Source organism: Salvelinus alpinus, chromosome 13 (genome assembly GCF_045679555.1).
Source record: "Salvelinus alpinus chromosome 13, SLU_Salpinus.1, whole genome shotgun sequence".
Lineage (NCBI taxonomy): Eukaryota > Metazoa > Chordata > Actinopteri > Salmoniformes > Salmonidae > Salvelinus > Salvelinus alpinus.
This window is the reverse complement of record NC_092098.1, coordinates 19078615-19222793: the sequence shown is the minus strand read 5'-3', so window position 1 is coordinate 19222793 and position 144179 is coordinate 19078615. Positions and strand designations below refer to the sequence as shown.

The window sequence follows — 144179 nt, the reverse complement described above, 5'->3', positions numbered from 1 at the left end:
CTAGGTCAGGGACAGGACAGGTTGAAAATGTCAGTAAAGACACTTGCCAGTTGGTCAGTGCGTGCTCGGAGTACACGTCCTGGTAATCCGTCTGGCCCTGCAGCCTTGTAAATGTTGATATGTTTAAAGGTCTTACTCACATCGGCTATGGAGAGCGTGATCACACAGTCGTCCGGATAAGCTGGTGCTCGCATGCATGCTTCAGTGTTGCTTGTGTAACCCTCTCACCTCGAATTTGACTCTCGCGATATTAACTTACGTAGAATATCTCAACAGCATTGGATGTTAGGTGAGAAGGACATCTCCAATAAGAATCCCTATTGTAAATTATCTAGGGTAATGACAACTAGGGTATTAACTTCAGATAGAATGATTATAGATTTTTTCCAGCCTCCTGGATGGTGCAGTGGTCTAAGGCACTGCATCGCAGTGCTAGCTGTACCAACAGAGATTCTGGGTTGGTTACTACCAATTGGACACCACGAAATTGGGGTAAAAAAAAAAAAGATTATAGATTTTTGTTATTATATAAGGATATGCTTTTCCATGCATTAAATTAAATTGAAACAGTAAATGACTCCACCAACGCAGCACACATAAGGTTCAAGATGTGTATTATTACATTTTCAATGCACCACATCAAAAGAAATTAAAATAATAAACCCCAATGAGTCGTGCACAACCCATGTCCAAATTATTTCAAGCTTGCTTAACCCCGTTGCTTAACCTCAAGGCTGTCAGATACCTAAACGATGAGATGGTAGCTTCTTTACTAAGTCTTTCTTAACAAAATGATAATAACTCTCTTATCAAATAAAATCAGTATTTCCCGGGCCTCCCGGGTGGTGCAGTGGTCTAAGGCTAGCTGTGCCACCAGAGACTCTGAGTTCGAGCCCAGGCTCGAACTCAGAGAGCCCAGGCTCTTCGCGGGAGGTCCATGGGGCGACGCACAATTGGCCTAGCGCCGTCCGGGTTAGGGAGGGTTTGGCCGGTAGGGATATCCTTGTCTCTTCGCGCACTAGCGACTCCTGTGGCGGGCCGGGCGCAGTGCACACTGACCAGGTTGCTAGGTGTATGGTGTGGCTGGCTTCCGGGTTGGATGCGCGCTGTGTTAAGAAGCAGTGCGGCTTGGTTGGGTTGTGTTTTTTGAGGACGCATGGCTCTCGACCTTCGTCTCTCCCGAGCCCGTACGGGAGTTGTAGTGATGAGACAAGACAGTAACTACTAACAATTGGATAGGGGGGTAAAAAAAAAGGGGGTAAAAAAAAAATCCGTATTCCCTTCAAAACTTGATAGGTATGGGTTTTGTTCTATTTTTATCGTCATCTTTTATCATTTTTCTTCCCCAACGGTCCATCCTTTTCTCAACGTCTCTCTCTTTTTTCCCAGGCCTCCAGTTAACCAGGTCAACTCCCATTGGCCACAGCTTAACAAGCAACCTTACTGGTCAAAACTTGAAAGTAAACCAACCTATTCACTTGTACATTACCAATTAATTATAACAAATAAATTCAATACTTGGTTCTACCAAGGGTATTACACTTGCCTCAAAGCGCGCATAGAAGTAATTTAGCTCGTCTGGGCAGCTCGCGGCTGTTCTTCCCTTTGTAGTCCGTAATAGTTTGCAAGCCCTGCCAATCCGACGTGTGTCGGAGCCGGTGTATTTGGATTCAATCTTAGTCCTGTATTGACGCTTTGCCTGTTTGATGGTTCGTCGGAGGGCATTGTGGGATTTTTTATAAGCATCCAGGTTAGTCCCGCTCCTTGAAAGCGGCAGCTCTACTCTTTAGCTCAGTGCGGATGTTGCTTATAATCCATGGCTTCTGGTTGGGGTATGAATGTACGGTTACTGTGGGGACGACGTCATCGATGCACTTACTGATGAAGCCAGTGACTGATGTGGTGTACTCCCCAATGCCATCATATGAATCCCAGAACATATTCCAGTCTGTGCTAGAAAAACAGTCACGTAGCTTATCGTCTGCATCATCTGACCACTTCCGTATTGAGCGAGTCACTGGTACATCCTGCTTTAGTTTTTGCTTGTAAGCAGGAATCAGGAGGATAGAGTTATTGTCAGATTTGCCAAATGGAGGGCGAGGAAGAGCTTTGTACGCATCTCTGTGTGTGGAGTAAAGGTGGTCTAGAGTTTTTTTCCCTCTGGTTGCACATGTAACATGCTGGTAGAAATTAGGTAAAATAGATTTAAGTTTCCCTGCATTAGAGTCCACGGCCACTAAGAGTGCCGCCTCTGGATGAACATTTTCTTGTTTGTTTATGGCCTTATACAGCTCATTGAGTGTGGTCTTAGTACCAGCATTGGTTTGTGGTGGTAAATAGACAGCTACGAAAAATATAGATGAAAACTCTCTTGGTAAATAGTGTGGTCTACAGTTTATCATGAGATACTCTACCTCAGGCGAGCAAAACCTTGAGACTTCATTAATATTAGATTTCGTGCCCCAGCTGTTATTGTCAAATAGACACAGCCCCTTATCTTACTGGAGGCAGCTGTTCTATCTTGCCAATGCACGGAAAACCCAGCCAGCTGTGTGTTATCCATGTTGTCTTTCAGCCACGACTGTGAAACATAAGATATTACAGTTTTTAATATCCCGTTGGTAGGATAGTCTTGTATCAGAGCTCATCCTGTTTATTATCCAATGATTGCACGTTGGCTAATAGGACTGATTCTAGAGGTGGGTTACCCACTCGCTGTCGGATTCTTACAAGGCATCCGACCTACGACCCCTATATCTTGTCTCTTCTTCATGCGAATGACGGGGATTTGGGCCTCGTCCAGTGTCTGAAGTAAATCCTTTGTGTCCGACTCGTTAAAGAAAAAATCTTTGTCCAGTACGAGGTGAGTAATCGCTGTTCTGATATCCAGAAGCTCTTTTCGGTCATAAGAGACAGTGGCAGAAACATTATGTTACAAATAACGCAAAAAAACAAACAATAGCACAACTGGTTAGGAGCCCGTAAAACGGCAGCCATTTCCATTGAACTAAATGTAGGTAAATACATGCCCTGGCTCTGAGCACAAGCGAAATAGCTATTATGACTCATACTGCGGTACTCTATTAGAAAAAGGAGAAGATAGGAATCCCCTTATCTCAGCTCACTGGTCACCATAACAGCACCCACCCGTAGCACGCGCTCCAGCAGGTATATCTCACTGGTCATCCCCAAGGCCAACACCCACTTTGGCCACCTTTCCTCCCAGTTCTCTGCTGCCAATGACTGGAACGAATTGCAAAAATCACTTAAGTTGGAGACTTATATCTCCCTCACTAACTTTAAGCATCAGCTATCTGATCAGTTTACTGATCGCTGCAGCTGTACATAGCTCATCTGTAAATAGCCCACCCAACTACCTACCTCATCCCCATATTGTTTTTATTTACTTTTTTTGCACACCAGTATTTCTACTTGCACATCATCATCTGCACATCTATCACTTCAGTGTTAATTTGCTAAATTGTAATAACTTCGCCACTATGGCCTATTTATTGCCTTACCTCCTTACTCCATTTGCACACACTGTATATAGATTTTTCTATTGTGTTATTGACTGTACTTTTGTTTATCCTATGTTTAACTCTGTGTTGTTTTTTTGTCGCACTGCTTTATCTTGGCCAGGTCGCAGTTGTAAATGAGAACTTGTTCTCAACTGGCCTACCTGGTTAAATAAAAGTTAAATAAAAAAATAAAATAGGAAAGGAATGGAGGATCGCCTCACCTAGCAGACTGTCGACCAATCGTGTTCACATTGTCATGCTGCGTCACGCGTTTGCTAAGCTAATCATCACGCAATCCATTCTCAAAGTCAGGGTATGATGGTGCTTTCAAGACAACTGGTACCGCGTTCAAAACAACTGGGAACTCTGAAAAAAAAAGAGCTCCGACAGGGAAAAATCGATTTGAACAGTCATCAAACTCGGAATTCCAATTCCGGCCTCTTTCTAGAGCTCCGGCTTTCCGACCTGAATGACAATGACATCATGATTTGACCTCGTTATTTTCTAGATTTCTCATGCCGTGTTCAAAATAACTGGGAACTCTGGGAAAAAACAAGGTCAAATCATGATGTCAGTGTCCTTCAGGTCAGAAAGCCGGAGCTCTATAAAGATGCCCGAGTTGGATGACCTTTCAAACCGACATTTCCCAGTCAGAGCTAGTTTTTCCTCCCCCCAGAGTTCCCAGTTGTCTTGACTCTTGAAAGTACTGAAGTCTGAGATTTCCCAGTTGTTTTAAAAGTGGCATGTGTCAAGAAACCTGCCTGTTTTCCTCAAAAGTACGCAATGTCACGATTACAAAGCTTTACCATATTTCAGAGAACAAGTGAATTATATCACAGCTCTGTATTTATGTTGTACTTCTTGTTGACGAAATTCATGCTAATGTCCCACAATCACCCAGAATGCACCACGCGGCCCATTGACGTTGCATGGACAACGTACACAATGGGCGTTAATATGCGTTTCCCACACTGCGGTATAATTAGGCAATAAGGCAGGAGGTGTTGTGATATATGGCCAATAAGAACAGCTAAGGGCTGTTCTTAGGCACAATGCAATGCAGAGTGCCTGGATACAGCCCTTAGCCATGGTATATTGGCCATATACCACAAACCCCCAAGGTGCCTTGTTGCTATTATAAACTGGTTACCAACGTAATTAGAGCAGTAAAAATAAATGTTTTGTCATACACGTGGTATACAGTCTGATATACCATAGCGGTCAGCCAATCAGCATTCAACCCCTTGGGCCTTATTCCTTAATTATACAACCGACGGGTCATCTGATGCTTTATCACCTGAAAGGACTGGTCGAGGTCTGTAAAATAAAACAGAAAAAAAGTTGTAAATATTTGGTTACTTGAGTAGCTAGCTACAGCAACAGTTTGCAAACATCGCGAGACTTCCGGGAATGCTTGCGAAGCAGGCTGGGGTTTGAGAGGTCAATGAGAGAAGTGACCAATTATTTTTTAGTTGGCACAACCTAGATTGGAGCCAATGTCTTAAGTAGTTGAACATGTTATTACTCCAACCTTGTGAAAGTGACAAACTGACACATTTTTATTTCATCAAAAACAACTTTATATCAAAGGAGTGTCTTTGTTTTGACGGCCTGCACATGTTCAGTTCGGCGCCAGACGCCCGTTAGACCCGATGACGTTAATGCACATGTGCTTAGCTAGCCAACATCACCTACAAGCGTGATATGGGCTTTTATTGGAGCAGTTTATGCCTATCTTTATACTGTACCGTTTTGCTAAAGCTTCTTCAACATATTTCACGTGACTACCAGCGGGGAGGGGCCACGTAACGTGGCCCAAGAATAGATGCAATAAAGAGGTCAATAAAATTCAACCAAAGCAATGGAAACGCGTGGGTGAAAGATGCCATGGGGGGAAAAGTGGGTGTGTTCCAGTCAGTTCCAGAGTGTCAAATCTAGGGGATGTTTTTTGTAATGTATGCAATGTTGACATGTCAGACATGCATTCGATATTTTCATCTTTAAACCCTATTATTTTCAACATTGGTTGCATACACACATAGGGTGAGACACATGGAAATGAGACTGAAAAAGATAATGGTACAATAGGTTAAAAGTGTTATAAAATTGTATTATCTAATAACCTAATCAGTGTGGACAAAAAAATGACATCCCAGTTATCAATCAAATGTAAGAATCAACCAACCAATATCTCCTTCAAACAATGCTGTTCTGATACAGGATATGAGATTTTTGAAACATAATTTTTCACGTGAATAAATTATTGTATGAGAAAATGTCTAAAAGGAGAGACACCAGAAAGAAACAAATATAACATTGCACTTTCCTCTTAAGACAAGAGACCTGCCAAACTACAACACACACAAAAAATGGACGTACAAAAAGCATCAGTCGCAGACGCAACCATCCCAGTTATAATATATATTATTTCAAAGATTGAATTCATTTTCCATAACCAATAAGTCTTTGTTTTAGTGTTCGTAGGCGGGTGGCTAATATTCCTGTAACTTGATACTCTCTATATACAACAGTAAATTAAGAACACCAATAAGGACCCAAGTTCAAGCCTCTCAAACAGGATACAGTAGAATCATCAAAGAGAAAAACTAAAGGAGTGAGACGAAGACATTATGAAAAGAACAGAGCAGGTCTTGTAACCTGAAGCTCTGCAGTTGAGGTCTCAGACTGAGTTCTTCCTTTACATTTGGTCTCGGAGTTTGGCAAGCCTTGAAGACAGCTCATCCTGAGAACAAAAGATAACAGGCAATGTTACAGATCTCTAAAAACTCAACATTTTCATTCTTGTGTGAGAAGGGGCAGGGGTTGGGGCTAAGGACCATTTTTTGCAAGCCTGAGACACAGCTACTATAATCATATCAGCATTGTTATCATTGCTCTATTATCCCAATCATTTATTTGAAAGATCATGTTAAGTAGACAATTGAAAGTGTGGTAGGGTTTATAATAGCTGTTGTTTAGGGCCTGTTCCTGTACCTGCTCTGCTGACGCTACACTGGTGCCCACTGATCCAGTCTGTCCCTGTGGGAGTTCCATGTTCAGGTCCAACCTACACACAAATTGATATGCATTAATTTTCTCACTTTTAAAAGACACATTTTTTTTTTCAACAATAGAGAACCACAAAATAAAGAATTCTTACCCTGCTTCATCAGCTAATTCGTGCATCAGTGAATCCACTTGATTCTGAAACACACGTCGCTGACTGTTAGTCTCCATTGATTGTGAACAGAGCAGAATAAACTAATCTCAATAAATGTATCTTGTCATGATCTGCACTTGTATGTATTTAATGTTACAGACTTGAAGATCAAAGGCCACAGATCTGGTCAAAGACCAAAGGTCTGTCTAGCAGGAGCCCAGAAAAGCATCATTACCTGTGGGGTGGTTAGTGTGGTTGTGCTACTCATGGTGTCCTCCATTTGAGCGGTCTGTACATCTAACGTCTCAAATTGATGCTCAAACTTGTCCATGAGGCCGGAGATCTAGAGAGATCAGACATTCATTAACAAATTTCCCTCTCAGAGGGTGAAGAACATAACATGTATACCGTCATAAGTGTGACAACTATCAAATTAATGTATTTGACTAGGAGCAAGTGCGTGCACACACACACACACACACACACACACACACACACACACACACACACACACACACACACACACACACACTACCTTCTCCAGGTTCATACTCTTCAGTGTGGCATCCATGCCTTTCACCACTCCAGCCATAGATTTAGTGACCTGTAGAATGAACGAACATTACTAAAATAGAAAAGGTACCTTGCTGTGTGGTTGGAACCAGCAATTCTTGCAGTAGTAACCTAGCACTCTTTTACAGATATTGCACCAAATTTTCCCTCCAAAGTAAAAGTGGGCCCATCTTAAGCAGAATCAATGTCTCAAACCAAGAATGTCGTTGTATGAAGTCTTGTAGGACGTAGGTATGTAAAACAACTGCACCTTGTTCATTGTGACTGCTGTTTGGACCCTGGCGGCCACTGCATCAATCCTAGCACTCATCCTTAGGAAGTTGACCGACTGGTTCTTCTGTCTGATGGCGTTTTCCGCATGGATCCGTGCCACTTCCACATTTCCTTTTTGGATAGCCTACGGTGAGGATAAAGGTTCAGTCACTACATTCTCAGTTGAGATGTTCAGAGCTAAGATGAGGTGATTGGAGGATTGACTAATGAGGTAAAAGGCCTACTTACTTTTTTGACTTTGGCCTTCTCTGCCTTTTCCTCTTTGTCACATTTCTTAGAGCTTCGTTGCAGTTCTTTGGCTGCAAACTTGAGATTGAAGAGATGCTCTGGGATGGGAAGTTAAAGGGCCAATCAGCAGTTCAAAAATAACAAAAGGTTTTGGTAAAAAGCTGAGGGATGGGCCTGGAGAAAAGTAACCACTAAAACGTATAGACATAGCTATGGATGCTAGGACTGACCATCCATATCAAAATGATTGTTTTAACCATGTTTTGAGGCTTTACAGTGTTTGTTTACAAACATTGGAGTAAAACAAGGTTATATTTTGGGTTCTGATGGGGTAGGAAAGTTGAACTCAGCTCGAGGCATTTATAAGTTATATTCTTCAAGAATCAATGGGTACATATCATTGATTTACAAGTCCACAATTGGATGTAGTGACTGCTGATTGCCTATTTAAATACGGTTTCAAAAATGCCATAGCTACATAACTGAAGCTTCAAGTATTTGTGCCCCTTGTTGGTACTCTCTTTACAAACCTTAATCGATGGTGTGCTCCCACCACAGAACTAAAATACCTGTGATGTAATCATGTGAATAAAATGGAAATGCCAGCCATGCTACCAGGCAATGGGTGTCTTCAGACGAAAGTAAGCTTGTTTACTAAACGTGTTGTACTGACTGTTATACCCATGGCAGATGCACAATACCAATAACAGCAAACAAGCGTTTATCTTTGTCACCAAGCCATCCAAGTATAGACTATAAGCATAAATACGAATCGAAACCTGATATATGGCTTTTGAAATTCATATTCAGACGAGTCACAGACTAAAACAACAGGCCTTTCACTTTGTCTAAATTTCCTGGTGGCAATTTAATGGATCTAACGTAGTAGCTAGCAAACATTTCCGAAAGGATACTCTCCATATTCGACATGCTGGTAGGCTCCTTGATGGTCCGAGAATGAATGTATTGTTATTGTTTTTCTTCTCGATTTAGAAGTAATGCAAAAGATTTTCTTCTTCAGATATTCCTCTCGTTGATACTTCCGGCTACACTACCCAAATATAATACGTCACGGTCACATGTTCAAGGGTGCGTTCTGTGCGTTCCAATTGACGTCACTAACAACCTTATTTTTATCAGTGGATGACTGAATGGACGTGTAAAGTTCTGACATTGAATACTAAGATGGATTGTTACATTTTCTACAATATATTATGTGTACAGTTTATATAGTAATATTCCTCCCTCCATCCCTTATCTCTGGTGGTATGTCAGTGCAGAGACAATCCAATCAGGTTAGGGGCTGGGGGTTCTCGTCAGACAGGCGGTGGTGTAACTGAGGTGTGGGCGGTGAGCGAGCTTGATTGATGTTTAGGTTTGCGTCTCTGGATCACGGCAGTGAGCGAGCGGATGACTCACCCTCTGTCTGATATGATATTCACCCTCTTTGCAGCAGCTCAGCCAGTGCATACCTCCCAAGCTCCTCCTGCAGTGCTCTGTAAAGGTCTGCTCAATCACCCCTAAATGATACTGATGCTGCGTTCAAGACAACTGGGAACTCGGGGAGAAAACGAACACTGACTGGGGAAAATAGTTTTGAATGGTCATCCAACTCAGAATTCCAAGTCGGGAACTCGGGCATCTTTCTAGAATTCCGACTTTCCGACCTGAAGATCACTACGGTCATGATTTGACCTTGAACAGGCACAAACCCTCTTATAACACTATCCTAGACTCCTACAATAATTTTCTGAATTGTCATCTGAGTGGAGTTGTAGACTACTTGCACATCGTTTCAGCCCTTCACATTAGCCTTTAGAGCACATCTATTTACAAATGTTGAAAACATTGCAAACATAATTATTCTTTGTGGTGTGGATAGGGCTACCTACACAGTTTACATTTCTTTGATTCTGTGTATCTGTCTAATATAAAATGTCACACCAGTGCATCACTAATCACTTGACAGACAGACAGACGAGATAGTTAGATACACTACATCACCAAAAGTATGTGGACACCTGCTCCTCGAACATCTCATTCCAAAATCCTGAACATTAATATGGAGTTAGTATCCCCTTTGCTGCTATAACAGCCTCTGCTCTTCTGGGAAGGCTTTCCACTAGATGTTGGAACATTGCTGTGGGGACTTGCTTCCATTAAGCCACAAGAAAATTAGTGAGGTCGGGCAATTAGGCGTGGCTTGCAGTCGGCGTTCCAATTCATCCCAAAGGTGTTCGATGGAGTTGAAGTCAAGGCTCTGTGCAGGCCAGTCAAGTTCTTCCACACCGATCTCAACAAACTATTTCGGTATGGACCTTGCTTTGTAAACGGGGGCATTGTCATGCTGAAACAGGAAAGGGCCTTCCCCAAACTGTTGCCACAAAGTTGGAAGCACAGAATTGTCTAGAATGTCATTGTACGCTGTAGCGTTAAGATTTCCCTTCACTAGAACTAAGGGGCCTAGACTGGACCATGAAAAACAGCCCCAGACCATTATTCCTCCACCAAACTTTACAGTTGGCACTATGCATTCGGGCAGGTAGCGTTTTCTCCTGGCTTCCGCCAAACCCAGATTTGTCCGTCGGACTGTCAGATGGTCACCCGTGAGTCATCACTCCAGAGAACGCATTTCCACTGCTCCAGAGTCCAATAGGGGCAAGCTTTACACCCCTCAAGCCAACACTTGGCATTGTGAATGGTGATCTTAGGCTTGTGTGCAGCTGCTCGGCCATGGAAACCCATTTCATGAAACTCCCAATGAACAGTTATTGTGCTGACATTGCTTCCAGAGGCAGTTTGGAACTCAGTAGTGAGTGTTGCATCCGGGGACAGATCATTTTTACACGCTACGCGCTTCAGCACTGTTTGTTGCTCCTAGAAGCATCCACTTCACAATAACAGGCACTTACAGTTGACCGGGGCAGCTCTAGCAGGGCAGAAATTTGACAAACTGACTTGTTGGAAAGGTGGCATCCTATGACGGTACCACATTGAAAGTCACTCACTGAGCTCTTCAGTAAGGCCATTCTACTGCCAATGTTTGTCTATGGAGATTGCATGGCTGTGTGCTCGATTTTACATACCTGTCAGCAAAGTGTGGCTGAAATAGACAAATCCACTAACTTGAAGCGGTGTCCACATACTTTTGTATACATTGTGTAGATATCTGATAGATAGATAATCCCATAATGAACAAACAGAGCTTCGTGAGTTACCTTAAAGTCGTGACGCCAGATTGCCATGGAAACTAGACTACGCTCGCAGCTGAGAGAAAACAGTGCGCTGTAGAACTTCAGTTTGTTTCCTTAAGCGCCACTGTCGTGTTGGGTTGGACAGCGATCAAGCACGAACCTACATCTTCTAAAGATAATAGCGCACTGTGCACGGTGTATACAGGTCGGAGATCCCAATTTAACCTGTTGGATATCACTTATTGTTGTTTTGCTTACTATACTTTGGCTAAGTTATACCCTTTCCTCAGCAGTCAGGTGAGTAGGCTAAAGTCTATGATTTAATTGTATGATCATTGTCATGCTACATTTAATACAGGAATCATTTCGAAATGCATAAGGTTTGTGCTTATTTTTTTAAAATGTCAATATCAATCAAATGCACATTTGGTAGGCTAATGAAATGCATTGCCCACGGATTGATTAAACAATAGCAAACAGTGTTGGCCAGTGTGTAAATTATACAATATATATATTACAATATTGCATCAGGTGAAGACGTGGAAGAATAGGTGTAGGCTAAACTCAACATGTTTTATTTTTTATTTTAAATAGGCTATTTTATTAGTTTCTGTTCAATAAAATATTTGTTGTTAATCATTTTTATATAGCCTACGTAGTCTGTGAGTGTTTACTAGACTAATAACGGGTTTGTAAATATTATTTTGGTAAATTGCATAGACTGTGCACATGCAGCATCATTTCGATGAATATAGGCTAAAAATGACTGTAAAATAAAATAAAAACTCAAGAGAACTGATTGATAGGCTAGCCTACACAATATTTTACTAGATCGAATCTGATTATCAAGAACAACACTCCCGGCTTTAGCCTTTATACAATATTTGTATTGCAAATGTCTCAAATATACAACAAGAAATTGTGAATATGTGAGAAGTGGCGACTATGTTTTTTACATGCATGCAGAAAATCCAAGAGAAGACGCAGCGAGAGGTGCTTTATTCAGTGACTGTATGACTCATACGGTTTTATCTAAAGAGTGGGAGCAGGCGGGCGGGCTGGCGAGATGGGGTTGCACATGAGACCAAAATTCTGCAGCATGCGACTATTATTCTAGTACATGATGGATTCCATAAGAACTGTCCTTGCAAACTTTTGGAACATGAGGGAAAGTAGACTATATATACCCCAGGTGTTGAGCTCCCACCACTGTTCAAGTTAAATCTGTAAAAGTAAACTAACCAGATTTGTGGGATATCGTTTTAAAATGTTTACATAGCCTTATTGATTTGTTTATACACAAGAGTATTAGTCAATGAGTTCATTTATCAATTACTAAGTTGACAATAAAACCATTATAACCTCAAATCACAGGATCAAGTGCAAACAAGGTCAAGGTATGCTCAGTCATATTACTTATCCTCTAAGAGAAAGTTCCAAGCTGGTCACCTTCCTGTTGAATTTTTTATTTTACATCTTCCACCCCCCTGTGTGCATGTGTATCTGTGTGCGTGTACCGCTCTTATGCGTAGTAGTAACAAGACATATTTTTTCGTTTTTAATTGTGCAATCTGTGTCTTTGGTGTCTCTTGTGTTTCAGACACCCCTGAACTCAATGTGAATGAATGATACTATGAATTACTTAGTAGTATTTCTTCACTTGTCATAAAACACATTCAAATGTTTCCCATTGAACACACATTTTGTTGCATGAAATTACCCAGCTTCTTCCAAATACAATATTGTCTCCTTTTGCAGTTAAACCCAAGATAATTGATCTCCAAATGGATAGAAGATTCCACAACTTGACTCTGGAGCAAGTCCAGACTTTGGACCAGGTGTTGACAGAGGTAATACCCATCCACGGCAGAGGAAACTTCCCCACCCTGGAGGTTAGACCCAAGGACATCATCCACGTAGTGAAGGACCGGCTGTTGGAGAGGGAGATCAGGGTCAGAGACATCCGCCTCAATGGCTCCACCGCCAGCCATGTGATGGTCAGGGACAACGGCACGGGCTACAGAGACCTGGACATCATCTTTGGAGTGGAGCTGCCCAGACAGGAGGACTTCCAGGTCATCAAGGAGGTGGTGCTGGGCAGCCTGCGTGACCTCCTTCCCCGTGGGGTTAACAGACGCAAGATCACCTGCCTCACCATGAAGGAGGCCTATGTGCAGAAGATGGTCAAGGTCTTCAATGAGCACGACCGCTGGAGCCTTATCTCACTGTCCAATAACAGGGGTAAAACAGTGGGGCTCAGGTTTGTAAGTTCCCTGCGACGCCAGTTTGAGTTCAGTGTGGACTCCTTCCAGATTATATTGGACCATATGCTGGAGTCATACTGGGAGACTGAGAGGAGGCAAGGAGTTCAGTGTGAGGGATTGGAGTCACACAATGGCATTGTGTTACATCCAGATAGAGGGGCAGAGAAAACCATAATGGTACCCCAGTATTCTTCCACCTCTGAGAATCTAAAAGAGGATAAAGACAAAGATTCAATGATGACTCGCTTCGCTGACAGTCCGTGCCACAGTGAACAGGTTGTTGTTAAAGAGGAAGAATCATCGCATCCGATGAATGTGCATGCAACTGGAAAACAAGAGCCACTGGAAGTGTTAGAGATAGAGAGAGCAGAGCTAGACCTTGGAACTCTGGAGAATGAGGAAGAGGTAGAAGAGGAGGAGGTGGTAAAGGTTGATACAGTACTTGAGATAAGAGTAGAGGAAAAAATGCAATTTGTTCAGAATACAGATTATCCCTCACTTATATCCTCCTCCAAAATATTGACAGACGTGATGGAACCTCTGGTGTCAAATATATCTGTAAACCCTCAAAGTAACATAGAGGAGTCACTGATCTCTGAGTCAAAAGACATCAAGCCATCCCCAGTGTTGCTCACAGAGAACTCAGTGCAAGAGCAACTTCAAGTGATGCCTCAATCCACATCCCAATCCTGCACTGCTGTCACACAAAATGTACATCTTGAACATTTATTCCCTCCGCCAGCCAAGAAAACCTGTAATACATCCCAGGGAATTGTCCCTGACTATTGCCCCTCACCTAAACCACCAAGGAAGATGTCACGGAAGATGAGCAGCATCTCATCACTCCCTGAAAAATGGTCTTTGTTAAAAGATTTGTCAGATCTTACAACACAGCTGTTTGAGCCTATAGAAATACTTCCAACACCTCAACCAAATCACTCTTTATTAGACACTGATCAAGGCCATTATTCATCTTCCTCAGTGTCCAGACAAAGGAACGCAGAGGGCACTAAAACATTCACAGACCACCTTACTCCAGCCGTTTCATCCCAGGATAAAAACATCTCACCCCGTACCGTAGAACAAATAGTCAGGGTGAAATATTCAAAAAAGCCTCCAGACTCAGATGCTTCTGAGGAATCATTGTCCCTTCAAACAACAGGGAACCGAGTCCCAGAGACTGAACCTGCTGCTACTCAGGAACTAGCGCCACCAGAGACAACCACAGTCTGTCCACGGGCAGGGGCAAGTTCGGCCCCAAGGGACAAGGCCAGCATCACTGTGGTAGCAGAGTGCATGTACGGGGACTTTGAGCAAGCCATGGATCATCTGCGTTTCCGACTGATTGCCACCCATAACCCAGAGGAGATCAGAGGAGGTGGGCTTCTGAAGTATAGTGACCTGCTGGTGAGGAACTTCAGGCCAGCCAGCGAGACAGAGATCAAGTCCCTAGAGCGCTACATGTGCTCCCGCTTCTTTATTGACTTTCCTGACGTTAGCGAGCAGCAGCGCAAGATCGAGGCCTACCTGCGCTGCCACTTTGTTGGCGACGAGGAGACGAGCAAGTATGACTATCTGATGACCCTGCGTCGGGTGATAGATGAGAGTACAGTGTGTCTGATGGGACATGAGAGGAGGCAGACACTCAATATGATCACTGTCCTGGCTCTGAGGGTGCTGGGGGAACAGAACGCCATCCCCAACACTGCCAACGTCACCTGCTTCTACCAGCCTGCGCCATACATGGCTGACCCCATATTCAGCAGCTACTACATTCCCCAGGCAGCACAGCCACCCCTGCTTTACCACCCCTACCCTTTACATGTCCACATGCAGACCGGCCTGGTGTAGCCCCAGCATGTGAGTGGGGGAGAGCATGTGGGCTGCATTCTATATGGTTCTACTCTGTATCCAGAGGCACAAAATTGATTTAAAAAAGAAAAGAGGCATGAGCGCAATTTGTTCAATGCTTTGAAAAGACGCTGCCTATGACGTGAGACAGCGGACACAAAATGGGGAGAGTTGGAGCTTTATCTTTGGATAAAGGCCACCACGTCACTCTTTTCAAATGAAAAATGTTTTGAATGGGAGAGAGAATAGCTGATTACTCACTGAGAGCAAGCTGCAAGGGAAAATGTCACAGAGGGAAATTACAGTTTACGTGGCTGTTTCAGCTGCAGCAGCAGGCTAGGCTTTGTCTTTGTTACCTTCCTGTGACACGGGGATCCTGTACTGTCAATGAATGACAAAGTTGTTCAAACATGACAGAAATACTGTATGAACAGTTGACTGAACATTTCTTATCATATACTATAGTGAGGTAGAGGACGGGCAAGTATGCTGCAGTGGATGAAGGTATAAACACTTCAAAATAATTAGACATACCATAGTTGATGTAGACCAAAATCACAACACATTATGTTCAAATTAGACAGTATCTGATCAAGCCAAAAAACTGTGCTGTATTTTAGAGAAAACCTGATGAGTTGTTCTTCACGAATGTAAGTGAATTAACTTTCTTGAAGTGATCATACTTGTGTTTAAAGGTAGACTCAGCTAAATTACTTTGCCATGAGCAACACCACAGGGACAGCAGGTAGCCTAGTGGTTAGAGCATTGGGCCAGTAACCGAAAGGTTGCTGGATTGATTCCCTGAGTTGACAAGGTAGAAATCTGTCGTTCTGCCCCTGAACAAGGCAGTTAACCCATTGTTCCCTGGTAGGCAGTCATTGTAAATAAGAATTTGTTCTTAACTGACTTGCCTATTTAAATAAAGGATCAATTTAAAACATTGTCCCCCCAAAATATTGAGATGCAAGACTAGTCACACACAGTATTTGCGCATGTGCACAGGTTTGCTTTAAGCTGTTCACAGCATTGTAGTCAGTGCACTGAAACACCAGAGAAGTTGAGCCTCACGCTTTAACGCTCTTAGTTCTTGCGGGAAATTGACCCACTATGCTGTCATATCGCTGAATCTACCTTTAATATTGTATTGTAACGTCACAAATCTTGATATGACATCATCAGCTGTACTTAGGTCTTGGGAAAATGTGACGTAGAGTACATATTGATTTGTTTTCTGGGTGTTAATGTCTGATTGCATCCTTGGTAAATGTTTGAGTGTCTAATGAGTGACTACATGAATATATCAGGGCGAAATCAGGGTTGTTAAGATGAAAGACAGATTCCAAAGTGTTTTAAACTATCACCCCTCAGTTTCGTTATGTGGTAGTATTTAGAAGTAACAGTTAGAGATCTAAGTTGTAACTGTGAGACAGAATGACACTCACAGCAAACATAGATTCACTGTTACTTATTTCTGTGTGCCATTTCATTGTTAAAGATACCCAAGAGGTCATTTGTAAAAGACCCACAAAATGTATTTTCAGCACAGGCGTGGCAGTAGGTGAGTTACCCAAACGGGCAATTGAATCTGAAGCACAATGTAAACGTACGCAACCTTGTTGTTAATTAGTGAACTATAGATGTATCGGATGTATGTGTGATTCACCAATTCGATATAGATGAAAGTCTAATGTAAATGTAACTGTGCAGTAATCTGGTACTTCTCATATACCATAGCGTTGATTGTAAATTGTAATACAGTAATCTATGTTGGGATTCTTTAGGTATAATCATTTTGTCTCATTATCGGAACTTTATCTGGAGCTACTGTCATGTATCGGTAGAGAAACATCATGCATTTTCATGATCTCTGTATCCCCATTCATAATCAAATATTTGCTCAATTTGTATGGTCATTTTGATAATAAACCTCATACATTTAAACATCCTCAGATTACTTGCATACAGCCTCTAGACAGTGATGCTGATTGCCCTGGAGTGAAAAGTATCTGGTTGATGTTGAATGTAATTATCATGGCTTTCTGACAGGAGGTGACTTCAGCATTCAAGAGGAAGTAACACTTTATATTTTTACACTTTTATAATAGCCCAAATTGATACATTTGCCTGTTTCCATCCAGAGACCCTCAACACCACTGCAGTCTTTCTGGGCGTGCTGAAGCACCATGCGTCAGAGGATTGTTAAGTATTGTTGCTAGCTGAGTGTCTGACTCATCTCTCCAGTCTTCAGTGCATTATCTAGTGGAGGTACCTCCATCACAAGGCTAACTGGCTGATAACCAACCAACCATATCACCAGACTTGTCCACTCTCCTCCTAGCTTCCATACCCTATCCAACACGTAGGCTGCTACTCCTCCTCCTCACTCTCTCTGAGATAGAGCAGGTAACTGTGGGACAGTGGTGTGGGGTAGTCAGGGGCAGAGGCGGGTGGGACTGACATCACTGCAGAGATATGGCCCATGGTGCATCTTTATGACTCATCATCATGGCTCTTTGAGGGGGCAGCCAGAGATGACTCACCAAGCCAGGGATGGGTTTTAAACAGCCAGACAAGAGTGGCTATTGTGGAATACACAGGGCCTGGTGAAGAGTGGCAGCTCAGCTTGTGCCAAGTGTGTTGACTGGCAGGATGTGAAAATCCTGCCGTGATGACTCAAACAATAACACGTCAACAGCATGGGGTCTGGGAAAACAAATGAGGTACAGGAGAAAATGGCTGAAACACAGAGGAAGTGTGAATTCACAGTACCATTTTGCCATGAGAAGTGACAGAACATTATATATCATGTTTTTCTATGGTGATTAAAGTGGGCATGTTTGTATTGTGTTTAGAGAATGTGACGGAATGAGCCAAATACCAGGGGCACCAAGTTGGGAGAAAATCTATGTCGCTCCTTTATTTTAAAAAACAAACACAATCAAAAATATTGTGTAGAAAAAAAAGTCACGTTTATTATTACACCTAGAATGTCATCATTGCTGGATTCAGAAATTACTAATCTGCTGCTTAAAGGCAAGTCCATTTACCATCTATTATATTAAGAGAACATGTTCACAAATTATTGAGTAGGGATTTATCCATTGGCCCAAGTGATGTCTTTTCAAACTATACCCACACAGTTTGCAGACGAGTTACTGCTGTCTCGCGATTAACTAACGAAAACCTTGATTGCAGTCCCATCTCTTTCCCTAGTGTGGCAACATGACTAGCAGTAGCATGGCCCATCAGATGACACCTAAGGGGTATTTCAGAGACCCTAAACCAGAGTGTAGTAGGGGAATCATGGGGTAGTGGAGCCGGGTGGATCCTGGGGGAATGGGGAGCAGAGGGCTAAGTCCTGGAACACTTAGCGTATGACACACACAGAGCACCTTATGTTAGGAAGTGGAAGGAGAGAAGAGAACCTGGCTGTCTGTAGCCTTAGTTTCTGTTTCTTAGGCAACGTTGCCAAGTGGCTTAGCTGTGTCGGACCCTCCGACCTTTGACCAAGCAAACACAACCCTCTGGTTCAATAATGCTCACAACAACAAAATCTATCACAAAACAGCCCAGAACAGGTGTATTTGTATGCAAATGTGTTGAATATTATTGGCACAATTTATCTGCGCTTTGTACACACAAATAAAAAGTCCTTCGTTGTTTAGAACTGCATGGAGCGAAATCTGTCCTTTGCTCTTTGTGGCTTGTCTGGTCATCCAATATTGTGATTAAGAGTAAAATCAGAGGGCAGGATAGCATACTCAGCCCAACAAAAGCCATCTCAAATTCAGCTGCCACATACAATAGATACATGTGCAAACATTTCACCATCATTAATATTAGCTAAGGAATAATTGCAAAGTGTATAATACAGTGAAAAAATATAAATATTTCTGTAGTAAAAAAATGTCCTTTTCAGTATGAGGTGGAAGTGAGTGGTGGCTATGGGCGAGCCTCTCCCCAAAGTACCATGATGCACTTTGGTTTGTGTTTGAACCAATGACTGGTTTGAACATGCTGGGTTGAAGGACAGTGCCCTGGAAGTTAAAAATTAATGTGTGCATTTGATTTAGATCAATGAAAGTATGTTCCAACCAATAGAAATAGAACTCAATGGTAGACCCTTATACAATCGCTTTGCATTTCTCCTTTCCAATTACCCACACTCTTTCACTACACTAGCTACCATACTAGACATCACTCAACCATAATAACCACACGCTACAGGAAGAGGATACGGCAAAGCCTCTATTTACCTATTGTATGTGCAAATATACAAACTCTATAGAATTGATAAGGATTACGGGGGATATAGCATTGAGAACATTCAGTGGCCCAGGAGTTAACTAAGGAGGTACGTCTGCCTCTGATTCAATGGCGGAACATTGTATTGTAGGCATGCAGCATTTTATGAGTAGACATAATTAATGATGAAAGAAGTCACCACCTCAACTAATTAGAATCAATAAGTTCCCACGCAAAGATAAAGTCTGAGAACTAAAACCCACAGACACAGCAGTCCTCTAAGACCTAGCCTGGATGCCTAAAAATAGATTCATTAATGCAGTGAATGAGCACACCAGAGTTGACCTCCCAAAGTGAAGGATGGGGGTTGGGGAGGATGAAGCATAGTGGGAGGGTTAGCGTCAATCAGACAACCCAACACTGAGAGGGGGTCATGTGGAAGAGGGTCATTTAGGGAGAGATGTACTGTACTGTTCAGACAGAACACAAACAGAGAGAAGTAAAGGGAGCATCAGTCTGTCTGTCATCCAGATGTAGAGGACAGCAGAGCTTAGTCTCCTTGAGCTATAACATATGAGCACCAGTTTTTGGCATCTCTTGAACCTTTGTTGTTGTATGATCAGGAAGATCGGAGGTGAGAAGGAGGGTAAGAGAAAGATGGGGGAGGAAAACTGAGGATGAGAAGGAGAAGAGTTATGAGTTGATAAAAGCGGAGGAGTAAGAGGAGTCTTTAAGGCCCAGGAGAGCAGTAAGTAAGGCGGAGGTGAGTGAGTTGACTTGTGGGTCCATGTTGATGAGTAGCTTTGAAGACCAGGGAGGGAGATTCCTTGGCAAGATAAGGAGCACCACTGCCAGTAGAGTCGTAAACAGTCTCGTACACAAAGCAAAATGATACAAAAATCAATAAAAAAAGTAAAGCAAAATCCCTGAAGTATTAATTTAGTCAATTGTACAGTCTCCAGTCTCACTCCTGGTGGGTAAGGTAGATAGGTGGTTGGTAGGGGTTAGAAGGCCCAGTTTAAGGTGGTTTGAGGGGGCTGTGTGAGTCAGTGGTTCCAGCCCATAAGGTGGCTGACCCGGGCCTTTTCGGTCATGCGGCGTACCCGTCCTGAGCGGGACATGCCTAGGTTGAGTGGGTCCTCTGTGGTCCCTGACTCGTCGTCTGACTCATCGTTGTACAACACTGTCCTGCGGCCCTGGTTCCGAGTGTTCACCTGACCAGACTTACTGCGGCTGCTGCTTTTCTGACCGCCCTCTGCCCCACCCTCACCCTGTTCTGAGTCCTCCTCCTCTTCTGATTCCTCCTTTTCCTCAGGCTCATCTTCGTCCTCAGGCTCCTCCTCTTCGTCCTCAGGCGCCCTCCCTTCCTCTTGCTGCGGTGGCTGTTCCCCCTCTTCCTCCTCGTCTTCACCTTGTTCGTCTTCATCCTCCTCTTCATGCTCCTCTGCCTGGACTCGTGCTCTCTTGGCTCTTTCTGGAGCCTCCTCTTCTTCCAGCATCCTCTTCCCAGAGACGGCCATCTTGCCCTTGAGGCCCATTTTTAAGCGGGGAGCTTTGCTGTAGTCGTGATCTCCCCCGTCCACAAACTTTCCAACCTCCGACTCACTGTCCGATTCACTGTCTGATGAGGAGGAGGAGGAGGATGATGAGGAAGACGAGGAAGACGATGACGAAGATGAGCTATTGGATCCTCCAGATCCCTCTCCCTCATCCTCCTTCAGCACTCGTCTCCTGTGGCTCTGTCTGGTGCCGTTAGTGAGAGGTCTGTTACCCTCTGGGGGGAGAGAGAGAGGCACACAATGCCTCCCTGTTAAACATAGCACAGCAACACCTACTAAAGTAGCCTCCAGTAACTGCTGCCAAGTAGACTTACATGATAACCCTTTCTAATTGTGTGATTTTGGCAGCAGTGAAAACATAGTAATGATGTCATTAACTGCTGCGATTTAACCAGGCTGACTCCAAACATTTAAGCAGTTGGCAAAATCATACATTTGTCTAGATAGCTTGGTGAAACAGCTCTATCTATGAAGGACTATTTATCCACTGCCTGCTGGTGTTGGTTACCCTGTGTAGTAATACCTGAGTTCTTGACGGGAGTGGTTTGGCTGCGGGTGACACGGTCGGCCCCTGGACCCCCACTGTGGCTTCCTGTCCCTGAGTTAGACGATGACGAGGGTTGGCTGTCCTCATCCACCATCACGCTGCTCGTCTCTGACGCTGCAACAACAGCAGCACGTCACGTAACCACCCAACCCACATTTCACACTTCTCTAAAACACATACCGCCACACAGCGACACAAACATACACTCACGACAAGAGTGTTACCTTGAGATGGCCTGCGAGAACGCTTCTTGGATGAGGTCTGTAATTCTTTTGGTGTTGGTTTCTTCCTTGACTTGTGCTTCCCTTTAGGACTAGAGTTAAAGAGACACCAAGACATAGTGTTTTAGGTGGAATCTGAATAGATCCTACAAGGAGTGGTACATAATAGTTGGGGTTATTACAGTGGATTTAAGAGTTGTAGAGAGGGGTTCCAGCCAGGCCAGTACCTGGAGGGTTGGCTGGTGGCAAGGGAGCTGCCTCCGCTGTGCAGTCTCTTCCTGTAGCTGACACTCTGGCGACTCTTCCTCCGCTGGTTCTGGACTGCAGATTTGTAATCCGAGATGATGGAGATGATTTGTCTTTCAAAGAAGGCTGATAGGCTCAGGGTCATGGTGTAGATCTGAAGATGAAACAATGAAGATCAAAAATACCATTCTCTCACAAAACACAGTGTGCCTTCAGAAAGTATTCATTATTCCACATTTTGTTGTTACAGCCTGAATTCAAAATTCTATACACAATACCCCATGATGACAAAGCAAATACATGTTTTGAGAAATTTTTGCAAATGTATTGAAAATGAAATGCAGGAATCTAATTTACATAAGTATTCACACCCCTGAGTCAATACATGTCAGAATCACCTTTCTGGGTAAGTACAGTTGAAGTTGGAAGTTTACATACACTTAGGATGGAGTCATTAAAACTTGTTTATCAACCACTCCACAAATTTCTTGTTAACAAACTATAGTTTTGGCAAGTCGGTTAGGACATCTACTTTGTGCATGACATAAGCCATTTTTCCAACAATTGTTTACAGACAGATTATTTCACTGTATCACAATTCCAGTGGGTCAGAAGTTTACATACACTAAGTTGACTGTGCCTTTAAACAGCTTGGAAAATTCCAGATGATGTCATGGCTTTAGAAGCTTCTGATAGGCTACTTGACATCATTTGAGTCAATTGGAGGGGTACCTGTGGATGTATTTCAAGGCCTACCTTCAAACTCAGTGCCTCTTTGCTTGACATCATGGGAAAATCTAAAGAAATCAGCCAAGACCTCAGAAAATAAATTGTAGACCTCCACAAGTCTGGTTCAGCCATTACAAAAGGAGTTGAATACTTTTTTTTTAAAGAAAAAAAAGAAGCTTTTATTTATATAATAATTTATAATTAATTTTACCCCCGGTATTCTCCCCGATTTCGTGGGATCCAATTCGTAGTTACAGTCTTGTCTCGCTGCAACTCCAGTACGGACTCGGGAGAGGCGAAGGGCGAGAGCCGTGCGTCCTCCGAAACACAACCCAACCAAGCCGCACTGCTTCTTGACACAATGCCCACTTAACCCGGAAGCCAGCCACACCAATGTGTCAGAGAAAAAACAGCGCACCTGGCGACCGTGTCAGCGTGCACTGCTCCCAGGCCCGCCACTGGAGTCGCAGTGCTCGATGGGACAAGAATATCCCTGCCGGCCAAACCCTCCCCTAACCCGGAAGACGCTGGGCCAATTGTTTGCCGCCCCATGGGTCTCCCGGTCGCGGCCGGCTGCGACAGAGCCTGGACTCGAACCCAGAATCTCTAGTGGCACAGCTAGCACTGCGATGCAAAAGTGTTGAATACTTATTGACTCAAGACATTTCAGCTTTTAATTTTTAATTAATTTGTAAAAATGTATAAAAACCTGATTCTACTTTGATATTATGGGGTATTGTGTGTAGGCCAGTGACATCTCAATTGTATCAATGTAAATTCAGGCTGTAACAAGAAAACGTGGAAAAAGTTAAGGGGTGTGAATACTTTCTGAAGGCACTGTATAAGGGTCAGGGTTATAAATTGTTGAGATACAGCTGACCCACCGCATTTCTTTCCCCCCTTGAATCTTGAAAAGAACTCAAGGGCACTCAACCAATCAACGTTAGTTGAGGTGCAACCCAAAAAATGTATCCTCATTGAAAATCTTGTCAGAATCAGTACACTAACCTGTGACTTCTTGTTGGGCGTGTAGGCCTTGGAGTTGCTGAAAATGAGGCGGACATCTTTGGCAAACTCCATGGGGTTCTCGTAGTTCCCGATGATCAGAGTCTCTGTTACAGTCCCCAGGTCCATGGGAGTGTCTATGATGTCTCGATAGTCCTGGGAGAGGAGGGAGAGAGTGCAGTGTTTAGGACATCTGAAACCACAAAGTAACTGTCCAGTGTTTCCAGATTTCTATGAAATATGACCTATAAGCAATGTTCACTCAAGTAATTTTTTTTCGGCTAGCTGTTCTATCATTCAGCCTACAGTAGCATCCAATGTCTGGTGTTCAATTTAGGCCTACATTCCATGAGATTTTAGAAAAAAAAATATGCAAGGCTTGACATTAACCTGTTAATCCATTTGTCCTTCAGACAAGGTGACTGAAAACGTTGTGTTGTTTGATGTAAGAAACCACTTTACAAAATTAAATGCATTATTATTCCCATACCATTATTACAGAGAATAAGACAAATGTTAGCCTCTGCCTATTGGCTCAAAATACAACACTGCCCCTTTAAGACAAGAAAAAGCTCTTTACCCGACTCGCTTTTCAAAGGTCTAGAAATGTACACATTTTGTGCTCTTGTAGGAAGCAATCACTCCCCCATTGCTGACTACAAATTATATATAACTGGGCTAATAACTCACTAACTAGCAAAGGATATGAACAAATGTGCACAACGTGGCTACATGCAGCCCTCACTTTGATCTCAAAACAAGCGCATCTACTCAAGACCGGTAATGCTGTAAACACAGTCCAGTTCAAAGTGAATAGCACAGATCTATAGATGGCAATGGTATATTTGCATATAGCTAGAGGAGTCCTGATATCTCCAGGAGTGATAAGTATAATTGTTCTCCTAGGCAATCAGCAATTAGTACAGGGAGGTGAGCTCTCCACCTCTGCTAGGCAATTAGCAATTAGTGTTAGTTCTTCAGTCTCCGCTGGTTTCTCAGTGGCAGCTGTGTCAGTGGCGGTTTTGTTGTAAAACTAAGACCGTCGCTGAAACAAAGAAGGTGCTGTAGAATTGTTCTGCTGAGTTATTTGAGGAAGGAAAGAGAGGAAGGCTCCACACCACTCTCTTACTTGAGTATCTGAACTAGTTATTTACAGATTCTCATTTTGCTCTTTTGTAGCTTTGTCATGTATGTGTGTGTTTTCTATACCTGTTCGAACCTCTCCCTGTAGGCTTTACAGACAGACGCTCATCACCCCTTGGCTGCAACCCTTCTAATTTAATGTACCCTGAGCACACAACCCATGTGGAATTCCGGGTCTCTGGCAGCGTTTGCAACTGCGGTCAAGAACGCAGAGTTCATCTCAGCCTATGCTGCCCTTCAGTCCCTTTATTTTTTGGCCCTGATGGGCACATGGATCACCCCAGAGAACACTGCTACTCCAGCAGCTCTCATCATCTGACTGTTTTCTCTCATAGTCCAAGAGCATCTGGTCGTCGCGGTGGTGGCACAGGTCTACTCATTTATCTTAAGTGGAGATTCTCTTTTCTCTCTCACCTGTCCAGCTCCTCATTTGAATTGCATGCTGTCACTGGACGATGGCTCACCGCTCTTTGCACTTGGCGACTTCAACCCCCTTACGTCTGCCTTAAATTTCTTTCCAACTCTCATTCACCTCCTTGCCTCTTGACCTCACCCTTTCCCAATCAACTCCAACTCACAAGGCAGGTAATATGCTCGACCTCACCTTTACTAGAGGCTGTTTGCTTACTAATCTCACTGCAACCCCCCTCCAGGTCTCTGATCACTACTGTGTTTCCTTTTTCTGTCTCCCTCTCCTCCAACCCTACCCACTCAGCCCCTACACAGAGGGTCATGCGCAGTCTCAATCTTCGCTCTCTCCCATCATCTCTCCCTTCTGATTCTGCCTCTTCGACCCTACTCGCCTCCCTTTCCGCATCCTATGACTCGCACTGTCCCGTTTCCTCCAAGACAGCTCAGCTCTCCCCTCCTGCTCTGTGGCTAAGTGACTCATTGCGAGCTTACAGAACAGAGCTACGGGCAGCTGAGCAAAAACTATCATCCTTTCACTCCCTTCTCTTCCTCTGTATCTGCTGCTAAAGTCACTTTCTACCACTAAGTTCCAAGCTTCTGACTAACCCTAGGAAACAATTTTCCACCTTCTCCTCCCTCTCTGTGGACGACTTTGTCAACCACTTTGAAAAAAGGTTGACGACATCCGCTACTCATTCACTCAGCCGATTAAGTCCACTGGTCTCACTCACACAGAACTACCCCTACGCTTTGACCTCTTCTCCCCGCTCTCTCCAGATGACATCCTGCGACATCTCTGGAGAACTTCTCACTTCCCTCATCAACTCATCCCTGACCACTGGGTGTTCCCCTCAAGAAACCAACACTCGACTCATCTGCCGTGAAAAACTATAGACCTGTATCCCTTAGGATTGCATCCTACGTGGCAGGCCGCTCCAACCAGGTGACGTGGAGAGGATCGGTCTGCACTGGTGTAGCACCACGTACTCTCCTGACATTGCTATGCGGATGCCCAGTTCAAGCTCTTCTCTGTTCTGGCACCCCAATGGTGGAACCAGCTTCCCCCTAAAGCTAGGACAGCAGAGTCCCTGCCAATCTTCCGAAAACATCTGAAACCCTACCTTCAATAATCATCCTCCTCACCCTGACATACACCCCCTCCCAAAAGAAAATTATGCCCTTGCACAGCTCTGACTACTAATAACTACATTGAGGAAAAATGTACTTTCTATGCCTGTGATATGTGGTCGTCCCACCTAGCTGTCTTAAGATGAATGCACTAAGTATCTCTGGATAAGAGTGTGGTAAATGACTAAAATGTAAAAATAGGCCTACTTGAGCTCTGAGTGGTTATGGCGCACTGGTCTGTGTAGAGTACGGGCTGAGTCATTAGTGTCAATGCAATGGAATCCTACTCCGATGCGTTCTGCCTACAACAAAATATGTTGCATTGATTCGATCACAATTCCTACAGTAAAGGGAAACATTTATAGTGTTAACTAAGGGGAAAAGACTCTACAAAGTTGAGTGAAGTTCAATCTCGTGCTTCTCTGCGGGGGCTGATATTTGCCTAGAATTAATTACAATAAGAGTGAAAGTTTTCCTTCCAAAAATGGTGATTTAAGGATGTTAATTGAAAAATATGATTTTCTGTGTTGGAATGATTGTGGGCACAGTCCAACAACATAATGGTGTGGGCATCTACTGGTCATTAAAAATATGAATGCGAGTTGGCCAGTTCAGCCATGACATGTTCGATGAGGAAACAGCAAGCATTTTTTTAAACTGTCTGTTTGAGATACAAGTTGTTGTAGGTGGGGTTTGGCCACAAATAAGAGTCAACAACATTATTTGGGTATCAGTTAACAGGATATTAACTTTTAAAAGTGACATTTTCACTGGACAGTTACTTTAACTCAGAATTGAGGACAGGTAGTTCGTAATACTTCTGATACACAACAGTCAGACTGATGAGACCCTCAGTTTCTCTGATGGAAATGAAACATAGTGGGCTGGTTTCCCAGACACAGATTGAGCCTAATCCTGGAGTAAAAAGAATCTTCAGAGGAGAAGCACGATTGCTTTTTAGTCCAGGAGCAGGTTTTATTTTGCTCAGAGAAAACAGGCCTTAAAAGGAAAACTCCACCCAAAAACTATTTTGGTATTTGTTTCATTAGTCTATTGTTGATATAGTCCCAAAATATTATGTATGTCACCAATCAAGTTTTCAAAATACAGAAATACAGCCGGTGTGATGCATTTAGCATCATATGATGCTGCGTTCTGCATCATGTGATGCAAAATGCATCACACCGGCTGTATTTCGAAAGTTTTATATATATAGAAAACGTGATCGCTGACATGCAAAACACTTTGGGACTATCAACAATGGATTATACCAAAAGATAGTTTTTGGGTGTAATTTTCCTTTAATGTTAGAATCCACATTAGAAGAAATAGCGCCACTGTTCGCCCCCAGCCCGTTTCTTATTGTTTTTGTTTATGAAATGGTAGAGCCTCCAGCACCTTGCAAAAAATTGTAATACATACTCTACTGTTCTATTGCACGTACAATGATATGCAATGATTTCCAAGGGGGGAAAAAATGATATCTTTGTTGTTGTAATATGACAAACGTGTCAGTTACACCATTACTGACTCCAGCTTTAACATGTCACTGTGGGGGAACATGTCAGATTGTTAAGCACTCAGATCCTAAGGCACTAATCCTGTAGCAGGCTGTTATCCTTTCTGTATGTGAGGGGTTATATAATTGGTAGGGATTATGATAACAAGGAAGGAGGAGAGCCTCCTTACTTGGTAGGTGAAGAGGTCCACAGGCTGTCTGAAGGGCTCAGAGTCAGGGCCGTCCATCATACGCCGCAGCAGTTCCCGACACTGGCCCCGCCAAGCACGCACATCTAACACCACCCCACGCTTCTTAGGACTGGGATTGGCCCGCTGATAGTGGGAGAGTGTGAAGGTGTCCAGTTAGATTGATACAGAAAAACATTGGAAAAGTGAGATAATGGGGAACAGGAATCCCAGTCATTGCAACAGCAACGGATATTCCATGTTTGAGATTAATCCTTCCCTTACCTGTTGTCCTGTGGAGGTCCCTGGAGTGTCAGAGTCCATGTCCACCTCAGCAGTCTGCACACCAACACACAGACACATGTACTCTTAGTACTGCGTAATACATCACCAAGATAATTCAAATATCACTATGAACTCGAGGTGTATACACACACATCTTCATGTTTCACCTCATCCTCTCCACTGCTCAGCTCTGTCTTCACCTTGTGGTACAGATCTAAGATGTCTGTGCAGCTTTGGTCCCTGACAAAAACACACAACAACAAAACAGCTGGTCTTATTTACAGTCAAAACTAGGTTCTTAATGAGTCACCATTTCACAAAGGGGAAATCTACACCATTCATACCCGATGTAGCGGAGGAGCACGTCAGTCACCACCTTGGCTGCTGCCACGATGGGGCTCTGGGGCTCGTTGAAAGTACGGGCGTTGTGCTCGATGTAGCGCACCTCCCACATCAGAGCCGAGATCCTCCTAGGAGAGATGAACATCCCGAGGGGATAAGCTGAGTGAGAGTCACTGATCTCCTCAAACTGGAACATACCCAAGTCCAAATTACAGCTGAGATACAATGGGGCTGACTGGAGGATTAGCAACAACTACAATTGGCTTGAAGGATTATTCCAGTGTGAGTGGTTGGTCTGAGTAGGTTCTGAAGTACTGCAGTGTGTCAGGGTGCAGGCTGAAAGGCCAGTGCTGACCTGTAGAAGCGGTTCTCCAGCCGTCTGCGGATGGTGCTGAGGTCAGTGGGGTAGGCCACTACAGTGCAGTAGAGAGGGTAGTCCCGCAGGTCCACTGGTGATGCAAATGCCTTGGCCAAGTCTACCCAAACACGACACGTCACACGCATTAATCAATACCACGCCATATCCAAGACCACTTCCGACTACAATCGACTGAGACTTAAAAATCAGGGTCACCCTTGGCTCAATTCGTCCAATATGACAAGCAGGACTTCCTGTGTGGTACCGGTGACATACCCAGTGTGAGCAGCTCGTCGATGCCAAAGATGACCCTCTGGCAGTCCTCGTCCCGTGTGTGAGCCCCCCACTCCCCCTCCTGGGGGCTGTAGAGGCGAGCCTTCACCTCCTCCTCCGTCACCACCACCCCGTCACCAACATCCTCTGGCAACTCCGCTGGGGGAGGAACACAACATGCCAGTCAGAGAGACCATATTGCGTCATTGGCTGGCTGCTCAGTCTCACTATCAATAACCTAATCTTAAGTATCATACTAAATACAGAGACTGCATGTGTTATGTTAAGTGATTGAGTGTGCTAGCTAGAGGGATATTTGAATGTGTAAATTCTGGATGCAAACTCAAACTGCATTATCCAGTAGATGGTCTGAGATGGTTGAGGAGCCACTGATAGAAGCAGTGATACTAACCTTCATCAGGAATGGGCTCCATGTCCCAAGGGCTCATCTTCTCCCTCTCGCTATTATCCCACCTAGTGAAGAGAAATCGCAACTTAACATTCAGTATCATAAGACATTAATATTTTCCTCCTATTGGGTGTAAGCTACAGTATGAGCTATCGAGGCAAACACTGACGTACCCCTCCAGACTGTGTAAGCTGAGGTCTACAGTATCATCTCTATCTATTTAACCCAGTGAGATGCAAGGTACACATTGACTCACTTGACAGTGTAGCACTGGAACAGGCTGTCTGGGTACTCTGGCTGGAGTGGCTGATGGTCCTCCACTGAGCCAAACCACCAGGCGTCATCGATGATGCTCCGGAAGCGCATACCTAGCAGGGACAAATCATGCTTGTTTCAGTACATGCTGGTCCGTGAATCACCACACGGATGTATGGGAGCATGAACTGAAACGATACATCCCACAGAACACAAACATGTGGAAGAGTGCACCACATTCCTTACATGGCACACGAACAAAGAGAAGTGTAGGAGATAAACAGGTAGGGGAGTGAACTGGGCACAACCTCTAACAGGCTTGTGTTCTGCATGCTGGAGAGAGGGTGGCAGAGGGAAGCAACACTAACCTGTCTGCCAGTTGTGCTCTTTAGCTTCGTCATAGAACTGCTGAAGCACTAGGAAATCAATGACATCCGGCATGTCATGGTACCTGAGAGAACAAGGACATGTCATTCATTGCTATATTCTTTTCACACAAAAGAATAAGATGGATGACTCACTTTAGGGAGAACGACTCATTGGTCATTTTGCCTGAGATGGGGTGCAGGAAGGCCAGTTTTAGACAACAGAGGGTGGGGGGGCCCACTTCATACTTGATACCAACTACCTTCACAGACTCCTGGTCCTGAACGACGAGAAAACAGACAAAGAGAGAGGGGGTGATAAGAGGAATAAAACACTAGGCCACATTAAAGATATGGAATCCATGAAGGACATACAAAATACATAAAATAACATATAGTAGACAAAGGAAGCAGTGTGAGTAAGTGTTGAGGGTTGGTCTTACCCTGAGGTTAAGCTTGTTCCAGGACTGTTTCTGAGGGTTGATGCTGTAGGCTTTGGCCCTGCGCACCGCCCTGACATAGGCCTGGTGGCCCTGCCTGAAGTACATCAGCTGGTGAGCAATAGGAAGAGAAGGGTCATCATACAGGCCACAATGTCTATCAACTAGGACACAAACCTTGCACTATCGTATAAAATGCGGTAGAGATTAATGTCAAAATGTGAAGATATTTTGTGGGGTACTCTGCTGAACCTCATATGGCCCATCAGGCAGTAGGGTTCCTTACCTCATCACCCATCTGTGGCACAAAAGGCGAGCGTCGGGGGATGGTCTCCATGATCCAGGACGGGGGAAGCCATTCCTCTGCATCACAGCCAGCCAGAGACAGAGACGAACTGGGTTTCTGAGCACAAAGAGACTGGGTTAAACAGTACGCAATATCACACATGCTAAGGAACTGAAACTTTCCCTCTGTCATTAGGCCTCAGCACATAAACTAGCTACAAGCACTATAGTCTGTATAGCCAGTAACTGAGATACACCATTTTCAAGCAGCCTGTTGGCTGCACCATTCCCTGCCCAATGCCCATGTCTCTACTGTACATTCTGTGAGCTCACCTTCTGTTTGGTCTGCTTGGGCTTCTTCTTCTCCTCCGCCTGCTTCCTCCTGGCCTCCTCTCCCTGGCCCTCTGCCTCCTCCGAGCTGCTGGAGCCAACAGGCGGCCGCACCTGCCTTCTGCTGGTACGCTTGGGGGGCTGGAGGTTGATCCCCGCATCAGCTGTCCAATCAGAGTAGTCACTGGAGGAGACACTGAGGGGAAGAAGAGGCGTATGGAAATGTCTATCTTGTAGTGCTGTCAAAATTATTATTTTGTTGTTGGTTAAATCGCATGGGTCTGTAGTTAACTACGATTCATTTAAAATTTTGAAATTGTTCAAATTTGACCCTAATTAAAGATGTTTCAATTTAAAACCCATTCCATTTGGTTGTAGGTATAACATATTTTGATTAGAGGGGAAGAAAACACCAAATAAACGGAGACAACATCTCAGCCAGGTCGGATATTACAGTTCACGGAAAAAATCATACAGCTATCAGATCTAGCATACTTCTAATACATGTTCAACATGAACTAGACACAAGCTGCTACTGTACTAGAATTGTGATAATTTTCTTTAATCTTTTGACCTGAGAACTACATCAAAAACAGTAGCTAATTGGAATGACTTTAAAAAATTGTGTTGAATCTAGAGTAGAGGCATTCAGCCATGGAATTCTACACATTCTCATTTGGTTAAATAGCTAGCTAACGTTAGCATAACTGGCTAATATTTGCTGTTATCTAAAGAAACGCCTGGGAAAGTGTTTATGGTTGAACTTTGACTGTTTAGGAGATGATAGACATTTACCTGGAACTGCTGTCACTCTGCCACTGTGCTTCCCCATCAGAGGAAGCATCACTGGCCTCTGCCTGCTCCTCTGCCTGTAGACACATGGAAACATGATTAGACCTCCTCTAACATGACAACACCAAGGCCTCTGCTACTTCCAAGAACAACAGACTACAACCCCCCACCTCTCCATCGCTGTCTGAGTCCATCTGGCTGTCAGAGTTCCTCCGCCTATCCACAGGGCGGCGATCTCGTGCTGAGCGGGTCTGGTACGCTGGTGCAGGTCTGGTCTGCTTCTTCTTCTTCCTCTGGGTTCGCCGCAGGGAGCGCTTGCATGGAGCCTGCTCCTCAGTCTATAGGGTCGGAAGGGGTGAGAAGTCGTTAAATGATAGAAAATAAAGTAAAGCTATTGGTATAAACCAGTGGTTCACAAACTTTTTATAGTCCCGTACCCCTTCAAACATTCAACCTCCAGCTGCGTACCCCCTCTAGCACCAGGGTCAGCACTCTCAAATGTTTTTTTCCATCATTGTAAGCCTGCCACACACACACTATACATTTAATAAACATAAGAATGAGTGTGAGTTTGTCACAACCCGGCTCATGGGAAGCGACAAAGAGCTCTTATAGGACCAGGGCACAAATAATAATAATAAATTAGTTTGCTCTTTATTTATCCATCTTACATATAAAACTTTATTTGTTAATTGAAAATTGTGAATAACTCACCACAGTTTAATGAAAAGGGTGCACTTGAAAGGATGCACATAACTCTGCAATGTTGGGTTGTATTAGAGAGAGTCTCAGTCTTAAATCATTTTCCACACACAGTCTGTGGCTGTATTTAGTTTTCATGCTAGTGGGGGCTGAGAATCCACTCTCACATAGGTACGTGGTTGCAAAGGGCATCAGTGTCTTAACAGCGCGATTTGCAAAGGCAGGATACTCTGAGCGCAGCCAAATCCAGAAATCCGCCAGTGGCTTCTGATAAAATTCTCACAGAACCGCTTGTTGCAATTTCGATGAGGCTCTCTTGTTCAGATATCGGTAAGTGGACTGGAGGCAGGGCATGAAAGGGATAACTAATCCAGTTGTTTGTGTCATCCGTTTCGGGAAAGTACCTGCGTAAATATCCTCTCCTGTTGTCCTGGTTTCCAGTGGTTTGCAGAAGAGGATGTCTTCCTTAATTGACCCCCCATAAACGTAACGGACATATACCAGAAGCTGTGCCAGGTCAACCTCGTCTGTTGACTCATCCAGCTGTAAAGCATAGAATTCACTGGCTTGTATGTGAAGCAGTAATTGTTTCAAAACATCTCCTGCCATGTCACTGATGCATCGTGAAACTGTTGTTTGATGAAGACATTGTCTGTATAGTCTTTTTGGCCTGTTCCCCCAGAATTGTCCCACCCATAGCTGCGGCAGCAGGAAGAATTAAGTCCAATAGTATGGGGCTTGCCTGTCCTAGCCACTTGGTAGCTCATCATATAAGACGCTTCTAGCCCCTTCTTATTAATGGTGTCTGTTGCTTTTATACATGTATTACTACTCGAAAGTAGTCTTAATTCTCACTCAAAAAACTTCCGTGGCATATTTTTCAAATTGGCATGTTTTGTTTCTAAATGTCTGTGCAAGAGCGAAGGTTTCATTGAGTTGTGAGATAATACTTTTGCACATATAACACACTGTGGCTGAGGAAAGGCACTACTCCCAATATAAGTGAACCCCAAATCAATGTAGTTCTCATCATATTTGCGCCTCTTCGATGGTCCAACGTCCCGTCTGTTGTTCGTTGCTTTCCCAGGTAAGGGGTCAGTAGCTCTTCGGCTGCATCAGATTCACAAATGTCAGTGTCCATGCTAGCTGGGCTAACAACAAATGTGGAATTACTGATGCTAGCATTGGATGTGCTTGTGGCAGCAGAACAACTTGTGTCAACAGGTGCAGGTGTAGTACTGCAGAATGAGCAGCAGCTATGTTTGGCTACATATGGACCGTTAGTGGAATTCCCTAGAGAGAGTAACGGTTAATGTGATTGGATGTTAATTATTTGACTAGGCTACCTGTATTTGACATTGTGTTGTTATTTCGCTGAACACTAGATGGTTAAATTTTATTTTTGGCATTGAAACGAGGCTACTCAGGCGAGAGAAAAAAACTCACCTAAATGTATAGCCCCTTTGGAAAATATAAATGGACTGATTGAAAATGTGAAGAAATTAATTATTTTAATTGTATTTATATTATTGTAAAAAAATATATATGTGAATCACATTTTTATTTGGCGTACCCCAGTTTGGGAATACCTGGTATAAATCAACAAAGGGAAGGGGAAATTTGTTCTGAAAGAGATAGAGAGCTGTGGGACAGTAGTGTAGAGTCTCACCTTAGTAGCACTGAGTACAGGTTTCCTCCTCCTCTCTGTGTTGTAGAGGGAACACTCCACCTCACCTTTTGCCCGCCTGGTCTCCTCCATCACCCTACACAACCACACAGATTCAGTCAGCCACTGGGGGATATCTACCTAGGCAATCTTACAAACAGTCCTAGGCACAAATTTAAGAGGATGGACAGGAATGGTTAGAACAGAAGGTTCAAGGCCATCTCAGGTAGGCTCTCTGGTTAGTTAGCCAGTCAGTCAGTCTCACCGGAGGACCCCTTGCTGGACTTCGTTGACAACCACCCTCCTGCTCCAGGCCAGCAGGTCCCTCTCCGTGGCCATCTGACTGCGAGGGGCGTTGTGGTGCATTTGACGCACCCCCTCCACCTGACCACTCCTCCTCAGGCCCACGTTAGGGGGCGATCCCACTACCTCTGCTCCCTCAACAGCTGCAAATGAGGGAAAACATTCAACTTGAATTCATGACTACAACATCTGAAATCCAATATGCAGATTCAATCCAATAAGATTCATGGGGCATCCCCGTATGTACATTGAACAAAAATACAAAATGCAACAATTTCAAAGATTTTACTGAGTTACAGTTCATATAAGGAAATAAATCAATTGACTATCCTGCAGGTAAAGAAGCCGGATGTGGAGGTCTTGGCTTGGCGTGGGTACACGTGGTCTGCATTTGTGAGGCCAGTTGGACGTACTGCCAAATTCTCTAAAACGACGTTGGAGGCGGCTTATGGTAGGCTAATGAACATTCAATTCTCTGGCAACAGCAATGCCAATTGCACGCTCCCTCAAAACATCTGTGGCATTGTGTAGTGTGACAAAACTGCACATTTTGGAGTGGTGTTTTATTGTCCCCAGCACAAACAGGGAGGTAAACAAATTTGTGCCCAAAATTTGAGAGAAATAAGCTTTTTGTGCTGTGCGTATGGACAATTTCTGTGATATTTATTTCAGCTCATGAAACATGGGACCAACACTTTACACGTTGCGTTTATATTTTTGTTCAGTATAAATATGGTTACATGAGACTGACACGTACCACCCTCTCCTTCAGGCACTCCATCTTGGTCCCGCCTCTCATCCGGTTGGTCCTGCAACTGTCTGATCAGGACATCCAAAGGGCTTTCTCCGTGACCCTCCTCTGCCGTTTGCTGGCCGATCACCTGCTCCACCACCTCACCATCACCTAAGCAACAGAGAAGTAGGTTAGAAATCCCAATGTTACTCACATTTTGATTCCAGAGCCTGGTAAAGAATTATTGTTGAAACCACTAAGAAGCATTGGTAAGGTTTACCATTCGCCATGTAGCCAAGCTGGGGCACCAGATGCTCATCCTTGCAGCTCTCCCTGCCGGGCACCAGGCGCTGGTAGTGGGTGGGGTGGGGGTTACCGTCCACATCCACAAGGAAGGGAGGGGGCATAAGGTGGGGCGCCTGCTGGGTCTGCTCGTCCAGGACAAAGTTATTGGCGTCTCGGATTAGCGGCCTGAAGTCAGTGTGGAAGAACATTTGGTCAGGAATCTAGAGGAAGGATATGGAGGAAGAAATTTGTTATTCTGTGTAACATTTTCTCTTTACAAGCGATACGATAACATGTCACTTACACATCTTTATCCAAATGAGCCACGTGGAGAGGCCAGAGACTCACCTTCTCATAGGGTCTGCTGCAGCCAAAGCCAAAGATGAGCAGGTGGCCATGGGAGTCAGTGCAGGCAAAATGTTGTCCATCAGCTGAGAACTTACAGTCAAATACAGCTCCGTGACCTTGGCCCTCAATCTGAGACAGAGAGAGAAAGGCTTGTATGAATGTCTGCCAGGGTAAAACACAGCCACCAACACAGTCACCATGTAATCAATCTCCACCATGTTGAAGAAGTTGCGGATCTTGGATCCCTTGGAGAGGTCCCACATGTAGATGTTGCCGTCGTGGCCGGCAGAGAGCATGATGCGGTGGTCAAAGGGGTGGGCCTCCAGGACAAACACCTCATCATCATGACCCTGGAGGAGGAACAGCACATTCAGTCGTAACAGGTCTCACTCACTGAAGAGACCAGAAACATACAGGTAACTGCCAAAACAAAATAAATACTTGAGTAAATGAGGGATACAAAGTATATTGAAAGCAGGTGCTTCCAAACAGGTGTGGTTCCTGAGTTAATTAAGCAATGAACATCCCATCATGCTTATGGTCATGTGATAAAATTCCCAGTTGCCCATTATTTTGGCTACCATGGCTAGAAGAGATCAAATCAAATCAAATTTTATTTGTCACATACACATGGTTAGCAGATGTTAATGCGAGTGTAGCGAAATGCTTGTGCTTCTAGTTCTGACAATGCAGTAATAACCAACGAGTAATCTAACCTAACAATTCCACAACTACTACCTTATACACACAAGTGTAAAGGGGTAAAGAATATGTACATAAAGATATATGGATATAAGTCTCAGTGACTTTGAAAGAGATTCTGGAGTGGCGCCTGAGACAACGTTTTCCACCACCATCAACAAAACACCAAATGATGGAATTTCTTGTGGAAGAAGAGTGTAGCATTCCTTTAATAGAGTTCCAGACACTTGTAGAATCTATGCCAAGGCGCATTGATGGTGTTCTGGCAGCTCATGGTGGCCCAATGCCCTACTAAGATACTATGTTAGTGGTTCCTTTATTTTGGCAGTTACCTGTATCTAGTATGTACAGTACCAGTCAAACGTTTTTACACACCTACTCATGCAAGGGTTTTTCTTAATTTTTTACATTGTAGAATAATACCGAATACATTAAAACTATGAAATAACACATATGTAGTAACCAAAAAGTGTTAAACAAATCAAAATATATTTTAGATTCTTCAAAGTAGCCACCCTTTGCCTCGATGACAGCTTTGCAAACTCTTGGCATTCTCTCAACCAGCTTCACCTGGAATGCTTTTCCAACAGTCTTGAAGGAGTTCCCACATATGCTGAGCACTTGTTGGCGGCTTTTCCTTCACTCTGCGGTCCAACTCATTCCAAACCATCTCAATTGGGTTAAGGTCAGGTGATTGTGGAGGCCAGATCATCTGATGCAGCACTCCATCACTCTCCTTCTTGGTCATATAGCCCTTACACAGCCTGGAGGTGTGTTGGGTCATTGTCCTGTTGTAAAACAAATGATAGTCCCACTAAGCCCAAACCAAATGGGATGGCGTATTGCTACAGAATTCTGTGGTAAGCCATGCTGGTTAAGTGTGTCTTGAATTCTAAATAAATCACTGACAGTGTCACCAGCAAAGCACCCGCACACCTCCTCCTCCATGCTTCACCGTGGGAACCACATATGCAGAGATCTGTTCACCTACCCTGCGTGTCACAAAGACACGGCGGTTGGAACCAAAAATCTCAAATTTGCACTCATCAAACCAAAAAGGACAGATGTTTCTTGGCCCAAGCAAGTCTCTTCTTATTATTGGTGTCCTTTAGTAGTGGTTTCTTTGCAGCAATTCGACCATGAACGCCTGATTCACACAGTCTCCTCTGAACAGTTGATGTTGAGATGTGTCTGTTACTTGAACTCTGTGAAGCATTTATTTGGGCTGCAATTTCTGAGGCTTGTAACTCTAATGAACTTATCATCTGCAGCAGAGGTAACTCTGGGTATTCCTTTCCTGTGGCGGTCCTCATGAGAGACAGTTTCATCATAACGCTTGATGGTTTTTGCGACTGCACTTGAAGAAACTTTCAAAGTTCTTGAAATGTTCCAGATTTACTGACCCTTAACGCAGGCCTGGGCAAAGCCCGGCCCGGGGGCATAGGCAGCCAGATTCAATATGACCCATGGAATCAGGCTCAGATCAAAGAATTTGCGATATTAAAGTTTAGAAAAACATATTTGTTATTCAAATTAAAAGCACAATGAATACTCGCCTTTGTGTAATGATTTAACTCCCACCGCTTGTGGGACATTTATTTTGAAGACACGTATAAATAACAACTGCACGAGGACAGACAGTGACTGACAGGCTGACACACGTCACAATTATAAATAGTAGCTAGCAAGAAATTGCGCAAAAGTTAGTTTTTCAAAGAAAAGGAAAGCAGACAATGAATGTAGGCTGGACATTGAAATATTTCTTTATTGGGGTATCAGGGAAAGCTGTGTGCTTAGTGTGCAAAGAGAGCATCGCTGTCTTGAAAGACTACAACTTGTCCCGACACTTCCAGACGAAGCATGCAGAGAAATATAGGAATATGTCTTCTGAGCAGAGGGCCAGTGCATCGAAAGAGTTGCTTTCTCAGTTGCAAAAGCAGCAAAGACTTTTTACAAAACTGCATTCAGCAAACGACAGAATTGCGAGAGCTAGCTATGTACTGTCCCACAAAATTGCTAAACATAGCAAGCCATTTGATGAGGGCGAATTCATTAAAGAATGTTTAATTGACTCTGCAGCAACACTTCTCACCGACAAGAAAGTGCTGTTTGAAAAAAAAATCCCTGTCAAGACGAACAGTGACACGGCGTGTTGAGGACATCGCAGAGAATATGTAACAACAATTGAAAGACAGGTGAAATCCTTTACTTTATTTCTCCTTGGCCCTGGATGAGAGCAGTGATGCACGTGACACGGTGCAGTTGTCGATATTCTTACGAGCCATAACCCCAGACTTTGAAATTACAGAGGCGCTTGCTTCAGTGCAGTCAATGAAGAGCACAACCACAGGGAAAGATTTATTGGAGGAGGTTAATAAGTGTGTGGCAAAGCTGGGACTGAGTTTTGAAAAGTTATCCAGTTTGATCACTGATGGGTGCCCAAACGTGACAGGAAAAAACATTGGCCTTTTGAAAAAGATACAAGATGAAGTAGCTGAGCTGAACCCAGATCAGAAAATAATTTTCCTGCATTGCATTTTTCATCAGGAGGTGCACTGAAAAAGAGCCATGTTGTGGATACAGTGACTAAAGTGGTAAACTTCAATAGAGCAAAATGTTTAAACCACAGGCAGGTTGGCTCACTGCTGGAAGAGAGAGTGAGGTCATGCAGATCTCCCCCACCACACAAACGTGAGATGGCTGAGTTTGGGGAAGGAACTTAAAAGGGTGTGGGACCTGAAGTTGGAGATTGCGGAGTTTTTTCAAATGAAAGGAAAATTTGGATTTCCCTCAACTGCAAGATAAAGAATGGTTGGCTGATTTTGCCTTCACCGTGGACATCATGGCCCTCATAAATGAACTGAATTCCAAACTACAAGGGAACGGCCTTTTTGCACATCAGATGTACAGCCTTGTCAACGCCTTCAAGGGAAAATTACTCCTCCTGACCCGCCAAGTAGAAGCCAACAATCTCACCCACCTTCCGACACTACTAGTCTGTTCGCTATCAGATGACCAGCGGGAGAAGTATACATCGCTGCTGCGTGCTTTGAATGGTGAGTTTTCAGAGTGTTGGAAAATGACATGCTGTTGGTTTCCTCTCCTTTCACCTTCAATGTGGATAACGCTCCCACTGACCTGCAACTTGAGCTTATAGATCTTCAGTCTGATGTGATTGGATAACTATTCAAAACAATGTCACTGACGAGGTTCTATGCATCTCTCGATGAACAAAATGCTCCAAATATTAGGAGTCATGCTCAGAAGATGTATGTACTGTTTGGGTCAACCTATGTATGTGAACAGACATTTTAAGTGATGAAATATAACAAGTCAAGGCAGAGGTCATCTCTTACTGACTCTCACCTCTCAGCAATCCTGTGCATAGCGACGTCAGAAACTATACCTGACTTCACTGCTCTAGTCAATGCCCATCAGAGACTTCACTCCTCATACTGATTGAGTAGTTTAAATGTAATGTTGAGCTCTCGTTCTTGTGTTTTTGTGCATATCCGTTAAGAGTTCTGTATAAATCACACCTTCATGGTCGAATTTCTGCAAACCACTACTAAAGGACACCAATAATAAGAAGAGCCTTGCTTGGGCCAAGCACCAGCAATGGACATTATACCAGTGGAAATCTGGAGTCCAAATTGGAGATTTTTGGTTCCAACCGCCGTGTCTTTGTGAGATGCAGTGTGTGTGAACGGACGAGCTCCGCATGTGTATTTCCCACCGTAAAGCATGGAGGAGGAGGTGTTATGGTGTGGGGGTGCTTTGCATTCCTCGTGAAGCTGGTTGAGAAAATGCCAAGAGTGTGCAAAGCTGTCATCAAGGCAAAGGGTGGCTGTTGAAGAATCTGTTTAACACTTTTTTACTTACTACATGATTCCATGTGTTATTTCATTGTTTTGATGTCTTCACCATAGAAAATAGTAAAAACAGGAGACAGACATCTACTCACAGACAGCACATGCAGAAGCTGGCCCGTGGTGGAGCTCCAGACTTTGAGCAGGTAGTTAGAGACGGCTGTGACAACCGTGCGGTCACCACGGTCCCAGGCCACCATTGTCGGCACCAGCTTGGTCTTGTCCTCGCCATTCACAACAGCAGTCCTGTGACAATCGCATACGTTAAATACATGCCAACCACTTACTAATGAGACAGAAACATAAACCCATTTGCTGCTGCACAGACGGAAATGCTGCTGCACAGATGTCAATTCTGGACACTATTGCAGCTGGACAGCATTGTCTTACCCTGGCAGTCTAGTGGCTATGTCCAGAGTAATGCTCTTCCACTCCTGCTGCTGGTAATGCCATATCCTGACTGTGCCGTCACGACTACCACTCACAAACCTCAGGCTGGGACCAGACACAGCAGTTAGAGGCCACACAGCAACAAATCAAAATCTTTTTATCTAAGTAAAGAGACAATTGCACACACTAACCTGTAACTGTTGTTACAAAACTGGACCACCACAACTTTGTCCTGGAAGAAGAGGTAGGAGTTAACAAAAGGAGTAGTGACAAACAAACTATGAACAGTGTAAGTGCTCTGTGATCTAGCTCCATTGATTCTTCTGTCTCCTCTCTCGCTCTTATGTCTGTCGCTCTCCATCTCTGTTCTTCTCTGCTCTGCGTCTTACCATGTGAGAGTCCAACTCAGAGAGCTTCATGGGTGTTTCAGAGCCAAGGTAATACACCCTGATTACATGATCCGTGCTGCCTGTGGCCAGGAACATCCCACCTGATTCAAAGAGCAACACGTAAGTACATTAAACTAACAAACAGATCTAGTTCAGTGGCTTTGTGAAAACTTGCCTTGATCAAATAGTCATTTGAATTGAGTAATTAACTCCATAATTCAGTGAAAAGGTGAAGTGGAATAAATGTAATGCAAAGCATGTTGTTTATTAGTGGCCACCTACCACAGCTGAAGGAGGAGGTGGAGATCTGGACCCCAGGCCTTGACCGCTCAATGAACTTGACTGGCCGGTCACTGAGGAGGAATCAGAACGCAATACAGGTTAGGTTCACCTAGACCACAAAACAACTGATCTGTTGAAAATAAAGAAACCATCGCATTCTCATCCCATCCTTTTGCCTCAGACAAACTCTGTTGTCCAACACTTACACGAACTTCATGCTGAGCGAGTGCCATTGCCAGAAACACACCATGCCGTCTGCTCCGGTGGAGGCCAGGTACCGCATTGGTCCTTTAACCGCCGGACAAAACTGAGGAGGACAGGGGGTGTCACACACATTTCTCAAGCAGAAAGGGTCACAAAATGACATTGTCAAAAACCAACAGGTTTCATGCAAGATATTTCACATGGCAGAAGGTAAATTCCTGAATATTGAAGGGAGTAACTAGGTTCTTATTGCTTAGTCCTGAGGGCTGTCCTGACCTGTATGGACGTGATGGAGGCTGCATGGCCCTGCAGCACAGTGATGGGGGCGCAGGTGCGCAGGCACCACACTCTGATGACCTTGTCACAGCTGGCTGAGGCGATTAGCGTGTTGTCGTAGTTCACTGCCATGTCGGAGATCTCGGCCGCGTGGCCACGCAGGGTGGACAGCAGCCGGCCATCATCTGTGGACCATATCTTTACCAGACAGTCATCAGAACCCTGGAAGGAGAGGGGTCACGATGAGACACCGGCAGCATAGAGACTGACACACTTCAGAGGGAACTGACAACAACTGTCTTTGGTATTCCTTCTCTCCTCTTTTGTCAGACTCTTACTGTAAATATCCGTCTGCCACTGCGGTCGAAAGCCACACAGTACACAGAGGACAGGTGGCCCAGGATGCGCCTGTGCATCTTCACATGCTGATAGGTGTAGGATGGCAGAGCATGGCCAAAGCGGGCAGTGCCAGTAGCCTGGCGAGCACCCATGATGGAAACTAGACGGCGAGAGAGTAGAGGTCAGTTGAGCGGAGGTAAAATTATTTACAAACACTTAAATATGTATTGTTCTGTAGTGTTACCAATAGTTTACGTGTTTCAGGGATATATGTTTATTAACGGTATACTGTGAGATTCAACTAATCTACTTACCCAGAGTCAGATGAACTCGTGGACACTAATTTTGTCTTGGTGTGAAGTATGAAGGAAGTTAGAGGGTACCTTTGCTGGCGTACCTGTAGACTTCTAGTCATTGTGCTAATGCCAGTTAACATTGGCTCGCGAAACTACCTCTAACTTCCTTCATACTGCACGCAGAGCCATAAAAATGGTGTCTACGAGTTCATCTGATTCAGGCTTAATTACCAGAATTTTCCTTTTGAAAGCACAGCTTACCGATGCTGGGGGGCTTCCCAAAGCTGACTGGTGGTTCTGGGGGGCGACCCCGGTGGAGCGCAGCAACAGCAGTTCCGCTCCATTCTGTGTGGCTACAACCTAACAGACAAAAAAGAAGGCATGATTCTAAAGCATTACAGACTGTATGACCTGGGACATTTATGCTGCATCTGTGTAACCAAATACCTATGTAGGGATTATGACATTAGTTAGTCTTTGATGGTGAGAGAGAGAGAAACAGTGAAGAGACGGGAGCTCACTTTTAGCTGTGCGAAGCAAAGACTGCCTTCCCAAGCCCAGGAGGGTTTGGATCCCAGGGACACTAGGTGGGGCCTCCTTGTCTATGAGAGGACCTATCTGCTGGCATACTCTCAGCAGGTAGTCTGCAGGGATGTGCTGGTTCAAGATCACCTGTGGACACGAGGGAAAACAGTCATCAGATAGACCTGTGTGAGTGGAATCAGTAGTGAAATGTCATCAAAGCAACATCAATATACCGGAATGTGACCATATCCCTAGCCACTTAGATATCTTACATTTACAACCTACATGTCAATACAGTGAAAACTCATCATCATAGGTTAGATGTTATGTTCTGTCAGTAAAACATTCACACGGTAGGTCAGAAAGTACAGTGTGAGCACAAAATATGCAAGTCCAAATTAAGGCCTCTTTACACCATGGCTGGGGTCAATTCGAATGGAAAGCAGTCCATTTTTAGGAAGTAATCTTAAATAATTCTAAATGAGAAAAAGCGCCATCTATTTTAAATTACTTCAATAAATGGAGGCGTAAAAGCAATTTATTTCAAAAGGTTTTCAATTTTGGATTTTTAAATTAGAATCACTTCCTGCCTTCGAATGGACCCCAGTCCTGCTTTACACTTCACTACTTTGATGACACATACTAGTTCCAGGAAAGATACTTTCGTAGTGTAAAGAGACGGAGTTATATTCAAATCTCGAGAGATGTCTCCCATACTACCTCCGGACATCTACACCATATACGGTCCCATACGGTCCCATGTGGCTCAGTTGGTAGAGCATGGCGCTTGCAACGCCAGGGTTGTGGGTTCATTCCCCACGGGGGGACCAGGATGAACATGTATGAACTTTCCAATTTGTAAGTCGCTCTGGATAAGAGCGTCTGCTAAATGACGTAAATGTAAATGTAATATACCCACCCCATGAGTTGTATAGTGTAAAGACAATGGCTCTCCCTCACCATGTCCCTGCAAGAATTAACTTTATTACCTTAATACCAGTATTTTTGCTCTGTTAGCCAAAGTGTAAAGTAAAGGCTTTTCAAATAACCACATGTGAATCTTGGTTTAGATGAGAAATTCCTGTATAGTTTGAATTTCTATCCTTATTTTGTTTGTCTATATACTGTGGTATTTACGGTACACTAATAGGTGCACACACAGCATGTAAAGTGTTGGTCCCATGTTTCATGAGCTGATATAAAAGATCCCAGAAATGTTTCATACCACAAAAGCTTATTTCTCTAAAATGTTGTGCACAAATTTGTTTACATCCCTGTTAGTGAGCATTTTATCCTTTGCCAAGATAATCCATCCACCTGACAGGTGTGGCATATCAAGAAGCCGATTAAACAGCATGATCATTACACAAGTGCACCTTGTGCTGGGGACAATAAAAGTCCACAAAAAATGTGCAGTTTTGCCACAACACCACAGATGTGCAATTGGCATGCTGACTGAACGGATGTCCACCAGAGGTGTTGCCAGATAATTTAATGTTAGTTTCTCTACCATAAGCCACCTCCAACGTTGTTTTAAAGAATTTGGCAGTACGTCCAACTGGCCTCAGAACCACATGTAACCACGCCAAAGGACCTCCGCATCCGGCTTCTTCACCTGCGGGATCGTCTGAGACCAGTCACCCGGACAGCTGATGAAACTGAGGAGTATTTCTGTCTGTAATAATAATCCCTAGTGAGTGTGCCTATACCCTTCCAGGCCTACCCATGGCTGCGCCCCTGCCCAGTCATGTGAACTCTATAGATTAGGGCCAAATTTATTTATTTCAATTGACTGATTTCCTTATATGAACTGCAACTCTGTGAAATCGTTGCATTTATATTTTTGTTGAGTATAGTTCACTTCAACATTTGCTACATTGCGTGACAGTTTGTACTGAACACCATGTTTCCCCAAGACGGTACGCATCATTCTTCAACAGCCTTTTTGAGGTACATTTGCTTCTGTTTGGTGGGTGTGGCCTGATCAATATGGGTGTGACCATTTGAAATCGCAAAACTCGTGCAACACACACACCATACAATCAATCTCCCTCTGGGCCACCATAATTGCACCGTTCAACTGGTCGTTCAGTACCGTTTCCGTTGAATTAAACACTGAACCCCGTTTTGTCGTATTGAATGCACCCCAGGAATGTGGCTTTGGTCACACCACATCAAAGGCTAACGTAAGGATAGTGTAAACAGAAAAGTTGTACATCTGATGTTGAAGAGAGATAGATCTGCTGAACAATTCATCAAATGGCCACCTGGCCTGTTTACACTGACAACCCCCCCTTGGTTTTTACACTGCTGCTACTCACTGTTAATTATCTATGCATAGTCACTTTACCCCTACCTACATGTACAAATTACCTTGACTAACCTGTACCCCCACACATTGACTCAGTACTGGTACCCCCTGTATATAGCCTCTGTTATTGTATCATGTTACTTTTTATTTTAAAAATGTACTTTAGTTTATTTCATAAATGTTTTCTTAACTCATTTCTTAACTGCATTGTTGGTTAAGGGCTTGTAGTAAGCATTTTACGGTAAGGTTATATTCGGTGCATGTGACAAATGAATTTTGATTTGATCTTGACTTCAAAGTGCAGTTGTTTTCGCATTTTGGATTCAGGGTTCTCCCCAAAGAATGCAAAAAATCCTGGGGTGAAACATGACATTAATATGCCCTCTATAACAAGTCATACAGTTTTAAACAGGTAGTTGTTGCCTGTATGAATTTAATTAGTACAGACGGTCAGACAAAGTAAGCGATCTCGACAGCCAAGGCCAATCAGAATCACCCTCCTCTTCTCCCCCTCAAATAGTAACTGCGATTTCATTGGCTGTATGCGAAGATTGACGTTCTCCAAGCCTTTGTACAGCCTCGTTCTGTTTGCCCTCGTTTAACCCCTCTTTGCACACACACAAAACGGCAATAAATTTTTTATATTTGGTCAGAAATTAAGTAATCAAATGCCGGCTATTACTACAACGCACAGTTAGTGTGTTATTTTCACACCATCATCCATCAATTAAATCAAAAGATTTAAAAGCCGGGAAATATTGATATAAAAACGTACCTATATTATTGAAAACGGTTACTGGACTGATAATATAGGCGTTTAAGAACTTATAATAACACTCACCCAGTCTTGGAAGTTTCGTTTGTATTGTTTGCCGTCCCAACTCCATCGTTTCGGGATCAACTAGAAGGGAGACGCGCGGTTAAATAATTGCATCAAACCACAAATACAATAATGTATTTGATATACTGTTAATGCCTCTATCAATAAAAGTATACCATGCCAATAAAAATAGAAAGCAGTCGATATCGCGGAAACGAGACGTGAGAACAAGCTAATACAGACAAGAGCGGCGCAGCTTACCTCATACTCTTCTAGTTCCTCAACCAGTATCTATGGAGAGACAGTTGCTAGTATTTATCACACATTCAGCCCTATTTAGCTAGTTAGCAATTGTAGCTATCAAAGTTATTGATATAACTTGTCATTCGTACCTGTGCCGATTTTTTACACGGTCCCGACTGGAGAAATCTAGCAATGAGGTAATACAATTCTGAAAATACAGAGGCGCATTAATTAGCCATTCAATAGCTAAGCTATCCAGGTAGCTAACTAGCCAGCTAACATTAGCTAACTAGTTAGCTAGGCTAACTGATACAAGCCCTAAACTGTGTTTGGGTTCATATTTTAATAGAGAAATAAACACTCAGCACCCACCAGCTTCGATTTCTGAACACTGTTCTTCTGCCATCACTTGATAAGAACACCGACATTTGATTCATTAATGTGTATTTGTAGAATAGCCACAATAATTATTTCCACAGCAGGCAGCGTTCGGCCTTTTCCTTTCTCAAGCTAGCTAGCTAGCTATCTCACCGCCTTGTGCTTTGTTAGCGCCCTCCTGCGACCAATGAGAGCAAATCTGCAATTCCAGCACGAGCCACTTGGTGTCCATACCACCTGGTTTTGGAGGGCAGGTCATACAGTACTTAGCCCTTGATCATGATTACTCTCAGTTCCATTGCATTACATATAAGATTAAAAGTAATTGGATGAAGGCCTCTTCTGTATGGGGGAGTTTCGTTAAGAGCCCCGCCGCTCATTCTGAACATTAACACGCATTGCTTGTGGTAAGCAGAAATGTCTAAGATTTTACTGAGTTACGTACAGTTCATTTAAGGAAATCAGTCAATTGAAATAAATAAATTAGGCCCTAATCTATGGATTTCACATGACTGGGAATACAGATATGTATCTGTTGGTCACAGATACCTTAAAAAACGACTAGTAGGGCGTGGATTAGAAAACCAGTCAGTACCTGGTGTGACCACCATTTGCCTCATGCAGGGTGACACATCTCCTTCGCATAGAGTTGATCAGGCTGTTGATTGTGGCCTGTTGAATGTTGTCCCACTCTTCAATGGCAGTGCGAAGTTGCTCAATGGGTGACATGTCTGGTGAGTATTCAGGCCATGAAAGAACTGGGACATTTTCAGCTTCCAGGAATTGTGTACAGATCCTTGCGACATGGGGCTGTGCATTATCATGCTGAAACATGATGTGATGGTGGTGGATGAATGGGGCGACAATGGGCCTCAGGATCTCGTCACGGTACGTCTGTGCATTCAAATTGCCATTGATAAAATGCAATTGTGTTCATTGTCCGTAGCTTATGCCTGCCCATACCATAACCCCACCGTCACCATGGGGCACACTGTTTACATTGTTGACGTCAGCAAACCGCTCGCCAACACGACACCATCTGCCCTGTACAGTTGAAACCGGGATTCATCCGTGAAGAGCACACTTCTCCAGTATGCCAGTGGCCATCGAAGTTGAGCATTTGCCCACTGAAGTCTGTTACGACGTCGAACTGCTATCAGGTCAAGACCCTGGTGAAGATGACAAGCATGCAGCTAATCTTCTCTGAAACGGTTACCCACAGTTTCATCAGCTGTCCGGGTGGCTGGTCTCAGATGATCCTGCAGATGAAGAAGCCGGATGTGGAATTCCTGGACTGGAGTTGTTACACGTGGTCTGCGGTTGTGAGGCCGGTTGGACGTACTGCCAAATTCTCTGGTAGAGACATGAACATTCAATTATCTGGCAACAGCTCTGGTGGACATTCCTGCAATCAGTATGCCAATTGTGCGCTCCCTCAACTTGAATCATCTGTGGCATTGTATTGTGAAAAATTCCCAATTTTTAGTGGCCTTTTATTGTCCCCAGCACAAGGTGCACCTGTGTAATGATCATGCTGTTTAATCAGCCTCTTGATATGCCACACTTGTCAGGTGGATGGATTATCTTCGCAAAGGAGAAATGCTAACTAACAGTGATATAAACAAATTTGTGCACATCATTTGAGAGAAATACGCTTTTTGTGCGTATGGAACATTTCTTGGATCTTTTACTTCAGCTCATGAAATCAACACTTTACATGTTGCGTTTATACAGTGCATTCGGAAAGTATTCAGACCCGTTGACTTCTTCCACCTTTTGTTAAGTTATAGCCTTATTCTAAAATTGATTACATTGTTTTTTCCCCCCTCAATCTACACACAATACATCATAATGAAAAGCAAAAACAGGGTCTTAGAAATTCTTGCAAATGTATTAAAAATAAAGAACTGAAATATCACATTTACCTAAGTATTCAGACCCTTTACTCAGTACTTTGTTGAAGCACCTTTGGCAGCGATTACAGCCTCAAGTCTTCTTGGGAATGAAGCTACAAGCTTGACACACTTGTATTTGAGGAGTTTCTCCCATTCTTTGCAGATCCTCTCAAGCTTCAGGTTGGATGGGGAGCTTCGCTGCACAGCTATTTTCGATCAAGTTTAACTCTGGGCTCTGCCTGGACCACTCAAGGACATTCAGAGAATTGTCCCGAAGCCACTCCTGAGTTGTCTTGGCTGTGTGCTTAGGGTAGTTGTACTGTTGGAAGGTGAACCTTTGCCCCAGTCTGAGGTCCTGAGCACTCTGGAGCAGGTTTTCATCAAGGATTTTTTGGTACTTTGGTCTGTTTATCTTTCCCTCGATCCTGACTGGTCTTGCAGTCTCTGCCGCTGAAAAACATCCCCACAGCATGGTGCTGCCACCACCATGCTTCACCGTAGGGATGGTGTCAGGTTTCCCCCAGATGTGACGCTTGGCATTCAGGTCAAATAGTTCAATTTTGGTTTCATCAGACCAGAAAATCTTGTTTCTTATTTATTTTATTTTTATTTCACCTTTATTTAACCAGGTAGGCTAGTTGAGAACAAGTTCTCATTTGCAACTGCGACCTGGCCAAGATAAAGCATAGCAGTGTGAACAGACAACAACAGAGTTACACATGGAGTAAACAATAAACAAGTCAATAACATAGTAGAAAAAAAAAGGAGAATCTATATACAATGTGTGCAAAAGGCATGAGGAGGTAGGCAATAAATAGGCCATAGGAGCGAATAATTACAATTTAGCAGATTAACACTGGAGTGATAAATCATCAGATGATCATGTGCAAGTAGAGATACTGGTGTGCAAAAGAGCAGAAAAGTAAATAAATAAAAACAGTATGGGGATGAGGTAGGTAAATTGGGTGGGCTATATACCGATGGACTATGTACAGCTGCAGCGATCGGTTAGCTGCTCAGATAGCAGATGTTTAAAGTTGTTGAGGGAGATAAAAGTCTCCAACTTCAGAGATTTTTGCAATTCGTTCCAGTCGCAGGCAGCAGAGAACTGGAAGGAAAGGCGGCCAAATGAGGTTTTGGCTTTAGGGATGATCAGTGAGATACACCTGCTGGAACGCGTGCTACGGGTGGGTGTTGCCATCGTGACCAGTGAACTGAGATAAGGCGGCGCTTTACCTAGCATAGCCTTGTAGATGACCTGGAGCCAGTGGGTCTGACGACGAACATGTAGCGAGGGCCAGCCGACTAGAGCATACAGGTCGCAGTGGTGGGTGGTATAAGGTGCTTTAGTAACAAAACGGATGGCACTGTGATAAACTGCATCCAGTTTGCTGAGTAGAGTATTGGAAGCTATTTTGTAGATGACATCGCCGAAGTCGAGGATCGGTAGGATAGTCAGTTTTACTAGGGTAAGTTTGGCGGCGTGAGTGAAGGAGGCTTTGTTGCGAAATAGAAAGCCGACTCTAGATTTGATTTTGGATTGGAGATGTTTGATATGAGTCTGGAAGGAGAGTTTGCAGACTAGCCAGACACCTAGGTACTTATAGATGTCCACATATTCTAGGTCGGAACCATCCAGGGTGGTGATGCTAGTCGGGCGTGCGGGTGCAGGCAGCGAACGGTTGAAAAGCATGCATTTGGTTTTACCAGCGTTTAAGAGCAGTTGGAGGCCACGGAAGGAGTGCTGTATGGCATTGAAGCTCGTTTGGAGGTTAGTTAACACAGTGTCCAAAGAAGGGCCAGATGTATACAGAATGGTGTCGTCTGCGTAGAGGTGGATCAGGGAATCGCCCGCTGCAAGAGCAACATCATTGATGTATACAGAGAAAAGAGTCGACCCGAGAATTGAACCCTGTGGTACCCCCATAGAGACTGCCAGAGGAACGGACAACATGCCCTCCGACCCGAGAATTGAACCCTGTGGTACCCCCATAGAGACTGCCAGAGGAACGGACAACATGCCCTCCGATTTGACACACTGAACTCTGTCTGCAAAGTAGTTGGTGAACCAGGCAAGGCAGTCATTAGAAAAACCGAGGCTACTGAGTCTGCCGATAAGAATATGGTGATTGACAGAGTCGAAAGCCTTGGCCAGGTCGATGAAGACGGCTGCACAGTACTGTCTTTTATCAATGGCGGTTATGATATCGTTTAGTACCTTGAGCGTGGCTGAGGTGCACCCCTGACCGGCTCGGAAACCGGATTGCACAGCGGAGAAGGTACGGTGGGATTCGAGATGGTCAGTGATCAGGCAGGGCAGGATGGATATAGGTCTGTAACAGTTTGGGTCCAGGGTGTCTCCCCCTTTGAAGAGGGGGATGACCGCGGCAGCTTTCCAATCCTTGGGGATCTCAGATGATACGAAGGAGAGGTGGAACAGGCTAGTAATAGGGGGTGCGACAATGGCGGCGGACAGTTTCAGAAATAGAGGGTCCAGATTGTCAAGCCCAGCTGATTTGTATGGGTCCAGGTTTTGCAGCTCTTTCAGAACATCTGCTATCTGGATTTGGGTAAAGGAGAAGCTGGGGAGGCTTGGGCGAGTAGCAGCGGAGGGGGGCGGAGCTGTTGGCCAAGGTTGGAGTAACCTGGAGGAAGGCATGGCCAGCCGTTGAGAAATGCTTGTTGAAGTTTTCGATTATCACGGATTTATCGGTGGTAACCGTGTTACCTAGCCTCAGTGCAGTGGGCAGCTGGGAGGAGGTGCTCTTGTTCTCCATGGACTTTACAGTGTCACAGAACTTTTTGGAGTTAGAGCTACAGGATGCAAATTTCTGCTTGAAAAAGCTGGCCTTTGCTTTCCTGACTGACTGCGTGTATTGGTTCCTGACTTCCCTGAACAGTTGCATATCGCGGGGACTATTCGATGCTATTGCAGTTCACTTATGGTCTGGAGAGTCCTTTAGGTGCCTTTTGGCAAACTCCAAGGGGGCTGTCATGTGCCTTTAACTGAGGAGTGGCTTCCGTCTAGCCACTCTACCATAAAGGCCTGATTGGAGTGCTGCAGAGATAGTTGTCCTTCGAGAAAGTTCTCACATCTCCACAGAGCCACTCTGGAGAGCTGTCAGTGACCATCAGGTTCTTGGTCACCTCCCTGACCAAGGCCCTTCTCCCCCGATTGCTCAGTTTGGCCAGGCGGCCAGCTCTAGGAAGAGTCTTGGCGGTTCCACCTTTCTTCCATTGAAGAATGATGGAGGCCACTGTGTTCTTGGGGACCTTCAATGCTTGAGATTTTTTGGTACCCTTCCCCAGATCTGTGCCTCGACACAATCCTGTCTCAGAGCTCTACGGACAATTCCTTCGACCTCATGGCTTGGTTTTTGCTCTGACATGCACTGTCAACCGTGGGACCTTTATATAGACAGGTGTGTGCATTTCCAAATCATGTCCCGTACCTGCTGTTTTCGACTCTCTGTACCGCACCCGCTGTCTCTAACTATGAATGCTTGGCTATGAAAAGCCAACTGACATTTACTCCTGAGGTGCTAACCTGTTGCAACCTCTACAACCACTTATTTGACCCTGCTGGCCATCTATGAACGTTTGAACATCTTGGCCATATACTGTTATAATCTCAACCCAGCACAGCCAGAAGAGGACTGGCCACCTCTGGTTCCTCTCTAGGTTTCTGCCTTTCTAGGGAGTTTTTCCTAGCCACCATGCTTCTACATCTGCATTGCTTGCTGTTTGGGGTTTTAGGCTGGGTTTCTGTATAGCATTTTGTGACATCAGCTGATGTAAAAAGGGTTTTATAAATAAATTTGATTGACGTCCAATCACTTGAATTAACCACAAGTGGACTCAAAGTTGTAGAAACATATCAAGGATGATCAATGGAAACAGGATGCACCTGAGCTGTTTTGACTCATAGCAAAGGGTCTGAATACTTATATACATTTGCTGACATTTCTAAACCTCTTTTCGCTTTGTCATTATGGGAGATTGCGTGTATATAGAGGGAATTTAAAATAAGGCTATAGAAAAAGTCAAGGGGTCTGAATACTTTCCGAATGCACTGTATTTTTGTTCAGTATAATTTAAAATAAACAAACAGGGCCTATTATACGTTTCTTGTGATGAGTAAATTCAATTTTCTTGCCTTCACTACATGACACAAGCTGAACTGGTTTAGCATACACCTCCAAATATTAAAATATAGTTGCAACTTGCAAGCAGCAGTACAGGGTTCTTTTCAGACAAGCACAAAACTTACCATAAAGCTCCCTGCAATGGGAACTGCCAAACACTAGTTAGAGCATGATTACAAATTTGCATGTCAAACAATCATAATGTATAGAACTGAAAAGTGTCATGCTTTTGCAAGACAGATAATGTCTTTGTGGTTATTTGTGCTTGCAAGTAGGCTGGCATAATACCTAGGGTCCTTTGTCTAACTTTTTATTTTGGTCAGCAAATAGTGACTGCAACATGACGCCAAATCCAGTAGGTTGTAAAATGCTACCTTTGACCAGAATCTGTTATAAAAATGTTAACCATATATCAGTATTACAATAATATACATACCACAATAACAATCAGAACAACTGGTTGGCTAGATGATCTACTATTGAGTTTAGATATGGTAATGATACAGTAATAATGACACGTAAAGTAATGAGACCTAGTGCAACCTCATGAGAAATTCCAATTACTATTTTATTAAATTCCAATTAAATATCCAGAACTTCAGTGGGAACACAGCTGCATATTTCAATAGATGAATTTTCAGTGTTAAAATTCCAACATTTGTTTCAAAAAGGTTAATCAACTTCCAACAAGCCTCTTCCTCCGTTAAAATAATTTGTGTCAAAATAATTCAGAGCAAGATTATTTCAAAAGCAGGTATGCCCACATTAGGGAAATTTAAAAAATGTTCTGCTTAATCTCCAGCACAACATCAACATATCTGAAAATGTGGCATTTCTATGTTTTGTGGTAAAAAAAAACTGAGGAAGAGTCCAAAATTAGTAGCTAATGGCAACTAATTTGTTAAAATCACACCATGCACACCAATGGTGTCATTGAAAATATTCCTTTTTTTAAATTCTTTTTTTTAAACAAAACAAACTAGCAATTTTCACATGTTGTTGCGGTGGTCCTCGAGGTTATGAATATGAAGTTGAAAAATTGTGAAATTGTCCTTTAAGCCTGGAATGTTTAAAATGTTTCCAAAATTGCTTACAATCAAGTTGAAAATAAGTAAACCCCTCCCAAAGAAAAACCACTGTACATAAAGGGTAAAAATACAACCACCTACAAAAGTGAAATGTTCTGAGTTGGCGAACCTACAATGTGACACTATACCACCTGCAATTAGTCTGCCATCCAGTATTATTTTTAAAAGTCCCAACAAGGTACCAACACTAATAAAAAACAAAACCGTAATTATGTTTGCTTAAAAACCCTTTATGACCACTGCACAACAGAACAATCCTCCATATTTAGCTGTTTTTTTTTTAGCTAAAACCCTGTACCAATAATTACAAAATTGTTGATAAAAATATTCCTCTGTTAAGGTAATGGAGGTTTTAGGGATAACATATGAGACTTGGGGGCCATACAAGGGAGGGGATTGGATGGACGGGAGCAGTGCTACTCAGTCTTCTCTTCTGGAGTCTCTACCTGTAAGGTGACAAAAGAGCCATTCACTGTGAGACACTGAGAATCCTGAATGATTAATGCTTTTAGATGGATTTGCCTCCAGAAATAGTAAGATACAACAACTAACTAAAAACATCAACCTTCAAGATAATATTTAAAGTAAAAATAATTGGTAAAAGAAAAGAGACCGTGTATCACTGATATGGCATGACATACTTCATCTGTCTTGATCTCGCCATTTTCAGTCTGGGTCTCCTCTTTAGGCTCCTTGACCGCTGCTGCCTTTGCCTTCTTCTTGTTGTTTGCTTCTTTTTCTTTCTGTGGGGTCAATATACATGCATATATGTCAAATTGTCTTTGCCTGGCACCCCCGAATCAAGAAATTGTCTAAACATTTAATATGGGAATGTGCCAAAAAGAGAACAATGACATATTAATCACATTATAGGCATATTTATACTTAATCATGTAAATGAGTAGATATTGAAAAAAGGTAAATATTACCTTAGCTGGCTTTTTTGGATTTGATGATGGTTTTGAAGGTACTGGTTTCTGAAAAATACAGAAGACTATATTGGTTCTCAAAGCAATGAATTGCATACCATGAAACAGGACAAAAAACACATTATTGATTTAAAAAAAGTTGTGCTTATGCCCTTTATCAAAGAACAAATTCCAAAAGGAAGATGTACATTTGTAAAAAAAAATAAAAAATTATACGAATTTACTCACCGATGACAACCGTGCAGATCTCCTTGAAGGCTAATGTAACGAAAAATAACAATACTACTCAAAGGTGTGTGACAACATTTCTAAAGGAATTGAATGAGGATGCTTGATGTATTTTCATAATGCAGACAATTGAATATTTCCTTATTTCAAGAATGCATTATCTTTTAACTATTGGGTGTATTTTCTGGTTTTTACAACCAAATAATTTGATAAAATCACCAGTGATCACTATTGAGGATTTTAATCATGGTGAAGATTACAACCTGTAGCCTATTCAACAAGGGTGATATTCAGTGTGTGTATATAACTTACCTCCTCCTTGACATCGCCATCAGCTCCCTGCAAAATTGATGAAAAATACATTATTTAAGATGATAGATATGCATGCTTTTGTTTCCCAACATAATAACGCTGAATATTTACCTATTGTTTAAAATGAGTAACTCCAAGTTGACAAACTTACTTAGCCCCTTGCAAACATAGGCAATAGCCTACACTTTGCCCATACAGACAGCCTCTACTCATTCTAGACAAGCGCTTCAAATTCTATGCGTTGAGTAGCAGAAGCAGTTGCACCATTACTTTTTTCAGTGGGACATTAGTCTTCATCCGTTTTCGCCAAATGTATAAGGGGGAGGGGAAGAATCAATTGTATTCCGCCATCTGGTGATAAGGGGCAATAGCACCCATTTAACGCGATGAACAAAGAAATCATTCAGATAATTAACATTTGCGACGGTCTTAAAATGAAATTATCGAGGGAAAAAAATGAAAAATGAAGTAAAAACTATACCCCCCTCAATGCAGATTTACACGCTCTGTCAAAAGGCATCCGTTTTGTTTCGCTGTGTTCGAGATGGATGGGATTGGAACTGCAAAGCATGGCTGCTTGTGGTTTCAATAGCATGGGGATCCAGTCTGGCTTCAGACAAGATTGTTTACGCCTCTTAAATAAATCGCAAAAAACATTCTAAATCCTGGAAAATACGGCGATATTTGCAAACCAAAAAAATCTAATAATTATTTCTAATTGTTTTTTTTTTTACAAGAGTGAACAAATTCCTATGGCAGATTTGTATTAAATCTCCGTTGCCTCGAAAGCTTCATAATATCAGACTGATTTATACGGGCAAAAAGTATATCCGCATACTAATCTAAACTCTACATACCTTTCTCTTGGGCATGTTGAAATGTAGGTTCTCTTCTTTAATGAAACTAACGAGCTATATTTTGTGATTGAGTTCACAGTTTGTAGAGTGGCGTTCTCTTATTACTAATACTGTAGTAAACATATAGCACATTAAACCCAGTGGTTGGATGGGGGTGGGGATAGGTGCGGTTAAATGGTGACTGATGTTATGCTTGGCCAATCAAAGGATGGCATAAGGTGTCCCAAAAATAAAGATTTTTAACGTAGTTCATTTACGCGCCAAATTCCTAGTGAACGTGAATGATGTAATCATGTTTTGTAACAGTATCCACTGACTGGCGCATGAAAATAAGCAATAGCATGCGTTATAATGTTGCAATTGTGCAAGCATTCGTGCGCTTAACCAGTGTTGTAGTACTCGAGACCACATATTGAGTGTCTCGGTCTTGGACACGTAATTTCTTCCCGCGACCAGCCGAGTAAAAAACTGAATTATCAGCTTCTATTCAACCAGCGCATAAAACCGCTTCGCCAGGCCTAATATATACACTCCTTTCTTGAAACGTTAATATCTTAACAGCCTTTATCTATTATAGACATGTTTGCGCTGTAGCGAACCTATAGGCCTCCAGTGTGTGACAGGTTCGTGATTCTGTTAGGACAGCAACCGTAACACCAGCGCACTCAAGTAGGATAGTGCACTTTTTGTAAAACACAAAAAGTGCCAGTGGTGTAGTGGAGGGTATACGCAGGTTTAAACCTATAACATTTTTTTCCTTCTCCCATGGCCATTGCTTATACTCACTTCTTAATCCCTATTTATGCGTATCAATGTAGTGTAGGTATACGATTTATCAATTATGTCGTACAAGAGAAATAATTCAAAGTATCCTACACAATCGCAAAGCACGCGCGCTGGACACAGCCTAGTTTCAATGGAATATCATCTGCCAGGAGCAAGAGTGTGCAGCTCTCAGCTGGTTTTGGCATGGAGCAGCTGACAGATGAATGACATCAGTAGCAGGTAGGGTACGAAAGACGTTTCAATGTATGATATCTACCAGTAAATGCTAACTAAAGCAACAATGGGTATGCAAACCAGGTATTGAAAAAGTTTAATCCGAAGTGTTGGTTAGTAGGCTATTTGTGATGCGCAATTGTCATCATGCTTGTTTGCATCAGGGTCTTGGACATGGATGGGCCTGGGTGGACAGAAGCCCACCCACTGGGGAGCCAGGCCCTGACAGGACTACCAGATTGATGTGGTTTAAGCATTGCTGTGGATTTCGAATTTGTTTGTTTTTGTTTTTCCTCAACAAAAAGTGTGATTTTGAGAGCGCAAATCTATTTATGCTAGCCCAACACAGATCCTAACGTTAGATAGCTGCTAGGAAGATGTCATTTCATGCCATTAGAGGAGTGGGTGTTAATGACTTCCCCTCATCGTTTTTCGGTGGCTATACAAAGATGGAGATGCAGATGTGTCATTTTGTTAGCTAGCAAGAACTTGAACGACTGTTATACAGTTAGTATATCTCTTGCATTCGCAAATTCACTCTGGCCATCTACTCCGATTTCAGAGCACTCTCGTCTGTGTGTGCTAGAGCACAGAACTGATGAATTTATGAACATGCAACACCTGCTGAATGACAGGTGTCAGTAAACGTAGGAAAAATAAGTTAGTCAAGAACGCTCTACATAACATGTAAACAGCCTAACCAGCTCTGCTACGGCAAGTAAAATGGTCAGTGACGTGGTCTCTCATTTGTGTCTGGAAGTAGCAAGCTCTCCAACTTTAGCCAGTTTGCATGCTTGTGCCAACCAAGCATGCATCGGCAGGCAAGCTGCAGAAAGAAGAAGAGGCTACAGTTCCCCATCGTTTATCAGTGCAATTTTATTGACAAACTAGCTTAAAAAGTTTGAGGGTTTATCTAATGTTCCTTCCTTAGATTTTAGCTCATCTTGCTCTGGCTAGCATTACCTACCTTTTCATGGTTGTATGATCAATAGGACTGTAAAGTTACCAAATGTAAGAGGACTCCCGTGGTGTTAACATATATCCATTCAGGTTTATTTTGTGGCTTTTGGCAAATGCATTCTGATGATCTAAAGTCACGCTGGTGCAACTGACTGTAAACACAGTCCAATTCAAAGTGAATGATGGCAGGCCCATGTGGCAAATGGCTTGTTTGTATAAAGGTCTACTGTACCTCTGATTGGCTATAGCGCACCGGTCTGTGTAGACTCCGGTAGTTTGGTTTTATTCACTGCAGTGTCAATTAAATTGTCCAAATGCACAGCTGCTTTCCTCTCTATACTGCTATAGAATTTTCACAACATTTTAAGAATTTAGGAAAATGTGAAAATGACCATATCTAAGTCATCGGTTCTCAGAAATGTAAGTGTTATTCTTCCTGGAGGTGTATATGAACAGATTAATAAGATTGGCATTTAAAGTGGAACTTACGGCAATGCTTCACACACACAAGTTATTTTAAAAGAGATGGCTAACAGAAAGCACACTGCAATAATCACAGTTCCACTCACCAGATAATCATTTGAAACGTATTGTTGAAAGTCATTCTTGAAAAGGAAAAGCTAACAAATGACCAACAATCCTCTTTGATAACACCCGCTGCAGCCAGTGCAAACTAGCCGACAACAAAAGCTAGCTAGCTAGACCATGGGAAAACTACTGCTCTCTATTGTGACCTGTTGGCCTTCAAGGCAGCAGAAGTTACCATAAGTTTTTGTAAAAACGGTCCCACTCATTAAGTCAAAATGTGATTGGTTGAGTCCACTGTCACTCCAAATTGTTGCCCTAATACAGTTGAATGGCAGATGCCTTTATCTAACTTATGGTGGCCTAGCCAATGACTGACTTGGCTAGCTAGATTTCTCCCCCCAGAGACCAGCAAAAGAAAAATCCTGATTGGATATTTTTTCTTCTTCTTTAGTGTTAACCCTTTCCAACAAATATTGAAGAGATTAAATCAGATCATTGAAAATAATAAAATTATCATTTTATAAATCCTTAGCCTCTCTCTGAAGGCGTAGAAGGCCCATTGTTCCCCACTGTGTTTGGATTAGTAATAATTCATAGTGGCTCTATTTTTCCTCAACAGCATTTTCTCACTATTTTGAATGTCTAAAGAATCCATATGTTGTTCAAAATGTTCACATTTCAGAACTCTTATTATGGTGGTGATTTGACAAAATTACAATCAAGGTCTTGAATTGGACTCACATTTTTCTGGTCTCGGTCTCGCCCCACCTCCGTTCTTCGCCTTGAAATCGGTCTCGAACACAACACTGCTCTTAACATTAAAACATTGGAAGACGGTACCAAATAGAGTCCCACAGTGGAGGTGTCATAATACCCATTAAACCCAGTGGTCAAACAGGGAAATGGTTCCAATCGTTTTTACACCATTCATTTTCCCATAGGGAATTTTAGAAACACTTCAAATAAGGGCTGTGTTTCGTATAGGCTTACCCTGGCATGATGTTTTGATAACCATGTAAATCTCTCTCGGACAAGGTCACATTATTTATTTGGCTCCATTTGCTCTCATATTCGAAAATGCTAATTAGCATCAAAGTAGACATTATGCAAGACTACAAACCCCAGCAAACCCTTGTGTAAGTCATCGCTAGCTGAAACCTTTACTAAAGTGTCAATTTAAAACTTGCACAAGACAGTTCACATAATTGTCAATTTAAATACATTTTTCCAATTTATTCATTGAGGGATGATGTCTAAGCTTGCAAGAAGATGTTTTGTTCTGTATGATAGCCACATTAGCAGCTAATGGGTATTTCGTTTACAGGCGAATATTGATAAAAGTTACCTTGTCCGAGAGAGATTTGCACGGTTATCGAAACGTTTCGCTAGGGGAATCCTACATGAAACACAGACCTTATATGAAGTAGTTCTAAAATCTCCGACTCTCAAATGAATGGTGAAAAAACGATTGGAACCATTTCCGAGTTTTACCGCTAGGTTTCATGGGTATTATGACTCATACTGTGGTACTCAATGACGTTGCCAAATACCCTATGAAAGTCCCGCTGACTTTATGTTGCAGATTCGGTACTGTTTTTGAACGGGCTTCAGATTTCTATAATCAAATTCATGAAAACGTTGTCATTTACAATATTTGTAAAATTATATTCGTGGATTAATTCGTTGACTTGATGCCTTTAATGAAGGTTTTCGATTGCGTTTTCAAAATCGAAAACCTTCGTGAAAGCTATTGGGTGTAAATTAATCCACGAATATGAATATCATGTTACATATATCTTAAATGACCATATTTTCATGAATTTGATTATATAAGCATGACGCCCATGCAAAAACAGTTTTACACCAGGAAGTAGGCGGAACGTTCATAGGGTATAATCACCCGGATTTTTCATAGGCTTATTCTCTTTTCAGACAGTATATAGTATATAGTAGTTAGAAGGTTATGAGCCTATTACTATATTTTCCTTATGTCTGAGTACATCTATTAGCTTTATTTCAATTATTTGAATTGCAATTCTTGAAAAATATGTGAGGAGCATTTATTACGTATTTATAGACTATATGAATAGGATAACAAAATATTAACATAATCAAATGTATTTGAAAATGCATTTAGAAAGCACTACAATATATAGTTTGAAGTGTTCCCAATTGTTTTCAGAGATCTGATTTCCAGCTGTTGTTACAGTGTTAGAGAGAGAGCGAGAAAGAGAGTGAGAGAAAAAGAGAGAGAGGGAGATCATTTGGAGACGTCCGTGCTTTGCTCACTTGGGTTTTGGGGAGTGAACCAAACAGCCATGGTAATAAAAGTCTTTATAGCATCCTCCTCTGGATCGACAGCGGTAAGAAATCTTGAGTATTGAGTAAGCCTTATAGCATATTGACCGTTTATGTACATTTTCTTGGCAAATTCAAAGTATTTGCATTAGGTGTTTCGGGCTCATACAAATGAGCTATTGTGTTGTAGCTACGCAGACTCTATCATATTAAATGTATTAAGCTCTATGGAAATGATCTTGCTTTTGAAAGTTCTACAAGTTGTGCATGGGATGTCCCGAGCAATAGAGTAGAAGCTGGGACTGACAGCTGCACAAATACATTCGATTCTATAGGCTTCTCATGCATGACAATGCATAGGCTATTGTAATTAACCTAAAACAATGATTTGATAAAGAGGGCCTTCAATTTGGGAGATATTGATTTGTCATATGACTATTATTCCATTAATTTGTATATATTGTTAATTTAGTGTTAACACAAAACTATGATTGTATTGTATCTAAAATGCATTTACAGCACAGTATAAAATCAAAAGAGGATACATAATCACATATTCATTGTCTGTAAGAATATCAGTCTCTTACCCCCTCTGTGTAGGAATGTTTTTATGAGTGAGCATGCAGACAAGAATGTTTAGGTAAAGCACTTGGTTAAACAGATCAGATGTTTTCATGCAACTGTTTTCGTACAAATTGCCTTGTGGTGAGGGTGAGGGGTCAAACTTAACTAGACTCTACCATCAGATGTTGACTCCCCCACCACAACCTTCCTCCATTTTCCTGTTTCCTGTGTGCCACCACTCCTTCCCTACATACTGCAAAACAACACGCCTAGACTAAAGGACCATTGCCAGTGGTGTTCTTTGCCAGAACAGCTGGACAGGATCAGTCTTTGGACATCTGAACTTCATACCTCACCCAATTACATCACTCTCTAAAGAATCAGTCAAAGAGCATCAGATGTTGACTACAGAATGACTGCCTCAGATAACCTCTGAATTATCTGGTCTGAAATGACGGATATTATTGCTTACTGTAAATTTGCAAGTCAAAATGTTGTCTATAAAGGATTTTCTAGACAGGCTTCTATGTGCAGTGCAAAGTTTAGACAGAACAGAAGTGGTTGCATTGGAACACTGGGCTCTCCTCCTACTGCCAAATTTGGTCTGTGCCTGTCTTCTGAGCTGATCCTGGTTGCACAGAGGCCTTATTGGGTCCGTCTCAGTCCCCAGGCTCTCCTGTAGAATGCAGCCCAGCTGCAGAGGCTCTGCAAAGTGAATAGAGGCTTATCTCCCCATACTCCACACTTTATTACACATCAAAACAGTATTATTATTGTGTCTTTATTACTAGGGATGCACCGATATGACATTTTTGGCCGATGTCCGATATTTTGCTTGCCAAAAAAAACAATAACGATAACCAATATTTACAATTTTAGCGGTCTTTTAAGCATTCTAGTACAGTTAAATAGTTACACACACATGGACGCAGCGGTCTAAGGCACTGCATCTCAGTGCGAGAGGCATCACTACAGTCCCTGGTTCGAATCCAGGCTGTATCACATCCATCCGAGATTGGGAGTCCCATAGGGCGGCGCACAATTGGCCCAGCGTCGTCCGGGTTTGGCTGGGGTAGGCCGTCATTGTAAATAACAATTTGTTCTTAACTGACTTGCCTAGTTAAAATAAAGGCTACACACACATCACACTGACCAAAAAGTTATTTTGTTGGCATTTACGTATGTCCCCATTACCAGTAAAACCTAATCAAAACCTATTTCTTTCACTTACTTGCTGTGCTGTTTCGTTGTTCATTTGTAGAGTCGTTTCATTCTCAAACAGGATTTCATCATACATGTCAAGAAGTGAAGTTTTAGCTCTGTCTGTCCGTGACCTCTCTTCCTCGGTGCGCACTGTCACTGTGTCCGTTTCCATCTTGTCCAGCTGTGTATGTAACATTTCACGTAAACCCTGTTTCTTGTCTGCAACAAAGTAGCGGTCCTTGTACCTAGCATCGAGCATGGTGGCGGCACAGTAAAGAGGCTCAGAGAGAATGCCACCGAATCTTGTTCACAGCCTTGAGTACTTTTGCAAATGTTAACTCCACGGTCTGTGTCGGCAGTTTTGTTGAGCAGGCGTTTCAATGCCATGACAGAGGGTATCACGTCTGCTGCAGACGCAGTTGATTAGCTTATTACTCGAGTCAGTTGTTCGAATGGCGCTAGGAGAGTGTTCTAGTTTCCAAGTTTCAAACATGTTCTCAAATGCCATTGAAATGACAGCGCCGGTATGAGAACCAGCACATTCTTGAGCATGCAATACGGCTTTCCTCAGTACGAAATCCTTATTGACCCACTGTGCTGTCAGACTCAGGATGCTCATGGGGCTGACATCGCTGGTCCAAATGTCAGTCGTGAAGCTAATAGCAGTGACGCCCATAGCAAGTAGCTCATAGATGTGCGTTGCAATAATACTGTGTAACTCCGGTAGGGCAACATCTGAAAAATAGTGCGTACCGGGGCTCGACCAGTCAGTGAAAGCCAACATCATCCACGACAGAGAATGGTTGATTGTCAAGGGCAATGAATTCCATTATCTTGCCGTTAATGGATTTTGCCTTTGAGTTGTCTCACTGAAATGTTCTTACTCTTTCAAAATGACTGCTCCACTTGAACTTGTTTACTTGTTGCAAGTGTGTGCTTAGTATTTTTCTGCTTTTGTTCTGTGTATTACTGTATTTTTGTGGCGTCATTACGTCATCTACCTATGTTATATACAGTGGGGAGAACAAGTATTTGATACACTGCCGATTTTGCAGGTTTTCCTACTTACAAAGCATGTAGAGGTCTGTCATTTTTATCATAGGTACACTTCAACTGTGAGAGACGGAATCTAAAACAAAAATCCAGAAAATCACATTGTATGATTTTTAAGTAATTAATTTGCATTTTATTGCATGACATAAGTATTTGATCACCTACCAACCAGTAAGAATTCCAGCTCTCACAGACCTGTTAGTCTTTCTTTAAGAAGCCCTCCTGTTCTCCACTCATTACATGTATTAACTGCACCTGTTTGAACTCGTTACCTGTATAAAAGACACCTGTCCACACACTCAATCAAACAGACTCCAACCTCTCCACAATGGCCAAGACCAGAGAGCTGTGTAAGGACATCAGGGATAGAATTGTAGACCTGCACAATGCTGGGATGGGCTACAGGACAATAGGCAAGCAGCTTGGTGAGAAGGCAACAACTGTTGGCGCAATTATTCGAAAATGGAAGAAGTTCAAGATGACGGTCAATCACCCTCGGTCTGGGGCTCCATGCAAGATCTCACCTCGTGGGGCATCAATGATCATGAGGAAGGTGAGGGATCAGCCCAGAACTACACGGCAGGACCTGGTCAATGACCTGGAGAGAGCTGGGACCACAGTCTCAAAGAAAACGATTAGTAACACACTACGCCGTCATGGATTAAAATCCTGCAGCGCACGCAAGGTCCCCCTGCTCAAGCCAGCGCATGTCCAGGCCCGTCTGAAGTTTGCCAATGACATCTGGATGATCCAGAGGAGGAATGGGAGAAGGTCATGTGGTCTGATGAGACAGAAATTGAGCTTTTTGGTCTAAACTCCACTCGCCGTGTTTGGAGGAAGAAGAAGGATGAGTACAACCCCAAGAACACCATCCCAACCGTGAAGCATGGAGGTGGAAACATCATTCTTTGGGGATGCTTTTCTGCAAAGGGGACAGGACGACTGCACCGTATTGAGGGGAGGATGGATGGGGCCATGTATCGCGAGATCTTGGCCAACAACCTCCTTCCCTCAGTAAGAGCATTGAAGATGGGTCGTGGCTGGGTCTTCCAGCATGACAACGACCCGAAACACACAGCCAGGGCAACTAAGGAGTGGCTCCGTAAGAAGCATCTCAAGGTCCTGGAGTGGCCTAGCCAGTCTCCAGACCTGAACCCAATAGAAAATCTTTGGAGGGAGCTGAAAGTCCGTATTGCCCAGCGACAGCCCCGAAACTTGAAGGATCTGGAGAAGGTCTGTATGGAGGAGTGGGCCAAAATCCCTGCTGCAGTGTGTGCAAACCTGGTCAAGAACTACAGGAAACGTATGATGTCTGTAATTGCAAACAAAGGTTTCTGTACCAAATATTAAGTTGTGCTTTCCTGATGTATCAAATACTTATGTCATGCAATAAAATGCAAATTAATTACTTAAAAATCATACAATGTGATTTTCTGGATTTTTGTTTTAGATTCCGTCTCTCACAGTTGAAGTGTACCTATGATAAAAATTACAGACCTCTACATGCTTTGTAAGTAGGAAAACTTGCAAAATCGGCAGTGTATCAAATACTTGTTCTCCCCACTGTAGGTATGCACGTCAGCTTTGACATCGGTTTTGCACATCGGCGTTAAACTAGACATCGGGCTGATGCCGATGTTGCCATTTTTAGCTAATATCGGCTGATTCCGATATGCACACTGATATACCATGCATCCCTTATTATTACATGACCTAATTATATATCTCATCCTCTTTCTGCCTGTAGATTAAGAAGCAGCAGCAAGACATCATGGGTTTCCTAACTGTCAACAAGATTGACTTTAAGGAGTGTGACATCGTAACTAGTGAAGACAACAGGAAGTGGATGAGGGAGAACGTACCTGAGGACTTCCGACCAATGACGGGGGTCCCCCTGCCTCCACAGATATTTAATGAAGAACATTACTGTGGGGTGAGTGTTGTACTGTACTGACCCCTTCACAGTGTAGTGAAGCTTACTGTCTGAAGCTGATGAGAGGTCAAAGGACAGTATGCTAGCAACTGCATAGTAAAGAAAAGTATGCTTTGATAACCAAAAGTGCCTGGTTTATATTTTTTCTGTTCTAATTTAAGGTAGACATTCTCAACATACTCTGTGAGAATATTGCAGCCCGGTACCTTTGTAACAATTTGTGTAATAATGATAAATAATAATACATTTTATTTTAAGTGCTTTTCACGACACCCAAAGTTACTTTACAAACACAAGAACATCAGCAGGGTAAAAAGCTATAAAATCATGTATTCAAATAATTAAGAATATGAATATACCAAACATTAGGAAAACCAGAACAGTCTCAATTCGTTGGGTACGGACTCTACAAGGTGTTGAAAGTATTCCACAGGGATGCTGGCCCATGTTGACTCTAATGCTTCCCACAGTTGTGTCAAGTTGGCTGGATGTCCTTTGGGTGGTGGACCATTCTTGATACACATGGGAAACTGTGTGTGAAAAACCCAGCAGGTTGCAGCTCTTGACACAAACCGGTGTGCCTGGCACCTACTACCATACCCCGTTCAAAGATACCCCGTTCAAAGGCACTTACATATTTTTTCTTGCCCATTCACCCTCTGAATGGAACACATACACATGCCATGTCTCAATTGTCTCAAGGCTTCAAAATCCTTCTTTAACCTGTCTCCTCCCCTTCATCTACACTGATTGAAGTGGATTTAGCAAGTGACATCAATAAGGGAACATAGCTTTCACCTGGATTCACCTGGTCAGTCTGTCATGGAAAAAGTAGGTAATCTTAATGTTTTGTACACTCAGTGTATAAAAGTATACTAAACATAAGCACAGACTAACCAGGGAGGTGAACTAGACAGAGGATAAAAGCTAAGACAACAGAGTGTACGGGTAAGCATGTGTGAAGAGGTGTGTCTTTAGTGTGGACTTGAATATGTGTATGGATTGTGAAGTTCTGACATGGAGAGGGAGGGAGTTCCAGAGTTGGGGAACTGCCCTGCTAAAAGCCTGGTCTCCCATGGAGCGGAGCCTGGTGTGAGGGAGGGTGAGGAGGCCGGTGTCAGAGGAGCACAGTGAACAGGTTGGGAGTGTAGGGGTGCAGGAGGCCAGTAAGGTATGTTGGCGCCAGTCCATTGAGTGCTTTGTAGGTGAGCATGAGCAATTTGAAGATGATCCTATATTGAACTGGGAGCCAGTGGAGTTTGATGAGGGTGGGGGGGGTCCCGAGGTTTGGTGTGTGTGAGGACTCATGCAGCTGAATTTTGAATATGTTGAAGTCTGTCCAGTGTTTTGGAGTCTGAATGGCGTTGCAGTAGTCCAGGCGTGATAAAGCAAAGGCGTGAATGAGGGTTTCAGCAGCGGGGTCAGTGAGAGAAGATCTGAGTCGTGAGATGTTTTGAGGTGGAAGAAGGCTGACTTGGTGATGTTCCAGATGTGGGGTTCAAATGACAGAGTGGGGTCAGATGTAACACCAAGGTTCCTGACAGTGGAGTTGGAGTGGATTGTGCAGCCATCTATTGTCATGTTGAGTTGACCCAGTCTCTTGATGACGGAGTTGATGTCCATGATCTCTGTTGTAATAACCTTCTGAAACAAACTTAGTGAGACAGCTACCTTTTGTATTGTTGTTGCAGAATTACGAGGCCTTCTTTGATGCCCGTGAGGAGCATGCAGTGTATGCATTCTTGGGCCTAACAGCCCCTCCAGGCTCCAAGGTAAAGACCAAGGCCTTATGGACATACTCCGTCAGTCAAAACCACACACAGAGGACCATACTCATGTGCAAGTTACCAGTCCATCAATTTTGAATGATCGCTTGTTTCCGCTACTACCATGTATTTCACAGCTCTGTTGCCAAACATAGAGGCAATGAAGGATGCCTGTTCTGTTGGCAACTGTACTATATCATTACAATACTTACACAAAATTGTTCTCGTGAAATTACATACACCTTTTGGTGGAAGCATAAATACAATTGGTCTCAACCCTGGTGTTGCATCATTTTCTTAGCACTGTTTTCATACCACCCACAGGAAGCAGAGGCCTTGGCTGGACTGGAGCAACAGTAGCCGTATGGTTTTGATTAGCAGACCACAGTGCCCTCTCCTGTCATCCTCCATTCAGCTCTACAGCAGCTTGCCACTGCTCGTCTGGAAAACGTCTTCTCAGACCAATCATAGCGCTTTATTTTGTTGTGAAAGGTAATCAGAATGGTATCAAATTGACCAAATGTTGTGTTTTTTGACAATGTCTTTAAAGTGGTGACCTTGTACTGTTACAATAGTTCAAGTCAATGCTGGGCAGTATCCCATGTTCAATATCATATTGAAATCAAGGTGGAATGATTGCCCAAATACTAGGAATTTAGTAGATGATAAAGACATGCTTTGCACATATGAGAATATTTAATTCAATGATATATTTTTCATGTTTGATAATAAAATAGTGTTACTTTACTACTCAGTCTCTCTTATTCTTACCCACTTTCCTTGTTATTCTTGTTTAGCTCAAATTAACATTGCAAAGAATACTGTTGTCACATAATTGTTTCAGTTCTCCTTACATTCTAAATGGAATGTCACACCACAGAAGGCAGAAGCTGAAAAGCAGGGGCAGTGAGTGTTCTAATTTTATTTCTAACAATGCTTCCTGTTTTTGACATTTGCTACTCAGAAGCTCAGTACAATTAGGGACAGCACATTACCGTGGCTGCTCACCAGTTAGAGAAATCTGTAGATAACTTGTAAACCTTCTATTAGTGGACAGACTAAAGGAACACCATCTATTATAAAAACAGAGGTAGGGATATTGTCAGTATCTTTCATGTGTTTTATACTATTTTATGTTTTATGTGATCTGGCAAGAGAATATAAATATTTATTTATCTTTCGAACCTGATAGGCTATGTCATGCTAACATGATTATTTGGGGTGGTTTCCTGGAACCAGATTAATGCTAGTCCTGGAATAAAATCTATGGAGAATCACAATTGAAAGTGCTAGTTGGTGTGGTTTACTGCTATGTTGTATTGAGGCAATTTGCACTGTTATGTAGTGGTTGTCATGTTGGGAGAAGCCTTCATCAGAGTCTTCAGGTACAGGGAAGAGGATTGTGACCCCCATTCCACAAAGGCTCAGGAACGTCCACCACATCCTGCCCCCAATATAATTCTGACCCCAGGTTCAATGTCAGGTAAGCAGTTTGGATTTGTCTGAAATGCTGCATGTCTTTCTGGATCAGTAGAATATGCTTAATCTTACAATGTTCATATATGATGAGTATGATGTTTTATAATTGTTTTCATTTTATATTGCCATATTTTTAAATGTGCTTCTGGTGTGTGGACTGCATAGGAAACATGGAAGGTCTGGTGCAGTCTGATCCTAGAGTGACAACCAGGCTCAGTGATGCCCTCACCATCCCCAATAGCCACTGTGACGACTATGGTGACCTGGAGCTCTATCGCTCCTGGTGCTGCACCACCTTCTGCAAAGACTACCCCGACCTGCAGCTCAGAGGGGACCATGTGGGAAACAGGAGCTCAGAGAGCCCGAGGCTGGAGAATGAGGGGTTCGAAGGACCACTTCTTCAATCTCAGGACCTGGGAGAGCTGGAGGCCTTGGAACCCACAGGGCCTGTGGAGCCTAGGGTGCAGGTGGAGTCCCAGCCCCTGCAGGATGAGGGTTGCCTAGTCATGGACAGCAGCATCATCACCCTGAACAGGGAGCCTCTATCCAATTCCATGCTGAACGGCTATCTGGAGAGTAAGCTGCTGGAGGTGTACAGACAGCACATGCAGGACAGCCTGGCCCGGGGCAGCTCTCCCCTGGTCCAGACACCTCCCCAGGGCCTGATACCAGCCCCAGTAATGAAGCTCAGCCTGCATCTCTGTCAGGACCACGGCCTGGACTCCAGTACGGCCCAGAGCATCGTCATCCACTACCTTAGCACCTACACCGTGGCTAGCTCCCACTTCAGCTCCCCCAACCTGCGCATCTCCAACCCTGAGCCTAGAAGAAAGCCCATCTGACTGAAACCAGCAGTAGTTTCACTTTGTCCTCCGACTCTAACATACTTGAGAATGGTCTACAGTTTTAGTTTCGTTTTCTCTGTACTGAATCTGTATACTTGGTGGTCAGTTGTACTGCATTCGGTTCAATAGGTAAATTAAATTGATAGTTTAGGATGGAGATCCCTTCATTTTGTTGAATTGTTAGAAGAAATATCTTTAGAAAATGCCACAATGTCCATAATATCTACTTCATAAATGCGACCAGTTCCTATAATGTAATACTTGGGAGCCTGAGACAATCCCCAGCTTTCAAGTTGAAGGACAAAGAGGAGACAAACTGTAAGATGAAGGATAACTTAGTCCTTGTAAAGCATCTTGGTTCTTGTTTCTGAGAAATGATTCCTCACAGATATTGCAGATCTGAAATTATATTGTCATAACCACAGACTATTACTAAACAGTAAAAAATAGCTATTTTGCTATCTTGGTTGTCAGAAAGAGTTAGAAAATATTTGAAACGCTTTTTAATCTTAGATGCAACTGACTGAATCGAATACATGAATATGCTAAAGCACTGAGCTATTGCCGTCATGTCTTGTGGAGAATAAACTGGCCATTGGAATGGGTAGTGAAATTGACTACACTAAGTGTACAAAACATTAAGACCTTCCGACTATTCAGTTGCACCCTCCACCCCCCTTTGCCCTAAGAACAGTCGCAATTCATTTGGGCATGGACTCTACAGGGTGTCGAATGCATTCCACAGGGATGCTGACCCATGTTGGCTTCCCACAGTTGTGTCAAGTTCGCTGAATGTCCTTTGGATGGTGGACCATTCTTGAAACACACAGAAACTGTTGAGTGTGAAAAACCTAGCAGCGTTGCAGTTCTTAACACAAGCAGGTGCGCCTGGCACCTACTACCATACCCTGTTCCAAGGCACTAAAATCTTTTGTCTTGCCCATTCACCCTCTGCATGGCACACATACACATGCCATGTCTCAATTGTCTCAAGGCTTAAAAATCCTTCTTTAACCTGTTTCCTCCCCTTCATCTACACTGATTAAAGTTGATTTAACAGGTGTCATCAATAAGGGATCATAGCTTTCACCTGGATTCACCTGGTCAGTCTATGTCATGGAAAGAGCAGGTGTTCTTAATGTTTTGTCCACTCAGTGTATAATAGTATACTAAACATAAGGTGCATATCAGACACTTTCTGGTTTAGTGACAGGTTGTTATTTTACCTCTGAGGAGGGCTATCCATCTAGATCATTGTCAATCATATCAAGTGAATGTCATGACTCAGGTGGGTAGCTTCATTCCAGAAATCCCCCTCTTAGGCATCAACGGCAGGGATGTATGACTGGCAAGGTTTATGTGAGTGTGACTATATGATAGCATGTGCTAGAAATGCATGCATTTTTATTTTAGATGGGTGCATCTAATGTGAAAACCAGTATCGAGTGACTTTAAGCATGGTTAGTATATGCTGCTTGGGAGAGGATTAACAGTAAACCGGTGTGTGTGGGGAGCAAGTGCCAATGCCACCACTTCACACCCTGTCGGGAGCCACTGGGTCATACACCAGCCAAGCCAAGGACTATTAGCATGGCACTGTTAGAGCAGCATAGGAGTGGGTAATGGTCAAAGATTGTGGTGCCCATGCCTCTGATAATTTACCAGAACCAAATGTTCATGTTTATGAATTTTGATGCCATTTTACACCATATAGTGATATGTATGGGGAGACTTCAATAAAGATACAAGAAATGGGCAGATCTCCAAAGAGTCAGTAATAGGTTTAGCAGGTAAAGATGTGTCATCATCACCCAGCACAGTGAGGACTGAATTATTAACCATATCCTGGTGGGACTCAGTGGGATGAAGTTCGAGGACCTGTAGGGATGTGTTGTGCAACAGAATCATGTAGTGTGCTCACACCATATATAGTTGATTGTAGTTGTAGTAGTTATTTTGGCTATAGGTCGATAAGTATCTACAAAATGTGTCTTTTCTATATAATTAAACATGGGAACATCAGAAAGAAATTATAAGCACATACCCCAGCATTTGTCATGATGTGGTTTTACAGTAACTGAGATATTTTGTAACTAACTGAAGAAGAAAAAAGACTGTCATTCAATTGTATCTTGCATGTTTTGTTTGAGTCATTACTTCAATGTAAATTGCAGGGTGACCCAGTTTTAATATGGTTTTCCCCCATACTGTATAGCCCCCCCCCCCCCCCCCCCCCATACAGACATTGATGCAAGCATCACTAGGTTTCTATTGGTTAAAACACAATGGCTTCGGTTCTGTTCCTATTCATATTGGTTGGAACTGGAAACAGTTAAGGGGGTGAACATATTCCTGTTAAAAAAGGTAAAAAATATAAGAATATGCTTAATTGTTATGCCTTACGTTCAGCTATCAATGTTTCTCTATAAAGGCATCAGGTAATTATATATTATTGCACCATTCCCTGTGTCTCTGGAATGAAGCATGTGATGCTGCGGTGTGCAGGGGAGGGAGGGGTTGCAAGACTTTCTCACTCAGAGAGAGACTCGCTTCTCTACACAGTACAGTGGGGTCGGCAGGTAGGCTACTGTTGTGTGTGTGTGTGTGTGTGTGTGTGTGTGTGTGAGAGAGAGAGAGAGAGAGGCGGCTGAGTCGTTTCTGTGAGCGCGTGGACTGCACCATAGCATTCCGTACCCAGGATACTGTCACCAGCCATGCCTTTACCCAGTAAGGTGCACCTATGTTATTTGATCTCTGGTATACCGATGCAACATTTCTGATTTGCGACACCCGATTTTCTTGCTCGATCAAGTCCTTGTTTGAAGGATTTGAAGACATCGATGATGGCCCTCGTGATGGAACCTATAAGCAAATGGACACCTAAGCAAGTGCTGGATTGGATGAAAGGTAATGATTATAAAACATGTTTCTTTTCATTTGCATGATACTGACAGAATACATTTTGAAGCGACTAACATGGATATGTGTACATTTGTTATCTTTTATCTGAATACGTGGTTTAATAAATTGGGGCTGATTTGAGCTAAAACGCTGCTATTCTTTGCATTGAAATATTGATCGTGTGCCATTTTGTGTATCCGACCCTGATGTAGAAGCGCGCTATTCAGTGTTGCCTAATTATCGCCCTGGCCTGATGTAGGCTACGCATTTGTAGAACACCAACCAGATACTCAGACCAACTTATTATGCTACGTGTAAAGGTGTTCAACAATCAGTTTACCTATATAAGGTTCACATGTAGATTACCTCATACCATAAAGACTGCGTGCCCCCCCCCCCCCCCCCCCCCCCCTCTAACGCACAAACACACACACACACACACACACACATATTGAATAAGTGTTGGCATCAATTGAGGCGTTTGCAAAACTAGCACCATGGACAGCGAACCTACCTTATTTGATAATGCGTTGACAGAGACTATGATTTACATTGTTACATTGCTACAAAAATCCACCATTGTGGGTAGTGATAAGGAACACATTGCAGGTTGCAAGCTAATCGAACTGGACAGCAGCTTTTGCAACCACAATTGTCAATTTCACCTTTAAGATATGCTGTTAACTGAACTCAAAATGGTTGGCGTTATGAGGTTCAGTGTGTTTTGAAGAGTTCTCCACTATCTGCCATAACATTAATATTTCTATGAGAGAAAATATACCTACCTATAGTTGCTTTTATTATATAGTGTGGGCTAAGAGTACAGCTGAGGTGAAGTACCCCTTAGGTAAGACCAAATGGAGGACAAAACAATTGTTGCGCTATATTACCTGCCATAATCAGATTGTGTGTACTGTTATGTTAGTAGTGGCAGACTTCTGTCATTCTGGAGGTGAAACACTAATTGACAACAAGCCTTCATTGGAAAGAAAGGTGAGCATGAGAAACTTCATGCGTATACATCCAAATGGTTGAATGACGATCAAAAGAAAGACCTATTAGTTACTGTAACAACCAAACACAAGTGAGATAGATCTGATCATGTTCTCTCTCACCAGGGTACAAGGATTTACTGTCATCCAACTAAAGAAGCTGTGATGTCAACCCAGACATGGGATATGTTTTCCCACATACAGTAGTTTCTGCCAGCCAAGTGTCAGTTCAGGAGTGCATAACCGTGCTTGCTTCTGGCGCTGCTGTCACAGATGTGTTTACAGCCTTCGCAGCAGGGCAGGGCTCGCCTACGGCACAACTTCTGTACAGCTGATACACAACACAACTAGAAGAACTTCAGTTCAGTCTCAAATTCTCCACCCCAAACACCATGGAAAGTGCATAGTCAAGGTGACATCTTTGTCATCTGTTATATTCAATAATGTAGGCCAACGGATGACGCCAATACACAGCAAAATCTTGACAGTCTATAAAACTGGTAGAATACAACTGACATAAAGAACAGAGCCGGTCTAATATCTATCCTAAGGTCATTTGAGACAGAATGGTTGCTGATGTGCAATCTGAGACACAGAGAATGCTGATATGCAAGTTGATAAATGTCTTTGTGCTGCCACAGCTACAAAGAATATCCACACCCTCTCCACACCGTAAACTGTGTGTTATTGGTTGCTTTTAATCTCTTGTTCTTGAGTGGTTTTTGAAAGGTGGCCAGTGGACACAGTCGTGAGGGGGAACTCTCACCTAATGATCATTAGGGCAATAGAGATTCTATAATTGTGATTATGTAATTCTATAATAAGGGCTTTACACTCCTTGTTACAAAGAACATTGTCTATATATTAGACACTACACACACAAGTAGGCACAGCATGGCACGCACACACACACACACACACCAATGCACCAGTTGAGGCGTTCATGAAAAACTAGCACCATGGACAGCGAACCTGCCTTGGTAATGCGTGCCTTGCATTCATACTACGCTCCAACATTGTGGATCAAGGTAGGGCAGTTGGCAAACTAATTGAACTGTACCTAATCTATTTCATAACCACAATTATCTGTGTGTGAGAATAGGTTCAATGCCAATGAGAGTAAGAGGGAGGGACTGACCTGTTTTTGAGGGCATTGAGGACTCTGGATTATTCCCTTGGGTAAAATGTCAATGTCATTTTTGATCAACGTTTATGATAACTATGTTTGATGTAAAGTTACAAGGTGACATGGCGTCGTACCCTGGCTTGTTTTGAACAGAATTAGCGTATGTTTGTCTATTGTCAAGAACATTCGCAGCGGAACACACACCTGAATTCACTCATGACTCTTTTCAACACGCACCAAAATTACGATATTTCTCTGAATTGCCTTGTGAAAGAGCAACACTGCAAGGTCGTATTTTATAACTTAGCTAGTCATTTTGGCAATACAATAAGCTTTCAAATGATGCCCACTTGACCCAGATTGCGATTTATAATGGACCATTTGTGGGTTGCGTAAACAACAAATGTAATTGTATGATCGCGGGCATGCAGCGTTGTGTTCCAAACAAAACAACTACAAGTGTGCTTGCCCTAGTTCCTCAACGGTACAGCTAGGAGATCTAAAAAAAAGTACCTTATAGTTGAAGACTCTTCTTTAAGTCATAAAAGTGCATTGAAATTACTTAGGAACTGTGCACACTGGAGAGGTGTGTGGCCACTTGGAGACACCAGTTAGTCCTTTCACTCAAACCCTTGTCATTTTTTGTCTTATGTTGCACCTATCCCACATTTCCAGGAATATTCTTATCATGTTATTGAATGTATCCAGAGTATTTTCAGATTTCGTTATCAACAAATGCAGCGAAAAGTAAAGTGAATGTACAGTATAATATAATCAATAGTGTAATGTTTGGATTCAGTCTTGTGTCAGGTGAACTGTTGTGTCCTCAACTTTGGTCTAATAATTTTCCTATAATCTCCAAACTGTTCCGTTTCAATGGCAAAAGTGCATATAGATGGCAGAATTCAGATATGACGTCTTGTTTTGTCGGTATCCACTGAGTTTTTGTTTAAGAAGAAATGTGTGTCAAATGCATGTGGGCCTCCATCTTTATGTACCTCCGCTATTGCTACCATGCTTATGCAAATGCTTTTCAGATTTCTTCTGTGAAGAATCATTTCAGTTTAGTCCTATCCATATAGGCCAATTCCAACGAGTGTAAAGGGTTAAACAGGATAAATAAGGAGACAGAGCACTAGCCACTGTTCTTTTCTCTTGGCTTCTTCTAACAGTCACTAACCAAGGTATGAAGAAGAGTGGCTTGCGGCTGCAACAGTAACAGTAACACTCCAAATGAATGGCTCAGAAATCCTTTAAAAAATATTTTTTAACGCACTTCAATTGTTATACTCAGGTAGGCTAAGTTAACTTTTTACAGAATGGCATTACATCATTTTCAATTCCATATGTGGAAACATTGCTACTGCAACATGTTAACACCACCTTTTCATGTTTGGTGTGTAACACTATTTCAACACCACATGTAACTTGCAATTCCAAATGTGAAAGTTAGATTTTCACATGTGCCGGTTTCTTACATGTGAAACTGCAAATTTGATTTTCACATGTGAATGGTTTTCACATGTGAAACTCCAAATTTGATTTTCACGTGATTGTTTTCTACTTGTTAAAATGCAATCCCATATGTGAAAGTAAGATTTTCACATGTGGAGTTTTCTAACATGTGAAACTGCGAATTTCACATGTGCAACTGTAATTCACATGTGAGGTGAGAACTTTTTTTTTCTCACATGTGAAGAGGTGGTGTTAACATGTGACCTTTAAATTTAATACATGTGAAAATATGACTTCTAAAACAGCTATTCCACATGTGAAACTGCAAACAAGACACGTGTCAAGGGCAGCCATTCATGATCATTACTGTATATGGATGCATGAACGTGTGCGCACGCACACACAAATGCACATGCATACACAAACAACCCCCCCCCCCCCCCCCCACACACACACACATATGCACATGCTTTCACAAATTTCACTCCCACGAACGTACTGTGGAGACACAAACACACCCACACACAAGGCCATCAATTTTTATGTCAAGGCCACTGTGTGCTCAGAGAAACATTTCTAAGGACCCGTACTGAGCCTCGATTCAGTTACTTAGAATGAGGTCGGGGCAGCAGCACACAAGACGGCAAGACAAGTGTTCGCCATATACAAATGGGGAACTTAGTTCAGATGATTTGCCTGACTATACAGACTGTATGGATCGAGGTCGGTATTGAATAGATGTATCCTGAGTCATCTGTATATGGCTCTGAATGTATCACCCTTTGATCTACCTAGGCAACATCAAGCTGGCTAATTTGGCCCCTGTTGAATGCCTGTGGCCATGGATGTGTGTGTGCTGGGCTTTGGTGTGTTGACATGGCCCAGCCGGTGTGTGTAATGTGGGTCAGCTCTGTGCTGTGGCTGTGGCCTGCTCTGCTCCAATATGCTCTGTGGCTGGAGATGAGTATTCTCCCGGGAGCCATGGATGGATGCTGTGGTTGAAAGCCAAGATTCTGCTAGTCTGCTCTGCTGCTTTCTGGGCTCCTCTCTCTCTCTCTGTGCAGCCTGGCCAGATGTACATGGCTCCAACACAGAATGCTGCAGTGGACTCTGTGTGTCTGTGTGGCTCTGCTGTGCTCTGATAAGGATGGCTTTAATACGCTGTGGTGAGAGTGGTTTATCTCCTAGACTAGTCCCGTTTCTCTCTTCCCCCGTTCTGTTCTGCTCTACACAAAGAGCAGCTCAACTGGTAGACTGGTTCTGTTCAGTTCTCTGGAGTTGAAACGTTGAATGGTTGAAAGCATGCTTCTGGTATTATGTCGGAATTAACACAAAAAATGACTGAAATGGAAAATGAGTTTTTAGAGTCAAAGTAGCCTGGTAGGGGTTACAAATCTTTTTTTTACAGCAATTAGTCTGAATCTGCCAATCACACAGCATTTTATACAACTCTGTTATATTTATAGCTTTCATGGTATATTTCAAACTTAAATAATTCTAAATAAATCAGCACAATCTGCATTCTATACACCTAGTGAATGAGTTAGATGTTGACAGTAAAGGAGACAAAGACATACTATTAGAACAAAGGTGTGCCTAACATAGTTTCCCCTCATTGTGTGTCCCCCATGCAGGCCTGGATGACTGTCTGCAGCAGTACATTCAAAACTTTGAAAGGGAGAAGATCAACGGGGAGCAGCTTCTCCACATTACCCACCAGGAGCTGGAGGAGCTGGGGGTCACCCGCATCGGACACCAGGAGCTCATCCTGGAGGCTGTGGACCTACTCTGTGCCCTGGTGAGGAGTTCATCTAGACATGCAGGGCTGGAGTCAGGAGAGATGGTCAGGGCAAAGGGCTGTAGAGTTAGACCTCTTGTTTGCGGACATGACAGAATAACTTTACTATCGATGCCTTCCAGTGCAACCAAGCCAGTGCAGTCAAAGTGCTCCAACTAGAGAAACACGGTGGACGTGCAGGAGATGTCCAGCTAGCCTAGTTGCTAGATCTGTTTGTGCACCATTTGAGAGACAAGGCATGGCAAGGCATGACAGACAAGATTGAAGACAATAAAAGGTCAGAAGAAAGTGTCGCTTTATTATCTACAGCCATCATCAGTGTTTTCTGCTGAGTAACAAGCAGTGGAGGAGAGAGGCAGCAGCAGTGCTCAGTGACCAGGCCTAGAGAGGTAGAGCTGAGGCTAGGGCCAGAGTCGCGGCGATGATTTGTGTCCGTTGGAGCTAAAGGCTAATTCAGATTCATTGGTGAATTGTATCCTTATATCCTAGATAGAGGTGGAGTGGGAGGAGACTGTGCTGATTAGTGGTGGAGCGGGAGGAGCCTGTGCTGATAGAGGTGGAGCGGGAGGAGCCAAGGCTGATTAGAAGTGGAGCGGGCGGAGCCTGTGCTTATAGAGGTGGAGTGGGAGGAGCCTGTGCTGATTAGAGATGGAGCGGGAGGAGCCTGTGCTGATAGAGGTGGAGCGGGAGGAGCCTGTGCTGATTAGAGATGGAGCGGGAGGAGCTTGTGCTGATTAGAGGTGGAGCGGGAGGAGCCTGTGCTGATTAGAGGTGGAGCGGGAGGAGCCTGTAGTGATTAGAGATGGAGCGGGAGGAGCCTGCGCTGTGTGCATCAGTAAGGGAGGCATGTAATGTTAGTAATGTTAGTCTTGCTGTATGATGACTCATACAGAGAGAATCAGGCGTGGGCATGGGAAGAGCCCTGTTAGAGCGAGCTAAGAGCTCTGTATTAACTTGACTGATTCAGAGAGGGGCCACACAGCACACGTCCTCTCTGATGGGCTGGGGAAGTGTCTGATAATAGATCCATAGGCCTAGACAGCAGCAGCTGGGAGGGAGTGTGTGTGTGCATGTGTGTGTGAGAGGCTGCCTGTGTGTGAGGCGTGTGTGGAGCTAGCTGAGGTTAGTGTGTGATTCCCTGTGACAGAGCGGCCTGCAGCAGAGCATCATTAGAGTGCCTGGACTGCCTGAGACCCAACATCTCCACACAGACAACCACACACATGTAATCTGTGTCTGTTAGTTAGATGGTCCGGTGGGGGCTGCCTGGGTGTGTGTGTCAGAATGTGTGTGAATGTTGAGCAGAATGTTCCTCCTTTATGTTCACATAGGGGGCTATAGTATAAGTTTGCGACTGTGTGAGCATGTGTGTATGAGTCTGTGAACATGTGCATATGTGCTAAGACAGTATAGTGTGTGTTCTGCGTCCCATCTCCATTATAGTGATGTGCTGTGATTATCATTGGATGCTGGGACATGTCCCCATTGATCCTGGCAAAGTGCACTACAGCTAAACATTGCGTCACTCTGCTGAGAGGAGGCTGACATGAGTAATGACTGTACTGGAGGAGACCTACAGGTGGAGGGGACAGGAGAGACAGGACACGGACGTGGTCACGCACACACACACACACACTGCCTTATTAGTGGCCTGACCAAAACGGATGTCTGCTGAATAGGTCTCAGTCCCTCTGCTCTGCTTGTGTAAGACAAGACTCTCTGCAGATCAATTTTTGAAATGAATTTATCTTTCCTGGGTTGATTATGTGAGTGTGATGGATTGAAAGACAATGCAGGCTTAGTGTCAGTGTGACCGCTGACTCAAACTGAGGGTCGGTTGTTGCTGGGAGTTAGATAATTGTTCATCAGTCGGCAGTGACCAGACAGACAGACAGACAGACAGACAGACAGACAGACAGACAGACAGACAGACAGACAGACAGACAGACAGACAGACAGACAGACAGACAGACAGACAGACAGACAGACAGACAGACAGACAGACAGACAGACAGACAGACAGACAGACAGACAGGGCTCTGCTGCTGAGTTGTTGATGTAATAGGGATTTTGCTCCCACCAAATTACAAAAGACATTACAGCCATCAGAGGAAAGTGTCCCCTCCATGCAGTGACGCCTCTCTCTGCCTGAATGGCTCACTGAAAGGAAGGTAGCAGGGAAATGGTTGAGCTGGTCAGTACTCACCACCACCTAGCAGCATAATGGTGTGTTTCCTCTACAGTGGGTCGACTGCCAAGAACAAGGCCTTATTATTGTGTCGCTTAGCTTATTTGCATGGATGTACAGTATAACATATTTAATTCTCCCCCGCCTTTTATCTCTTGTCATCCTCTGCATTGACGTAATAGGTGACTAGCGATGGAGAAGCCCCCATAAAGAGCAGCCTGATCAGACAGCAGCACATTACTTTGATATTTTGAATGAAAGAGGAAAATCAATAAGGGAAGAAGAAGCTATGGAAACACTGGGCTTGTTGTAATTAAGAGTGACAAAGCCAGGAGTCACCATGGCAACTGGGCTGGGCTGGGCTTAGCTACATTGTTGTGGGTTAGACAGGAAGGAGGTATTTCTCCATGGTGACAGTGACTAATGTTGACTAGACGCGGAGAATAAGAGACAGCTATTCACACACAGGCACACATCTCTAACAGACACACTATTGTGACAACGAGTATGACAGATGAGTGGTCTTCATTGTGTCTCTGATGAGGCAAGCATCTCTTTATGTTTACTTGAAAAACTCTAGATCCAAAGGATAAAGCTGTCCACCTGGTTTGGTAGATAAATTAAGAGGGAAATCTGAGATTATCTGAGATTATGTGACTGAAAGGATTTGTCTCTATATATCTCTGGCATTTAGCTCTTATATGCACTATACATTTGCTGCAACACTGTTCTGTATGAGCTTTCTAATACAAGTACTGAATATGTTAGTCACACCACAATGTCATTGCAAGTTACTGTTATTTCTCCACGTGAACTTAATGTATCCACATTTTAACTTTAAAGTCAAACACTTCTGGGAGCATACTGGACCATGGTCTAAGGGTACTGTACGTTCTGTTCCAGAACTACGGTCTGGAGACTGAGAACCTACGTACTCTATCCCACAAGCTCAATGCCTCAGCCAAGAACCTGCAGAACTTCATCACAGGGAGGCGTCGAGGTGGCCATTATGATGGCCGGGCCTCACGCAGGCTGCCCAATGACTTCCTCACCTCCGTGGTGGACCTCATCGGAGCAGCCAAGAACCTTCTGGCCTGGCTGGACAGGTGGGTGTTACATCTCAGCTTCGGGGGTTGAGATTTATGCATCGGAACATCCCAGTTTTGTTAGACTTAGAGTAGCTTATTTTCCCCAGAGGAACTTCATTTGCGTATGCCTAATAGTTTATATATGGTTCTCTTTCATTGTAAAGTTGTTGGGGAAGGCAAATACTGTCTTATGCAGAGATGTTTCTTTTTTATATCTCACTGACTGTTCTGCCCTCTCCCATCCTCTGATGTCTGACTGTATTGTACTTTCTTCCCTCTTGCCAGATCCCCATTTGTCAGTGTGACAGAGTACTCCTTACTGAAGAACAATATTGTTCAACTGTGCCTGGAGTTAACCACCATAGTACAGCAGGTGAGTTGTCCAGGGGTGGGTAAAGGTTAGGGAATTAATTAACTAGTTACTAGTGCATCAATACGTCTCTGACAGAACACTTGGCTATATACCTCCATTTTATAGTTCTGTTAGTTTTGTCGGGAATAGATGAAGGCCGACTGAAAATAACTTTCCTGTTTTAAATACTCTCAAGAGACAGTCTGCCAGCTAAATTCATTTCACTGCACTTGGGATACTTGCATCTGTCTCATCTGATAGGGGCTCAGTTTCATTTTAATGTTTAAAAAAAACATTAGTTCTCTAACTGGTTTTAATTGTCTTGCAGGACTGCACGGTGTATGAGACAGAAAACAAAATTCTTCATGTGGTGAGTTTTGAGTTTTCTTCTATGGGGTTTAATGCCCACAAGACCTACAAATCTTATTATCAATCATTAATTGCCACCTAATACTTAATCTTAGTTAACAGTCATAACATAAGCAACAGTAGTCAGTAAATAGTAAAAATTATCAAATGTTTTCACAATAAGTGGTATATGAATCATCCAACGTTATATGGGACAATGATTTAAAACACTCATGAATCTTTACACATTGTCTTTACACACACACACACACACACACACACACACACACACACACACACACACACACACACACACACACACACACACACACACACACACACACACACACACACACACACACACACACACACACACACACACACACACACACACAACTTGAATTAGGGCACATGCCCACACTTGAACATGTGATAATACAGTCACACGCGTCCTCCTCATCGACCAGGCAGGCAGCACTATGGAAGAAAAGGGTTTAGATTATTAATAAGAGTGTGTGAGTCTGCCTGTGTATTTCTCAAAAGCCGCAGTTTTAAGGCCTTTGGTTGGCAGTCTGTGTTGAATAATGCAGAGCCTCCCTGCTGCTCCCGCGGGCATTCCTGCCTACAGCAATTAGACAGGGAGAGAGATGGTGAGGCAATAATAAAGGAGAAGCTAGGACAAACTATGTACAGGCCAGACGTGTTTTTGTTTGTCTGTGTGTGTGTGTGTGTGTGTTTTTGTTTGTCTGTGTGTGTGTGTGTGTGTGTGTGTGTGTGTGTGTGTGTGTGTGTGTGTGTGTGTGTGTGTGTGTGTGTGTGTGTGTGTGTGTGTGTGTGTGTGTGTGTGTGTGTGTGTGTGTGTGTGTGTGTGTGTGTGTGTGTGTGTGAGACAGAGAGAGAGCAAGAGAGAAAGTGAGAGAGAGCCCAACTGGAGACTAAGGGAATAGATGGAAGGTCATGGCTGTGTCACTGTAGTTACGCTGTTCACTGCCAGCAAGTTCTGGTCACTGTGCTACTATTGGCAGTAATAGAAACCTATGTACAGTACATTTGACATGACATCTGAAGGACATGACAGTATCCAGCGCTGTTCATACAGTGCTCCATAGACCAATGAGAGACCCCTTTTTCCTCAACTTGTTAAACCTGGGAAGGAGAGCCGTAGCTTGCCTTTGAAGAATGCCTTGTGAGTCTCAGATGATGAATAAACCGAAGAATCGCTCATTAAAAAACGGGTCAGATTCTCAGATAATTGCATACAGTGCTTCATTCTTGTTGCTCTAAAAACGCAGGCAGGAGAAGAAGAAAGTGACTCCATGCTCTTGTCATCCTCTTTTGGCTCTTTGTCCTTCAACAAAGTGATACTGTTGAACTCCAGGAAGTGATGCACAATCCTGATGCTCACAATAGACAATGTAGCAGACAGTGTAGTAGTAATACCTTACACTGTGTGGCTTCTTTTCCAGGAAACTGCCAAAATAAAGGAAACACTTGATTAAATGAGGATTACATAGTATATTGTAAGCAGGTACTTCCACACAGGTGTGGTTCCATGTATAAAAATGCCCAGTTGCCCATTATTTTGGCTACCATGGCTAGAAGAAAATATCTCAGTGACTCTGAAAGAGGGGTCTCAACCCAGCTACCACATAACATTCTGAGGTGATTTTTGTGTCCTATGGATATTTTGCATATAACCTTCCCACAACTTTCTTGGAATGGTGTAGGGTAGTTGCTTGGCTTTGGAACATTCTCATCACATTTAAGGAACATGACAAGAAAACATTGTTTTTCATTACTTTAACTGAATGTTTCCTAAATGTTCAAATTTAAATGTTGGTAATGTTCTAGGAACGTTCTCCAACTGGTTTGTCATGGGGAATGTTCTCAAATAGTTCAGAGAAGGTAAAAAAAATATTCTGTGAGAATTTCAGTACTTTAGCATAATGATTTTCTACAAGTTTTCTCATGGTTCTATTTAAAGTCATGTTCTCAAATTGTTCCAAGAATGTTAATAGAAGGTCCAAGAGCCCGGGGCTGGGTTTCTACTAAGCTAACATATGGAATTGTTTTAAGAAGGTCATACCAAGGATCATTTAGATATTTGATTTAGAATTTTATTTGATGAAACATTGAATTTGGCCTTACTGCTATTAGCCTATAGAAACACATTGAATAACATATTCATCGTGTCAAAACAGATCATTTTAATTTATTTTTGGACTATGTTTTGAAGTGCCTGTCCTATGTCTGAGAGATAAGTTCAGAAAATTATTTATATATTTTTACCCATATTTAACCCCTTTTTGGCACTAAAATACTTTCATAATAAAACAAATCTGGTACAGGGTTACCTTCAGATGAGTCTTGTGAGACTTGTGGGCATCCTAGAGCAAAACATGAGAGTCTCACCTTTTGATGGTGTGGTCATATTAGTGTGTAGCCCAAACTGTTCAGACACTACTGGCAGATCAGCAGTACCGACTTCAGACGAGTCCCCTGACACTCGTAGAGCTAAATGGAAAACACCATTGTGAGAGTCTCATCTTTCCATAGAGGGGAAGACACTACAGACATTTTCGTGATAAGACCAATTTTTGGGATCTCCTGGTCTGACAAACACTGCTGCAGCTCTGCCACCTTCCACCCCAGATGCGGAAGGTCGACATCGACAAATGCGGTGGATTGAGACGCAGTCTATGCAAAAAAACATATCTCTAGCCGAAACGGAATACATTTTATATATAAAAAAATGCTAATCAACTTTAGGTTAAGAGGGAACTTTCTTCTGTGGGAAATTCAGTACTTCAGCATATCATTTCGGACAGATTCCCACATGGTTGGGGCGGCAGGTAGCCTAGTGGTTAGAGTGTTGGACTAGTAACCGAAAGGTTGCAAGATCGAATCTCCAAGCTGACAAGGTACAAATCTGTCATTCTGCCCCGGAACAAGGCAGTTAACCCACTGTTCCTAGGCCGTCATTGAAAATAAGAATTTGTTCTTATGTTCTTAACTGACTTGCCTAGTAAAATAAAGTTTTAAAAAATGGTTCTATTTAAAGTAAGGTTCCCAAGTTGTTTGCATAACGTTAAGAAAACTTTCCATAAGAACCACAAGTAAACTTTAGTAATGTTTAGTAATGTTATAAAAAAATATATACATTCTGTTCTCAGCATCAACAAAACTCTTTCTATCTTATATCTTGTTAATTAAGTGTGGTCAGTGTGGTCATGGATAGAGAACAGAAGATTATAGGTTGAAAAAGAAATGTGTTGGCATGATTAATAGCTAAGGAAATAATTTTCCATGTGTCCTATCTATGCTTGGAGTTAAAAAATACAGATGAAGTCAGAAGTTTACATACACTTAGGTTGGAGTCATTAATACTCGTTTTTCAACCACAAATTTCCTGTTAACAAACTATAGTTTTGGCAAGTCGGTTAGGACATCTACTTTGTGCAGGACACAAGTCATTTTTCCAACAATTGTTTACAGACAGATTATTTCATTTATAATTCAGAGTATCACAATTCCAGTGGGTCAGAACATTACATACACTAAGTTGACTGTGCCTTTAAACAGCTTGGAAAATTCCAGAAAAGGATGTCATGGCTTTAGAAGCTTCTGACAGGCTAATTGACATAATTTGAGTCAATTGGAGGTGTACCTGTGGAAGTATTTCAAGGCCTACCTTCAAACTCATTGCCTCTTTGCTTGACATCATGCGAAAATCAAAAGAAATCAGCCAAGACCTCAGAAAATAATTGTAGACCTCCACAAGTCTGGTTCATCCTTGGGAGCAATTTCCAAACGCCTGAAAGTACCACGTTCATCTGACCAAACAATAGTACGCAAGTATAAACACCACGGGACCACGCAGCCGTCATACCGCTCAGGAAGGAGACGCATTCTGTCTCCTAGAGATGAATGTACTTTGGTGCGAAAAGTGCAAATCAATCCCAGAACAACAGCAATGGACCTTGTGAAGATGCTGGAGGAAACAGGTACAAAAGTATCTTTATCCACAGTATAACGAGTCCTATATCGACATAACCTGAAAGGCCGCTCAGCGAGGAAGAAGCCACTGCTCCAAAACCGCCAAAAAGCTAGACTACAGATTGCAACTGCACATGGGGACAAAGATGGTACTTTTTGGAAAAATGTCCTCTGGTCTGATGAAACAAAAATTGAACTGTTTGGCCATAATGACCATTGTTATGTTTGGAGGAAAAAGGGGGAGGCTTGCAAGCCTAAGAACACCATCCCAACCATGAAGCACGGGGGTGGCAGCATCATGTTGTGGAGGTGCTTTGCTGCAGGAGGGACTGGTGCACTTCACAAAATAGATGGCATCATGAGGGAGGAAAATTATGTGGATATATTGAAACAACAACTCAAGACATCAGTCAGGAAGTTAAAGCTTGGATGCAAAGGGGTCTTCCAAATGGACAATGACCCCAAGCATACTTCCAAAGTTGTGGCAAAATGGCTTAAGGACAACAAAGTCAAGGTATTGGAGTGGCCATCACAAAGCCCTGACCTCAATCCTGTAGAACATTTGTGGGCAAAACTGAAAAAGCGTGTGCGAGCAAGGAGGCCAAAATTCACTTCACCCAACTTATTGTGGGAAGCTTGTGGAAGGCTACCCGAAACTTTTGACCCAAGTTAAACAATTTAAAGGTAATGCTTCCAAATACTAATTGAGTGTATGCAAACTTCTGACCCACTGGGAATGTGATGAAAGAAATAAAAGCTGAAATAAATCATTCTCTCTACTATTATTCTGACATTTCACATTCTTAAAATAAAGTGGTGATCCTAACTGACCTAAGACAGGGAATGTTTACTTGGATTAAATGTCAGGAATTGTGAAAAACTGAGTTTAAATGTATTTGGCTAAGGTGTATGTAAACATCCGACTTCAACTGTATATGTTTACCCAAAATAAGCTAGCAGTGTTATTGAAACAGTGAAAATTAAGGAAGTTAAAAAAGTGCGTTAATTAAACCTCCCAGGAAAACTTTCAAGGAACCAGAGTAAAACGTTCTCAGAACCTCCCTGCAACCTAAAAATAAACGTTTCCAGAACGGGTGAAATTTTCACTTCTGTTCTTAGAACGTTTAGAAAACGTTCAGTTTTACCGGTCCGGAAACGTATGGCTTCGTTCTCACAACCAATGTGAAATCAAAAACATTAGTTCCCACAACTTCCAAGGTACCAAATGTGCTAGCTGGGAAAGGAGTATATGGAGTTTTAAATGGTGTGTGTGTCTCAGTCACCAGATCTCAACCTAATTGAATACTTATGGGAGATTCTGGAGCGGCGCTTGAGACAGTGTTTTCCACCACCATCAATAAAACACCAAATGATGTAATTTCTTGTGCATGAATGGTTTTGCATCCCTTCAATGGAGTTCTGCCAAGGTGCATTGAAGCTGTTCTGGCGGCTCGTGGTGGCCCAGCGCCCTATTAAGACACTTTATGTTGGTGTTACCTGTATCATTTAGGCATCCAAAGAATGATAGTTATTCAGGCAGTAATTCATATTACCCAGTTGTCAGTGTGAGATGCAGCATATAGAATGATCCCTTCCTGTCTTCTGTCTGCAGTGTAAAACATTGTCTGGGATCTGTGACCACATCATCTCGCTGTCCTCTGATTCGCTGGTGTCCCAGTCGGCTCATCTGGAGGTGGTGCACCTGACCAACATCATGCCCAGCGAGGGCCTGGTTAGTACTTACTCTGACTACACTGTAGATGCCTTCAATCATACCTCCACAGGAGCTGAACAAGGAGTTTGTCTAAGATACTCAGTCTTTGACAGGATAGTTCTATGACAGAGAAAACAGGCTCACTTTACTTGTTTGCTGTTGCTTACAAGTTTCATAACAAGATATTGGGAAGTGTAAGTCTCATCATTCAGCCTTCTTCCTCTCATTTAGGGAATGTACATCAAATCTACATACGACGGCCTTCATGTCATCACTGGGACCACTGAGAACGTAAGTCTACTTTCTGGACCCTGTTACCCTGTAGTAAAACAAATGTTTTACTTTAAACATTCTCTGCTAACCATACCCACTCTTGCCACCATACCTTTAATCTCGGTTAACCCAGAACTAAACTCTTGCGTAATTGGTCAGATGCTCGATTAAGTTCTGGGTCCATATGTGTTGAGAAGAGATCGGAACCGGCAACTCTATGGGCCAAATGTCCCCTCCCCTTCTTAAATTCAAAAGATGCCAACAGCTGCGAAATCGTGATTTGTCCAAAGCACCAGAACTAATGCTGCTCGTTATCTCATGCATCCCATTGTATCATGAAAGATCTACAGTACCATTTATGTTTACGTACTGTAGTCTGTCCATGAGAGATTACCATACCTTTGTTTTTGTCTCCTACCATTGGCTTGCTTCTTTGACCCATGAGCTTCTTGTAGTGCTATAAAGATCAGCTCCTCTGGTTAGGGCTCTGGGATAACTGTTCAATTAATGCAGCAAATAGTGAACACCCTAATTAACATCTGGGTGTTTAATTGGAGGTGAAACAGAGGAGGGGTGACAGAGGCTTGCAGATGGTAGTATGGCACAGAGAACCACAGCTCTTCTAATTAGCAACACTTTCAAAGCAGGACTGGGATGGGGAAGATTCTCTGTAGGAGATGGAGAGGGAATGGGTGCTGCTGTTTAATGTGATGTTTAAGTTTTACTCAGACACATACTGTGACTGATCATTTTTGTTATTTCCGAGCCCCTATGGAAGGAAAATACTGGAGATATTGTACAAAGTGTGCAGTCGTAGTACCACGGTATGAAGGGAGGTATAGAGGCTGGTGATGTCTCTGCCAAGTGATATGACTCATCTCGTCTTTTCAATTGCTGCTAAATGGTGGCTGAGATTTATATTTTTTATTTAATTTTATTAGGATCCCCATTAGTCGACGCCAATGGCAACAGCTAGTCTTACTGGGGTCCGACATATAACGAAAAATACATTACAGACAAAATACTTTTTGCATTTTACATACATTTAAAAACATGCATTTAAAAAAAGTAACACTCTTTAAGACTGTTACTGGACATTTTGGGGGAAACCATAATCTACCTGTCTTCTAAAGCTGTGCCAGCATAGCCTCCCCTTGCAGACCAGTCTTTGCTTTAGCCAACTCCTTTGTTCTGTTCATTATCATGCCAGGTACAGTGCATTCAGAAAGTTTTCAGACCCCTTGACTTTTTCCACATTTTGTTAAGTTACAGCCTAATTCTAAAATTGATTAAATAGTTTTTTCCCCCTCATCAACCTACACACAATACCCCATAACCACAAAGCAAGGTTTTTAGACATAAAAACGGAAATATTACATTTACATAAGTATTCAGACCCTTTACTCAGTACTTTGTTGAAGCACCTTTGGCAGTGATTACAGCCTCGAGTCTTCTTGGGTATGACTCAACAAGCTTGGCTCACCTGTATTTGGGGAGTTTCTCCCATTCTTCTCTGTAGATCCTCTCAAGCTCTGTCAGGTTGGATGAGAAGCGTTGCTGCAAAGTTATTTTCAGGTCTCTCCAGAGATGTTGGATCAGGCTCAAGTCCAGGCTCTGGCTGGGTCAATCAAGGACATTCAGAGACTTGTCCCTAAGCCACTCCTGAGTTGTTTTGGCTGTGTGCTTAGGCTCATTGTCCTGTTGGAAGGTGAACCTTCGCCCCAGTCTGAGATCCTCAGCGCTCTGGAGCAGGTTTTCATCAAGGATCTCTCTGTACTTTGCTCCGTTCATCTTTGCCTCGCTCCTGACTAGTCTCCCAGTCCCTGCCGCTGAAAAACATCCCAACAGTATGATGCTGCCACCACCATGCTTCACAGTATGGATGGTGCCCAGTTTCCTCCAGAGGTGACACTTGGCATTGAGGCCAACGAGTTAAATCTTGGTTTCATCAGACCAGAGAATCTTGCTTCTCAGAGTCTGAGAGTCTTTAGGTGCCTTTTGACAAACTCCAAGCAGGGCTGTCAGGTGCCTTTTACTGAGGAGTGGCTTCCATCTGGCCACTCTACCATAAAGGCCTGATTGATGGAGTGCTGCGGAGATGGTTGTCCTTCTGGATGGTTCTCCCATCTCCACAGAGGAACTCTATAGCTCTGTCAGAGTGACCATTGGGTTCTTGGTCACCTCCCTGACCAAGGCCCTTCTCCCCCGATTGCTCAGTTTAGCCGGGCGGCTAGCTCATTTAAGAATGATGGAGGCCACTGTGTTCTTGGGGACCTTCAATGCTGCAGACATTTTTTGGTACCCTTCCCCAGATCTGTGCCTCGACACAATCCTGTCTCGGAGCTCTACAGACAATTACTTCGACCTCATGGCTTGTTTTTTGCTCTGACATGTACTGTCAACTGTAGGACCTTATATAGACAGGTGTGTGCCATGTCCAATCAATTGAATTTACCACACGTGGACTCCAATCAAGTTGTAGAAACATCTCAAGGATGATCAATGGAAGCAGGATGCACCTGAGCTCAATTTTGAGTCTCATAGCAGAGGGTCTGAATACTTATGTAAATAAGGTATTTCTGTTTTCGCTTTGTCATTATGGGGCATTCTGTGTAGATTGGTGAGGATTACATTTTAAAAATAATAATTTTGGAATAAGGCTGTAACGTAACAAAATGTGGAAAAAGTCAAAGAGTCTGAAAACTTTCCGAAGGCACTGTATGTCATGTTTGGCATGACAATAAATTCAAAGTAGTTGGCCAAAGCGTATACTTGTAGTTAGTATATGACCTATACTGACAAACCATAGACAAAGGTCTCTGATGACAATGATCTGTCTGTTTATATTGCCATGATGGCACAGTCGATGTGTCCTAACCTCTACTTGTCTTACTTGGATACTGTCTGTCACTGTCTCTGCAGTCTCCAGCTGACCAGTGCAAGAAGATCCATGCGGGAGACGAGGTTATTCAGGTCAATCACCAAACTGTGGTGAGTCCAGACTCAGTGTTCCACTGTGGATACTGAGTACAGCACTGAGTACTGTTATGTCATTTAATCCCACAGGATCTCTCTCAGGGTCTGGGAAATACATTCTGTTCAGTCTGGGTCAGGAAAGGTCAGCTATCATGAATGAGAAACGTCTGCTTTCCTAGACTCTATACTCCTCTAGCCCAGCCTGTCTGGGGACTAAACGCTTTGCCTTTGGAAGCCAAGTACAAGGTGCTTATTTAGTTCTTCCTAGTACCCAATTAGTCCTCAATTAATCATTTAGTATCTGGTAGTTAGGGATTTAATGTACTTGTAAGGATACAGGGGTCTGGATAGTCATTAATTGATAATGAGCTTTTAGTTCCCAATGTAACCGAGTCGGTTCATTTAACGCACAAGGGTTGGCAGCACTGGACAATCCATTTAATCTGACCTGATCTCACTTTAAACAGCAAAAAGGACAGTCAAATCACTCCTCTATATTCATCAATAGATACCTTATTTATGGTTAATCAAATTATCTACACCAATGTTTTCTCCTCTTTAGTAGATGCATTGAAACACATATCTTGCTTGTGGCTTTCTTTTGTAAAATAACTATGAATTAACTGATTTATTTACAAACAATTGTCAACATGTAACATCACATTAAGGTGTGGGACATTCACTGTATTACAAGGAACAATAGCATATCTATTTCACTCCAGAGAAGTAGCCACGTTGGTGCAGATGCTATCCTACAGTAGCTTCTAACTAACGTTTGCTAGCTATCAAGCTAGCCAGGTTTCCTTAGCAGCTTGTACACTGCCTACTGCTCTTGTGGCTAGGACCACGGATTGTCCCGGGAGTGTGACTGTTTGAATCCCTGCTCTTTGTTGCTGTTTCCATCTGTCCTGTGACCTGCCCGGTCTGGAACTGCGAGGAGTAACAGCATAGCCTACATTGCTACCATGACAAAGACCAAAGCCGGTGGGAGCACTGTTGAGGACAGTGGTGTCTCTCTATCACAGGTGAAGGAACTTTTAAACAAACAAAAATAGTTTTACAAGCAGGTGTTACAACAACGAGAAAAAGCTTCAAGTGTTGTGTCCAAATACTGCTGGAGTCAACTAAGAAAAGAATGGATGATCTGACCAGAGAGGTCCAGGACCTGAAGAACAGTTTGCAGTTCTCCCAGGGTCAGATCGATGAGTTTAAAAAGGAGAACAGCAAGATAATAGCAATCTGTAAGTCATTGAGAGAGGACATCCGTTCTGTATTTGAATCCATAATAACAATGATGGAGAACTCAGATTATCTCGAGGGACAATCAAGGCGGAACAACACTGTTGTGGATGGAATCGCAGAATCTCCACGAGACCTGGACGGAGTCTGAGGATAAAGTGAGGGAAATAATAATTGAGAAACTGAAGATGGACCACAGCAAGATTGAAGTGGAGCACGTACACAGAACTGGAAAACCCAGGCCTATAGTGGTCAAGTTCCTGATGTTCAAGAACAAGGTAGCTGTTCTGGAAAGAGCAAAGAACTTGAGAGGAACGTACATCTTCCTCAATGAGGACTATCCTGAAGCTGTGCGCCAGAAGAGGAAAGAACTTATCCCAGCCATGAAAACTGCCAAAGCGCGTGGGGACATTGCTTACATCCGCTATAACAGGCTCATTGTCCACCCTCCCTCCCAAAAGCCTAGAAAGGATGAGAGAGCCAAGCCTGTGGGTTCATATTTTCAATCCCACAGCACACACACCACCAAATGATTGATGGACTCCTGAATAATGTTTTTTCTTGCTTTGTTTGTTATTTTCCATATTATGTCTATCTCTGATAAGCTATCCAGGAAAGGGCAAAAAATGGCCCATATTAATATATGTAGCCTTAAAAAATAACGGTAATGAAATCAATAACTTGCTAAACATCAGATAACATTCATATATTAGCCATTTCTGAGACTTAGATAATTACTTTGATACAGCAGTATCAATACAAGGATATAACATCTAAAGAAAAGACAGGAATGCTTATGGGGAGGTGTTGCTGTATATATTCAGAGCCATATCCCCGTAATGCTTAGAGAGGATCTCATGTCAAGTGTTATTGAAGTGTTGTACTTACAGGTTCATCTGCCTCATCTAAAGCCATTTTTTTTAGGGTGCTGCTATAGTCCACCAAGTGCTAACAGTCAGTATCTAAATAATGTGTGTGAAATGCTTGATGGTGTATGTGATGTAAACAGAAGTCTACTTACTTGGGGACTTGAATATTCACTGGTTTTCATCAAGTTGTTCGCTCATGAGGAAGCTTCTCACTGCAACCAGTGCCTGTAGTCTAATTCAGGTTATTAATCAACATACCAGGGTGTTTACAAACACTAGACCCTCTGGATGTATTGATCACGTCTTTACTAATATTGTAGAACTTTGTTCTAAAGCTGTATCTGTACCCATTGGATGCAGTGATTACAACATAGGGGTTATATCCAGGAAAGCCAAGTTTCCAAAATCATGCACCAGTTAAGAACTGTTAAGGCTCCATGGATTGATGAGGAATTGAAAAATGTATGGTTGACAGAGATTGGGCAAAAGGAGTTGCTAATAAGTCTGGCTGCACATCTGACTGGCTGACTTACTGCAAATTGAGAAATTATGTGACTAAACCCATCAAAAAGAAGAAGAAGAAGCCAAGATCAATGATATATTCATCGGCAAAGTGGGCAATCTTAGGCAGAAAATGCCAACAATGAACAGTTAGCCATCGTATTCATGCATAAAAAAAACAAAGCATTGTAAGTTTCAATTTTATAAAGTTAGTGTGGAAGAGGTGTTTTTGTTATCGATTAATAATGACAAACCTAGCTGACTCTATAGCCTCTCCTATCTGTCATATCTTTAATCTGGGCCTAGAGAAAAGTGTTTGTCCTCAGGTCTGGAGGGAGGCCAAAGTCATTCTGCTACCCAAGAATGGTAAAGCGTCCTTTACTTGTTCCAACAGCCGACCTATCAGCTTGCTGCCAGTTCTTAGCAAAATGTTGGAAAAAATGGTGTTTGACCAAATACAATGCTCTTTTACTGTAAACAAATTAACAGACGTTCAGCATGCTTATAGAGAAGGGCACTCAACATGTACTGCACTGACACAAATGACTGATGATTGGTTGAAAGAAATTGATAATAAGATTGCGATAGCTGTACTGTTAGGGCAGCCTTTTGATCTTATTGACTATCACCTGTTTTTTGTTTTTTACTTCATGTGTTATGGCTTTTCAACCTCTGCCATATCGTGGATTCAGAGCTACAGTATCTATCTAATAGAACACCAAGGGGTTTCTTTATTGGAAGCTTCTCTAATGTTAAACATATAAAGTTAGTGTACCGCAGGGCAGTTCACTTGGCCCTTTACTCTTTTCTATTTTTACCAATGACCAGACACTGGCATTAAACAAAGCCTGTATGTTCATATATGCTGATGATTCAACCCTGTACACGTCAGCAACCACAGCTAGTGAAATCCCTGCAATCCTAAACAAAGTGTTGCCGTCAGTTTTAGAATGGGTAGCCAACAATAAACTGGTCCTGAACATATCTAAAACTAAGAGCATTGTATTTAGTACAAATAATTCCATAAGTAGTTCTATAACTCAGCGGAATCTGGGAATGAATGGTGTGTCTGTTAAGCAAGTTGAGGAGACTAAATTACTTGGTGTTACCTTAGATTGTAAACTGTCATGGTCAAAACATATTGATGTAATGGTTGTAAAGATGGGGAGAGGTCTGTCCGTAATAAAGAGATGCTCTGCTTTTTTGACACTACGCTCCACAAAGCAAGTCCAGCAGGCTCTAGTTTTATCTTGATTATTGTCCAGTCATATGGTCGTGTGCTGCAAAGAAGGACCTAGTTCAGCTGCAGCTGGCCCAGAATAGAGCGGGACAATTTGCTCTGTATTGTAATCAGAGGGATAATACTGTATTAATACTATACATGCCAGTCTCTTTGGCTAAGAGTTGAGGAAAGACTGACTGCATCACTTCTTTTTATAAGAAACATTAATGTGTTGGAAATTCCCAATTGTTTGCATAGTCAACTTACACACAGCACTGACACACACACCTACCCATCAGACACGCCACCAGGGGTCTTTTCACAGTCCCGGGGTCCAGAACAAATTCAAGGAAACTTACAGTATTATACAGAGCCATGATTGCATGGAACACCCTTCCATCTCATATTGTTCAAATGAACAGCAAACCTGGTTTCAAAAAACAAATAAAGCAACACCTCACGGCACAATTCCTCTCCCCCATGTGACCTACTTGTTGTGTGTATGTACTGACATGTATATGTAACTGATAGCTGCTCACACACACACACACCCTACATGTTAATGTTTTTAAATGTATGTAAATTGTAAAGTAGTTTGTCTGTAATGTATTTTTCATGGTGTCAGAACCCGTTAAGACTAGCTGTCGCCATTGGCTGATGGGGATCCTAATAAAAATCTAATAAAAATCAAAGCTTTGCAGCATTCAGCATTCCTTCAATTTTTGCCAGAAGTAAATGTTTGTTTATCCTACTGTGGCTTCTGCACACATGTACAGAAGCCACAGTAGCTACGTCATCCACTGATGAAACAGTGGCAGCTTTAGAGGTCATGACCTACTGTTTGTGTCACTTTGCATTGAGGTCTGTGTATGTTTCTCCTTGTCGTTACTGCAGAGGCCCTCCAGGCTATTCAAAGTCCAGTAAATATGATTCTAGTGGAATTGGAGATGTAGTATGAAAACAGCTGGCAGGAGATGATAAACTAACAACTAATATAAACAATGGATTGGGAGGAGTGTGGCATTTTCTGTAATTTGTTTGGGTTGGTGTCACCATGGTGGATGCATTAATCAGGCCACTTGTGATGTTGTCATACTGAGCAGGGGCAGTGTCCTAGCTCGGTAGGGGACCATTTCTAGTAGGCCTAACTGCACATTTGTGATATATTTTTAAAAGGTAAAGGGCACAGTACTTCCTCCTACCTTAACAAAGATACACAAATAAGTTGTGGTTGCGGTAGCCTGTTTTACTGTGTATAGAAAACTATTTTACTGTATGATCAGCCAATCACATAGATTATACATTTTATGACATGACGCTGTGTCCAGAAACATGAGACAGTGGTTGTGCCAATTAACTTTCATAATATTAACTGAACGGTCACATGCCTTGGCAAACATCCAATAGAAGCTTACAACTGGCAAACCTGTCCTAGGGGCCAGAGGCTAGCTAGCTTATTACATGCTTTGTCCCAGCTAGCGCATACGTTTCTGAGAACCATATGTTTCTTAGAGCTTGGTAAGAACATGGTTGTCCTATGGTTATTTTTGCATATAACCTTCCCACAACTTTCTGGGCATGGTGCAGTATTGTTGCTTGGCTTTGGAACATTGCCAGCACATTAAAGGAACTTCACGAAAACCCCTTTTTTATGGTGTTTTGTTACTTTAAACAGAACATTTCCTAAAAGTTACAACATGATTACATTTAGTAACAATTTTGGTTTGTTCTCCAACTGATTTGACATTGGGAATGTTATCAATTAGTTAAGAGAGAGTTAAGAAACAACGTTCTTATGTGGGAATTTCAGTACTTCAGCTAAATGTTTCCAAAACGTTTCCTCTTGGTTCTATTTAAAGTCATGTTTCCTAAAAGTTCAACCATGGTTACATTTCATCAGAGAATGTTCTAAGAATGTTATTTAAAACATATACTTTCTGTTCTCAGCGTCAAACAAAACTATCTCTATCCTCTATCTTGTTAAGTGTGTTCTGGTGTGTTTTTTAACTCATGTCATGTCTATGCTAGTATGGCTTAAATTCGCTAGCTAGTTAACCAATAACTGTAACAATGTAATTGATAGACAACAAGTGCACGTTGTGCAAATATATTTGTTTTCAATAAACATTGGAGATTTATATATAGTTTTAAATGTTGCCAACAATCTGAACCAACCCTGTCAGTTTTGCCCCATAGTTGCGCACACATCAGTTTTGTTTTAATCTCACTTTAGCCGTGTCACATTAAAAAATACATCTATTTGCATGATTAATGCTGAAGGAAAATAATTTCCATGTGTCCTACCTGTGCTTGGAGTTCAAAAAAGTAAACCCAAAATAAGGTAGCTGTGTTATTAAAAGTATTATTGAAACTTTCAGTGAAAGTTTTAAGGAAGTTATAAAAAAAAACTCTAAATTACCTACAATCGTAATAAAACCTCCCTGGAAAACTTAAAAGGAACCAGAGTAAAACTTTCGTAAAACCTCACTTCAACCTAAAAATAAATGCTCCCAGAATAGGTGAAATTAACCCTTAATTTAAAAAACGTTCAGTTTTACCGGTCGGAAAAACACATGGCTTCGTTCACCACAACCAATATGAAACAAAAAACATACGTTCCCACAACTTCTAAGGAACCAAATGTGCTAGCTGGGGTGTGATCTGCCACTGCAGGCAGTGAATATGCATGTGTGTCACAGCCTGTGTTTTTTTTCTAGATGCGTCTACATGTACAGTACCTGTCAAAAGTCGGAAGTTTACATACACTTAGGTTGGAGCCATTAAATCTCGTTTTTCAACCACTCCACACATTTCTTGTTAACAAACTATAGTTTTGGTAAGTCGGTTAGGACATCTACTTTGTGCATGACACAAGTAATTTTTCCAACAATTTTTTACAGACAGATTATTTCACTTATAATTCACTGTATCACAATTCCAGTAGGTCAGAAGTTTACATACACTAAGTTGACTGTGCCTTTAAACAGCTTGGAAAATTCCTGAAAATTAAGTCATGGCTTTAGAAGCTTCTGATAGGCTGATTGACATAATTTGAGTCAATTGGAGGTGTACCTGTGGATGTATTTCAAGGCCTACCTTCAAACTCAGTGCCTCTTTGCTTGACATCATGGGAAAATCAACAGAAATCAGCCAAGACCTCAGAAATAAATTGTAGACCTCCACAAGTCTGGTTCATCCTTGGGAGCAATTTCCAAACGCCTGAAAGTACCACGTTCATCTGTACAAACAATAGTACGCAAGTATAAACACCATGGGACCACGCAGCCGTCACACCGCTCAGGAAGGAGACGTGTTCCGTCTCCTAGAGATGAATGTACTTTGGTGCGAGAAGTGCAAATCAATCCCAGAACAACAGCAAAGGACCTTGTGAAGATGCTGGAGGAAACGGGTACAAAATATCGTACTTTTTGGCAAAATGTCCTCTGGTCTGTGGAAACAAAAATAGAACTGTTTGGCCATAATGACCATCGTTATGTTGGGAGGAAAAAGGGGGAGGCTTGCAAGCCGAAGAACACCATTCCAACCATGAAGCACGGGGGTGGCAGCATCATGTTGTGGAGGTGCTTTGCTGCAGGAGGGACTGGTGCACTTCACAAAATAGATGGCATCATGAGGGAGGAAAATTATGTGGATATAATGAAGCAACATCTCAAGACATCAGTCAGAAAGTTAAAGCTTAGTCGCAAATGGGTGTTCCAAATGGACAATGACCCCAAGCATACTTCCAAAGTTGTGGCAAAATGGCTTAAGGACAACAAAGTCAAGGTATTGGAGCGGCCATCACAAAGCCCTGACCTCAATCCTATAGAACATTTTGTGGGCAGAACTGAAAAAGCATGTGCGAGTAAGGAGGCCTACAAACATGACTCAGTTACACCAGCTCTGTCAGGTGGAATGGGCCAAAATTCAGCCAACTTATTGTGGGAAGCTTGTGGAAGGCTACCCAAAACGTTTGACCCAAGTTAAACAATTTAAAGGTAATGCTTCCAAATACTAATTGAGTGTATGTAACCGTCTGACCCACTGGGAACGTGATGAAAGAAATAAAAGTTTTAATAAATCATTCTCTTTACTATTATTGTGACATGTCACATTCTTAAAATAAAGTGGTGATCCTAACTGACCTAAAACAGGGAATTTTTTACTTGGATTAAATGTCAGGAATTGTGAAAAACTGAGTTTGAATGTATTTTGTGTATGTAAACTTTCGACTTCAACTGTACTTATTCAAGGATTTTTCTTTATTTTTACAATTTTCTACATTATAGAATAATAGGGAAGACCTCAAAACTATGAAATAACAAATATGGAATCATGTAACCAAAAACCTGTTTTATATTTGAGATTCTTCAAAGTTGCCACTCTTTGCCTTGTTGACAGCTTTGCACACTCTTGACATTCTCTCAACCAGCTTCACCTGGAATGCTTTTCCAACAGTCTTGAAGGAGTTCTAACATATGCTGAGCACTTGTTGGCTGCTTTTACAACATTTGTAAATGTTACAACATTCCAAGATGGCGTAGCAGTCAGGCGTCTTTGTCTTCGTCTGGTCTTCGTCTTGTCGTGTCCCGTGTATATCTTTTTTCTAGGCATATATTTGGTATATATTTTTTAACCTCAACTCCAACATTCTCTCCTGCAACCCGCTTCACCCAATGTGGTATGGATCTGCTATTTTCTTTACTTTTGAACCGGAAGCCCCAATAGAAGCTAGCCAGCTAACTAGCTACTAGCTAGTAGTCAGCTAGCCACTGCTAGCGGTCATCAGCTAACCTTTAGCCCGGACAACTCCTGCCAGTCTGCACAGCGCGATTCATCCCAGAGCATACCGGACTCTTTTCCCCAACATCTCCCGATTCCTACCGCAAGCTCTGAACCTTTTCACCTGGATCATCGCAGCTTTCTAGCTGCTATCCGTGTGGCTACTCCTGGATAACGTATCTGTCCCGACACAAGCACCAATTAGCCTGCAGCTAGCCTCTGCTAGGCCCATCTCCTGGTTAGCTGAAGAGGTCCATCAGCCACTCCTTGGGCTACAATACCTATTTTGCCAATTGGCCTGGACCCCTTTTACTGCCGATACAGAGCCCCGCCGATCCTTCACAACTGGTCTACCAACGTAATCCGCCCGAGGGGGTTTTCAACAGGCTCTTCCGTCGCGACGTCCCCTGAATGCCCATCTGCTAGCCTGCTAGCCGCGGCCCGCTAGCTGTCTAGAGCATATCGGACTGTTAGCTGAAGAGGCCCAACAGCCAATTTTCTTGGGCTACAATACATAAAAGGGCCTGGACCCTTTTACTACACGGAGCTCTGCCGATTCATCACAACTGGTCTGCCGACGTAACTGCCCGAAGAGGGTACAACTGACTCTTCCTCTTGCCTTTCTAATCGACCTGGCCCGGGTATCCTGGAAGGATATTGACCTCATTCCGTCAGTAGAGGATGCCTGGTTATTCTTTTAAAAGTGCTTTCCTCACCATCTTAAATAAGTATGCCCCATTCAAAAAATGTAGAACCAGAAACAGATATACAGTGGGGAGAACAAGTATTTGATACACTGCCGATTTTGCAGGTTTTCCTACTTACAAAGCATGTAGAGGTCTGTCATTTTTATCATAGGTACACTTCAACTGTGAGAGACGGAATCTAAAACAAAAATCCAGAAAATCACATTGTATGATTTTTAAGTAATTAATTTGCATTTTATTGCATGACATAAGTATTTGATCACCTACCAACCAGTAAGAATTCCGGCTCTCACAGACCTGTTAGTTTTTCTTTAAGAAGCCCTCCTGTTCTCCACTCATTACCTGTATTAACTGCACCTGTTTGAACTCGTTACCTGTATAAAAGACACCTGTCCACACACTCAATCAAACAGACTCCAACCTCTCCACAATGGCCAAGACCAGAGAGCTGTGTAAGGACATCAGGGATAAATTGTAGACCTGTACAAGGCTGGGATGGGCTACAGGACAATAGCCAAGCAGCTTGGTGAGAAGGCAACAACTGTTGGCACAATTATTAGAAAATGGAAGAAGTTCAAGATGACGGTCAATCACCCTCGGTCTGGGGCTCCATGCAAGATCTCACCTCGTGGGGCATCAATGATCATGAGGAATGTGAGGGATCAGCCCAGAACTACACGGCAGGACCTGGTCAATGACCTGAAGAGAGCTGGGACCACAGTCTCAAAGAAAACCATTAGTAACACACTACGCCGTCATGGATTAAAATCCTGCAGCGCACGCAAGGTCCCCCTGCTCAAGCCAGCGCATGTCCAGGCCCGTCTGAAGTTTGCCAATGACCATCTGGATGATCCAGAGGAGGAATGGGAGAAGGTCATGTGGTCTGATGAGACAAAAATAGAGCTTTTTGCTCTAAACTCCACTCGCCGTGTTTGGAGGAATAGAAGGATGAGTACAACCCCAAGAACACCATCCCAACCGTGAAGCATGGAGGTGGAAACATCATTCTTTGGGGATGCTTTTCTGCAAAGGGGACAGGACGACTGCACCGTATTGAGGGGAGGATGGATGGGGCCATGTATCGCGAGATCTTGACCAACAACCTCCTTCCCTCAGTAAGAGCATTGAAGATGGGTCGTGGCTGGGTCTTCCAGCATGACAACGACCCGAAACACACAGCCAGGGCAACTAAGGAGTGGCTCCGTAAGAAGCATCTCAAGGTCCTGGAGTGGCCTAGCCAGTCTCCAGACCTGAACCCAATAGAAAATCTTTGGAGGGAGCCGAAAGTCCGTATTGCCCAGCGACAGCCCCGAAACCTGAAGGATCTGGAGAAGGTCTGTATGGAGGAGTGGGCCAAAATCCCTGCTGCAGTGTGTGCAAACCTGGTCAAGAACTACAGGAAACGTATGATCTCTGTAATTGCAAACTAAGGTTTCTGTACCAAATATTCAGTTCTGCTTTTCTGATGTATCAAATACTTATGTCATGCAATAAAATGCAAATTAATTACTTAAAAATCATACAATGTGATTTTCTGGATTTTTGTTTTAGATTCCTTCTCTCACAGTTGAAGTGTACCTATGATAAAAATTACAGACCTCTACATGCTTTGTAAGTAGGAAAACCTGCAAAATTGTCAGTGTATCAAATACTTGTTCTCCCCACTGTAGCCCTTGGTTCACTCCAGACCTGACTGCTCTTGACCAGCACAAAAACATCCTGTGGCGTAATGCATTAGCATCGAATAGCCCCCGCGATATGTAACTTTTCAGGGAAGTTAGGAACCAATATACACAGGCAGTTAGGAAAGCAAACGCTAGCTTTTTCAAACAGAAATTTGCATCCGTTAGCACAAACTCCAAAATGTTCTGGGACACTGTAAAGTCCATGGAGAATAAGAGCACCTCCTCCCAGCTGCCCATTGCACTGAGGCTAGGAAACACTGTCATCACCATTATCCATGATAATTGAGAATTTCAATAAGCATTTCTCTACGGCTGGCCATGCTTTACACCTGGCTACCCCTACCCCGGTCAACAGCCCTGCACCCCCCACAGCAACTTGCCCAAGCCTCCCTCATTTCTCCTTCACCCAAATCCAGATAGCCAATGTTCTGAAAGAGCTGCAAAATCTGGACCCCTACAAATCAGCTGGGCTAGACAGTCGGACCCTCTCTTTCTAAAATTGTAATTGTTGCAACCCCTATTACTAGCCTGTTCAACCTCCTTTCGTATCGCCTGAGATCCCCAAAGATTGGAAAGCTGCCACGGTCATCCCCCTCTTCAAAGGGTTAGGGTTAGGGTTAGAGACCTAAATTGTTACAGACCTATATCTATCCTACCCTACCTTTCTAAGGTCTTCGAAAGCCAAGTTAACAAACCAATCACCGACCATTTTGAATCCCACCGTACCTTCTCCGCTCTGGTTTCAGAGCTAGTCATGGGTGCACCTCAGCCACGCTCAAGGTCCTAAACGATATCATAACCGCCATTGATAAGAGACAATACTGTGCAGCTGTATTCATCGAACTGGCCAAGGCTTTCGACTCTGTCAATCACCACATTCTTATCGGCAGACTCAACAGCCTTGGTTTCTCAAATGACTGCCTCACCTTGTTCAACAACTACTTCTCAGACAGAGTTCAGTGTGTCAAATTGGAGGGCCTGTTGTCCTGACCTCTGGCAGTCTCTATGGGAGTGCCACAGGGTCCAATTCTCGGGCCGACTCTTTTCTCTGTATACATCAATGATGTCGCTCTTGCTGCTGGTGATTCTCTGATCCACCTCTACACAGATGACACCATTCTGTATACTTCTGGCCCTTCTTTGGACACTGTGTTAACTAACCTCCAGATGAGCTTCAAAACCATACAACTCTCCTTCCGTGGCCTCCAACTGCTCTTAAATGCAAGTTAAACTAAATGCATGCTCTTCAACCGATCTCTGCCCGCACCTGCCCGCCCGTCCAGCATCACTACTTTCGACGGTTCTGACTTAGGTATTCGTAGTTGTCCACATATTCTAAGTGTCTGGTTAGATTGTAAACTCTCCTTCCAGACTCACATTAAGCATCTCCAATCCAAAATTAAATCTAGAATCAGCTTCCTATTTCGCAACAAAGCATCCTTCACCCATGCTTCCAAACATACCCTGGTAAAACTGACTATCCTACCGATCCTTGACTTCGGCGATGTCATTTACAAAATAGCCTCCAACACTCTACTCAGCAAACTGGATGCAGTCTATCACAGTGCCATCCGTTTTGTCACCAAAGCCCCATATACTACCCACCACTGCGACCTGTATGCTCTTTGGCTGGCCCTCGCTTCATATTCGTCGGCAAACACACTGGCTCCAGGTCATCTATAAGTCTTTGCTAGGTAAAGACCCGCCTTATCTCAGCTCACTGGTCACCAAAGGAGCACCCACCCGTAGCAGGCGCTCCAGCAAGTATATTTCACTGGTCACCCCCAAAGCCAATTCCAACTTTGGCCGCCTTTCCTTCCAGTTCTCTGCTGCCAATGACTGGAACGAATTGCAAAAATCACTGAAGCTAAAGACTCATATCTCCCTCTCTAACTTTAAGTTCTCTGCGCTACGGATCCCTTTAGCGGGATCATTTTCCTAAACAACCGCTGAATTGCAGGGCGCAAAATATTACTAACAATATTTATAATCATGCAATCACAAGTGAAATATATCCACCTATCGTGTCAGATTTTGAAAATATGCTTTGCAGCGAAAGCAATCCAAGCTTTTGTGAGTGTATCAATCAATGCTACGACAGCTAGCCCCAAATTAGCATGGTCACGAAAGTCAGAAAAGCAATAAAATTAATCGCTTACCTTTGATAATCTTCGGATGTTTGCACTCACGAGACTCCCAGTTACACAACAAATGTTATTTTTGTTTGATAAATATTACTTTTAACAAAAAAACGCCATTTGGGTTGCGTGTTATGTTCAGAAAAACAAAGCCTCGTTCTGTTCGACGAAAATTCCAAAAAGTATCCGTAATGTTCGTAGAAACATGTCAAATGTTTTTTATAGTCAATCCTCAGGTTGTTTTTAACAAAAATAATCGATAATATTTCAACCGGACCGTAACCTATTCAATAAAAGAGAGAAAGAAAATGGAGAGCTACCCCTCTCGCGCACAGGAACTAATCAGAGGACACCTGACTAGTTTTGAAAAATCTCGCTAATTTTTCAAAATAAAAGCCTGAAACTATGTCTAAAGCCTGGTCACAGCCCGAGGAAGCCATTGGAAAAGGAATCTGGTTGATACCCCTTTAAATGGAAGAAAGACGGGCCAGGAAACACAGATACATTTTTTTTTTAAATCACTTCCGGGTTAGATTTTCTCAGGTTTTCGCCTGCAGAATCAGTTTTGTTATAGTCACAGATTAGGATAGAAAACACTCCAAAGTTTCCAAAACAATATTGACAGTTTTGGAAACTTTGGAGTGTTTTCTATCCTAATCTGTAAAGTATATGCATATTCTACGATCTGGACCTGAGAAATAGTCTGTTTACCTTGGGAATGTTATTTAAAATAAAATAAAAATCTGACCCCTAGCGTCAAGAGGTTAAGCACCAGCTGTCAGAACAGCTCACAGATCACTGCTCCAGTACATAGCCCATCTGTAAATAACCCTTCCAACTAACTCATCCCAATACTGTTATTTATTTTTTCTTTCTCCTTTGCACCCCAGTGTCTCTACTTGCACATTCATCTTCTGCACATCTATCACTCCAGTGTTTTAATAGCTAAATTGTAATTATTTCGCCACTATGGCCTATTTATTGCCTTACCTCCCTTATCTTACCTCATTTGCACACACTGTATATAGATTATTCTATTGTGTTATTGACTGTATGTTTGTTTATTCCATATGTAACTCTGTTGTTGTTTGTGTCGCACTGCTTTGCTTTATCTTGGCCAGGTCGCAGTTGTAAATGAGAACTTGTTCTCAACTGGCCTACCTGGTTAAATAAAGGTGAAATATATATGTTTTTTAATAAAATAAAAAAAAAACTCTGCGGTCCAACTCATCCCAAACCATGTCAATTGGGTTGAGGTTGGGTGATTGTGGAGGCCAGGTCATTTGATGCAGCACTCCATCACTCTCCTTCTTGGTGAAATAGCCCTTACACAGCCTGGAGGTGTGTTGGGTCATTGTCCTGTTGAAAAACAAACTGGGACTATCAGTCCCACTAAGCGCAAACCAGATGGGATGGCGTATAGTTCAGAATGCTGTGGTTGCCATGTTGGTTAAGTGTGCTTGAATTCTAAATAAATCACTGACAGTGTCACCAGCAAAGCACCCTCACACCACCTCCTCCATGCTTCACGGTGGGAACTACACATGAAGAGATCATCTGTTCACGTACTCTGTGTCTCACAAAGACACAGCGGTTGGAAATTTGGACTTATCAGACCAAAGCACAGATTTTCACTGGTTTAATGTCCATTGCTCATGTTTCTTGACCCAAGCAAGTCTCTTCTTCTTATTGGTGTCCTTTAGTAGTGGTTTCTTTGCAGGAATTCGACCATGAAGGCCTGATTCACGCAGTCTCCTCTGAACAGCTGATGTGGCTGTTACTTGAGCTCTGTGAAGCATTTATTTGGGCTGCAATTTCTGAGGCTTGTAACTCTAATGAACTTATCCTCTTCAGCAGAGGTAACTCTGGGTCTTCCTTTCCTGTGGCGGTACTCATGAGAGCCAGCATCATCATAGCGCTTGATGGTTTTTGCGACTGCACCTGAAGAAACTTTCAAAGTTCTTGAAATGTTTCGGATTGACTGACCTTCATGTCTTAAAGTAATGATGGACTGTCGTTTCCCCTTTGCTTATTTGAGCTGTTCTTGCTTTAATATTGACTTGGTCTTTTACCAAACAGGGCTGTCTTCTGTATACCACCCCTACCTTGTCACAACACAACTGATTGGCTCAAACGCATTAAGAAGGAAAGAAATTCCAGAAATTAACTTTTAACAAGGCACACCTGTTAATTGAAATGCATTCCAGGTGACTACCTCATGAAGCTGGTTGAGAGAATTCCAAGAGTGTGCAAAGCTGTCATCAAGGCAACGGGTGGCTACTTTGAAGAATCTAAAATCTAAAATCTATTTTGATTTGTTTAACACTTTTTTGGTTACTACATGATTCCATATGTGTTATTTCATAGTTTTGATGTCTTCACTATTATTCTACAATGTAGAAAAAAATAAAGAATGAGTAGGTGTGTCCAATCTTTTGACTGGTACTGTATATAGAGTATGTGTGTGTATTGTACTGTATGTACAGTAATTGTGTCTGTCTGTCTTTTTAAGACAGGCGATGTTTAGTCTTTGTGGGAGTGAAATGGGCCATTGCCAGTCGGCATAGCTGTTGTGAACACAGACAGTGTCTCAGCCGAACAATAATGTGTGTCTGTGTGTGTGTGTTTTTATAGTTTGACTATGTCGCCATGCCAGTCCCTGAGTTGAATAATGTAACTTGTTTACAGATAAGTTGCATTATTAAAATTGGCACTCTACAGAGCACAGAGGTAGAGAGGGGTGCTCAGTGTGGCGTAGAGAGGGAGGAAGGGAGAGGGAGGGGGACGTGACCTGCTTTCTCTGCTCCCCTGCCTCTACTGGAGCCTGCCTGGGAGCACACCGCCATCAGTAGATCCAAGCTCACTGTAGCACAGCTGCACACTGTCTGTTGCGGGTCAGAGCCCAGTAGGGCTTGGCGCTGATGCTTTGCGATGCATTATAGGTCGGCATGAGGTGCAACACTATCAGTTTGTTTAACTTCTGTTAAACGTTATTTAACATTGTACAACAGATGGGACAGAATTTTGAAAATGGTTATGTTCAGTCAAGAAAATAAATAAATGGAACAACATTTTGTCTACATTGTATGCAACACTTTCCAGCACATGCTGTTTGGTTAACTGTTTTTGTGCAAAATGCCATTCTTATCCAAGCACTGTAATTTGTGGGAATGGGCTGTAGTGTATTGGAATGGTTTTGCAGTTGTTTTCACCATCATTATCTCCGGTGTTCCTCTTAGGCATAGTTGGTTGAAGAGATGTTCAGAACCACAGTAGCTACTGTAATTTACTAGCTCTATTGTCATGATTGGTTGAGTATTTCTTCAGCTTCACTGAGTGTTGAATTGTCTCTCTCCTCTGTGGCGTATCTGTGCAGGTGGGCTGGCAGCTGAAGAACCTGGTGAATGCCCTCAGAGAAGACCCCAATGGAGTCATCCTCACCCTGAAGAAGAGACCTCAGAACACTCTCACATCTGCCCCTGCCCTGCTCAAGAATGTACGATGGAAACCCCTTGCACTCCAGGTAATTATATTATGATGTGATTGGTTTTGTTTGAATATCTGTTTAGGATTCCTTCTGGTAGATATGAATAGCAATTATTTCACCAATTCATCTGGTTGCTGTTTAATTTTAGCGATAAGGAACAAAGCGCTCATTATTGATAATGACCAACTGGCCTAGAAGCTCCTTATGAGTGTCGCAATGTTAATAAATTAGATTATGATACATGATGAACTAAAGGGTAATTGTCTGTGAGTAAGCACTTAACTTATAGCTCATACCTGGTCACTCTTTAATTGAGTTCTAATGGATTGTGTGGAGTGTAATGATTTATATATACACTAGATGACTGACAGGGGGGTGCTATTTTGAAGACCCCGCGCCTCAATTTTGGTACATGTAATTTTGTACTTTAAACATTTAATTGAAATACTGTAGAATTCCATTCATTCCTATGGAGGACTGCTTCTTCTGTGGAAAGCCAATATGGCAGACCGGTGGCTTCAAAGTTTCTCATCGGCCAATACAAAGCATCAGCAATCCAGGGTTTATATACATTATTGGTGGCGCGTCAGTGAAAGAGATAGTGAATCCATTGTGCTGCTCAGTGTGGATGTAGTACAGACAGTACAGTATGGGGAACTGGCTGGGGGAAACAGGGGCTGCCTGAGGAGGAGGAACAAAGACAGAACGCTAGCTGGGGAGGATGACGGTAGAGGGGGTTGGGCGTTTACTTCATAACTGCCTGGATGGTTTTTCTTCGGGAGCCCTGTACTGCGTGAGAGCTATTTTTAGGTCTGCACTAGGCTTACTCATTTTCATGCTGCATGGGTTGCCTTGATGATGCCCAGGACTGTTTCTGTGGTTACATGTCTTTGGCATCTGCAGTGAAATCAGTTAATGTGTTCAGATAATCAGCACATCATCATCATATCTCAATATGTGAAGCTTGAATGGTTGCTCCTGTATGGGACTGTGATGAGGGTCTGCATATGCACTGCAGTCATGTCAGGGAAATAATGATGTATTGATTATTTGGCACAGTGGCATGTTTTTCAGTCTGAAATGAACAGGATTCCGCTTGAGCTATGCTTCATTATTGTGGCTGAATAAAATATAAAAAAATAGAGTATTGGATTGCCTTCCAGGGAGGTTATTGTTGGCAGTCTTACAGGTTAAACAAACAAATACACACAAAGGTTACCAATCACTCACGAACAGTAGAATTCACCCAGTGTTTGGTTAATGAAGCACCTCAGAGTTAAATGACAGCATGCCGGATGACTGTAGGAGCCGCTGACATATGGTACGAACACTGTTAGAGTGACTTTGTCTCCCAGGACTGTTTATGATGGATGTGTCAGTCAAAAAGAGTCGGACCACTGGAGCTCAACACGGCTTGGAGAAAGGGTAGCCTGTTCTATTATTAAATTAACTCTTTACCAAATAGATGATGACAGAGAAGCCTATGGAAAATCCAGGTAGTAGAGGACAAAGACAATGTGAGATGAATTTGAAATGAATCTTCAGTGAACCACCATCAAGCACTCAGTGTGTCCCATTGTGGATAAGAGTCAATGAAGAGTGAACCTAGCCATCTGTTCATCCAGTGTCATACAGTAGTACTCTCAGTCAGCTGCCCTGGACAGACTGATAGGACACAGACAGAACCAAGGACAGAGGTTAATGCCGAGGTTAATGTGGCTGCTCATAGTGGGAGCACTACCAGCTGTAATCATTATTTTGTGCAGGGTTGTCTTTTTATAATAATACAGTGCAATTGGAAAGTATTCAGACTCCTTGACCTTTTCCACATTTTCTTACATCACAGCCTTATTCTAAAATTCTCATCAATCTACACACAATACCCCATAATATAACATTTTGCACATTAAATATTCAAATTTGAAATAACATATTTACATAAGTATTCAGACCCTTTACTCAGTACTTTGTTGAAGCACCTTTGGCAGCGATTACAGCCTCGAGCCTTCAAGGATCTCTCTGTACTTTGCTCCATTAATCTTTCCCTCAATCCTGACTAATCTCCCATTCCCTGCCACTGAAAAACATCCCCACAGCATGAAACTGCCACCACCATGCTTCACCGTAGGGATCGTCCCAGGTTTCCTCCAGACGTGACATTTGGCATAGGGAATTTTGTTTCTCATGGTCTGAGTCCTTTAGGTGCCTTTTGGCAAACTCCAAGCGGGCTGTCATGTGCCTTTTACTGAGGAGTGGCTTCCGTCTGGCAACTCTACCATAAAAGCCTGATTGGTGGTATGCTGCAGAGATGGTTGTCCTTCTGGAAGGTTCTCCCATCTCCACAGAGGAACTCAGGAGCTCTTTCAGAGTGACCATCAGGTTATTGGTCACCTCCCTGACCAAGGCCCTTCTCCTCTAATTGTTCTATGGATAATTCCTTCGACCTCATGGCTTGGTTTTTGCTCTGACATGCACTGTCGTCTGTGGGACCTTTTATAGACAGCTGTGAGCCTTTCCAAATCATATCCAATCAATTGAATTTACCACACGTGGACTCCATTTAAGTTGTAGAAACATCAAGGATGATCAATGGAAACAGGATGCATCTGAGCTCAATTTTCGAGTCTCATAGCAAAGGGTCTGAGTACTTATGTAAATAAGGTGGTTCGTTTTTTAAATTTTTATATATTTGCAAAAAAATCTAAACCTGTTTTCGCTTTGTCATTATGTGGTATTTTGTGTAGATTGATGGAGGGAAAAAAAATATTAAAATCCATTTTGGAATAAGGCTGTAACATAACAAAATGTGGAAAAAGTCAAGGGGTCTGAATACTTACCAAATGCACTGTAAATGCATTTAGCAGACGCTTTTATCCAAAGCGACTTACAATAATGCGTGCATACATTTTACATATGGCTGGTCCCGGGAATCAAACCCACTATCCTGGCGCCATGCTCTACCAACTGAGCTACAGAAGACCAGAAGATCTTGTTTTGTTTCCTAACCTATTCATAACCCACTGCTTCATATTTCTTTTGCTTTTTTTCCCTTCCTGTTTTGGTCTGAGAGACATGAAAAATCTAACTGTTGGGGTATTTTCTTTTGACAGCACTGAGCCAACACATTTACACCATAATTTTAACTTTTCTTGTAGTGATGTATTAATAATGAAGAAGTACATAAAATGGATTTCTATTTTAAGTGGTATTTATTATTAATTACACAAGTCCAGGAGAAGGAGTGAGCTCTAGATGTTCCGAAGCCTCCATGGTCATACATACTTATCAGGAAGGAATATGGCTCTGATTTCTTTGATAGGAGTTCAAGGAAAATTACAGAGCAATGATAATTTATCGTAGAAGTGGACTCGAAAGAGTAAAAGGAAAATATATGAACATTTTGTTTTTTGCTTTACGTTGTAATGTGATTTTTACAGGACCTTTACCAATCAGATGTTATTGGGCACGGGGTTGAGTCATCACAGTAGGTTAGACTTCCTAGTGTATCTCCTGGGGAGAGATGGCTCATCCTCACCACACTTGACACATCTTGAAGAAATGTCCTCTGGTCTGATGAAACAAAAATAGAACTGTTTGGCCATAATGACCATCGTTATGTTTGGAGGAAAAAGGGGGAGGCTTGCAAGCCGAAGAACACCATTCCAACCGTGAAGCACGGGGGTGGCAGCATCATGTTGTGGTCGTGCTTTGCTGCAGGAGGGACTGGTGCACTTCACAAAATAGATGGCATCATGAGGGAGGAAAATTATGTGGATATATTGAAGCAACATCTCAAGACATCAGTCAGGAAGTTAAAGCTTGGTCGCAAATGGGTCTTCCAAATGGACAATGACCCCAAGCATACTTCCAAAATTGTGGCAAAATGGCTTAAGGACAACAAAGTCAAGGCATTGGAGCGGCCATCACAAAGCCCTGACCTCAATCCTATAGAAAATGTGTGGGTAGAACTGAAAAGGTGTGTGCGAGCAAGGAGGCCTACAAACCTGACTCAGTTACACCAACTCTGTCAGGAGAAATGGGCCAAAATTCAACCAACTTATTGTGGGAAGCTTGTGGAAGGCTACCCAAAACGTTTGACCCAAGTTAAACAATTTAAAGGCAATGCTACCAAATACTAATTGAGTGTATGTAAACTTCTGACCCACTGGGAATGTGATGAAAGAAATAAAAGCTGAAATAAATCATTCTCTCTACTATTATTCTGACATTTCACATTCTTAAAATAAAGTGATGATCCTAACTGACCTAAGACAGGGAATTTTTACTAGGATTAAATGTCAGGAATTGTGAAAAACTGAGTTGAAATGTATTTGGCTAAAGTGTATGTAAACTTAAACTTCCGACAACTGTATATAGTCGTGATCCCAGAATCCCTTGTTGTTAGGGGTCCTGTTGTTATCCCCTCTATTAGTTGCCAAAAACCTCACATTTACTGAACTTTTCGCCACATTTGTTGATAAAGAAATCTGAAAATACTCTGGATGCATTGAGTAACATGATAAGAATATTCCTGGAAAATGTGGGGTAGGTGCTAAATTAAACAAACAATTCAAAGAAGAGTCTTCACCTATAAGATGCTTTTTGATCTCTCCTAGATGTGCCACTGAGGAACTAGAGCAAGCACACTTGTAGTTTTTTGGGTTGGAACACAGCCCTGCATCCCTGCCATCACACAATTACTGTTGTTTACCTAATCCAAAAACATTCCATTATAAATCGCAATGTAGGCATAATTTGAAAGTTTGTTCAATTGCCAACATGACTAGCTAAATTATAGAATACGATATTACCGTGTTAGGCTTTCACAATGCAATTCAGAGAAACAGATGGTAATTTTTGTCCGCATAGTTAAGGAGTCATGAGTGCATTCAGGTGCGTGTGACGACACAATAGACCAACAGGCTCATTCTGGTCAGGGTATGACGCCATGTCATCTGGTAACTGTACATCAAACATGATGATCATAAACATTGACATTGTATATGACATGAGTTTTCTATTATGGAAATGTGAAGTACACATTTGGACTGGCAGGTGTTTGGCTTGCTTGTATGACATCAAAGCGGTATTTATTATAATCCTCAACGTCTCATCTTTCAAAATACGTAGAGTCCTCTTAATTTACAGCATTTCCCTCACTCCGACAACAAAAAATTAGCAAAAGTTGCCCAATTAGCAGGAGGGGTACGTCGCTTTGCACCGCTGCGAGGTGCTCAAGTTTATAATGACTGTCAGTCAAAACCCACACAGCACTGTGAAGCGCAAAGCCAACGCTCTGACGTCATGAATAGCATGTTACTGTACATCCACTGTGTTCCAATTTAGATGTTTATCAGTGACCAAATCTGACATTTACAACCTGTGAATGGGTACATGTGTAGAGGGCTACGAGAACTGTCTGACTAGCACACAAGCTCACAACATTGCACCCTAATCCTCTAGTAACTCAAACATGGAGAACTCTATTCTATAGGATCATGTCATAAAATGCTATGAATTAGAAATGATTGCATTTAGGAAATTGTTTAATACTTCTGCATCCTGCTATCCTGCTCAGTCTTGCTGTCTACATGAGTCCACCCTTGTCCCTACAGCCCATCCCCACCAGTCCCAACAGTGAGTCCAACACCCCGCCCAACAGCATGGGGACCATGGGAATGTCCTCTACGCTGGACAGTGGCCATGACGTATTCATCCTGTCCCCAGTCTCTGGCCTCTATGGACACAGGTGAGCCTACCAAACCCATACATACAGCTTCTGTTAACCTTACTGTTTAGTCCTGTTGCGCCTGCCTGATCTTCTCCATACCCTACCTGTTAATCACAGAGACGAGATAGGCATCATGTCCTGCGATGACATCAGCAAGTACAGCATGGAAAAGATGGGTATGAAGGGCTCGGAGTCTCCCAGCTTCTACCTGGACCACGATGGGGGCAAGTACTTCACGTTGGTGGAGGAGGATTGTCTGGCCCTGGGGCAGGAGTACGAGACTAGGGGTCGCTCCACGGGGGTCAGGCGGAGGGACAGGACACCCACCCATGGTGAGTCACCCAGCCCAGATAGGTAGCACTACCAACCAACCACCCTCTTCTCTCTGTGCAGTAGTGTAATGTTAAAGGAGCATTGAAGAGTGGAATTCCAGGCGAGGTGGGTTGCTCTCCTCTCCTACCTTCATTTAAGCTCATTCTCCTACAGTGTATCCAGCTGTAAAGGGCACGTGGAGAACGTACAGTGAAGCCCTATGGCAATTGCTATGCATAGTAGAGATTATTATTATGCACCCCAGCGTATTCATGTTTCACAGAAACCCCTCCCTCTCACAGCCCAGCACCACCCTCCACGCCCACAGTCAGACATCCCCTGTCATTGCCCCTTCATCATCATCAGCACTGCAGCAGTAGGATGGCCAGCATCAGGATGACATCACCTAAGATCAGCCTGATTATTCTACATGCCACCTCTGTCTGCACTTTACATGATGAGCTCATTCACAATACTGCACGGGACAACTCTGGAATATTTAGTGAGTGACACACTGTCTGTAAACACTGGGACAAGGAAGGAGGTCTTTGCCAGCCCTTGACAATGTACAGTATTCTATCCGTCCACCAGACAGAAATGGCTGTTGAGGCTCTGTTGAGGATCAGTTTGCCGTGTATTGTACAGTGTGTAGTGGTGCAGCGATAAATCCCTTTGGCTCTGCCAGACGGAGTGTTTTTCATGTTAACAGTCTGCCAGGGAAGTGACAGTGGATTCCTTCCAAGCCCATAATGGCTCCAAGCAGGGTACGATCTGCTCATCCCAGTCTGTGGAGGCACCATGTGTCATGATAAGGCCCATCACAGTCTCTCTCATGCTCACACATTCACACACGTGCAGCAGGTCTACCGTTTCCCCTTCACTCTAAAGCTCACTTCTTTTCAACTGGATTCCCATGCTATAACATACTCCTCTTATACCCCTTACTTTCCTGCCTGCACTTTAACCACTGTCAGGCAGACGTCCACCCACGCACAGCCACTCCTCTCTCACCATCTCTCACCCTCTCCTCTCCCTCTCATTGAGACAGCCCCCACTCTTCCCTCAGCTCCTAGCTCTCCCTCGCTCTTCCCTCAGCTCCTAACTCTCCCTCCACTCACACCTCAGCTCCTAACTCTCCCTCCACCCACACCTCAGCTCCTAGCTCTCCCTCCGCTCTTCCCTCAGCTCCTAACTCTCCCTCCACTCTTCCCTCAGCTCCTAGCTCTCCCTTCGCTCTTCCCTCAGCTCCTAACTCTCCCTCCACTCTTCCCTCAGCTCCTAGCTCTCCCTTCGCTCTTCCCTCAGCTCCTAACTCTCCCTCCACTCGTCCCTCAGCTCCTAACTCTCCCTCCACTCGTCCCTCAGCTTCTAACTCTCCCTCCACTCACACCTTAGCTCCTAACTCTCCCTCCACTTTTCCCTCAGCTCCTAACTCTCCCTGCACTCTTCCCTCAGCTCCTAACTCTCCCTCCACTCACACCTTAGCTCCTAACTCTCCCTCCACTTTTCTCTCAGCTCCTAACTCTCCCTCCACTCTTCCCTCAGCTTCTAACTCTCCCTCCACTCTTCCCTCAGCTCCTAACTCTCCCTCCACTCACACCTCAGCCCCCATCTCTCCCTCCACTCACACCTCAGCTGACATGCTACTTGGACTTCTTTCCAGGTGACCTCAGGCCAGTTTCCATGCCAACGGATTACAACTGGATGGCAGAGACAAAGGAGCCAAATATGTACAAGAGAGGTAGCAGAGGTGGGTCCTTAAGTTCAGGTAGTCTCCTCAGTACCCCCCTTAAATGCCTTGACTAGGAGAAGGAAGTAGCTTTTGTTTCACTGCTTCTGCAAAGTACAGACTCCTAATGAGGACCAATCACAGTCCCCACTGTCAACAACATGACTAATCATCTGCTTCTTTGGCAACCTTTTATTCATTTAACTGGAACTGCCACAAGTACTGGCATAGAGCACAAGGGTTTCTTTAGACTTTACATATAACCAGGGAATCTTGACAGAAACATGAATGCACATTTAGAACTATTTTTAAACTGTACTGTATAAAGATAAAGCTATCACAAGAAGCTCAGCCATCTTTTTTTACAAAATGAGATTCAATCTATTATATATAGACAACATGTTCATGTCAGGCATTAATTGAGTTGAAACCCAATATTTGTTTTGCACATGGCTGATTTCAGTGGTGTTTAGCTTTGTGAGACTATGTATAGCAGTTATGTTGAGTGAGCTGTAGTGAGAGCATCTCACTCCCACGACTTGTGTTATAAATAGCGAGTGCCGATACAAAGAACATATCTGCCTCCCTCTTCTCTGAAACCACACACTGTTGGAGGCCTGCCCTCACTGATGGAAGGTAACGTGACAGAGGTTGGTTTCTGTGGAAACATGCAGGTCTGTGAGGTTAATGAAGCTCTATGGACTAAAGCTATGGAAACAACATTAAACATTACCTCAGGGGCTGCTCACACTTTGACTCAACATCAGACCGCAAGTATCGAACCAGAAATCTTCTGAAAGTTTATTTTCCTTTCAAATGATGCTTCATTATACCTTTGGTAAGAGTTTGTTTTGCCATCAAGCATTTGAATGTGATAGGCACTCTAGGACTCCAAATGAACAAATAACAACCTCTCTGGGCTTCCAAATGACACAACTTTGCACCCCTCTTTCCCTCCTTCCCTGACCTCTGCTAGACTCAGACAACTCCCTGCTACGTTACCTGAGCGATGACAAGATCCTGGTGATCCAGGAGGAGCCAGATGTTTCCAGGGAATGCAAGCGGGACACTGGGCGGCGTTCCCGCAAGAAGAGCCACAACCCCAGCAGCCCCAGCTATCCCATCAGCCCATCCATGCTGGCCCCGCCCGTCAGACTGGACTCAGGACCCCCAGAGGGCCTGTCCTTCTCACTGCCTGAGAGCAACACTGTGCCAATGTACCACGTGAGTCATCACAGCTACTGTTTTTGTCAACCTGCATCAAGAATGACATTATGGCTATTAACGCAGTCAGACATAGTGACATAATGGTTTGGCAATGCAGATTCAACATATTTGTGTCACAGAGCAGTGATGTTTTTGTGGTTAAAGCCTTTTTGAGGTCACAATATTAGATAAGTGAGTCAGAAGTTTGCCACACTTCCACCCATACCACCTCTACTTCCACAACCCAAGACACCCCATGGTTCCTGACCCTGATCTTCTAATCTGCCTGCCTGGTCACAACTGGAAACACAGTCCACCCTCTGAGATGACAGTGTGCTATGATCTCTCTCTCAGATCTCTCTCTCTCTCTCTCTCTGATGCACTAATCTGCTCTTTACCTTTCTGCAGAGAGCTGGAGACACACTGAGAGCTGACACTGACAGGTGAGTGAGTAGTTCTTCTCCATTGGGTCAAGGAGACAATCTAGGCATGATTTTGTGAGGAACATTGATTTATTTGATGATTTAAAAAAATGTATGTGTGGGACTTGGTTTTTGCCTAAACTATGGAGGCTAGTTGTGTACCTTCCAATTTGGTTTGTATCATACTGCTATCAGTAAATTTAAAGCTTTTTTATCAACTATCAACATTTCACTGATATATACAGTACTTTATATTGTGAATGTTTTGATATTGGATTTACAGTATATTAGTTACCCACTTCTGCAAATAATTTTTATTCAACCAATGACTCTTTTGAGTAAAGTAAATTGCTGTCATCCTGCATACCATCATATGAATAATCCTAGTTGAGATTATTTTTTGCCTTCAGTGTGTTGTTACAATTGATTAACTTAATTGAATTGGCCTCAAGGGAATGACATTTAAACATACATCATGAGGGTTGGCAAGCAGGCAATATTTCCTCTTTACCCTTCACTGACCTAAATCATATTTTCTGGTTCTATTTAAGAAACACTGTGCTTTGTTCCAATTGATGCTACAATCCAACCCAATTCAACATCTTGCCCACAGTCAGTGTTCAGTAGGTGATCCAACCATGTAGTTATACAGTGGTACAGTAGGTCTGGCAGTAGAGAAGTCCTCTCAGCCATTTTTACAGTGATGAGTGCTGATTAAGGTGTTCATAAATGGCCAACATGCGCAGCACATCCCCTCAGCGGTTTCCGTTGTGCTGAGCTCTACTGAGACACAGAGACTGGCTGAACTGTATTTCCTGCCACCTGCTCTGTGGTTTAGCTCACTTCTTTCACTTGCTGGAAACAATACAGTACTTGTCCAAATGTATCAGGCTTTAGTTTAGATCATTCTCTTTGGTAGAATGGATGCACTGGCGCTCAGTTTGTACACCGAGTATATGGGTAGGTGAAGTGCAATTATGTTCAAGCCAAGGTGTCAGTATGATGGTCAGATACCTGCTATGTGTTTGACATCCAGTCCACTGCATGTTACACACCCAAAAGAGATGTTTCTGTACCTAATACAATATGATTGACAGTAGGAAAGCTGGATCTGAGTGTATTACAAAAGTAAGTAGTGAGACTTATATTGAGAATGCTATGTGATGTCCATTCCTTCAGTCAGTGTCCATGTTTCAGTACCACGGTACCAACTGTCAGTAGAGCCATTTCCAGATGGGCATTCAGGCCAGCCCTGGGAATGATACAGCTACTAAGTTCTTTGGGATGAATTGTAGCATGAGATAGACTCAAACAAATCAATGTTTAATGTACTCCATGTAACTTATGCATTCATGTCAATGGAATATACATTCATATTTTACTCGCATACAGTAGATATGAAGTTACGATTCTGCTTTTTATGATGAATAATATCCATGTAAGGATTAGTTTAATACCAGTACAGGATGATCTCATGCACAGATAAAGAGGATTAGTATCCATTTTGTTGTAGGCTTACAAACCTGATCTCCCCTCTCCTCAGGTATGCTAGTTTTGGCATCGAAAGACAAGGAGGCTCATCCATGAGGAAGGTAAAGTCAAATATTTAAATACTACTGTTACTCCCCTGGTATGAGTCCTGTACTTTAGACACCTCTTCTAATCAAACCCTCTCCTCTTCCCTCTCCTTGCAGTCATTTCACTATGCGTCTTTAAGGACTAAGACCAAAAAGAGAACCAAAGGTGAGACATGGGATAAATCCATTCACTGTGAGGATTCTTTTGATGATCCTTGGTCAATCATTTTATATTAGGATTTGTGATGGGTTTGAAATTATGCTAGTATTGAGGATATCATCCCGGGAATGTTTAGTGTGTCCATGTGTCTATGAGAATTCCCTGTGATATCCTGCTTTCCACCCAGGTTCTCTGACTAGCGCTAGCCGCAGGCGTATCTCCTGTAAGGACCTGGGCCATGGGGACTGTGAGGGCTGGCTGTGGAAGAAGAAGGATGCCAAGGGCTACTTCACCCAGAAGTGGAAGAAGTACTGGTTCATCCTCAAGGACTCCTCGCTCTACTGGTACACCAACCAGAATGTAAGCTGATCTCTGACAAGTACATTACAGCTGTCAAACAATACTTTATTTTCTCTTATCTGCCACAACAGGCTTGCTGTTTACCAACACTATCTGCAGAGTTGTCTTGGTAACTCACACAAACATAGCCATATTCCAGACACAGAACCATTTATGTTGCAGTGTCATGTATTGTACAGTACATTCCAGTATGTCTGATCTCCTTAATGAGGTGTGTCATCTCTACAGACATACTGGAATGTATTGCTTCTCATTTCCCTTACCTCTCCCTTCCTAGGACGAGAAGGCTGAAGGTTTCATCAGCCTACCTGAGTTCCGAATAGATAGAGCAATTGAATGCAGAAGGAAACAGTGAGTGTTTTTGTGATTCATGTTTTTTTGTCTCTCAATCTGTTAGTGAACCTAGGGATTTAAAAGAAAACACAAAGTCTAAATGAAACACAAAAACAGATGATGCCGTTGCGTGGCATAATTATTTGATTTGAATAACGAGGGCTTTAAATAGCCGTGGCACAAAGTGGCAGAAGTAATTAATAGGTGTCTATTTCCACCTGAGAAGGGTCGCACAGTGTTTCTTGGTAGTCTTAAACAAATTCACTTTGAAACAAAAGTAAACACCTCACACACATAGTTATGGGCTTTAAAAAAAGAAGACACCTGTACCATGTTGAAGTGTATTACAATTTGAGTTTACATCCCAATATTAAACCGTTTGACATAGAAACACCAGATTTTCTGTGTTTAAAAAAAATACGTTTTTAATTATGTAATTATGAAAATATTAAAAACATTCCACCCATGAGGCCACATTTTTTTATTTAATTAGGCAAGTCAGTTAAGAACAAATTCTTATTTACAATGACGGCCTACCCCGGCCAAACGCGGACGACGCTGGGCCAATTGTGCACCGCCCTATGGGACTCCCAATCACGGCCGGATGTGATGCAGCCTGGATTCGAACCAGGGACTGCAGTGATGCCTCTTGCACTGAGATGCAGTGCCGGGAGCCCCTAGGTCATTTGACTGCAGGAAAGGGCTACAGGAATAGTATACAGTACATCTACCTGGCCATTGTACCATATGGTCTGGATCTCAGGCTAACAGAATGAAGTAATGCAAAATGGAGATGTTTAAGCATCAGATGATCTACAAGACTGTACAGACTAATTAGATGTTGTTTCTGCTCCTGCTGCAGTGCCTTCAAAGCCTGCCATCCCAAAATCAAGAGTTTCTTTTTCGCCACAGACTGTTTGGAGGAGATGAACAGGTAACACTATTTTTTCTAGCATTACTACCTGTACTTTGATGGTAGGGTTAGTTAGTGTGCTTATTTCATAACATGCTCTCTTGATTGTAACAGCATGTACTTCAGCTTACATATTATCTAAGAAAATTCTCAGTTTCAGAGAATTCATAGCTGGAGCTGTGACATAGTTCTCCTTTCGTTCTCAAACATGAGGAATAAGAAAATATACTTTAGGTGTCTGTAGTGTTGTTCTACTGAGACTTTATTTTTGTATTTTTTTCTACTGAGATAGAGTAAGCTGATAAAGAGCAGTACGTCTCTTGTTTCAAAGAGCCCTCTGGGTCAGCAGCTACTGCTTTGTTTATCAGAAACAGTTTCATCTTTCCCTTGGGTTGTGACTGATTGACTTGTTATTATCTCTGGCACTTTTCTTTGTAATTATGTTGATCACAAATGCCCTTTATTGATTGAGTTGCATTAGCTAAATAAAGGATTTGAGAGGATTCAGAAAGACTGCATATCATAACATCGATATACTTTCTTCTCTTCAATGCAAACTGTTAATAATGAATATTCTTAAGAAATATAGACTACAGTGCAACATAACACATCAAACTTCCTACCACACCCAGTATGGTATCAGTTAGTCAGTTAACCATCTCATGTTGTGTATCTGCACCCTGTCCTGTTATCCATTTAGATGGATGAACCGGCTGGGGCTGGCGGCGATTGGCTACACACCTGACGATAAGGTTCCACGCCCTGATGAAGGTAGGACAATCTGACTACATATTTAGTGACATCAAACAACATTGTTGTGATGTGTAAATCAATTGATTTAAGGACATTGAAGTGAAATGTTAGGTAATTGTATTAGATCAATGCCTATTGTACTGTAGTGGAAGACTTAAAGTATTGGTATGGATGAGGTCACCCAAGCTGTTTAGTTTATTGATGTTTAACTTTGATGTTTCAGATTATTGGAGTGAGAGTGACCAGGATGAGATGGATGGTTCTATGACTCTGAAACAAGAAGGCATGTCATCTCGCTGTGACACCTACCACCGCACCCCATCTGTGAGTGCAGGCCACTGGTTCACACTCTGGAACACACACTCACATGTACACGTTCACTGCACGCGCACACACACACACACACACACACACACACACACACACACACACACACACACACACACACACACACACACACACACACACACACACACACACACACACACACACACACACACACACACACACACACACACACACACACACACACACACACACACACACACACACACACACACACACACACACACACACACAAGACATAGTGGTTCTATCAATATCATTAAATACCTCTGTCCACTGGCCCCCTTCCAGGTGAACTCCTCCAGTCCGTTCCCTGAGCGCCACTTCTCCAGTGAGTCCACGTACTCCCACTCCTCAGCTGAGGACTCCCGCCCAGACGCCCCTGGGAGCACCCAGTCCTCCGGCTGCCACCCCACCCTCCGCCCCACCCTCCGTGACACCCAACGCCGCTCCTGGCAGGACCTGATTGAGACGCCCCTCACCAGCTCGGGCCTCCACTTTCTGCAGACCGTGCCGGGGGAGGGTGACAGGGGTGACGGGGGCTACGGCAGCGGCCACATGGGAATGGGTCAGCTGCTTATGTCCCCTGAGCGCCGACGCCAGGCCACACTGCCCGCACAGAGGCGCCGACAACCTGACAGAGATGGGCCCTTCCCATTGGTGGACATAGAGGAGCGCGAGCAGCGCCTTCACTGTGCCCACAAGCAGCGCAGCCAGAGCCTGCCCCGGAACAGGGACGTGCAGGGCACCAAGGGAAGCCTGCACTCAGCAGGACCCTCAGAGGAGAGGAGTGAGGACGACGAGGTGCCATTCAGAAAGCACAACTCCAAGAAACACCAAGGTAAGGATGCACTCTAGCACTTCCTGCTCTCGCCAGGCTTCTCTTTAGGACTCCTCAGACTTCAAGTTACACATATACCTTGTTATGCCTTGATTATATATTTATTTGATGACAAGGTACATTGTAAAGCTTTTATCCAAGTTAAAATGGTTGAATTAGGTTTAGCACAGAGCTTTGAAATCCTGTCCTACTTTCCCCCCTCAGATTCTCAGTCTAAAGAGCGAGGTCATGATCATGAGGGTGTGGATGGTTTCCAGGAGCTGTATCGCTCCATAGAGCGGGCCAGCCTGTCTGCCCTGGGGGAGCAGAGGCCCTCCACTAAACAGGATTTCAGACGCTCCTTTGTCAAGCGCTGCAACGACCCTGTCATCAACGACAAGCTGCACCGCATTCGTGCCCTGCGCAGCACACTCAAGGTACGGAGAGGGCGGGACACAGCCACAGGGCAGGCTGTGGCCCAGTCCTAGGGCAGGTATGAGTCATAGGGCAGGGTGGAGTCTTATGGAGGTAGAGGGTGGTACAGGTCCAGTAGGTGGCTGTCTATGGTGATGAGAGTGAGGTGGCATATGAGTGGGGTCATTGGGGTAGTATGTAAGCCAAACACTAACTGATGTTTTCCCACAGGCCAAAGAGGGTGATCTGGCCATTATCAGCCAAGTGCTGGACGACTCCGGTCTAAACTCCCAGAAGTTCCAACAGTGGAAGCAGCAGCACCATGAGCTGTTTGTGGACATCTGTGAGTTCAGCTCCGTCCCGACAGAGCCCCACCCCGAGGGATCCGACCTCTCACCCTTGTCCCCACCACTGATGATGCACACCCACTCCTTCATCGAAACTCACGTTTGAGGCACGAGTGCTCAGAGACAGAGTAACAAGGAGACACTGTGGAATCATGCCATTATCTCTTTCCCCGCAATCGTTCATGCAGCCAGGGTCTACCATCACCATTCACAGCAAAACTAACTGACAAACCAATCACTGTAATATGTGTACATACTGCACTGAGGTCAAACATAAGAGTAACGGTTGGTGTATATACTGTATATTGGATAAAATAAGGCCCCCACGGGGTGCCATTCTGCATGCCTGAAGAGAAACTATCATTCATTATCTTTAAAACAGAAAATGCAACAAATGATAGACTGAAAGAGAACTTAACAACAAAAAGACAATAACTGTTTTTGGCTGATGCAATGCATTTTTTTCCTTCTATTGTATTTTTTCTTATTTCATTGCTTGCTTAAGAGGAAGGGAGTTTAGTTTTTATTTCCTTTTTATTTCCCCTTTAATGCTGCTTTAAGAGAGAGCTATGTAGCGACTGGCTAATAGGCATCATTCTGATTACAACAATGCACCCCCTACTGGAGCACCATGGTACTGTGTGACCCTGAAACCCCCGGAAAGAAAGACCCAATCTGTGTAAAAGTATGTAATGTATGTATGTATAACTGTGGAGAGAAGAGGGGTGTGTGAGGAAGAGAGAGAGAGAGACGGAGGTATTTGGGCTTTTAGTGTATGAGGCTCAGTAGGGTTTTATAATGCATTTCTGTTGTATGTACGGATGTTGCATGTTTAACATGTATGTATAATTATGTAGATTTTGTTTGAAATTTAAACAAAGTAGTTTAGCCAAACACAGCTCACCGGAATTAAACTTTTACATTTATTGATATCTCTTTGTAGCTATTATGATTTTGGCCATCATTATAGAATTTGTTGGTGAAATTGATTTTTTAAATCAAACATCTGCATGGTAGTAAACATGTACATGTGGCCGTGGGGGTTGAGAAATGTGTTAAAGAAAAATATTATATTGTTTGCATAGCAGCACCCTCTATTTAATACTGTGAACTATATACTTGTGAATGCAATCTTTAGATTCTGTGACCACAGAATCTTTTTACTTATATTTTTCTTAGAAAAATTATATAAAACACAAAAAGCATTGCGTCTCCTGAATGACTGTTTTTGCTTCACTCCAGCTGTTACAGAAATTACCTCCTGATCTTCAGGATTGATTCAGGTTCTGAGTTCTGCTCATGTATTCTGTTCCCTTTCTGTGTCTCTGTTGATTTTATATGTGAATGTACTGGTTTATTTTAAAAAGGATCCCGGAAATTGTCAACATATATGTATTTGCTTAAGTTGTTTATTTCTACAGGTTGAGAAGTAGTACTGTAGTACTTCAATGTGACTGCATTCTATCTGCGCAAAATACATGATCAACAACTCATAACACATTTTAAAAGTTTGATACACTTGGTTGTTTCTTTTCTAGGCCTATTTACTTGACTTTCTTTTACTTGTTTCTATTTTACTTCTATCAAATTTCAATGATAATGTTTTTCTTCGCGCGGCTTAATACTTGTACCCTATTCCTGGCAGGATATTGACATTGCTTCAATTCACCTGCAATTATCATCCAGTGTTGTGTCCTGGTACTTAAAATGCTTTTCGGTGTCAGTACATTTGTTATACAGTATAACTACACTGGCCCGGCTACATGTCATAATAGACATATAGGCTACTAACACTTCTAAAATGTCCGCAGTTGTTGCTCTAAATTCTCAAATTTTATGAAGAGCAGTACATGTATTGTAGAATGTATTTCATTTAACCAGAATGTAATTGTTCTCACAATGTTTTAAAACATTGTACATGAAATCTGTCCAATCTGTCCAGGGTTCCACTGTGTTATTTTGGAGGTGTGCACCTCATAGTACAACTGCGCAGGTGTGTAGCTAAGATGTAAGTTGCACTGCGACATTAAAAAAGGAACATATTGCTCTTTTTTGGAAGTATATTATTATCTGTTTATCTGTACATTAACTTATAAAAGCATTGTTCTTGAGAAAGAGAAATACATTTATTCTTCCTATGAATCAAAAGTAGCTTTTGTTTCTCAGAAATATATATAGTACAAGGTTGTAAAATTTAAGTTGTAAAACCAATAAACTGAATTACCGCACAAATTAATGCATTTCTGTGTATTTATTTCGATAATAAAACGTTACAAAATTAGGCTACTCTGAACTGAAGCAGTTCTTCAACCCTGCAGGGACCCACATGTGCAGGCTTTTTCGAGGCTAGCACAAGGAATGAACAACACTACTCTTTAAATAAAGAGGAGAACTGATTATTAACGTTGCTTTCTGTATAGCATGGTTACTTTCAAGGTCATATACACTGACCAGTAAAATCAATTTAGCGGCAGAAACAGTCAAACAGGATTTAACGCGTTTTCCTATGATAAAGTTGGTCCCTTATCGGCACCGGTAAGACTCTGAGGGGGAGGTACCATCATGGCTGCCACTGTAAGTTTTCTACCATGCAAACCTATCCTAAAACATGTTTTCCTCGAGTTTGAGCTGGGAATCTAAGGTCTTTTAAAAAGGTCGAATAATTTCCCCGTTTACATTTGTGTATTTAGCTATGTGTATAAATTGACAAGAATAGCGTCAATATAGCATGCAGTTTGCTACACGCCCCTTTTAGAACATGTTGTACAAACGCAAATTATTGTGGTAGGACTATGTCTATGTTATAGCTATCTATGAATGTGGAGTTTAAAGTAGATCTAAAATTGTATAGTAATGTAGCCCAGTGTTTCTCTGTATTTCAGGATTAACATTGTAGGTAGCCTACTCTTTAAATATGATTAAAGAAGATTAAGGTGACCTTCGAAATCTCTCCTAAACTTGTTAGCTAGCTTAATTGTATCCATTTAACGTTCATTATTTCACTCTAGAAGATCCTGCTCAACAAGGTCAATGTCTTATCTCTCTGATCAGGATCAAATTAATATTGCATTCTTGGTTAAAAAAAAAATGCAATCATGATTTAATAAGATAAAATACTGTTCTGATAACTGTAATACTATTCATGACAGTTAGGGCTGAGACTTCATGATATTATCACGATACTTGGGTGCCGATATGTGTTAAAATTCTAGCTATAGACCTATTTTGATTCCATACTGAGATTTTAATTGCGATTTGATGTTCCAAACATATTGCTCACTATATAACTTCTCTGTAGGGTTTTCAATGGTTAGCTTCGCCCGCGGCTGGCTCCATGTGAACGACAATCATGTTGCTGTGTTTTAAATGTTAGAAACATCAATAATCATCATGTCGCCCGTTTGAAACATATAGCCCTTATATCAGTGAGAATGAATCTTTCAAATAAAAAATATACTTACTGCTGCAGATTTGCACAGATCATACAGTGTGTGCCTGGTTAGCAGATGTTAATGCGAGTGTAGCGAAATGCTTGTGCTTCTAGTTCTGACCATGCAGTAATACCTAACAAGTAATCTAACCTAACAATTTCACAACAACTACCTTATACACACAAGTGTAAAGTAATGAATAAGAATATGTACATAAAAATATATGAATGAGCGATGGCCGAACGGCATAGGCAAGATGCAGTAGATGGTATAGAGTACAGTATATACATATGAGATGAGTAATGTTGGGTATGTAAACATTATATAAAGTGGCATTGTTTAAAGTGGCTAGTGATACATTTATTACATAAATTCTTCCATTATTAAAGTGGCTAGAGTTGAGTCAGTATGTTGGCAGCAGCCACTCAATGTTAGTGATGACTGTTTAGCAGCCTGATGGCCTTGAGATAGAAGCTGTTTTTCAGTCTCTCCGTCCTCGCTTTGATGCACCTGTACTGACCTCGCCTTCTGGATGATAGCGGGGTGAACAGTCAGTGGCTCGGGTGGTTGTTGTCCTTGATGATCTTTTTGGCCTTCCTGTGACATTGGGTGGTGTAGGTGTCCTGGAGGGCAGGTAGTTTGCCCCCGGTGATGTGTTGTGCAGACCTCACTACCCTCTGGAGAGCCTTGCGGTTGTGGGCAGAGCAGTGGCCGTACCAGGCGGTGATACAGCCCAACAGGATGCTCTCGAATGTGCATCTGTAAAAGTTTTTGGTGAGAAGCCGAATATCTTCAGCCTCCTGAGGTTTAAGAGGTGCTGCTGCGCCTTCTTCACCATGCTGTCTGTGTGGGTGGACCATTTCAGTTTCTGTGATGTGTACGCCGAGGAACTTAAAACTTTCCACCCTCTCCACCACTGTCCCGTCGATGTGGATAGGGGGCTGCACCCTCTGCTGTTTCCTCAAGTCCACGATCATCTACTTTGTTTTGTTGACATTGAGTGTGAGGTTATTTTCCTTACACCACACTCCGAGGGCCCTCACCTCGTCCCTGTAGGCCGTCTCGTCGTTGTTGGTAATCAAGCCTACCACTGTAGTGTCGTCTGCAGACTTCATGATTGAGTTGGAGGCGTGCATGGCCACGCAGTCATGGGTGAACAGGGAGTACAGGAGAGGGCTGAGAACGCACCCTTGTGGGGCCCCAGTGTTGAGGATCAGCGGGGTGGAGATGTTGTTACCTACTCTCACCACCTGGGGGCGGCCCGTCAGGAAGTCCAGGACCCAGTTGCACAGGGCGGGGTCGAGACCCAGGGTCTCGAGCTTAATGACGAGTTTGGAGGGTACTACGGTATTAAATGCTGAGCTATAGTCGATGAACAGATCAAATCAAAGTTTATTTGTCACGTGCGCTGACAGGTGTAGACCTTAGTGAAATGCTTACTTATAGGCTCTAACCAATAGTGTGAAAAAAGGTGTGTGTGAAAATAACAGCAAGGCTATATACAGACACCGGTTAGTCTGGCTTATTGAGGTAGTATGTACATGTAGGTATGGTTAAAATGACTATGCCTATATGATGAACAGAGAGTAGCAGTAGCGTAAAAAGAGGGGTTGGCAGGTGGTGGGACACAATGCAGAGAGCCCGGTTAGCCAATGTGCGGAAGCACTTGTTGGTCGGGCCAATTGAGGTAGTATGTACATGAATGTATAGTTAAAGTGACTATGCATATATGATAAACAGAGTAGCAGCAGCGTAAAAGAGGGGTTGGGGGGGGGCACATAATACAAATAGTCCGGGTAACCATTTGAGTCTTATGGCTTGGGGGTAAAAACTGTTGAGAAGCCATTTTGTCCTAGACTTGGCACTCCGATACCGTTTTCCATGCAGTAGTAGAGAGAACAGTCTATGACTGGGATGGCTGGGGTCTTTGACAATTTTCAGGGCCTTCCTCTGACACCGCGTGGTGTAGAGGTCCTGGATAGGAGGCAGCTTAGCCCCAGTGATGTCTCTAGACGTCTGCGAAGCGAGGCGGCCATCTCTGTTGGCACCGGATGTAGATCAGTTACGCTTACACAGATAGCCTAGCTAATTAACATAGCTGGTAGTCCCTGTCTTCTGTAAACAAGCGCTGTAACATGGAGATATGGCCATGTTGGAACACTAACCCTATACAGGTGTGTAGTAAGTGAAACTATTGTTTTGGGGAAATCATTTCTCATTGATATGAAGGATACGTTCCTTATTTCTACAAAACCATACCACAAGCCATGCTTTGGTAACTTTCTAACATGCTGACCACACCGCCAATGTTGTGTGCGCGAGCATTGCAAAATAAATGTACACATGTTATTCAATCGTTGCACCCACACTGCTCGCTAGCGTCTGCGTAGCCAGGCGCTAAAATAGAACTTGGTTATATTTGTGACGCTTGATGCGCTGCAAGTCCCGCCTCTCCCATTTCTTCATTGGTTTTTAGGAGAATATACCCACGTGGGTGATTGAAAGATGAACTGAGGTCCACACTCCAGTCCAGTTGGTGGTGGTAATGCACCTTAAAGTTGGTTGCCAACCGCCATATAAAGTCTGAAGAAGGAGGACAGATTACTAGAAACAAACTTTTACCCTTTTATCTGTGAATTAATTGTCGTAGAGGACCTTGTGAATTTCAGGTAAAATAACAACCCAATGTTTATCTCAGGACAAATTAACTAGCAACAGCAAGCTAGCTAGCTAAATTGCCATAAATGTTTAATGCTTTTCGACCTGTCCCCAAAATAATATAGTTGGTTCAGAGTTTGTTTTGATATTTCAACCTGCGTGTCCTGATCGCGTCGTGTTGGTGGACAAAATCAACATGCATGCATGCACGCGAGTGGTCTGGTCTGCATGTTACAGTAGTTAGCGTCTATGAATGGGCTAACTATATGTCTGCTGCAAAGAGACGAAAGAGAAAGAAAACGAGTTTTTGATCAGTCAGGGAAATAAAAGTGCTACCTACAGTAGCAAAAAAATACAAATCGATAATTGGATTCAAATATCGATATAATAATCACTAATGACGATGTAGTATCATAATTGCCATTAGAATAATTATCTTTAGGCCTATCATTTTCAACATCAGTTACAGTAAAATATTTTCCAATATAGGTCCAAAGTAGGACTGGCTGGCACAAAACGGGTGTAAGCCTATATTTTACTGGATTCAACTGTGCTTCATCAATAACTGTTGATGTGAATTTCAGACTGGAAAACCACTTTAGGTCTATCCTGACAAAGGTCTGTGTTTGTGTGTGTCTCTCTGCAGGTAGTGAAGCTGGCGGTGATCCCAGCAGCAATGGGATTGGCCTCGTTTCGAGTTTATGCCATGAATCAGGACAAAACAGAGACTGTGCTGCTCTCCCCTAGAGAGGTAATCTAAGAACCAAGATGTAGAATTTACTCAAGAACAGTTACTTATTTCTATTTCTCGTGTGTTTTTGTTGTTTTTTATACATATTTTATTTTACTACTGATATTCATTACTGCATTGTTGGGAAAGAGCAAGCAAGAAGGGCATTTCGCTCTGCTTGTGCACGTGACAATGAACTTGAAACCTGATGTATGTGACTATTGCCATCTTTGTTGATCCTTTTGATCTATTGTACTGTCCTCAGTTGTCCATCTATGCTCCAGACCCTCCAGCAACTCACTACATGAATGAGCAGCCTGGAGCTCTGCAGAACGGGCTGGGTGTGGTCCGGGTGGGGCTGCAACCATACGTTACTGCCGTTAAGGTATAGAAACACTAACTGGTTCTGATGGCCTCTTTCACTGGTGACTGACTGACTGGTTGTGTTGGCTGATGTTGAATATTCATCAATATACGTTTTTAAGAATGACATGCAGGAAGTTTTGGAATGGCTCTTTAGTTCAGTTATTGTAAAAATCGACTCTTACTGAGAACTCTAATTTTGTGTTAGATGCCATGAGATCGATAGAAGGTGATGGACTTTATCAAAATGGCTGCTTTTGTGTTATAACTTATGTAATATTTCAGCTCAGTTGGTTTGTTTTGCAAACAAGTTGTATTTAGTGCAAATTTTTGACCATTGTTTTTCCAGAATGCTTATACCTCTGTCAAGGTCGGAGCTGTAACAGTCTATACTGCTGGACACGGTGAGGAGTGGGGGAGTTCTGTTGACACATGAGTAGGTCTGTTCTGCTATCTCTGCAAAACCTTTTTTCCATGTTTATTTTACCTAGATACATATGAGTTCCTGAGAGATCCTTCTCCTGGTTTTATGCAGAGGGTCGGTGTAATCACAGTCTCTGGGTTAGCGGGTCTGATCCTGGCAAGGAAAGGTAATGAGTTGCTGCATTAAAGATATTGCGGGAAGTCCGCTGTTCAGGAGAATGTAACATTACAGATAGTTCAGAAAGAAATGTGTTGTGTAAAACCGATATGATTGTCTCCGATAGAATAGGGCATTGTGTCTGATCATTCTATATCTATCTGCAATGTTCAGAACGTTTCACATCACTGAATACGGCCCAGATTATTGAAGATCTGAAATGTACACATTGCAGTAAAATTTCTGAAAAAGTAGGTTGCCAAATGTCTCTTTGGTATCATGTTCCACCACTTCTACTGGTTATTTCTCTGCAGGGTCACGTCTGATGAGGCTGGGGGTACCTCTGGGTATGGCCACTGTAGGCACTTCCGTGTGCTACCCCATTCAGACAGTGGGTGTTGTGAAGGTATAGTAATTCCACAGATTAATGTACAGGGACACTTTTGCCCCAGCTTCCTTTTGAGTGTCACTAAGATCTTTTTACACACTATTATATAAATACAACGAGATCCGATACTTTAGACTGTTTAGACACCTTTTGTATTATTGCACAATATAATTAAAAAAAACATTTTTATGCAGATGTACAGTTGAAGTCGGAAGCTTACATACATTCAGGTTGGAGTCATTAAAACTCGTTTTTCAACCACTCCACAAATTTCTTGTAAACAAACTATAGTTTTGGCATGTCGGTTAGGACATCTTTGTGCATGACACAAGTCATTTTTCCCAAAATTGTTTACAGACAGATTATTTCACTTATAATTCACTGTATCACAATTCCAGTGGGTCAGAAGTTTACATACACTAAGTTGACTGTGCCTTTAAATAGCTTGGAAAATTTCAGAAAATTATGTCATGGCTTTAGAAGCTTCTGATAGGCTAATTGACCTCATTTGAGTCAATTGGAGGTGTACCTGTGGATGTATTTCAAGGCCTACCTTCAAACTCAGTGCCTCTTTGCTTGATATCATGGGAAAATCAAAAGAAATCAGCCAAGACCTCAGAAGAAAAATTGTAGACCTCCACAAGTCTGGTTCATCCTTGGAAGCAATTTCCAAACGCCTGAAGGTACCACGTTCATCTGTACAAACAATAGTACGCAAGTATAAACACCGCTCAGCAAGGAAGAAGGCACTGCTCCAAAACCGGCATAAAAAAAGCCAGACTACGGTTTGCAACTGCACATGGGGACGAAGATTGTACTTTTTGGAGAAATGTCCTCTGGTCTGATGAAACAAAAATAGAACTGTTTGGCTATAATGACCATCGTTATGTTTGGAGGAAAAAGGGGGAGGCTTGCAATCTGAAGAATACCATCCCAACCGTGAAGCACGGGGGTGGCAGCATCATGTTGTGGGGCTACTTTGCTGCAGGAGGGACTGGTGCACTTCACAAAATAGATGGCATCATGAGGGAGGAAAATTATGTGGATATATTGAAGCAACATCTCAAGACATCAGTCAGGAAGTTAAAGCTTGGTCGCAAATGGGTCTTCCAAATGGACAATGACCCCAAGCATACTTCCAAAGTTGTGGCAAAATGGCTTAAGGACAACAAAATCAAGGTATTGGAGTGGCCATCACAAAGCCCTGACCCCAATCCCATAGAAAATTTTTGGGCAGAACTGAAAAATCATGTGTGAGCAAGGAGGCCTACAAACCTGATTCAGTTACAGCTGCTCTGTCAGGAGGAATGGGCCAAAATTCACCCAAAACGTTTGACCCAAGTTAAACAATTTAAAGGCAATGCTACCAAATACTAATTGAGTGTATGTAAACTTCTGACCCACTGGGAATGTGATGAAAGAAATAAAAGCTGAAATAAATCATTCTCTACTATTATTCTGACATTTCACATTCTTAAAATAAAGTGGTGATCCTAACTGACCTAAGACAGGGAATGTTTACTAGGATTAAGTGTCAGGAATTATGAAAACTGAGTTTAAATGTATTTGGCTAAGGTGCATGTAAACTTCTGACTTCAACTGTATGTACATTTTTGTATCATCCATGTGCATATGAGCTAAAATTGTAGCTGAAACTTGTGGATTCCCTGTGTTATGCCATAGGTGCCTAACAATGTGTTTCTGTTCCTCTGCAGATGACTGGGCAGAAGATGTATGCAGCAAGCCAGTACACTACATCATCTATGGCATCAATATTTAAATCAAAGCCCAAAGAAGTAACTCCCCCAACTGTCAGTCTTGAGGTACAACAGACTATTGACATTATTGATGCTTTTTTCATCTAGTCTGTTCTTATATTTAAATGGTTTTCACTGTGGAAAACTTGAGTACCAGCGTTCTAGCTAGGTCAATGATTTATAGATCTAACAAACTGTTTAATGCTCTCTCAGGAGTTGAAAACTTGAGTTTGAACAGCATATTTTTATGGAATAAACAGAACTTGACCAACGTTTTCCTGTTTACAAGCAGCAAGCCCCGCAAGCTACCATCCCTGAGCCAGAAGTGTCAGAGGCAAAGCCCCTCCTTGAAGCTGAATCATCTGAACCAGCCACGCCTGCTGTTGACAAGGTTTCCCCCACTGAACCTAGTTCTGCCTCAGGCCCCGTAGAGGGTGCTCCATCTGCGGTTGAACCTGCTCCTCGGCCCACCACAGAGGTGGCCCCTGCAGAGGGTTCTATTGACACTGAGCCTGCTGCAGCTGAACCTGAGGCAGTCACAGTGGTGGAGCAAGAGGCTGTTCAGACGGCCCTTGTGCCTGCCCCTGCACCTCCTGTTGAGGAAGCTGCTGCTTCACCTGCTGAAGAGATTCCTGCACCTGCCCCTGTTGAGGCTGTCCCTGCACCTCCCCCAGCAGCGGAAGTTATTCCTCTCCCACCTCCTGCTGAAGAGACAGAGCTTCCACCCCCTGCACCTGTTGAGGAGGAAGCTGCTCCTTCACCCCCGGCACCTGTTGAGGAGGAAGCTGCTCCTTCACCCCTTGCAGCAGAAGAGGCTGCCCCTGCATCTATAGAGGGGGTTGCTGACCCACCTCCTGTAGCTGAAGAGACTGCACCTGCTCCTGTTGACGAGGCTGCTCCTCCAGCTACAACAGAGGAGCCATCTGTGATTGTAACAAAAACTGCTGGTGAGTCACACAAATCAATGTGAAGCAGTAGAGGCTGGTGGGAGGAGCTATAGGAGGACGGGCTCATTGCAATGGATTGAATGGAACAGAGTCCAACGTGGTTTCTGTATGCATGATATCGTTCCATTTATTCCATTACAGCCATTACAATGAGCTCGTCCTCCTACAGCTCCTCCTACCAGCTGCCTCTCAGGAGATATCTTCATCTAAATAGTTGGCTTAATCTTCTTTATCAGATATTGATGTCCACTATAAAATAATATTTTTTGTATTTCCAGGGAAACAAAAATTTGCACCAGACCCTAAGCTAATTGACCTTGGCCAGGCCAGCCCTGAGGATGCGGACCTGTACAGCACGCGTGGATGAAGAATGACAGGAGGAGAAGGTGGGGGATATGTGGGAGGGAGGGGAAGGTTAAGGGTAATCTTCAGAAATTAAAAAATATTAAAGCAACACTTTTTTCAGGTGCCTATTTCTCTTTTTACCTCAGTGATAGGGAACAGTTAGTCCTATACAGGCTGTGTCCCGATTATCCACCCTTCTCCCCAAGTGTGCAATTGCACACTACCGGTCATGGATTTAACAATTTGAGTCCATGTCAGGGAGGAGGATTGAGAACCAGGTTTCAGCCATAGTGTGTTGGAATTTTGACCTCTGGTGTCATCTGCAGTTTACATGTAGACACCCACAGGGAACAGGGTACAGGTCATCATCTGCATCCACAGGAACAAACAGACATCTTTACACCCTACTTCCAGAGCCACTACACAAGGTTTACTTACCAATACTTACTCAGTGGTCAGTTTATTAGGTACACCCATCTAGTACTGGGTCGGACCACCCTTTGTTTCCAGAACAGCCTGAATTGTTCGTGGCATGGACACATTGCTCAGTTGGTATCAAGGGACCTAACATGTGCCAGGAAAACATTCCCCACTCCATTACACCACCGCCGACACCAGGCAGGATGGGGCCATGGACTCATGCTGTATGCGTCATATCCTGACTGCTATCAGCATGACAGGGATGGGATTCGCAGGACCAGGCAATGTTTTTCCGCTCTTCAATTGTCCAGTGTTGGTGATCGCGTGCTCACTGGAGCCGCTTCTTATTAAGTGAGACTGGTAGAACCCGGTGTGGTCGTCTGCTGCAATAGCCCATCATGACAAGGACTGACGAGTTGTGCGTTCCGAGATGCAGTTCTACACACCACTGTTGTACTGTGTCGTTATTTGCCTGTTTGTGGCACGCCTGTTAGCTTGCACGATTCATGCCATTCTCCTTCGACCTCTCATCAACGAGCTGTTTTCACCCACAGGACTGCCACTGACTGGATGTTTTTTGTTTGTTGCAACATTCTCGGTAAACCCTAGACACTAATTTGTGAAAAGCCCAGGAGGTCGGCTGTTTCTGAGATATTGGAATCATACCATGCTCAGTCGCTTAGGTCACTCGTTGTGCCCATTCTAACGTTCAATCGAACAGTAACTGAACGCTTCACTGCCTGTTTTATATAGCAAGCCATGGCCACGTGACTCACTGTCTTGTCTGTAAGAGCGGACCATTTTCGTGAACTGGGTGGTGTACCTAATAAACTGGTCACTGAATGTATATTTATTTGTGGAGCTCGTTAACACTGTTATACTGTGAAAGAAGTTACTTAAACAAATTCTGTTACTAACCAAACTGGACCATTATACAATAAGAATTCATAATAGGCATTTTTATTTTTTTACTAGGGACTTGTCATTTACTTAGGTCACTGCTACGCTGTCAGTTTTTCTGTCTTGCGTATTTACCTTCTCCTATTAGTCAGGTCAGTCTATGCAAATATTTTCCAAGTGGCATTTTGTCAAGTGAGCTGGGGCCTGTTGCACAAAACTAGGATAAGGGATTAAGCCAGGATATCTTGGTGATCCTGGCTCAATTGATCCGTAATCCGGTTGCACTAAAGATGGATAGGGGGCAGGAGGATATGTTATGGTATAAATTACCATGGAGATTTATTCTGTGGAGCTAGCCTGCTCCAGACCAGGCTAAATTCCAGGATCTATTTAATCTCATCCCTAATGTCAGTCAGCAGTCACCACAAATGGAAACCAATAGTTATTTCACTGCTCACTATACATTGTTATCACATATAACTAGACCCACTGTTATTATTTAAATGTTTGTGATCATTAATTTCAATGATTTTGGATAAAAAATGATTTTTAGATGATGTTGCTATCATTAGATAATTTACAGTTTCCCATAGACTATAAGGCTATATATAAAATGATAGAATATTAGGGCCACAGAGGGGAAAAAAACAAGTCATAATATTGTAACCAGTTGTTTTAAAGGAGGACAGTTGTTAAAATGACAGATGTGGGGCATTTCGTGAAATTGTACTTCAGTATGGTTTCATAAACAAAGACATGCTGATGTGCCAGAATATTAAGTATCACATTGTCATAAGTATCAAAACTGTAAAAACAATATGTAGCTTTTCTGCAGAAAGAACCAGCCTCATAAATTTATGACTTTATCCTTTTTCTTCAGTGTGGCCCTAGTACTCTGTCATATAAACAAATACACATTCCATATGAATATAAAAACACAATGTGTAACATTATGTTCCTTTATTGAATAAGGACAAAACAAAGCAGGTAAACCATCAGCTCCTTTCGAAACTGAAGTCACAGTGACTCTACAAGATGGAAAGCACAGAATCCAAGCATATTATACAAAATGATACATACACATTCAAAGGTCTGTATATAACACACCCTGCATGTCTGCACACTAAAATAAATGCAGGACAAATCCATACACATCAACTGAACAGACAAATGAATGGATGCAGTAGCCTCCCTGCAGCCTTGTATTACACACAGTATACCACACAAACATCATAAGAGGCCAAATTCGTCAAAAAACGAACCCAAAAAAACCCAAATTCCTCTGCCACCGCAGGACATATTTAACCAAAATTGAAAGCACACATACTAACTAAAATAATTCAACACATATTGGTCCCTCAGCAGCCGACCACTGTCGTCATCAGGGAAGATTGCCGGATTGTCCCAGTCCATGGCTGGTGGCACTCTGGGGGCCCTCTCCTTCCTCAGGCAGGCCACATTGTGGAGGACAGCACAAGCCACAGTAATATCACATGCCCTAACAGGGCTGACCCTTAATTTGTGAAGGCAGTGAAAGCGTGCCTTCAGGAGGCCAAAGGTCATTTCAACTCTGGCCCTGGTCCTGGCATGGGCATGGTTGTAGGCCTGCTGTGCTTCCTGGGGGTCTGTGAAAGGTGTCAGGAGAAAAGGCTGGCAGCCATACCCCCTGTCTCCCAGCAACACACCAGAGAATTCACCTGTCAACACAAAATCTCATCATTACTACCTCATAAACACAGTGATATTCTTGACACAGCCATGATGGTTATAAATAGGGGTTGTGTGGCTTACCTTGTGATAGGCACTGATAGATTTCAGAGGCCCGAAAGATTCTGGAGTCATGGACTGAGCCAGGCCATTTTGCCACAACATTGCTGATCACACAGTCAGCATTGCAGACCATCTGAAATCATAAGATGAGGAATATTACACCAATCAATGCACATCACTGGCAATGCAGAGTGTTCGTCAATGGACAATATCAAAAAGTTATGTTCACCTGAACATTAATGCTGTGAAAGGATTTCCTATTCACAAAATCGGCCTCATGGGCACCTGAGGGGGCTTTTATCCTTATGTGTGTGCAGTCCACTGCACCAATGACATTGGGGAAACCTGTCACACAAAGTAATGAGTATCCTACTATGTGTTAACAGTTGTCCTGTAATTTGTAGATCCTCTTACCTGCAATCCTATAGAACTCCTCTTTGATGTCACAGAGTCTTCTGTGGCCAGGGAAGGAGATGAAGACATCTGCTAATGCTTTGATAGCCAGACACACACTCCTTATTGTGCGGCAAATTGTGGCCTTGTTCAGCTGTTCTGCATCCCCCACTGAGTACAGGAAGGCTCCACTAGCAAAAAAGCGCAAGGCCATGTCCTCTGCTGGGGTAAGGTCAGCCTTTGGTGACCCACCACCCGTGCCTTGTCTGTGGGTATTCTTTTTCACTGCTAAAACAGTACAGACAATGTGTGAGCAGGCACCTTCTGGGTACAATATATGCTTGTGCTTTGTTAAATATTAGTCAGGGACCATACCATTCTGCAGAATGTTCTTGTATTTGATTTTGACCTGCTGCCATGTCCGTTTTGGCCCGTTCATGTTTAATCTACACACACACACACACACACACATTTAATGGAGTCACACTGCAAAAAATTACTTGGTATTTTTGTCTTGTTTTCAGTAAAAATATCAAAAAATTTATCATAGCTTTATACAGTGTGATGGAGTTACTTTACACAATTTCACTCATATCTGCAGTGCATTTCAATTAAAAATTTAACCGTTTCATAATTACAGTACAACTGCATTTTTGGAGATGTGAATTAAATATTTGAATTGTAATTGTGATGTTTCAGCGGAGCGGTGAGTGTGTAATTGTGCACTACTTACGCATTCAGGCGGTCTGCAATACTTTGCCACGCTTTTTCTCTTTGCTTTATCACTGTGGCGGTGTTGCCTTTCTTCTTAATTATATCTTTTACCTCCTCGTATGCCTCCATGAGGATTTGTGCTTCCGACGGGGAAAAGTACGCGGCTCTAGTTGCCATGGTAAATCAGTTAATCTGTGATCTGTGGCGGGGTCTATTTGAGTGAGCCGTGAGCGCGCACCTATCCAGGATTGGTTTCACCTGGCTTAATGAATCCGTGTCTGCTCATCCTGGCTTGGTCTTTGTGCAACCAATTAAGCCTGGACGCACATGTTTTGGCTTCATTGAGCTCAGCTGAGTCATTTATCCCGGGTTGTCTTAATTCTACTTTTGTGCAACAGGCCCCTGTTTTAAAACACATTCATGTTTTTATAGCATTTGTAAGATCTTATAGAACTGGAGTTTAACCTTTTTTAATTTCTAAAAACTCAATGTATAAGGATGTGTGCAGTTTTTGTGCAAGATGGACACTTCCCAACAAGCCCACATACTAGAGGCACCTGGAGGACATGTCATGTTTGGACTGACTGGTTTGATACACTACATGGCCAAAAGTGGATTTGGCTATTTCAGCCACACCGGTTGTTGACAGGTTGTTGACAATCACCTGTCCTTGGGTTGCAACACTCCCTACCAAGTTCCAAACTGCCTCTGGAAGTAACATCAGCACAAGAACTGTTAGTTGGGAGCTTAATGAAATGGGTTTCCATGGCTGAGCAGCTGTATACAAGCTTAAGATCAACATGCGCAATGCCAAGCGTCGGCTGGTGTGTTGTTAAGCTCGCCGCCATTGGACTCTGGAACAGTGGAAACGTGTTTTCTGGAGTGATGAATCACGCTTCAACATCTGGCAGTCTGACGGACGAATCTGGGTTTGGTAGATGTCAGGAGAACGTCACCTGCCCCAATGCATAGTGCCAACTGTAAAGTTTGGTGGAGGAGGAATAATGGTCTAGGGCTGTTTTTTATGGTTCGGGCTAGGCCCCTTAGTTCCAGTGGAAAATCTTAATGCTACAACATACAATGACATTCTAGACGATTCTGTGCCTCCAACTTTGTAGCAACAGTTTGGGGAAGGCCCTTTCCTGTTTCAGCATGACAATACCCCCGTGCACAAAGCGAGATCCATACAGAAATAGTTTGAGATCGGTGTGGAAGAACTTGACTGGCCTGCACAGAGCCCTGACTTCAACCCCATCGAACACCTTTGGAATTAATTGGAATGCAGACTGGGAGCCAGGCCTAATTGCCAAACATCAGTGTCTGACCTCACTAATGCTCTTGTGGCTGAATGGAAGCAAGTCCCTGCAGCAATTTTCCAACATCTAGTGGAAAGCCTTCCCAGAAGAGTGTAGGCTGTTTTAGCAGCAAAGGGGTACCAACTCCATATGAATGATTTTGGAATGAGATGTTCGACAAGCAGGAGTCCGCATACTTTTGGTCATGTAGTGTATGTGTGTTGGAATCATTTGAATGATGTCCTAGTACTTGATGTCAGTTTGAAAATACATTTATTTATTTTTATTTGAATAGAGCTATCAACGTAATTTCATATTTTTGGGGTATTTTACAGATAGGAGAACATTTTACAATTTAACATGTTTTAACACTTCCCTGAATTCAGCTGTTGGATATCAATCTTCACTATGATAAAGTTTTATTTTGTGCATTAGAATAGCCAAATATGGAATAAAGGCATTTTTCTCAATCTCCACTCTCCTCACATTTTAATCCGAGCAGTGAAACTGTGCAAATGGAAAAGTGTTGTGATAGTCATGCAAAGACGTGTGGATGATTTAAGAGGAGTATTTGGTATGAAACACTAGGGGGCGACAGTGTTTGCCATTCAGGCAAAACCAGCATTTTTATGAACCATGTCCATGTTTAGAGGAAGTGGTTTAAAATGAAGAAACATACGGGTATGGAAAGGAGAGACACTTGATTTTCTTTCATATCAAAACTAACATTTACGCAGTAGTAGGCCTACTGACTACTAATTTGACTGGTGTCATTGGGACTTGATAGACTGCAGTGAGTGTGCCTTCATAGCCTGTGTTTCATTATCGTTGGCTCCATGGCGTATTCCAGGCGAGTCTCCATCTAATTGGTCTCTGAAGCTGATACCCTACCAGATATACCATCCATAAACACAGCATGAAGGTTGCTTATGGAATGTGACCCTGGTCTGACCCTGGCCAGTCTGAGGCACTAGGAACTAGAATATTAGACCCTAATAAACAACAAGATCCTCTTTCCTGGTTTTGATTATTACAACATGTTCAACACGCTACTATGCTATATACTCCAATGCCAGAATGGCCAAAGAGAATCTTATGTTAGCGTTTCCTTTAACTGCTAATGTATCAATTACTTTGAGGGTACTTATGAATATTGAGAAAAACAGTGGTGTTTTGATCTCTGTAAGGGATTGGTTCCCTGGTCTGCAATGCATCACAGTTTTGTAAAGCCAGGAAAACCCCAATGATTTATGATTTTTGTATTTTTATGGAAATCTCAAGATTGCTTAAACATTCCCAAGTACTTCCATCCATCTGGGTCTATACTCACAGGGGAGACATCTGTTTCTCTTGGATAGCCGTGAGGCTCACAGTTCACACGTGAAGATTCTACAGGAATTTACTTGTGCCCCTTAACTCTTTTACAAGAATTTTAAAAAATACAATGGGAAGATTGTTATGACTAGTGGTAGCTGTTACAAACATATATTATAAAGTATTTAAAGGTCTATTTTCTATAATTTCCTAGTCTGACATTACATGAAAACATGTGAATAGCTGCCAACTGAGGATAGACCTGCTGTCCTCAAACTATCTAAAGACTCTATCTAATGCTCCCAATGGACATTAACATGTGAGAACGGATGAAGATACCTCTATCCTAATTCTTTCTGACATTTATCTATACATAGCTTCAGATGAGTCAGTGTCATGTCCATAGTAACAGGACATTCCTCCTCCTCTTTCTGAGCCACCACTGGGTTCACAGTACATGGAGCAAAAGCATTTGTCTCCCCTTTGACATCATGTCACAGTTTTATCGCTCCCCAGGCTCTTGCTCCCCCATATTTGCATCCTGTGCCTTTTCTGGTCCCACAGTCATGTTCCCTTTTTTTCTCCCGGATACAGGCACATTCTCAGGGGCATTTTCCTCCTCACCCCATATTGGAGAAACTCACATCCACATGGGTCTTTGACTGTAGGCTGTTGATGTGGATACACTGTAAAATGATTTTGTTTGGCTTCGGTGAGTGCAAGTGCAAATCTCTTTTCATACATGCAGTCATGCGTCATGGACTGTTGTCACACAAGATAACTGATGTGTGTTTTCCCTTGGCTCCATCAGTCACTCTCATTATATGAGAGATAAGACAGTCAGTTAGCTTTGAGTGTCATGGCTAAGGTTTCCCACAGCTACTGCAGTGAACTCTTCCAGTTAATTAAGGAAGCTGTGAAATGTATCCATCTGACTGTTTGGACATGCGTATGCTAAATATTTGTATAAGCGAACCTGTAGCTGAGTGGGGGGTTGACACAAGATAGTTTAGTAATCCATGTATGTCACTCTTTTTTCAGCCTTTAATGTAATTCAGCCGTCAAACTAAATCTGATACAGGCTTTTATAGAAAAGTTGCAAGATTGAATCCCCGAGCTGACAAGGTAAAAATGTGTCGTTCTGCCCCTGAACAGGCAGTTAACCCACTGTTCCCCTGAACAAGGCAGTTAACCCACTGTTCCCCTGAACAAGGCAGTTAACCCACTGTTCCCCTGAACAAGGCAGTTAACCCACTGTTCCCCTGAACAAGGCAGTTAACCCACTGTTCCCCTGAACAAGGCAGTTAACCCACTGTTCCCCTGAACAGGCAGTTAACCCACTGTTCCCCTGAACAAGGCAGTTAACCCACTGTTCCCCTGAACAAGGCAGTTAACCCACTGTTCCCCTGAACAAGGCAGTTAACCCACTGTTCCCCTGAACAAGGCAGTTAACCCACTGTTCCCCTGAACAAGGCAGTTAACCCACTGTTCCCCTGAACAGGCAGTTAACCCACTGTTCCCCTGAACAAGGCAGTTAACCCACTGTTCCCCTGAACAAGGCAGTTAACCCACTGTTCCCCTGAACAGGCAGTTAACCCACTGTTCCTAGGCTGTCATTGTAAAGAAGAATTTGTTTTTAACTGACTTTCCTAGTTAAATAAAGGTAAAATAAATTAAAAAAATAGTAAAGTATTGAATTACATCTGTATATGACACAGCTACACCATTTCCATTATGAGCTTGTAAAAACATACAAACTATGTCATGTAAAAACAAACAAATACCGTCACATTGTTTTTCAGGGCTATGACATGTTTGAATAGGACATAGAGGACACACAATTTGCATCTTTCACAGTCAGTGGTACATATTCTCAACTCTCTGGTGAAATTAGTCCAAACAGACATGTTCTTGTGGGTTATTTGTGTGTTGCTCTTTGCAAGAGGTTACGAGAAGAGAGTTTGACCTGTGAGCATCACTGTGTTTAGAACAAACACTGATTCTCACCCAGCTCCTCATTGGACAATGAACCCAGATTGCCCCATTCATTTCAGCATACTCTACTGAATGGGGCCCCTCCAGATGCAGGGGGTAAAAACTGGGGGTAAAAACTGCTGCTCTCCCTAAACGTGAGAAACAACCAGGAATCTCCTTCTCCGCCCTCCCCATCTTAATCCAATACAGACATGTGGTGGATTATGCAAGTACTGGACATGCTGTGTTTTCCCATGTTTCAGTGCTGCCAAAATATGCTCGGAGAGCCTAAGTGGTGAGTTACAAACCACGGTCTACATGGTTTTAATTCTGAACCTGAGAACCTCCAAACCCCTCAGGTCATTCTGTCCAACAGGGTATAGGGGGAGGAAGGAACAGTCATGAGACCTTTTGCTGGTTACTATTAACCATGTAATTAATACAGTATGCTCTGGTTGATATTAGTGCTACATTATTTATCTATACTATTTGTCTTGTGTTTCAAATGGAAACAGCCATATTGATAGAATTTCTGTAGAAAATAAGACATTTTCAAAACATCAAATCGAAAGTATGTGGACACCTGCTCGTTGAAATTTCATTCCAAAATCATGGGCATTAATATGGAGTTGTTCCACCTTTGCTGCTATAACAGCTTCCACTCTTCTGGGAAGGCTTTC

The 144179-nt window shown here is 42.8% G+C and overlaps 7 protein-coding genes across 14 annotated transcripts; 4 read left to right on the top strand and 3 right to left on the bottom strand.

Annotated features, from left to right (window-relative positions):
• Positions 1-5610: 5610 nt before the first annotated feature.
• Positions 5611-8862, bottom strand: LOC139537272 (charged multivesicular body protein 1b). The gene is made up of 8 exons (XM_071338396.1): positions 8670-8862; positions 7756-7853; positions 7505-7651; positions 7217-7285; positions 6917-7024; positions 6682-6725; positions 6516-6588; positions 5611-6264 (listed from the first exon to the last, which is right to left on the bottom strand). The coding sequence occupies exons 1-8, from the start codon at positions 8683-8685 to the stop codon at positions 6220-6222; spliced, it is 600 nt and encodes a 199-aa protein (XP_071194497.1). The 5' UTR covers positions 8686-8862; the 3' UTR covers positions 5611-6219.
• A 2177-nt stretch (positions 8863-11039) lies between these two features.
• LOC139537271 (uncharacterized) lies at positions 11040-17009 on the top strand. Its single transcript, XM_071338395.1, has 2 exons — positions 11040-11246; positions 12708-17009. The coding sequence occupies exon 2, from the start codon at positions 12734-12736 to the stop codon at positions 15062-15064; it is 2331 nt and encodes a 776-aa protein (XP_071194496.1). The 5' UTR covers positions 11040-11246; positions 12708-12733; the 3' UTR covers positions 15065-17009.
• Positions 17010-17955: 946 nt separating this feature from the next.
• On the bottom strand, positions 17956-47360 carry LOC139537270 (bromodomain and WD repeat-containing protein 3-like). 3 transcript variants are annotated; one of them, XM_071338392.1, is made up of 40 exons: positions 47174-47356; positions 46951-47009; positions 46820-46849; positions 46580-46639; positions 43424-43574; positions 43164-43262; positions 42606-42766; positions 42268-42489; positions 41994-42094; positions 41788-41858; positions 41506-41606; positions 41308-41348; positions 41117-41221; positions 40822-40972; positions 36371-36505; positions 36156-36284; positions 35803-36028; positions 35547-35693; positions 34752-34932; positions 34490-34583; positions 32289-32456; positions 32122-32195; positions 31330-31522; positions 30998-31114; positions 30715-30822; positions 30428-30552; positions 30275-30357; positions 29908-30019; positions 29655-29716; positions 29246-29401; positions 28967-29087; positions 28614-28739; positions 28422-28509; positions 28270-28323; positions 27988-28131; positions 23620-23772; positions 21864-22036; positions 21640-21728; positions 21392-21529; positions 17956-21083 (listed from the first exon to the last, which is right to left on the bottom strand). In XM_071338392.1, the coding sequence occupies exons 1-40, from the start codon at positions 47205-47207 to the stop codon at positions 20356-20358; spliced, it is 5310 nt and encodes a 1769-aa protein (XP_071194493.1). In that variant the 5' UTR covers positions 47208-47356; the 3' UTR covers positions 17956-20355. The 3 variants fall into 3 exon arrangements, 2 of the variants coding, with proteins under 2 accessions (XP_071194493.1, XP_071194495.1); XM_071338394.1 differs by having other exon boundaries at positions 28437-28509; XR_011667497.1 differs by lacking the exons at positions 17956-21083; positions 21392-21529; positions 21640-21728; positions 21864-22036 and having other exon boundaries at positions 23636-23772; positions 28420-28509; positions 47174-47360.
• A 9514-nt stretch (positions 47361-56874) lies between these two features.
• On the top strand, positions 56875-72455 carry LOC139537268 (adapter SH3BGRL-like). 4 transcript variants are annotated; one of them, XM_071338391.1, is made up of 4 exons: positions 56875-57638; positions 65986-66171; positions 67863-67943; positions 68262-68684. In XM_071338391.1, the coding sequence occupies exons 2-4, from the start codon at positions 66010-66012 to the stop codon at positions 68295-68297; spliced, it is 279 nt and encodes a 92-aa protein (XP_071194492.1). In that variant the 5' UTR covers positions 56875-57638; positions 65986-66009; the 3' UTR covers positions 68298-68684. The 4 variants fall into 4 exon arrangements, with proteins under 4 accessions (XP_071194492.1, XP_071194490.1, XP_071194491.1 ...); XM_071338389.1 differs by lacking the exon at positions 56875-57638 and adding an exon at positions 60992-61483; XM_071338390.1 differs by lacking the exon at positions 56875-57638 and adding an exon at positions 60992-61504.
• A 301-nt stretch (positions 72456-72756) lies between these two features.
• Positions 72757-125752, top strand: LOC139537267 (connector enhancer of kinase suppressor of ras 2-like). Of its 2 annotated transcripts, XM_071338386.1 has the most exons (25): positions 72757-72840; positions 73074-73168; positions 78370-78533; positions 81625-81827; positions 82095-82182; positions 82490-82531; positions 88118-88237; positions 88451-88510; positions 91415-91483; positions 107988-108134; positions 113714-113847; positions 113947-114161; positions 115805-115891; positions 116847-117094; positions 117485-117519; positions 119042-119090; positions 119193-119241; positions 119423-119595; positions 119873-119946; positions 120791-120862; positions 121542-121612; positions 121818-121918; positions 122231-122780; positions 122985-123196; positions 123405-125752. In XM_071338386.1, exons 2-25 carry the CDS (start codon positions 73102-73104, stop codon positions 123624-123626), a joined length of 3252 nt encoding a protein of 1083 aa, XP_071194487.1. In that variant the 5' UTR covers positions 72757-72840; positions 73074-73101; the 3' UTR covers positions 123627-125752. The 2 variants fall into 2 exon arrangements, with proteins under 2 accessions (XP_071194487.1, XP_071194488.1); XM_071338387.1 differs by lacking the exons at positions 72757-72840; positions 115805-115891 and having other exon boundaries at positions 72847-73168.
• A 281-nt stretch (positions 125753-126033) lies between these two features.
• LOC139537265 (MICOS complex subunit MIC27-like) lies at positions 126034-134828 on the top strand. 2 transcript variants are annotated; one of them, XM_071338382.1, is made up of 9 exons: positions 126034-126094; positions 130256-130360; positions 130605-130724; positions 131052-131106; positions 131194-131292; positions 131597-131688; positions 133386-133493; positions 133720-134374; positions 134653-134828. In XM_071338382.1, the coding sequence occupies exons 1-9, from the start codon at positions 126083-126085 to the stop codon at positions 134739-134741; spliced, it is 1335 nt and encodes a 444-aa protein (XP_071194483.1). In that variant the 5' UTR covers positions 126034-126082; the 3' UTR covers positions 134742-134828. The 2 variants fall into 2 exon arrangements, with proteins under 2 accessions (XP_071194483.1, XP_071194484.1); XM_071338383.1 differs by having other exon boundaries at positions 126080-126174.
• Positions 134829-136963: 2135 nt separating this feature from the next.
• Positions 136964-138386, bottom strand: LOC139537266 (putative nuclease HARBI1). Its single transcript, XM_071338384.1, has 4 exons — positions 138224-138386; positions 138039-138154; positions 137831-137942; positions 136964-137736 (listed from the first exon to the last, which is right to left on the bottom strand). The coding sequence occupies exons 3-4, from the start codon at positions 137940-137942 to the stop codon at positions 137366-137368; spliced, it is 483 nt and encodes a 160-aa protein (XP_071194485.1). The 5' UTR covers positions 138039-138154; positions 138224-138386; the 3' UTR covers positions 136964-137365.
• Positions 138387-144179: the final 5793 nt, after the last annotated feature.

Excerpts from the sequence above, each read along its gene's own strand:
- LOC139537271 (XM_071338395.1), top strand. The coding sequence starts at position 12,734 with ATGGATAGAAGATTCCACAACTTGACTCTGGAGCAAGTCCAGACTTTG.
- LOC139537267 (XM_071338386.1), top strand. The coding sequence starts at position 73,102 with ATGATGGCCCTCGTGATGGAACCTATAAGCAAATGGACACCTAAGCAA. Across the intron at positions 88,511-91,414 it reads TCACTGGGACCACTGAGAAC|TCTCCAGCTGACCAGTGCAA; the intron begins GTAAGTCTACTT and ends CTGTCTCTGCAG. Across the intron at positions 122,781-122,984 it reads CAACTCCAAGAAACACCAAG|ATTCTCAGTCTAAAGAGCGA; the intron begins GTAAGGATGCAC and ends TTCCCCCCTCAG.
- LOC139537272 (XM_071338396.1), bottom strand. Across the intron at positions 7,286-7,504 it reads CAGCAGTCACAATGAACAAG|GTCACTAAATCTATGGCTGG; the intron begins GTGCAGTTGTTT and ends TTCATTCTACAG. Across the intron at positions 6,265-6,515 it reads GTGTAGCGTCAGCAGAGCAG|GATGAGCTGTCTTCAAGGCT; the intron begins GTACAGGAACAG and ends TTTTGTTCTCAG.
- LOC139537268 (XM_071338388.1), top strand. The coding sequence starts at position 69,291 with ATGTTGGGAGAAGCCTTCATCAGAGTCTTCAGGTACAGGGAAGAGGAT. Across the intron at positions 69,421-69,581 it reads GACCCCAGGTTCAATGTCAG|GAAACATGGAAGGTCTGGTG; the intron begins GTAAGCAGTTTG and ends TGGACTGCATAG.
- LOC139537270 (XM_071338392.1), bottom strand. The coding sequence starts at position 47,207 with ATGGCAGAAGAACAGTGTTCAGAAATCGAAGCTG. Across the intron at positions 40,973-41,116 it reads ATAGCCACTAGACTGCCAGG|GACTGCTGTTGTGAATGGCG; the intron begins GTAAGACAATGC and ends CGATTGTCACAG. Across the intron at positions 28,132-28,269 it reads GGACCTCCACAGGACAACAG|CGGGCCAATCCCAGTCCTAA; the intron begins GTAAGGGAAGGA and ends TCCCACTATCAG.
- LOC139537266 (XM_071338384.1), bottom strand. The coding sequence starts at position 137,942 with ATGGTCTGCAATGCTGACTGTGTGATCAGCAATGTTGTGGCAAAATGG. Across the intron at positions 137,737-137,830 it reads CTATCAGTGCCTATCACAAG|GTGAATTCTCTGGTGTGTTG; the intron begins GTAAGCCACACA and ends TTGTGTTGACAG.
- LOC139537265 (XM_071338382.1), top strand. Across the intron at positions 131,293-131,596 it reads TCTGATCCTGGCAAGGAAAG|GGTCACGTCTGATGAGGCTG; the intron begins GTAATGAGTTGC and ends ATTTCTCTGCAG. Across the intron at positions 131,689-133,385 it reads AGACAGTGGGTGTTGTGAAG|ATGACTGGGCAGAAGATGTA; the intron begins GTATAGTAATTC and ends GTTCCTCTGCAG.